The 144179-nt window shown below is 41.3% G+C and overlaps 1 protein-coding gene and 1 long non-coding RNA gene across 2 annotated transcripts; one reads left to right on the top strand and one right to left on the bottom strand.

Moving 5' to 3' along the window:
- Positions 1-32711: 32711 nt before the first annotated feature.
- ARRDC3 (arrestin domain containing 3) lies at positions 32712-48475 on the bottom strand. The gene is made up of 8 exons (XM_081940235.1): positions 47939-48475; positions 43779-43860; positions 41646-41793; positions 38406-38508; positions 37538-37794; positions 37277-37433; positions 36388-36542; positions 32712-35182 (listed from the first exon to the last, which is right to left on the bottom strand). Exons 1-8 carry the CDS (start codon positions 48216-48218, stop codon positions 35126-35128), a joined length of 1239 nt encoding a protein of 412 aa, XP_081796361.1. The 5' UTR covers positions 48219-48475; the 3' UTR covers positions 32712-35125.
- Positions 48476-48558: 83 nt separating this feature from the next.
- On the top strand, positions 48559-81466 carry LOC309385623. Its single transcript, XR_014174265.1, has 5 exons — positions 48559-48607; positions 74896-75190; positions 77243-77393; positions 80003-80187; positions 81167-81466. It is a non-coding gene; the product is annotated as an uncharacterized lncRNA (long non-coding RNA).
- Positions 81467-144179: the final 62713 nt, after the last annotated feature.

Genomic DNA, 144179 nt, shown 5'->3' on the forward strand with positions numbered 1-144179 from the left:
TTTCCCAGCAGCTGCTAACAATATGTGAGAGGAAAGGACACAAAGCCAAAGAAATCTACCCATTGCTGCCATGAAACTGTCTTGAAGTAAGCTATAAGGACCATATCACTCACAAACTCATTGTTGTAACAGATTAAAGCACCAATATACGGGGTAGCATAAATTATTTCAGCATATTTTTTCTGCTAACGGAAACACTGAAGAAATCCTTAACACAACATGCAAAAGAGCCCTTAGTCACTTTAGGAGGGAAGTCAGGTGACTGCCCGCTGCCTAAAATTTGGCAGTTTGACTCTCACCAGGCTCAAGGTTGACTCAGCCTTCCATCCTTCCAAGGTCGATAAAATGAGGACCCAGATTGTTGGGGACAACATGCTGACTCTGTAAACTACTTAGGGTAGTAAAGCACTGTAAAGCAGTATATAAGTCTTTAAACAAAGAAAACATAGGTGGGCAACAAATAGTTCTCTATTAGTTCAAAAATAGAAGCTAGTGCTACAATAAAGAAGTGAAAATGCTACTGAATTCTCAAAACCAGTTCTGATATGTTCCACAGTTAATCCCTGGTCACATCTATATACTTATCCTCAGTGGTGGGTTCCTGCCGGATCGCACCGGATCGCGCGCTCCCTTTCGGCGCTAAACCCGGAAGTACGGTCTTGCCCCACCCCTGGCGACGCGACGACGCTTGCCTGCGCTCCACCAGCTCGGCTGGGAACGGAGACGTTTCCTCAGCGGAGCGGAGCGCCTGAAAGGGACGCAGGCTCAGCCTGCCAGGCTGCCACCACTCCACTGAAGACATTGCTGAGCAGAGAAACGTCTCCGTTCCCTGCCGAGCTGGTGGAGCGCAGGCAAGCGTCGTTGCGTCGCCAGGGGCGGGGCCAGAACGTACTTCCGGGTTTAGCGCCGAAAGGGAGCGCGCAATCCGGTGCGATCCGGCAGGAACCCACCACTGCTTATCCTGGTGAAATCTATATGTAGATCAGGGATAGGCTTTAAAATGTTTAGCAAGGGGTTCTCTGACTGGTTGCTGGGTGGGCGTGGCCTAGTCGGCCTCCTACACCATGGAGGTATTTTTGCCCTTCCCGGGCTCCGGAGGCTTTCCTTGAGCCTCTGGGAGGGTGAAAACAGCCTCCCCAGGCTCCGGAGGTGGGCCTGTTTTTGGCCTTCCCAAACTTCTGGTAGACACGTTTTTCACCCTCCCCAAGCCTCTGCACGTGCCCTGCACTTACCTGCATCCAAAATGGGCCCTGTGAGGACTCCTGGGAGGGATGGGGTGGGTAGGCGGGGCCAGCCGGGAGTGGGATTTGGGGGTTTTCCAAACCGTGCAGAATCTTAGCCAGAGGTTCTCCCGAACCCCTGTGAGCCCACCCCTGAATTATAGATGTCACTTTGGTCATTTGGAAACCGCATTAACAACCAAAAAAACATTGTTTGGCAGGAATTAATGAGTTATTGTTTTGCTTTACTTCTGTTTTCTAGGCTATACAATCTAACTACAGTTTGCTCCTTAATATTTGTAACTTTGGCATTCCAGTCTCCAATCAGAAGCAGCACAATTTGTTTGAACATTGTAGTTGATTTCAGATTGAACTTGATTATTAATCATCCATCTCCTCTTTTCTGCATCAGGGGTTGAAGCCCAAACTTGGATGCATACTACATTAAAGAACTGTCCATGAAGTCTTACTGATATTGTTTGGTAATTGCTTGTAGCTATCCACACTCTTCTGCACATTCTGGCTGATGATAGTTGTACCATTATACGCTCGGGAGGCTCTCAGAACAACTAATTATGAGAACCCTTTGTGAAATGAAGTGGCTGCTTTATATAGTGGACTTTGAGAATGAAGTAGGTACAACTTAGCCCTAATTGGTTGCCCATTCCAGTCTGTCAACCAAAACATTTGCTAAGCTACACCTAAGAGTAAAGTCAGACCTTCCGGAATTGGTGAGAATTAGAGGTTAACAGAATCTAGAGGGCCACTGGTTCCCAACTATTGATTTAAAGATGCTAGAAGATTGGAACTCCAAAACTAGTAAGGAAGACACCAAGTAGACAGAGCCAGATTGTAAGAAGCATTCTAAGGTGATTCAGAAACAAGGAACAAACAAATCAGGATGAAATTCTGATAAAGAGTTAAAGAACAAGCCAGGATTGAAACAATGGCTATAAGAATATACTGGCATTCAGAGTCACAAGATTGTTTCACAAGAAAGCTTAATTGCCCCAGGACACCCTTTATTGTGTTCTATAATAATCTTAACAGCTTGTATTTATTGACTGGGGCCATCATGGTTTAGTGTAGCTTAACATGCAGTTCAAAAGCTTGCCACAAGAGGCATCCAATTCTGAGTTTTAGCAACTCTTAGCTGGTAGCAAATAGAGTGCTAGCCTGGGGAAAAAATCCACAGCTGAAATCCTGAAATGTCTAGGACCATCGCTCTCTCTCTCCCATTCTAAACAATCTCCTAATGCGATTGTTAGCCTAAAAATGAAATGCAGGATCTGGGCAAAGTGAGCATATTCTTTTGGAGAAGTGGCAAATATAATCTTTTAAAAAGAAGAAGAGTGCAACTTGTTTGCCACTAAGAAACAGAAATTTTAGCCTATTCCCTCATAACTATGGCCTGTGTATTCTGTCTTATTACATCCTAGTGTATCAAACAACCAGTCAATACCTTGTGAAAATGAGCTAAAAGGCCTTTCATAAGCAAATTGAGAGCATTTGTAGCATGGACAATAGTAGACTGTCATGACTCATGGTCTGAAGCAACAGGAGATTGTTTTTACTGTCTCCTATTGTGCACTTGGGAGAGGATGTTATTTTCTTGACCGGGAAATAGGAAATATCTCTCCTGCCTACTAAAAGGGCAGGAGGCTGGACTAGAAGACCTCCAAGGTCCAGCTCTATTTCACTAGTAAGATCCTGCAGGCCAAGATTCAAGTACTCTCCTCTGTATTTGTATCTGTGCTGAATCAAACTGACAGCAAACAGCACCCCTTACTAGCACTGATGTTACCTAGTTGAGGTACTGAAATGTCTTGCAAGAAAACAAGCAAGCTCAGAGAGCACCAAGAACCCCTGAATTGAATTAGATTCCCATTGTCTTCTTTTGGATGCAGAAAAAAGGATAACAGAACTGATTTGTACACATTGCAAGCCATGCTTGATTGGGAGCAGAAAGAGCATTTACAGGCAATGAGGATTCAGTCTGCAGGAAAGATGTCTGTAATCCGGAGGTTGAGAATTATATTTCCCTTATATATTGCCCCCAAATCTAAGGCTGAGTGGGGTGTATCAATATTGACTGAAGGTGACACTGAAGAGGCCATGTACATGCGGAAATGCTTCTGTCAGACATTCGTTAGTTCTCCTCCATAAGATCCAAACCATAGGATCTCCTGTCATAGGCAAGGGGGTCAGACTAGAAGACCTCCAAGGCCCCTTCCAAGCCTATTATTCTATGTTCTACTGATTGGCATCATAAAATTAGTTCTGAAACTGACAAAACAGCCAGCCTTCTAAAGCAGAGAGGCGGTTCGGAGAGCGCCTACGGCAGGCAAGGGAGGAGGCGTTTTTCGCCTGGCAACCCAAAAGCGTTAACGCCACAATTTTGCAAGTTGATAATAAGAGAATCCTCGCTGATAATCGGCGGAACCCTTCAGGCCCTTAGCTGCCTTTCTGCAAGCTGGGCTGCTCTCTGTCTGCAAGAGCGCGAAAGTCCCGCCTCGTCGAGAAAAAGCTTCTGACGCGCGGCAACAGCAAACTGGATTGAGGTGGATTTGGGAGAGACCGGTTTACTGCGGCTGAGGAGTGTCTCTCGGCCGCTCGAGATAGGCTGCCCGGGAACAGCTGAGAGGCTGGGAATTCCATTGGCAGAGAATTCAGTGAGTCAGCACTGAGTCACCTTTCCCTACGTGACAGCGGAAAGCACACGGCCGCGCTTAATGGGCTTGCGCGGTGTTCGAAGGCGGGGCTTCAGAAGCGCCGACGGGCGCGAGACCAATCGAATGGCCGGGAATGCGAAAGCGCGCGCGGGGGAGGGGAAGGGGGCGGGGGGGAGGAGGAACGCGCGGCTGATAGGGGCCTCCACGTGGATCTCGGCCATTCTGAGGGAGTACGCTGTCGCCCCCATAGCGATGCCACGCAAAGTTTCCTTCTGGTCTTCATTTCCAAATGAAATGGCAGGAAAAGGGGCTTAGGAACTCGAAGGCAATGACAGGAAGTCTCCATTGGATTTTAGCTCAGTTTCGGGAATAAGGAGGGGGGGAAAAGCTTGGAATTGCGGTGTGTTTTGCAATATCAAAGTGTGGAGAGATTAAAACCGGCAGCGTCAATTCCAAAGCAGGCTTGAAACTACTAGTCGCTCCCACCCCCACCCCCGCCAACTCACACACGTGTACAATACATCTTTTGTTCACTTCCTGTCATCTCCCAATACCACCACCAGTCCCCTGCATTCATACACCACGCCTGACCCTGAACTGAACTAAAGAATGAAGAACTGAACTAAAGAATGAAGGCAAAGCGATTCATATAAAATAGGGAAAATCTAGTAAAGATTAGTTATTGCTTCTAGTCGACTGGATTGTAATATTTAGCATAGATCTTGTAAAGCTAGTTCTCACTAAAAGATTTAGCATAGTGAATTCATACATTCTTCCAAACCGGCTTTAGCTTCAGTCTAGTTAATAGGGTTTTTATTGTCTTCTGTGTGTTTAATTTTTTAAAAGCATTTCAATCTCTTTTTTCCCATCGCCTTTTCTTACAGCATGGGTTTTTTATGCATGTGGCAGCTCTTTAATTGATAACGGTATCTCCCTGGTTATTTTCTTATGCTGCAATTTATAATGATAGTGTAATGTTTAAAACATGGTTATAAGCTGGCCTAAGTGGTATTTTTACACCAAAAGATCCCATAGATGTTTGGATAATTTTTTAAAAATTAACTAAATCGTTTGGCAAATTGAATGCACACAGACTACAGTCACGCTCAGAGATAAAAAGCTTTTATGTTGTGTTGACATCATTAGTACTTGTCCTTTGTTCGTTGCAGAAAAATCGGTAATTCCTGAAATGCATTCTTCATTATAGTGCGCTTTCAAAAACTCAGGTTCTGTAGACTGGTTTTAATTTTGATTTTAAAGAATCCAGTTTTTAAAAGAAGAGAGTAATTATAATGTATATATTATATATGTATATATTCTCAGCAACTGCTACCAGCACTTTGAGTTGAACAAAGTAGCTGTAGAGGTTTAAGCTCTTATTTTGGCATGAGAAGACTTGACTTTGGGTGTTTAAAATATAAATTACCTTAAATTTACACCAGCAGTTATCTCATAGAAAGCTGTTGACAGATTTATTTATTTTTTAATAGGGAGAGGGGTCAAAAATCCTTAAGTACAGTACACACTCACTGGATTAATCTGGAAAAAAAACCATTTTCAAAGCACCATCACAAAACCAGCACAAAATTTTGAAGAGGGATTTTCTCTAATGGCAGTGACATTTTGTTCTTTTCTTTTCTTCCCAATGGTTCCTCCAGTGTGTTTTCAATATATAGATCAGTGAATCATTCATGTTCTTTTCATTTAATGTTATTTCACTAACAGCACAAAAATTATTCCATGTATTTTTTTTAATCCCTTCCCTTTCTTTTTTATATACTTAAAGAAAGCACAATTGTCATTTATTTATTTATTGGACTGCTGGATCCCTTGCTACTGGTCTTCGGTGGTACCTCTTCATCAGACTCCTTAGTGATTTCCTGTGTTTACTAGCAAAATCAGCATGTCACTAGTTACTTTCTCACAGTCCAAAAGCTATGAAGTTCTGGGGGAAGAGAGAGGACTAGTTTCTGTTGTAAATTTAGAGATACTTTGAATATATTGCATTTCTTTGGGGGACATTATATTCACAGTGGCATTTTGGAAGCACCATAAACTTTTATGATGGTCTGGAGAAAAAATGGAGAAAAATGCAAACTAGGGTGATCATCAAAGGGAAAGAAGTATAATTTTAAAAAGTCATTATGGTGGCTATAACCATATCATTAAAGTCCCACCCCCTTTTTTATATGCATTACACACAGGACGCATAATGGCCACTATCTTGATTGCTTTGATCCTCTACTCTCCAATGCCTCTAATGTGAGTTATCCTCACAAAGGCAGCAACTGTTTGAAAACAATTCTGTAAGAGCCCTGGTCGTGCAGTGGTTAGAATGCAGAATTGCAGACAAACTCTGCCCATAGCCAGAAGTTTGATCCTGACTGACTCAAGATTGACTTCACCTTCCATCCCTCTGAGGTTGATAAAATGAGGACCCAGATTGTTGGAGGCAATATGCTACATTTGTAAACTAATCAGATAGTGTTGTAAAGCACTATGCAATGGTATATACATCTAAGTGCTATTGCTAATTGACCATAGTAGTGGCAACTATGGGGACAAAGAGGGCAAATTATGAGCCATGCAATAGAATGTTATAACACAAATGCCAGTTATATATTTGCATCATGTATCCTGATGCCTGAATGTAATCATTTGAATGATAATGTCATCATAGATATTTTATAACTATAGTCCAGTATGCTAGGGACACTGCTGAATCCTAGATTTCATCCTAACCTGCAATTGTGTCTTAATGCAAAACAAATCAAGGAAACAAAGTTGTATGTATTGTGGAAGCAATGGGAAGTAATCAGTGGTGCAATTCAGCCAGTTTTATCCGGTTCGGGCAAACCGGTAGTGGCGGCATGAGGCTCTGCCCATCTGCCCGGATATCATCCCATCCCATTTTTGATGTTCTGCGCATGCGTGCACTTACATTTGTGAACCAGTAGTGAAGGTAAGTTGATTTCACCCCTGGAAACAATGTTCAAAATGCTATCGTGTTTCCCCGAAAATAAGACAGGGTCTTATTTTATTTTGACCCACGAAATATGGCCTTGGTCTTATTATCGGGGGGGTGTCTTATTATTTTGGGGGTGCAGGAGGCAGCAAGCATGGGACTGTATGTCCTGTCGCCCCTATCGTCTCCCCTCCCTGTTCTTTGCGCTGGCACTGCTCTGACGTGTCCTGTCACTGCCCTGCATCGGGTTGGGCTTTCTTTGCGAGGGGGACAATCTGGGGAGTGAGAGAAGCCTGGGTTGGCGTGGGGCTGTTTCTCCAGTGAAGCATCCCAGGGGTGAGTGTTTTGCCTCCTCTCCGCCCCGCTTGGAAGCTGCAGAGGAAGCCTGCCATGCCTGGCGAGGGGAGGAGAAGAGACAAGAGAAGCCATGTCTCACTCCATGCCTCTCACTTCTCCCCCACCCCACCTCCCACCCCTCTCGCTAAAGAAACGGTGGGGAAGGGAAGCAGCCTGGATTCTGTTAGCATTGGCGCAGGGTGGGAGGAGTTGGGCTGCGAGTCACGCGTCCTACCTAAGACTTGTAGCTCCATCGTATTTCTCGCTGTTTTGTCCAGAGAAGCACCCTGTAAAAAAAAAAATATCGCGAGTTCAACTTCCCTGGACAAAACAGGCAAACTTGCTGTCAAGTTTGAATATCCCTGGGTTTTTTTTCTAAAGGGTTAAGGGTGCAAGGGTCTTGTAACTTGATAGCTTTAAGACTTGCGTGCTTCAAATGCCAGAGTTTCTGAGCCAACATTTTGGTTGCTAAGCAAGAGCGTTGTTAAGTGAGTTTCACCACATTTTACAAGTTGGCCACGCCCACCCAGTCACATGACTGCCAAGCCACTCCCACCCAGTCACATGGCCGGCAAGCCACTCCCACCCAGTCACATGGCCGGCAAACCACTACCACAAAGCAGGCCACACCTACAGAAGAGGTTCTAAAAAATTTTGAAACCCACCACTGCCAAGCCCATATGGAATTGCTCTTGAAGACTCCAGAAGCTTCACTGGAAGAGAATGCTGCTGCTGCCTTCTGCTAAAGATTGCTGGTGATAACAAATCATGTCGTCTGCAAGTTTCAGACTCACATTTAAAAGTCCAACAAAAGGTGTGTGGGGGCGAGTTATATTAGCATAGTGAAAGTCTCCATAAGTCCTTGGTTGAATATCCAACATTGCTTTTATATGTTCCAAAAACATACATTTGTTTTAATGTATAAACCAAATTATAGACTTACATAAGGACAAATTGTTCAGCATAGTCAGGACAAGAGAAACAACAGTAAAAGTCAAGCTAAAAACACGAACATTAGAAAATTGAGAACTATTTGTCCGTCAGTAGCAACCTCCACCCTTCTCTCCCTTTGGAGATCAAGTTCTTGGTTCCCAGAATTTGAGCCTTTATTCAATGTGCAAGATGAAATACATAAGATTTTTTTTGTCCCGAATTCAAAGAAAGCAAGGAAAAGCAATTTATGAAACTTAACTTGGCTGAAACAGTACTGCATTATTGGCTTCCCCTCTTAGCCTTTAGAGATTTCCTAACTTCTGAAGACGTCAGTAGTATGAGAAAGTTGACATTTAAGTGAGACAGAGGAACGGGAAGCTGTTAACCATTTCATGATGAGAATACTTGAGGAAACGTTTGTTTGCTATCATGTTATATGTGGTATATCATTGTGAGGGTTTTCTTATGTTTGTCTCACAGTCCTGTGGATTATATGCAGCTTGATATAATGCCTATTTACTCAGAATAAAGGGCAGCAATACATAGGGGACTGACTTCCCTTAACTTTAAAAGGAAAATAAGAATGCTTTAGAATTCCAATGAGAACTTGCAGTGTCTGTGGCTTGTAGCCTGTAAATATATCCAAGCTATGTTTTGCCTCAAGGAGACATCAAAGAGATGTTCCTTTATAATAGACTAACAGAATGCAGTTTTGGAACATTTGTTAAAAAGATGCCAACAGAATAGAGAGTGAAGTGACTTTGAAGGTAATCTAATCTGATCCTAACTGAAGCTGGAAATTCTAACTATAGAACTATGGTAGGTCCCCTCTGCTTCAAATCTTCAAAGAAAGGGAGATTCTCTACTATTCAAGTTGATCTCTTTGAAAATAAATAAATAAATGAATCTAGAGGTATAGAAACTTTGGAATCCTTGGGTCATGTGAGCTGACATTTCTTTCTTTGAGTTTTTTGTTGTTGTTTACAACTGGATATCTTCACTAAGTATTCCACTGTTTTCTGATACTTTCCCCCCTCCTCATAGGAGGACTTTAGTTTAAACTAAGCTTTAAGATCAGGTTTGCAGGGCAACTTGCAAATATATTCTCAGTTTTTTAAAGTACAGCATTTTTCTTGTAAAGAGATTCTCATCTTGGAAAATCATTCCATTTTCAAGTCTCCAGAGAGTTGTGAGTTTTTCCCTGGATGAGGAAGGTACTGTATTTCTCTGAATGCTTTACAAGTGGTTTGGTAGGGCTAAGAGAGACTAACTGACCCAAGTGAATCCAATGAACTTCCATGATAATACATGAACTTAAGCTCAGATCTAGTTCTCCTAGTTCCATGATGGCAAACCTATGGCACACGTGCCACAAGTGGAAATATAGAAATGTGCGCATGTGTGGGGCAGAGCGTGGTGTGTGTGTGTGCATTTTTTGTCCCAGGAGGCTTTAGGGAGGCTTGCTAGACCCGAAATGGGGTATGGGGGGGTGCGGTGCAATCCCCTGCAGCCTGTTTTTGGTCCCAGGAGGCTGAAGGAAAGCCTGCTAGGCCCAAAACGGGCACAGAGGGGCGCATGCATGCGTGGGGGGCAGGGGGAATAGGGGTGGCACATACACGGGCACGGGGGAACATGGGGGGTGTCATGCATGCATGCACAGGGTGTGGTGTGCATTGCATTATGGGTGCGGGCACACGTATTAGCGCTGTCGCGCGCACGCACACTTTCGGCACTCAAGGACAAAAAAGTTAGCCATCACTGTCCTAGTTCATTCTATGCAGGTTTGAATATAATCTACCCCAAATAGTAATATTAAATATTAATTCCACTAAATTAGTGGCATATTGTGAAAGCAAAGATTCTTTTTGTTGGAACCCCCTAGCCCAGTGATGGCGAACCTATGGCACGCGTGCCACAGGTGGCATGGGAAGCCATTTGTCAGGGCACGCGAGGCGCTGCCCTGTCAGCTGATTTCACCCTTTTTAAAAGCCATTTTTTCGCCCTCCCCAGCCTCCAAAGGCTTTATAGGAGCCTGGGGAGGGCGAAAAGAGCCTCCCCCGCCCCCCTGGAGGCCCTCCGGAGGCTTCAGGGACTGTCCGGAGGCTGGCAATCCGGAAGTGACTTCCGGTTTGCTCGGAGGGTTGTTTTAAGCACTCCAAATGCGTCAGGGAAGCCTTCGGACGGTCCCTGAAACCTTCAGAGCGCACAAAACGATCCTCCAAGTAAACCGGAAGTCACTTCCGGTTTGCTTGGAGGGTCGTTTTAAGCATTTCGAAGGTTTTAGGGAAGCCTCCGGACGGTCCCTGAAGCCTCCGGAGGGCCTCCGGGGAGGTGTGGGAGGCTCTTTTCGCCCTCCCCAGGCTCCTATAAAGCCTCTGGAGCCTGGGGAGGGCGAAAAAGCATGTAAAAATGGGGGGATCGCACCTGTTGTGCGCGCATGCGCATTGGGGGGGGGTCACGCATTGCATTATGGGTGCGGCACGCCCGCACACGACCCCCCTGTGCTCCCCCCACTTGTGGCACGCGAGCTAAAAAAGGTTCGCCATTGCTGCCCTAGGCCCTCTTTAATTATTATAAATATTAGATTGGCAATGGAGATTGAGATTCCCATGTCACTGAAAGCCTAGTTCAGTGATGGCGAACCTTTTTTGGCTCGCGTGCCACAAATGGGGGGAGCGCAGGGGGGTCGAGTGCGGGCGTGCCGCACCCATAATGCAACGTGCGATCCCCCCCGTGTGCATGCGCACAAAACGCGTGACCCCCCGATTTTTACATCTTTTTTGCCCTCCCCATGCTGCAGGGGCTTTATAGGAGCCTGGGGAGGGCGAAGAGAGCCTCCCCCGACCCCCCGGAGGCCCTCCGGAGGCTTCAGGGACTGTCCAGAGGCTTCCCTGAAGCCTTCGGAGTGCTTAAAACCACCCTCCGAGCAAACCGGAAGTGACTTCCGGGTTGCTCGGAGGGTCGTTTTAAGCGCTCCGAAGGCATCAGGGAAGCCTCTGGACAGTCCCTGAAGCCTTCGGAACACTTAAAACCACCCTCCGAGCAAACTGGAAGTGGCTTCCGGGTTGCTCGGAGGGTCGTTTTAAGCGCTCCGAAGGCATCAGGGAAGCCTCAGACGGTCCCTGAAGCCTTCGGAACGCTTAAAACCACCCTCCGAGCAAACCGGAAGTGACTTCTGGGTTGTTCGGAGGGTGGTTTTAAGCGCTCCAAAGGCATCAGGGAAGCCTCGGACGGTCCCTGAAGCCTTCGGAACGCTTAAAACGACCCTCCGAGCAACCCGGAAGTCACTTCCGGTTTGCTCAGAGGGTGGTTTTAAGTGTTCCGAAGGCTTCAGGGACGGTCCCTGAAGCCTCCGGGGAGGTGGGGGAGGCTCTTTTCGCCCTCCCCAGGCTCCTAATAAAGCCTCTGGAGCCTGGGGAAGACGAAAAATAGCTTTTAAAAAGGTGAACTCAGCTGGCCAGCCCCGCTCGTGCCCTGACAAATGGCTCCGCGTGCCACTTGTGTGCCATAGGTTCGCCATCACGGGCCTAGTTGGTTGTTGATCAAGGTTAGAATTTTCTGTTTTCCCTTTGATTAATCTGAAACACTCATTTTTCATCTTTCCAGCCTTAATTAGGAATTGTCTCATTTGGGATATTCTTCAAGTACCAACTAAATACTTTGTTATGCAGGATGAGGCATCAATGGTTCTTAGGCCTATTCAATTATGAAGCAGTCCTGGAACTGCCTTAAAAATGTAAACCCAACAAAATAGTAGCACCAGTTCTATTATGTATGTAATTCCCAAGTATCCAAGAATGGGAGCATTCTTTGTTCAATTCATATGCTACAAATAGGTGTGTGTGTGCATGAATGAATTATTCAATTTAAATGTAATTATTTTCACCATATTAAGAAAGTCTGGGTGAAAGTCTAGCTATTCCAAAATCTACTGTGTCTGGAGACTTTTTTCCCCTCTTAATTGATTTGATTTAAAAAAAATTTAAATTAGACTTAAATTTGAATAGAATACTCTTTCAATAATCAATAGCTTGTCCTTTGAAAAGGTAAGTAGATAGCCACAATGTTTTTTTAACCTATATCTCCAGATATATATTTAAGGCAGAGAACCTGTAATTCTGATGCCACTCTTTCTGTGCCTTTGTTTACACTGGAAAACATCTCAGCCTTTTTTTTTTTTTATAGAAGACGACATAACCTGTTTAACCACTTCCTCTTTGCAAATTTATGTTCTCCTAACTTCTATGTTAAGCAAAAGCAAGGTCTTTTTTTCTCTCTTTTTTAAACAGGGAGAAGTAATGCTAAGGGAAGTTTAATATGGGGAAAGAGTTCTAACTATTTAAGAAATTTTAGTATAAATGTTAAAGTGCTCATGGTTTTAAATAGTATTTTCAGATCCATTGGTGTTTGTAAACAGGTCTATTGTAAGGTCCCCAAATCAATGATGGGGAATATTTTGAGTACTGATGGCACAAGCTAATATATTTTAAGAGCTCTTGTGCTGGCAAAGCCATTGAGTGGTGAAATAAACAAATAGCCGACATTTAAAAGCTTTTATGATGTTTTAAATATTCTAATCCAATTTAGAAATTGTTTAAGTGTTAATAAGCAGAATGGAAATGTCATGCTTATGAAAGCAAACTTTGTCTCAGGCTTGATCTGGAAAAAAGTGTTCCTGATTGAAATACACAGCACTATATAACACACCCACACACATAAACATCTAATTATTTTGTGGGCCATAGTCAAAGAAGTTTAGAAGCCAAAGCTTCAGTCAGAGAATCTCTAGCAGAATGTTATGATAGGCACAGAGATTTAGCTGCAACCGGAAAGAAGACATTAGTATTAGAAATGCATAGCAGCAATTTTTAATGAGTAATTTTCCCCCCCAGCTGCTAGGCATTTTGAGTCAGTCCTTAGTCAAAGCCATCGAGAAAGTTTTAAGCATTTCATGAATCACCAACACTATTTCCTGAAACTTGTTGCTTTTTCTTAGGTCTCCCTCCCTGGAAAAGAACGCAACACTCACTGTCTTTTTAGTCAGTGAGTTCTTATACATTCAAGAATCCAAGTAATTCATTAATTTAATTCTCCTCTTGCAGACTCTCCCCATGTGTATGATGTCAGAGCCAGTAATATTGAAATTGAATCCATTGGATCAGTTTTACACAGATATGACATGAGGCATATTCAGGAGTGGGCTCCAAAAATTTCAGCTACGGGTTCTCTTCCCCGTTGCTGGGTGGGCGTGGCCATGGTGGGCATGGCCTAGTCAGCGTCCTGCACCAGGGCGGGTGGGGGGGGAAAAGCATTTTCACCTTCCCCAGGCTCCAGCGGCTTTCCTTGAGCCTCTGGGAGGGTGAAAACTGGGCTCCAGAGGACTTCCACCCTGCCCAACCCTCCCCTCCATGCAGGCCCTGCATTTACCTCACATCCAAAATAGGACACATGGGAGGGGTGGGCTGGGGTGGGGTGGGAAGGGCCAGCCATGGGTGGATTTGGAGGTTCTCCACTCCTGGGCATATTATAAATAGCAAAGTAGTATCTTTATCGATGTGCTGTTTCTTCTATGACACCTCCCCTCCCCGGTCTGACTGATGATAAAGAGAGATTGTATCATTTTGAGGAGAGAAACTCAGAACAATTTTGACCTTGGTTTGTAGACCAGGCAATGGGGAAGTGTGTTAGCACATCTGATTGACTGCATTAATTAACATGGCATCTGTTATTCAAATTGTAATGAAACAATTGTGCTCACAAACCATGATTTTTAGCAAAGCTTGCATACAGCAAATTGTATTCCTTTATTTCAAGTCAACATTAGTTCCACAGAATATTAGGTGCTTTGGGCAAGACACTTGTGCAATATACTGCACTAATAACTGGGCTATCATCAGAGTTCACTGAAGTGTGATGCAGTGGCCTTGAAGCAAATTGAAGGACAAAGGTAGAAAATTTAAATTAGTTCTTACCTTCTCCTAATCAATTGACTACATTAATAGAAGACCGGTAACATATTTATTTACCAAAGTGCAAATCTATTTGCAAACTTCTAAATTACCAAATGCTAATTTAGAGTAAATGATTATCTATATATGCAATGGGAAACCTGTGGCCCTCTGGTGGTTTATGTACTTATTAGATGTTTATCCTACCTTTATATTTAGTTAATTCAAGGCTGTATTTATATTTCATGCTCTTGTCTCTTATTTTCCTCACAATCACCCTGTGAGGTAGGTTGGATTGAGAGATCAGGACTGATCCAAAGTCAGTAACCAGCATTTATGGTCTCCTGGTTTCTAATCCAATACCTTAGCCACTACACCAGGGTTGTCAAACTCGCGGCCTGCGGGCCAGATGCATCACATGCTGACCACGCCCACCCTCATTTTAGGGAAGGAGGGGAAGTCACGATACATCACGTGATGACAATGTGACGTGAGTTTGACACCCCTGCACTACATCAAGCTGGTTCTCTATTGCTGATGACACCCATTGTGACATACGTTGTAATGATGTTACAGATATAAAGATTTTGCATATTTCTAAGGCATTATATTGTTCAAGATTTTACTCAAATATACCTTGTTTATTTTGTAAAGTGCTAGGTGTTTCTCGCCATTTCTAAAAGAGAAATTGTTTGAAAGCTCATTTAGTAATAAGCTCTCTGGGAAGAAAAAAACAAAGGGAAAGAAAACGTTTGTGTTTAAAAACAGACTGAATTAGTTCATAAAGTATTAAATTTTAATCAAAAGGATGTCAGTGGCACGAAACAAGAGGCCATGTATGTTTGAAGCTGCGACATTCCCCTGCAGTGATTGCATTGATTTCCATGTTCCTCAATGACAAGAAAAATAGCATACCCTGACAGCACTTATTAATAGTTTGAGCAAATAATTATAATCCTGGTAGTGTAGGATGTTGAATTAATTAGAGAAAGGCCATATCCTCCAGGCAATGGTCTTAGACCTGGAAAGGTAATTTGCTTATGATTAGGAGACAAGAATAATTATTAAAAAATGAGCGAAGTGGCAACATGTTTAAGGTTTTTTTAAAAAAAATATGCATAATCTGGATAAATGAATGGAAGAGAGTTTTTCTTTTTTTCCTAAGTGGAGCAAAATGAATATGAATAATTAGCTGAAGTGACTGTACTGATGAAAGAGAGGTACAGTCAGGGGTGGGCTTCAAAAATTTCAGCAATGCGTTTTCTGCCCGTTTGCTGGGTGGGCGTGGCCTAATTGGCCTCCTGCACCATGTCGGGTGGGGGGGGTGGCATTTTTGCCTTCCCTAGGCTCCGGAGGCTTTCCTTGAGCCTCTGGGAGGGCAAACACTGCCTCCCCTGGGCTCCGGAGGCCCAAAATGGGCCCATTTCCAGCCTTCTGGAACTTCCAGGACGCCTGGAATAAAGTTTCTGATTAATCAAAGCAAATCAAGTTCATTAACCAGAAATCCTTGCTGGATTGATAAATTTCAATAAATTAATAGGTCTATTGAAAATAGAAAAACAACAGGTGAAATGCTTTGGCCAGCTGCCTGGCTTAAATGATTAAATCTGAAGCTTGTAGGAAACACTATGTTCTCAGCTGTCTGTTGCCTGAGCTTTTGAGGTTCTGGATCCAGAGCTAACTAATCATAACTGAACAAAAATAAAGGCAGGATTAAAATCGAATGAATGAGGGTAGCCAGGGTAGCTTTCATATTCCTTTTCTTTCCATGGCTTTTGCTCTTATTGAGGTGCTATATTCTTGAAAAGAGAATATAGCAAAATGATATCAGTCTTGTTAAGAAATATCTCTGTAGAGGCTATTCTCAATTTTCAGTACCTTAGAGGTCAGTTGTTGCAAAATGACAAGACTGTTACTTGAAGACCAGTTTTTGACACTAAGAAGAAATTCACAGTAATGGAAGCATTCCACTGAGAAGGGTGACATCTCACATTTCTGCACTGGGTTTATATCTTGCTTTTCCTTTAGGAATTCAAGGTGCACATAGAGTGTTTCTTTCTTCCACAGGAATGCCCTGGAAACCAAGTTGGTCTGAGAGAGAGTGACTAGCCCAGGAAGCTTTTGGGGCTGAAGGCTGGAACTTGAATGTAGCTCTCCTCATGTTCCATCTAATACCTTAATCACTATATGGTATTATTTCTCATTTGCTCAGTTACAACGTATGTTAATAAGCCATATGTTTTCTTAATAGAAATGTATGAGAAGTATGTCACAGCATCCTGCTACAGCCCCTATCCAATGGCATCATTTTAATTAGGTAAGACAGAGGCAGAGGTGATATTCAGCTGGTTCTCTCCGGTTTGGGCAAACCGATAGCGGTGGATGCAGGAGGCTCCGCCCACCCGCCCTGACGTAATGCGCGAGCACTGTGCATGCACAGAAGGCTGTGCACATGCACAGACGCGGTTCGTGCTCACACTCACATTTGTGAACTGGTAGGGAAACTAAGTGAATCCCACCACTGGACAGAGGTATATTATTATCAACTATAAGGGCAAGCTGTATCATTGCCTTGGCAGGCAAGGAGAAGAAGGCAACTGAAAACAACAGAGTAAAGATGCCTTTTGCCAATGACCTAGTAAAAGTCAGGAGGAAAGATCGGGCGATTTAAGTAGTGTTTCTGAGGAACTCCAAACTTTTCCTCTCTTTCTGCTTTAAAGCACAGAAGACCACAATTCTGCTATAATCATCTCTGACAGTTTGGGTTCCTTTAAAAAAAGCAGGACAAACGAACGTCTGTCCAGTTGAATATTGTACAGGCCATTTCAGACTGTACCTAGATGTATGTTACGGTGCTTTGAACTGTCTACTTTCCCTTTACTTAAAAAGATTTTTTTTAAAAAAAACAATGAAACAATAATTATAATAGCTTTTTTTAGCCAAATATGCTGCTTCTCTTATTTGGAGATTTGATATCATGTCATTCATTTCCAAATGTACCAGAAGTTCACTTAATGGTGAATATATAGTATTTTATAATTGGATGGTAACTGTCACACTAATTGCTATTTGAAGTTCTATTCCTTATAAAAATCCTAGAGCTTCTCCTGAGAAAACAATGGGGGAGGGATTTAAAGGTAAAAAACAATCTTCAAAAACCATGCCATAGCAAAGGGGAATGCTTGTATACATGGCATTGTTCCTCAAACACTACAATCGTCAACAAAGCCTGCAAATACATGCTTTTTTCTTTGCATTTCAAGGTCCCGAATTCATTCATCATCACCACCCCTCATCTCTGTCAAAGCCCAGCTTTTGGTAATTCTCCCTGGTCTATAATTTCATGGTTACAGTAATTAAAAAATAAACATATAATCTATGAATTTTATCCAAATGCAGACCCGATATTTCTCTTCCTTGGGGACTTAGTAAATGTCAGTTCAAGTGCACAAAAATAGATTGTACAGTCCTTGGACTGCTGTACTTAAGACTGAATAAATAATTGTGTTAGCTACAAGAAAGATTTGTTCTCCAGTTCTGGAGAACCGGTAGTGGAAATTTTGAGTAGTTTGGTGAGCCAGTAAATAACACCTCTAACTGGCCCTGCCCACATCTATGCCCTGCGTCCCGAGTCCCAGCTGATTGGGAGGAATTGGAGATTTTACAGTATCCTTGCCATGCCAGAGGTGGGTTCCTGCCGGTTCTAACCAGTTTGGTAGAAGAGGTTCGTCAAATCTACCGTACCGGTTAGAAGAGTTTCCACCGGTAGACCCAGAAGTAAGTTCCGGAACACCTGCCCCGGCCCTGTCGCTCACTCACCCTGCCCATTCAGTCACAGCTCACTCGCTCCCCCACCCATCCGCACTAAAGTAGCCAGCCCGCCGCTCACTGATTGGCTGGAGTCCAGCCAATCAGTGGGTGGGCTGGAGTCGACCTGGCTGTCTCTAACACCTGTTTAAAAGCATGGCGCCAACGGCCAACATCCTGAGCAGCTGTCGCATCGCACTTGCTGATCGGGTCCTCCCTTCGCTTTGCTTCGCCTTCCAGCAGCTTGCTGCTTCCCTCTGGTAAGCAACTAAGTGCGAGGGGTAGAGGCGGCGGGAGGCTAGCATACATCAGCTCATGGTTTTCACGAGCTGGCATACACCGCATGGGCTGGGCGGCGGGAGGCTAGCGTATGCCAGCTTGCGGCTTTCGTGAGCTGGCGTATGCCACGTGGATGAAAGGGGGTGGGCGGCGGTGGCCACAGGCTAGCATACACCAGCTCATGGCTTTCACAAGGGAAGGCCTTCAGGGCGGCAGGCTAGAATACGCCAGCTCGCAGCTTCTGCGAGGGAAGGTCCCCAGCCTCGCCTGGTTTGCTAAGCTGCCAGGCGGTGGACCTAGCTGACCCGGTTGTCCCTTGTCCCTTCAGTCCAGCTTACCTGCTGCCTCGTCGCCTGCCTGCTCCCTGCTGCATCCATCGCATCGGAGAGCTGCTGATTCTGCCTGCTGGTAAGTGACCCAGGTTTTTTTTCTTTTATGCTTTTAATGTTTTTTTAAAAGAATATTTTATTTATTGTGTATAGAATTTTTAAAATTGTTTTATTTAAAAGTATTGAGTATCGAATTTTAAAAAATGGTTTATTTTAATTTATTGTTGATAGAATCTTTTTTAAATTGTCTTAGACTATTTAAAAAAGTTTCTATCAACAATAAGTTAAAATAAACCATTTTTAAAAATTCGATACTCAATACTTTTAAATGTATTGTGTATAGAATTTTTTTAAATTGTTTTATTTAAAAGTATTGAGTATAGAATGTTTTAAAATAGTTTATTTTAATTTATTGTGTGTAGAATACTTTAAACTGGTTTTATTTTAAATTATTGTGTGTGGAATACTTTAAAATGGTTTTATTTTGAATTATTGTGTGTGGAATACTTTTAACTGCTTTTATTTTAAATTATTGTGTGTGGAATACTTTTAACTGGTTTTATTTTAAATTATTGTGTGTGGAATTTTTTTTTTTTTTTTTGAATCCCACCACTGGTTGGATTGCATCTCAAAAGTTGTATTCATATAAGATACCTAACCATGGTTCAATTAGCTATGGTCTACATATTTAACCACATTCTGTGCGCCTTCGACATTTAGTCATGCTGGCCACATGACCACAGAAATGTCTTCGGACAGCACTGACTCTTCAGCTTTGAAACGGAGATGAGCACCGCCCCTTAGAGGTAGGATTAACTAGCACATATGTGCAAGGGAAATCTTTACCTCTACCTTACACATTTAACCCAGTTCTTTGTATGCACAAAACACTGAATCATAGACTAGCCAGGCAGCTTGGATGTGTTAATCACGTTGTACTAAAACTGGCTGACTGAGTGGTTGCCTAAATGCAGCCATACATTTAAGTCAGTATGACATTTAACTCTGAGAGTTAGTAGGTTAAATCAATTTTCATTTACAAGGGAGTGCTGATACCTCATACAATACAATACTGAAAGAGTACATTTTAATACATTATTTTTAAATAAATGTTCTACCTAAGTTTGAAATGTGGACTTTAAAGCAAATGCCATTTGTAGTTTAACAACAAAACTTAATAAAAGCGTAGACTAAAGTGCTATTCATACTCAGCTAAAACTTTCCTAGGGGAAAAAAAAGCTTTTCTTTAATTTATTCATAAAGACTTGGAATGTAATCTGCCCATTTCCAAACACTTGAATTTGCTTCTTGCCCAATAATTCTATTAAACTCTAGTAAATGGATTTTGCAGCTGAAGGTCAATCTGGATGTTACTTTTTCACCTACAGTACGTCATTTTTTGAGTCTGCATAGATAGTTAAACATAACATGCATACTGATGGCAGAAAGATCAGATTTTGAACAATCCATAATATTGGGAAATTTAAAACAAGCTTGAAACTGCTTGTTATTCTGAAAGGTTTTCTATCTGATTGTCACTAAACAATTGTTCCTACACTAAAGGTAGGAACAATTTTTTAAAAACCTGTGCCCAGTGCTAGAACTGATTAGAGCTGCAATCTAAAAAAAGTAGTTTCTGCAGGCCAAAATACAATGAAAAGTGGTAGCACCTTTTGCTTGCATTCTACATTCCTTGGTTTATTGTAGCAGCTCTATTTCACTCTTGCACTATATTAACATTGAGGTTGTCTGTCCATTTCTGCCTTTTTCAGTTATAATAGAGACATTTTACCTGTTCATTAAGGGGAAAACAGGCATGAGAGTGAAGCACACTTCTGAGATTCAATATTCAATAGGAAAGCCTTTTAATTGAGCATCAGTTTTGATTAGCACTTGCATTTTGAACACACTACAAAGGTAGTCATATTGTCCTGTAGTGGATTCCTCCAAACTAGATAGATCAAGGGAGGACCTCCCAAGAGACTTTTATGGCCTGAAGCAAAAACATATTTCCTGTCTCTATATGACCAGAGTGCAAGTTAATATTTTTTTTAAAAAAAGATTGCTGATGAAATAGCAGCATCCTAGAGACCATTTTAAGGGATGTGTAGGATGTACATTTTTCTCCTCCAGCAGAAGGAATTCAGACGGGACAGCTCCTGGTGTCTTCTAGCACTTGAGCCTGAGGTACTTGCTTTACTCTGTCAAAACTAACAGTGGGATAGTGTTTCAAGGATCTCTTTTTACTTACTTTCTTTATTAGATATATATCCTGCCTTTATTGTGCACAACTCAAGGCAGTGTATATAATGCTCCCTGCTCCTGTTTTCCTCACAGCAACACACTGTGTTAAACAGAGAGTGTAAATGGATGAAAGATACCAGACAGCTTTTGGGCCAAGGGAGGACTAGAACATATTGGGTTCTAGTCCAATATCTCAACCAATCATCAAGCCAACTCCTGCTATAATTCTTGAGAACTAAAAGTTTGTAGGAGAACAATTACTAGTTCTCTAAGACAATAACTCTTGCCAGTTGCAACCATGATTCAATGAGACAAGAAGACAAGAAAAGGACCTGGAATATGATGAATGGGAGTTTCCTAAAATCTTAATTGTTGTTCTACATCTACACATAATCTTTTATTAATATTATTCCGTTTTTAAAGAATATTGTATTTCACAATGTTTTATGTCTTTCCTGCCTAGTGGAATATGGATTTCTTGGTTCATATTGTAGATCATATTCAAACTCATAATGTTGCCCTGAATGCTACCAGCTACCAGCATAAGTCCCAATATCATTCCAAGAGTGATTGTGTTACATTATCTTTAGTGACCTGATGTTAAAGTCAAATGGGTTCTTATTTAAACATGTCTTAAAGTTTTCCTGGAATATATCATTGTCCAAACTGAATATTTTGTTCCTCCTGTTTAGGTATAAATGTCTTACTTAACAATAGAAATGTTAGACTCAATTGTGGTTGTACGCCAAGGACTACCTGTATTTAGAAGCTATAAAAGCTATGGCTGTGATATAACTTTGGCTTCAAATACTTGTAGGTTACCAAGTATGTAATTACCTTCTAGTAAAAAAAGAAGAAGTAGTATGGCAGGAAAAATTAATGTGGCAGCTATACTTCTTCTATACCGAATCTTCCACCATTCAAATTCATTACAGAGTTTAATTCATCTTTATTATTCATCTTACTGTGGAGTTGTTGTTGTTGTTTGCAATTTTTCCTGATAAGGGAAGGCTCTAGTCCTTTGAGTATATTAGCAAGTTTTAATCATGTTTTCCAGAGTTTTAATATTCTTCTTGAGATGTGATTAAAAGAACTCTATACAGTATTTCTCATATGGTCACACTATAAAAATCCCAAACAAAGAACTCAACTTTTATAAAAAATAGCAGCATATATTTGATGTCTTTTATCAGCTACAATCCTAAATCCCCTTTTCTGTTGGTTGCTATAGTTAATATAATGATACAATAATAGTGTTATACATCATTGCATATGCAAAATCTCTCTCTCTCTCTCTCTCTCTCTCTCTCTCTCTCTCTCTCTCTCTCTCTCTCTCTCTCACTCTCATATCTCTCTCTTTCTCTGCATGTGTGTGTTTGTGTACAAATGTGTGTGTGTACGTATGGTTATGAGCAAGCATATTGTCCTAACATGAAGGAAGTGTGAAATTAAGGCTTGCTTGGCTGTGATGTAACAGTCCTTGCAAACTTTTTGGCCTTCTTGAATGACATTGAATCTTGACAGCTGGCATTTGCTGCCTTTCAACATGTGAAATGCCATCATGGTTAGCAATTATTTACTCCATTTACTTACAACATACAAATGTCATTTTCTCTTGGATAGCTTGTTCAAAATATTCCCTTTTACTTCTTACATCTTCAGCTGTTGACACTAGGCACCAGAGAGGGAGAATTATTCTGTGCCTCTTTTTCTATCCCAAGCTTTAAAATGAACACCCTTCAATGTGACGTTTGCTTTTTCTGATGACAACAGCTTACATTACATTAGTGAAGGCCAAGGACAAAACGAAACCCAGAAAACTTTGTTAAGTCATTTGGTCAAATTCAGCATTCTGGAATACGCCCATAATAATTGTTGTTACCCCTGATCAAAAATGTAACCATATTAAAAAAGACATACGAATTAAGGCAGGGGTGTCAAACTCGATTTCATTCAGGGCCGCATCAGGGTTGTGTTTGACCTTGGGGTCCAGGACGTGTGTGGTAGGTGTGGCCATGGTCAGCTTGATGTTACTCATGTCAGGGGTATCTGTGGTGGCCCGATTGCTCTGCCAGTAAAAACAGGCTGCTGAGCTCTGTTTTCATCTGTGACGGCCTCCTGCCGCCCTCTGCCAGTGAAAACGGCGCTCGGCAAGGTTGCATGCACCTCCCCCAATCTCCATTTTCACTGGCAGAGGCCGGCAGGAGGTCTTCGCGGCTGAAAACAGAGCCTGGGAGAGCCGCACGCAGCCCCCCTGAGCTCCGTTTTCACTGGCAGAGTCAGTCCTCTAAGGTGGCCTCTTGGGCCAGATCTAAGCGCCTTGAGTTTGACACCTCTGAACTACGGGAACAAAGCAACAAGATTAAAAAAAAGACAACATAATGTCTAAGTCCAGGGTTAGGGGTCCTGTTTCAACTTTTAAGAACTGTATTTTGTATTCCCAATAAAGAAAGGGGTCTCCAGTAATGAAGCTAATGCTTGTATAGTGATGAGGTCATTTTTGTCATGGAAGAAAGCTGTTTCAGGGATCAGAGACGGCTTGCTCTTTTCAGATGGAATGTGACCCAAGCAACTTTTTCTTTGATGGGACTTTTGCTTTGTCCTATAAAATGCAGAGTTTACTTGTCTTATGAATAACTCTCTCATATTGAAAAGGTCCTGCTTCAGATTCTACTGCTTTTGTAAACTCTGAGACAGCTACAAAGTAAGCAGTGGGATTTAGAAAGTTATCTTTGCCTTGCCCCTTGTATAATAGAAGGCATCTATTTCCTCTTCAGCCGAATAAAATAAAAAGAAAGAAGTCATGCAGTATTTCCAAATTAAAACGAATAGCTACAGTTTGATCCCTTTTGCCTGAACTAGACGTATCTTGTAAAAATCAAGCTAGTGTTATTCATCCCCACCTCTTCACGTCTCCTCCTCCTCTGTTATGTGGAGATTTGCTACCATCTAAATAATAATAATAATCAGGAAAAATATTCAAGTAGCCCAAGTCTTATATTAACTATGGGAAAAAAAACCAATCCTGATTTCCCTAGACCAGAGGTTTTCACACTTTTTCAAACTGGAGAACATCTCAGTCTAATTTAGTTTTAAATCCCAGAAGCCAAATCAAAAGGCAAAAGTAGAAAATTGGCTTTGTCTTAATGACCTTTTTCTCCCACTTAGTTTGTCACTGAATCATGACATCCTAAGATTCCATGGAACATAGTTTGAAAAAAAAAATGGTATTAGCGTGGCTGCACAAACACCACCAAGATACTGAAAGAAACCCAATGCCACTGTGACATCCAGATAGGGAACTAGAAGCTGCACCTGCTGAAAGAGTTTATGGGCAAGCCCTGTGCCATGAAGCCGCCACTGACTTTGAAAACAATGATGCGCAAGGGCTTGGTGAATGGCTCTTTTCCCGGCTGGAGAGGGGATTTGCCGGGCGGCTGCTCAGGTCAGTGAATGGTGCTTTTCCCGGCTGGAGAGGGGATTTGCCGGGCGGCTGCTCAGGTCAGTGAATGGTGCTTTTCCCGGCTGGAGAGGGGATTTGCCGGGCGGCTGCTCGTGAGCATGGTTACCTCATGGCTGCTTTGCCCCTGAGGCTGTGCCAGGCTCTTCGGGAGCCAGTTTACAAGAGAGCAGCCGCCCGGCAACTCTCCCCTCTGGCCGGACAGAATGCCACTCCCCAACCTAGCGGTATACCAAAGGCGGCAAGCAACGTGAGCGCTCCCCCCACCCCCAGCTCCTGTAACTTGGCGCTTTCAGGATAACGCTAGGTCAGTGAGCGCGGGACAGGTTGTATTTTCGGGGAAACACGGTACCTAGGCATTTTTTACATCGGGCGAGCCCGGGATCCTTGCAAGGGGAATGGGACTATGTGTGCAGGCGGCTCCTCAGCGCACAGCCTCAGATTAGCAGAGCCGCGATCCCCTTCCCCTGCACACATGGTCCCATTCCCCTCCTTCCTGAGGCAAGATGAAGGGGACCGCGGCTGCGCTGATTGAGGCTGGAACTGAAGAAACTTCTCCGTTTGGGCTGCGCCCCTGCGATCGGAGCAACCACGTGGTTTGATGACGTCACCAGCCTCACCAGTCATAAACGTCACCGCACGTCACTGTATGTATGTATGTAGAAAACATGGCCGACTGATCATGAGCATGGAGGAGCAATATAGGTGAAGCAGAACTGAACAACTGACCAAAACCAAACTCCATTCTTTATTAGTTTTACAAGGAAATGGAAGTGCCAATAGTGACTATGGCCAACAACCCTGGGAAGTAAAAATGGTCTGGTGCCAAGTTCCAAAAAGTTATAAAAAAGACCGAAGTTCTCAACAACCCCCATTGACAGAAGTAACATTTTACACATGCAGAAATGGGGAGAGGCTTTTATTATGCAGGTGCAGCCATTATCATGAAATTTTGTTTTTCATTTCAATTTACTTGTCAAAGCTTCAAAATTGTCTTAGAAGTCAGCTTCTGTCCTTTTCATTCAGTCCTTTACATTGTGAGTGGCAAATTGTTAATCGCATATCAGTCTATATCTAGAAAGGCCAGTGTCTGGAGTAAGGACAGTGGATGGAATGGCAAAAGTAAGCAAAGCTAAGTAAAAGAAATGAGTAAATGAGCAGCTGGGACAACTGAAAATAATGGTGAGTTTAGCTGCCATAAAATGTAAGTGTGTTCCTAACAGTATTCTTTATAGAGCTTTCAGTATCAATTGCTATCATTGCTGTTAAGAAACACATGAAGTCTTAAATGAATAGAAAAGATTTAATGCAGCCTTTGGTGACTATATAGCTGTGTCTGCTTTGCTCAAGAAGTTATTAAGGGGTTTTATTTTTTTTGTAATGCTAGTAGTCTGTTATTTTTAAAGTACACCTGAAACAAAATGGCTACATCTGAGAACTTAAGCTTAATTTTCTTTTTAACTTCCTGGAAAAAAAATATCAGTTTCACTTGTAACTTCTGCTACAGTTTTGATAATTAAGGATAGTAAAATTGTCAGTATATTAGAAAATGCAAAAGTTGAGCTTTGTGAGATCATATAGTCAAATATTTTCTCTCTTTCTTTTAGAGAATAAAAAAGAATAATTTCTCTTTCTTTTTTCTCTCTGTTCCTTGATCCAACTATCCATCCATACATTTCTCCACAATTGAACAAAAATATTATACAATTATTTGGGTCTTCCTGTCACTATTGGTAATGTCAAACCAAGGTTCTGAAAATTACCTGGGGGGTGGGGGACAAAAGATTCAGGCTTCTAAAATCAGGTTATTTATATGTATGATTCATCCTTCTTGTTGTGTATTACGCTCTTCTGCCATAGACTTGCCTGCTAACTTCTGCCAAAGACTTACATTGGTCGCTCCTGATTGGCCAAGACGCACCAGCCAGCCGGCGGGAGAATCCAGCCACCTGATTGGTCTATCGCCTGACAGCTCGACTATAAAAGAGCTGTCAGCTGTCATTTGCTTGCTGTTTGCCTATCTGAGATTTGCCGTACTTCTGAGCTGTTTGTCACTGTTTAAATAAAGGTTGTGTTAGCTTCAGCCTGCCTTGCCTCAGTCCCTGTCTGTCTCGTTCTCCTTACAGAACCCTGGCGACGAGGATGGATAAGGTCTAAGGTAAAGGACAAAGGCGAAGTCACTGTCAGAGCTGTTTCAAGTCACGAAGCGACGAGACGTCGCTCTTCGTTGAATTCCCCCCCCTCTGATACTTCTAACATACCGTCCTTTTCAGGATGGCTACCCAACCGGCATTCTCGGCAGCCTGGCCACCGAATCGTGGGACGCTTACCTCGAAAGGTTTGAGTGCTTCCTAGAGGCAAACGACTTCACGGGTTTGTCTAGTGGCCGTAAAAGAGGCTATTTCCTCAGCGCCTGTGGCCACAAGATGTTTGGCACAGCCAGGGCTCTAGCAGCCGCTCAGTCAGTGCACTCCAAGCCCTGGGAGACTCTTTTGGAGAGGCTGAAGAACCACTATTCTCTAACTCCCTCACACATGGCAAGACGCTATGCTTTCCGACAGAGAGTCCAGAGAGAGGGCGAATCTGTGTCGGATTACATGGTGTTTCTCAGAACGGTGGCTCTTCACTGCAATTTCCCTGTTCTGGATGATGCCCTACTCGAACAGCTGGTTTGCGGCATCAGAGGCCTCAGACTTCAGCGTCATTTGCTGGCGCGAAAAGAGCTGACACTTCCGTCAGCCGTGGATGAAGCCACTGCATACGAAATGTCTGACAAATCTACTGCAGAGATTCAAAGATTTCTGCCTCCGGCCACCCATGCCAGCAGGGGCCATGCTGTCCACTACGATGAGGTCGAAGCAGACGATCTCTCAGACATTGAAGAGGACATTAGCCACCTAAACCTCTCAACCCGAAAAAGCCGGTCACAGAGAGACTTTTTGCCTCAGCCGGGTTGCCTCAGCTGTGGCGGGAATCATGCAAGGGCGAATTGCAGGTTCAAAGCCACCACCTGTCAACGCTGTGACAGGAAGAGACATTTGGCTAAGGTGTGCAGGGCGGCCATGCCAGCTACTCTCCGGCCTCCTGAACCCACCTTGCCAAGGCAAGCCACAAGGCAAGCGCCTACACGCCGCCGGGACTGTTTTGCTATTGCCGATTGCCAGCAGCTATCTGAATGGGCTGTCAGTCACGCGTCGCTCTCAAAGCCGACTCAAATTTTTTTTCTAACTGTCAAAATCGAAGGGAAGCCCTGTAAAATGGAGGTGGACACAGGGTCTTCAAAATCCCTTGTCTCGTGGGCCACTATTAAGCAGATACTGCCCAGCCTTGCTAAGGCTACCCTGAGGCAATGCCAAATTCGCCTCAGGGACTATCAAGGGCAGCAAATCCCTATTGTGGGCTGTGGCACATTCCAGGTTGCCTGTCAAGACTTTGAGGGGCCTCTCCCTCTCGTCATAGTTGACGGCCAGCTGCCCAGCCTCCTGGGACTGGACTGGTTCTCTGCGCTGGGGCTCAACGTTTCCGGCATCCACTCCGTGGTTCCAGACCCTTTCGAAGCGCTGACCAGCGAGTTTGCAGACGTGTTCGACGACCGGCTGGGTAAATATACGGGGACACCTATCTCATTTAATTTGGACCCCCAGGTGGCACCAATCTGCCTTAAGCCCAGGAAGGTGCCTTTCGCCCTACGACCTAAGGTAGACGTTGAATTACATAAACTAATCGCTCAAGGGGTGCTAGAGGCAGTGGACCACTCCCCCTGGGAGATCCCCATTGTCATCCCCATCAAGCAGGATGGGAGCATTAGGATCTGTGGTGACTTTAAATGCACCATTAATAAGGGGTTACAAGCCAACCCTTACCCTGTACTTGTGGTGCAGCACCTGCTCCACTCCCTGGGTCGGGGTAATATCTTTGCTAAATTGGACTTAGCCCAAGCCTATCAGCAGCTCCCTGTGGACGAGGCCACCGCATTGGCCCAGACCATAGTGACCCACCGGGGAGCTTTCAAGTGCAAGAGGCTGCAGTTTGGGGTCAGAATTGCCCCAGGCATCTTTCAAAGCCTGATGGAGCGATTGCTCCAAGGGGTGCCTGGGGTGGTGCCTTATTTCAATGATGTGCTTGTATCTGCCAAGGATCAAGCTGACCTCATCATCAAATTAAGGGCAGTCTTGCTTAGGTTCCGCCAGGCAGGGCTCAAGCTCAAACGGGGAAAATGCAAACTTGGGGTTCCCAGCATTGAATTTTGGGGGTACATCGTGGATGCCAAAGGCATCCACCCTACCCCGTCAAAGGTGGAGGCAATAAAAGCCCCCACACCCACATCTAAAGCAGAGCTCCAAGCTTTTCTTGGGCTCCTCAATTTTTACGCTATTTTTTTTGCCACATAAGGCTTCCTTAGCCGAGCCCTTACACAGGCTATTGGACTCCAAGACCCCCTGGCACTGGGGTCTTAAGGAAGCCCATGCCTTCAAAGCAGTTAAGGACGTCCTCACGTCCCAGTCTCTGTTGGTTCAATACAGTGACCGCCTCCCTCTGATTTTGGCGTGCGATGCATCGCCTTTTGGCATAGGGGCTGTTCTGAGCCACGTTCTTCCAAACGGCTCGGAGGCCCCGATTGCCTACTATTCCCGCACTCCCTCAACTGCGGAACACAATTACAGCCAGCTTGACAAAGAGGCCCTAGCTGCTGTCGCTGGTTTCAAGCGTTTTCATGATTATCTTTATGTCGTTTTTTTCGGTTGGTCACTGACCACAAACCCCTCTTGGGTCTTTTGACTGGGGACCATCAGACCATGCAGATCCTGTCCCCTAGAATGTCAAGGTGGACAGTCTTCCTGGCTGCCTACAACTACCAGCTGCTTTACAGGCCAGGGAAGAACTTGGGGCATGCTGATGCCCTCAGCCGCTGCCCTTTGCCAGCGCCAGTAGTTGACCCGGCTCCCACTACCTCTGTCCTCCTAGTAGAGGAATTGGCATTGCTACTATCCGCCCAGGATATTGCCAAGCTTTCAGCCAAAGACTCTGTTCTCTCCCAAGTGCTGGACTGGGTGCGCAGGGGGTGGCCACAAGGGCCAGTTAGGCAGGAGTTCCAGCCCTTCTCCATTCGTCAGCACGAGCTATCCGTCCTCAATGGATGCCTGCTGTGGGGAAACCGGGTAGTACCTCCCCACAAGCTCAGGGCGTCAATTTTGAACTGCCTGCACACCGCTCACCCAGGAATCGTGCACATAAAGGCACTGGGCAGGAGCTATGTGTGGTGGCCCAAAATTGACCAACGGATTGAAGACTGCCCGTCAGAGAGTGGAACATGCCCCGGGCTCCTTGGGCACGAATCCATTTGGATTTCGCTGGTCCATTTCAGAGACAGAATTTCCTAATCGTAGTGGACGCCTACTCGAAGTGGGTGGAGTTGGCACTCATGCCATCCACCACTTCAGAGGCTGTCATTAAAGTCCTAGAGAAACTCTTCGCAACCCATGGGTTGCCTGATGTGGTGGTGTCCGACAACGGACCCCAGTTCACATCAGCACCCTTTCAGAGGTTCCTAGGCCAGCTAGGCATCCGACATGCGACCGCGGCTCCATTTCACCCGGCGGGCAATGGCCTGGCTGAACGGACCATCCAGTCTGCTAAGGAGGCATTGGGCCACCTGGGGCCAGGCAATTGCAGACAAATTGTCCCAATACCTCCTGGCACAACATACAACACTGTGCCCGGTCACTAACCAAAGCCCAGCAGAACGGCTAATGGGACGCCGGCTCCAGACAACCCTGGACCGGCTGCTTCCCAACTATGTTCCTGAAAAAAGCCCCTTCGCAAATGACGCGGCTCGAACTTTTAATGTTGGTGATCTGGTCTATGCCCAGAACTATGGGGCTAACACAAGGTGGCTCCCCGGACAAATAATACAGTTAACTGGACCCTACTCTTATAGGGTCCAGCTCGACGATGGCAGAGAGTGGCGCCGGCACATCAACCAACTACGACACAGAAAGGCCGGTGCTCCAGACCTCCAACCAGGGCAGGCCCAATCCTACCCTGGAGAACTAACGTCGCCAGAAACCGATTCCACACCCGTCTCCAGCGCTGTCTCGTCGCCAACCCTACCTGGAAGTCCAGTTGGTCCAGCGATGGCTTCACTTCCCGCTGTCTCGACCGCTCAGTCTCCAGCAGTTCCACAGGCTCAGCCAGCAGAGACTTCTCCTATGGCCACCGCCCCTGAACTAAGACGATCAGGGCGGATCCGACGTCAGCCTGTGTACTTGGTGGACTACGCATGTGCCAACTGGGAGGGGAGAGTGTTGTGTATTAAGCTCTCCTGCCATAGACTTGCCTGCTAACTTCTCCTGCCATAGACTTACATTGGTCGCTCCTGATTGGCCAAGATGCACCAGCCAGCTGGCGGGAGAATCCAGCCACCTGATTGGTCTATCGCCTGACAACTCGACTATAAAAGAGCTGTCAGCTGTCATTTGCTTGCTGTTTGCCTATCTGAGATTTGCTGTACTTCTGAGCTGTTTGTCACTGTTTAAATAAAGGTTGTGTTAGCTTCAACCTGCCTTGCCTCAGTCCCTGTCTGCCTCGTTCTCCCTACAGAACACTTCTGTTACAAGGAAATGCATATTCACTATTATCAGACACACAAGAAAACAGATTTCTTATTTGTGTAAAACGGCTCTAATAATCTCCCTCATGGAAAAACATTACATTCTAGTGACACTTGAATTAGGACAAGTCAGATTATATTGGTATAATCTGGTATAAAAATAAAATTGGCTAGTGCATATCTTAACATAGAATTTGTTTGATCCTCTTTCAGTGGAAGCAGTAGTGCAGCGGTGTCAAACTGGATTTCATTGAGGGCTGCATCAGGGTTGTGTTTGACCTTGGGGTGTGGGTGTGTGGCAAATGGGCTGGCCAGCTCAACATCACTTGTCAGGGGCACCTAAGGTGGCCTTAGCGCTCTGCCAGCAAAAATGGGCTCCCGAGCTCTTTTCAGCTGCGATGGCCTCCTGCAACCCTCTGCCAGCGAAAACAGAGCTCGGGAGGGCCACACGCAGCTCTCCTGAGCTCCGTTTTTTCTTGCAGAGGCACTGTGGGTCAGTCATTTGCTGTTTCCAGGGTGGCCCCACAGGCCAGATCTAAGCACCCCACGGGCCGGATCCGGCTTTGAGTTTGACACCCCTGCAGTAGTGCTATATAAAGGATAGATATCGAGGGAATTTATGGGGGGATCAAATAGCATGCAAGACCTAGTGGGATGGATTTGCACTAATGCATGAGTTTTTGAAAAAATCTTTAATCAATCACTTCACTGATGTATGATCTTCAATCAGCGCTGCTTGATTTCTCTCATATCAAACTCCTGTGTTTATTTTAATGCACCAATACAAAATCATAATCCCTACCATTCTATTAATGTTATTGCCTGTGCTTCCAGCTCTTAATGTAGTCCACTACTTTAGAATTATTTAGAATTAGGTTACACTGTACAAAAACTGCTTTCTTAACATGTGACCTATTAGGCAGTTGATAACTTTATATTATCTACCTAGTTACTTATTGGATAGAAAAGAGGAAGAAGGGAAGAAGAGGTGGTTCCTTTTTCTACTTGCTATTAATGTTATTCTGAAACTTAATGATAAAGAACCCTAAAAGCAATGAAATTATCCTAGAATTTGTAATCATATTCTCTATAGCATGTAGCTAATAAAGAATATACTTCCATACAATTCACTAATGCATATGAATGCTCAAAGCTAATAGCACATTTTAGTCTAATACAAGTATATTTTATATTGCACTGAACAATGCTCATTTCAGCTTTAACATGGAGGTCAGTTTAACCTAGAGATCACTGAAAATGAATATGTTTTTAAAATCTTAAGGAGAGAAAGACTCATCATTTTTGTTTGTAATAGTGCTCAGTATTTTATTTAGCCTACATAGACACCCCCAATTTTAATTCAATGCTCAGTCATTTCTGAATTGTATATAAATCAAGTTTAGCAACATTAATAAAGAAATTTTGATATGACCATGCAACAGTGCTATCAATTTTTAGTTGTCAGCTTTTAGTGTTTCTGAGAATCATAAATATGAACTACAACTGGAACTGGGCTGCACAAGTGGCGGGTGAGCGAGTGAAGTGTCATCTGCGCATGCGCAGGAGCTAGGTTGCATGTAAAACCATTCCCCCTCCCTGGTCTGTGGAAAAATTGTCTTCCACGAAACTGGTCCCTGGTGCCAGAAAGATTAAGGATCACTGAGCTAGACCATAGCTCTTATTATGTAAACTAATACGTACTCAGAAACCTGGTTAAATAAAGGTGTTCATAAACCCAACATTCTTTAAAAGCGCAGTGAGGACCTATGTATTAACCAGTCTACTACATTCAAGATGAGTAGAGGTTCAAACTGTGATTTTTTTGCTGCAAGTGTTACAACTGCAGCATATAATTTCAAGAGAAGGTATCTTTTGTTTCTTCAGATGAAAACCGTCAAATAAACTTGCTTTATATATAAAAAAAGTTTATTATCCACAAGGAAGAGCAATAGGAAAAATTAAAATGTTTTCCACAATTTGTTTTCTTGAACAGAATCTACAGAGACATATTCAGCACCAAACTAAAAACAGAAAAAAGAAAGAAAATATAGTACAAACAGCCATTGAATATAATCTATAAAGCAAACATTAAATATTGCACTTTGTTTAACATTTTGGACTTATCCCCCCCTTTTAATTGTTATTTTGAATACTGGATTACAGCTCAAAATCCAGTATTATACAATGTCTAGACAATGACCAATATTTCTGAAGTCAGAGATAATAGTAATGCCGCAAGTGTAATATTTTGTGAAAAAAATTAGTGTTTGCAAATTTTAATCTCATCACAATATTGGTATATTGAAATGCCAATTATTACAATATTGGTCAATCCTGCTTCAATATAGAACCTTCTATCATACTGTGATAAATGTAATGCTATGCATAACAATTGTTCCCTCATTGATTGAAACAAAAAACAACAAAAAGCCCACCAAATGCCCTTTTATGCCTTTATCCTGTTAAAGTATATTTTAATCTTCTATGGAAGAGGGACATTCACAAAATTGTTAATGTATTTTTAAAGTTCCATCGCCCAATTTTCTTATTATGCCATCATATGAAATTTGCTTGCTAAAGGTCAAACTCATTTAAAAGAATCACTTAAAACGCGATTCATTTTATACTGTTCATTTTTCACCCTGTTAATATTTAAACATGAATTGTTGTCCATGTTTTCTTAAAGGCCACTTGTGGACAAGCCTATCCTACTTGTTCTAATCCTCAAGACAGGCTTTGGGATGAGCTGCACCAGTCCAAAGCCAATCTATTGATAAAATCAATACTTGGTCAGCAACACATGAACTCAATTCTTGCCACTTGGAAATTAGAATAGTTGTTTTGGTAAAAAATGAGTCGAGTCTTCCAGAAGGTGATAGTTGTGACTTTTTAAAAATTAAATATTTTAGCATTTGTGCTGAGATTCCACCCCAATCACCTACTAGTCAATTCCTTGTAATGTTACCCATCCTCAAATTAAGCAAAGCAACGATTATATCAACGATTTTACTACTGAGTCACTGTCATTTTTAGTTGAGAATGTATTTGAAATAGCAGTCCCCAGAAAATATGTTCTAAAGTATCTTAAAAGAGATACTGCTCACTTGAGATGCCCGCCCTAATCTGACAAAAATTTCATTATAAATGTTTTACAAGTTTCTGGTCATGAGTTAACTATGTATAAAAATAAATTTACTTTCCCTACCCATACCACCTAGCTAAGAAATCCCTATGTGAGTAACTTTATAAATCATGGGCAACTTTCCTCAACTCTTGCTGATATGTTTGGTGCTATTGCCTACATGGGTCTTCTAGGAATTTGGCCAAACTCTTAATTATGTTTCATGTTTTGGCTAGATAATAAGAAATGAGGATGTCTTAATATATGTATGTCCCTTTTCCAAGTCCCACTTTTCAAAGAAACCAAAGTTAGAAAAACAAAAGAGGAAAAAAGAACTCAACAGTGCAACATAAACACAAGTAGCATTTCAACATTTTGGCAAGTGATGAGTTCACCTGAGATTAAGTGATTTTAGGCAGTCTGTAACACAATTCTTCTTTGCAGTAATAGTAGAAAGGCAACAAATGCTTAAAAAGGAATTAAGATACACACTCCTGACAAAAAAAATCCTATTGTTTTCTTTTGTTACTTTCGCCCCTCAAATCTGTTGCTTGTCTACTATAGTAGGCTGTGAAACATACAGCAAGGATTGGTTGAAGGCATTTGATGTTTGTAATAAATCCACAAGAGGATCCAAGCTGAAGAGGTGATGCATGGATCAGTCTTATTGGGACAATTCTGAGCATGTGCATATGCAGAAAAAGTCCAACCTATATTGTTTATCTAAATAAAAAAAGTCAGTGCATTTGTATCAAAGTTTTCAAAGCTTTCTTTTGCTCCTTGTTGTGCGGACCACAAACAAGTTAGAAGAGGTTAACAGTCCAACATAAATGAGAAAAAGCTGTAGTGACACTGAACTGCACAACAAAAGCATTGAGCATGTGCAAATTTTCAAATAAAAGGAGAATGTTATCCCTCTTGCAACATGGTAAGTATTTTGACACATGTGTAGGCTATTAAGGCTGCTCTTAGTATGTGCCAGTATAGAACAGAAAGAGAAAGCCCAGGTCTTCAAGCATGTGAAGCAGTCCTATGATGTTTGCTGTAGACTTCAAAAGCATAATCACAGGATGTTTCATTATTTCTCCTTTTCTTTTAGGCAATAACTTCCTTTCAAAGCCTGTTTCTATAGGACGTCTTCATCCTGAATACAGTTAAAATATGTTTCAGACCCATCTCAACATTTTGGGGAGACATTCTTTCAGCGAGAGGGGCAGGATGGCCTGTCATCTGAGGTCTGATCTGGATTTGGATCAATCTAAGTGAAAGAGGAACAAAAAAAGGAGACATCTTTAAAAACAAGGAAGAAACTATAATACTTACTATGGTTGGTTGCACAGATGTTGAGACTGAATGATGATGATTTACGTTTACATGCTGCCTGATCGCAGCAATCCTTAATTATTTCAAAATATTCAGAGTTCTTTCATTTTTTTAACTTATATGTATTTTAGAACAAGTTGGGTGAAAGAGAATAGCAATTTTAGTGCTTTGTGTCTAATAAGTATCCTAATGCTGTAATTATGACTTTAGAAAAAAAGAACTTCAAGTAATTCCATGCTTTTATAGACAGTGGAAATGATATATCTTGGAATGAAATAAAATAAAATAATGCATATTTTTAAAGCCAAAAGAGACAAATCATTTTTTCAATAAACAATATAGTAGGATCTTCTTTCAGGAAAAAAACAATCCAAAATGGATAGAAAATATGTTTATAGTAGGATCATTTTGAATAGTAAAATATTACCCAACTTTTTCTTCTGACAGTTGCAACTTTAAAAGAAGCCAAATCATTTTTCAGTTTTTAAAAAAGTGCCTTTTTTGTAAGAAAAAAAATTAAGACTCCTAAGTTGGTCATTTCCTTCATTAAAAACAACTAGCATGGTATAATAAACATACTGTACAACTGTCAGTTTGGATTCTTCAATAAATGCTAATTCTTTACTAACCTGCACACATAGTATTTAATGCTTTAAGCTCTTTTATTACAATAAAAGAGCTTAAAGCAAGCACAAACCATTTATTTGCTTTGATTTTTTTTTTCATAATGGGTTATCTACAGGCCAGAAGTTGTAGTAAAATTAAATGGGGCTTGGTATTTTATTAATATACAAATACTTGTTGTATATTATACAATGATTAAATACAAAGTCATTTGTTAAATCTAAGGTACACTTTTTTTAGAATTAATTTCTATTAATTTAAATTATGTTCTTCCAAGTTTAATACAAGTTGCAATTTCAGATAGAAGATGGGCATAAATCTAGCAAGGGGAAACAATTATATAACTGCAAGAACTATTTGAAATAGATAACATAAAGCCACCTAAGATGTAGATATTATGTAATCATGTAATGTGTAATATGCACTAGTTCATTGTAGTGGGAGAGATTTAAGAATGAGAGAAAATGTAACATACTTAAAAATAGAACCTGGAGCTTTAACTACTTGTTATCTCACCTCAGAATAAAGTGGAGGAGGCAGGAATCGAAACTCTTGGATGTAGGCGAATAATGGTCCTTGAAGTGCTCTTTCAAAGTCATCGCAAGCAGTTACGGGTGCTAGACTAGACTGTCTTTGCTCCTCAGTGACCACTTCTGCATAGCTAGGAGGTGCTGAAGGGAAAATTACACGCAGTTCGAACTATGTTCTTATGCATGTCAGAACATATAACATGACAGGAATATTAAACTTTGTTTATATGATTTGTACAAGGCAGAGATAACAGCAATTTCAATTGTTACCTGGTAGTTTTGGTAAGCAATAACTAGGTTATAATTTTAAAAAATCATGTTTTATAATGGTACAACCATTATAATTTAGAGAGCTCTCCAAGAAGAAAACTAGCTACAGATATTGGGGAGTTTCCACATTGCCAAGATCCTTGTTTTGTATTACCACAGCTTACTGATTAAACCATAACTGGCTGGTTTGTAAAAACCAAGTAATCAAAACCAACAAACCACTTGCCACAAGTTCTGAGCTTTTATCAAATCATCAATATTAGGTAAGAAAAAGCAATATAATCTATTTATATCAGTTTGGCCAGTTTTAGTGGTATTCATGACAAAAATCAATACTGCAATGTCATTGAAATTTTGTAAATGTTTTCTATAGTTATACCACTTAACAGATCTGGGACTTTGTTCTACCCTATCTCCCCATTCCCAGAAAAGTCTGGGTTTTCAATCATCCAGAACAATATTCTGGCTTTACCTAATGAAAAAAATCCATTACTATACTGTTTATGCAACATTATTATTTAGACAGTATTAACTACCAGTAAATACTACTAGAATAACAGACCTATAGAAAATCACAAATAATTTGGAATGTATGGTTAAATTACCTTCTGGTCTTTCATGCAGACCAAGCCAATTCATATTCATGCTACACTGGCTGCTCACACTTGATGTCCGGCTGCCAAATGAGTGTAAAGGAATAGTACCAATGACAAGTGGTAAATTAAGAAACAAGTCCATTGCACCTGGAATATCCACATATACCTTGAAAAGAAATAAGAAATTACTCAAAGCCCAATCAAAACCTGTCATCTACTCTACGCATATTGCATTCTGTTAAATATTAAAATATTAAATTAAGTTCTTACCATTAGAGAATATTCTACACGGATTATGCTACAATCAAGGATGGATGGGGACACAGGTGGAATTTTTAACTGCTTGCCATTCCAGGTTTCTGTCTTCCCTGATGACAAAGATTCTCCGCGCAAGTTGGCAACCAGCTGTTTTACTTCCTTCATTTTCCCTTTAGCATAGAATGCCTGTGTTTGATAAATGGCAGCCTTTGGCACTACCATTCGAGATGAGCAGTTTTCAATCTCTGCAAAGATCTGAATTGGTTCACCTTGAATGAAATTAAGAATAAGCACATCAGATGGAAACCATGAATCTTTTAAAATGTAAGCATTACTACACATTGGTTATACTATTTTTAATAATTAAGAAAATACAAGCCACAGAAATGGTAACCACCAAATTAATGTAGTTTGACCCAAACACTAACTAGAAACAGATCTGTAAATCTGTACCATATGAAAATCCTAGGGATACAGGCTAGGAAATTGAAAAAAAAAATTATCCAGGAGATAATGGGCAAGTATGTCTTATCTAAGAAAAAATATGGACATTTTCATTAAGTCACCAGGAGCTCAGTTTGACTGGAGTCCAAGACAACTCAATAATTTTAATGTGAATAATACCAAGCCAACATTACATGCGTCCATGCAAATTTTGTATTTTAATTATTTAAAGGACCTTACATGTTGCAAGGGATCTAAACTGTGTCATATGTATTTTTATAATCAAGTAGTCATAACATTTGATGTTAACATGCAAACCAACCATTAATAGGACACTGCATTTTGTTTACCCCAGAAGAAACCAAACATTGTTTTAAATTAATTAAATGAAAAAAAAACCACAAACCCTATTTTCCTTAGAACTCATGTTACATACCTGGGGTATAGCCCTTCCTTTCAATTTTGGCACTTAAGGATATTGGGCCTGAGGTACAAAACCAGCAACAGAGAGTCTTTTCTTTTGTGCCTGCTTGGGGTGACTGAAAGAAAAACAAAACAGTAATTACATTTTTAGCTTAGTGAAAATGAAATAGTTTGAAGGGTGATTTGGTCCCACTGTGATCTGAGTTGCTGATTCTATTACTGGATCCAGATCAACAACTATCAGCATAAAATGGACAGACTTGCCATCTATCTGGCTATTATATCATTAACACTACAATGAACAAAAAAGTCATTGTCTAGAAGTATCTTTACACTTCTATGCCTTTTTCTTTTATGAATAAGCTAATAAGACAAAATATATAAGTAAAATGAACTTTGTCACTATTAATTCTGCCAGGGGACTGATTCAGTAAAGTACTACTCAATTAGTAGTTTTTCAATCCTTTAATTTTTTTTGAAATTCTATTATTAGAAATTAAATTCTAGTTTTCAATTATTCAGTATTTCAAGTTTCTGCAGCCAGTGTACTAGCACTGAAAAAATTTACCCTTTTCAACATCTGTCATCCCCAGATGGATCCTACAGTCAGTCTATACAGATGGAAGTAAACTTAATAAAATTACTACCGTGTTTCCCCCCCAAATAAGACAGGGTCTTATTTTCTTTTGACCCCAAGGTGTTTGGCTTTATTTTCGGAGAGGTCTTATTATTTTTGAGGTGCAGGAGGTGGTGAGCGTGGTCACCTCATGGCTGCTGCTGCATTGCAGTATTTGAGGGCATAATATAGCGCATGCGCTCAAAAGACCAATTGGGCTTATTATCTGGGAAGGTCTTATTTTCGGGAAAACAGGCAGGGACGTGCGGTCAGGGGAGGCAGAGCCTCACCTCTCATCATGAAATAATACATAATAATAATATATATTTCCTCCCATCCCTTTTACACGGCTCCCGCTAAGCTCCGGTAAGGAGAAGAGCCTTTGGGGAGTGAAGAGGAGGGAGGAGGAGGTGCGTGCACGGGGGGGTGCCAGCCAATAACCTTCCTGTCTCCGCTGTACTTTGTGCGCTCCTCGCGACTGTAATAGACGTCCAGATGTGGCAGGGGCTGTTGGGCTGGAAGCCCAAACTCCATTAGCCACAAAAGCCGCTTCTGGACATATATTGCAGTCGCGAGGAGTGCACGAAGTCCAGCAGAGGCAGGAAGGTTCTCGTCATTCCCCAGTTGCTTTCGTGGCTTTGTCATCAAGACGAAGTCCGGGAGCGCCAACATTTCTGCCTCCGCTGGACTTCATCTTGACATCGCCGCAGCTGCCGGGCGCGGACGGACGGAGGTAGCCAGAGTGGCGCCGAGGCAGTCTGGTGGGCGAGTGACCGAGGATCAGGCTGCCTGATCCTCCATCGCTCGCTCGCTCTTTCGTCCGCCCGGACCGCCTCGGCGCTGCTCTGGCTACCTCCGGTCGGCCGCGCCCAGAAGCTGTGGCGATGTCATCAAGACGAAGTGGCTTGGAGGCGAAGTGCTTTTCAGTGCTTTTCTGTGCGTCTTGACGTTTAGGTAGATAGCCGGATGTCCTAAATGCCAGACGCACAGAAAAGCAGCTACTGTTGGGGACCGCGGAACACGAGTCGGCGGAGCGCGCTCAGGAAGGCAGGGAATGGGATAACGTGTGCTGGAGGCTGAGGCAGCCTCAGCCTCCAGCACACGTGGTCCCATTTCCCGCCTTCCTAATGATGTCACCAGCCTCACCAGCCATAAACCTCACCGCACGTCACTGAAAGCAGGATAGTCTGATTCAGAATATGGAAGCTTCCCATCTTATTGAAAGTATTTGGCCTAACAATTCAGACACCAACCAACTGCAGTATGATCCTAACTATATTTATTTGGGTGCAAATTTCACTGACTTCAATGAGGTCTGTTTCCAAGTAGATAGGTTTAGCAATAAGGTCACTGAAAATCCCAAATCAGTATGGCAATGTGGCTCAGCTAAAGGACTTCATTTTAAATAGTGCCAGATCCTATTCCTATCTACCCAGGAGTAAGTTCCACAGTGCTAAATTAGGCTGTGATGCTATGCTACCTGATAATAAATTTCACTAAACTTAGTAAGGCTTCTTATATAGAAAGAAACACAAGGATGAGCTGCCTGTTTGCATTACCAGTCAAATAAAAACTTAGTGAGCAAGTGGAACTTAATTTTGGAGTAACAACATTTGGACCATACTGTTACATGATGGAAGTACATCTCTTCGATTTACATTTTAAAAGAGAAGTTTAGGATCATAAATCAGTTTAAATTGTTTTTAAATTGAATTGTCAATTAAATATTTTGTGAATCTTTAGCTCAAAATTACGAATGTATTTCTTAAAACTGAATGGGACTTACTTCTTATAATCATAGACTTGTCCTGAACTATTTAAATCATGTAATTGAAATTAGCCTCATTTAAGCATTTATTAATAAAGAGATGCCCCAAATGGTCCATATTCTTTAACATCATTAACTTAAGGTTGTTGTAGTCCCTGCACTAAATCCATCAAAACTAGTAGCATCATCTAATAATGGTTGGGTGGTTCTAAAGTACTATTTTTGACAAATTATGTATGAAATGGGCTTTATCTCAAACATACACAATCCACAGAAATATTCCTGCTGATTGTGTTGGGTTTTAGACAAGGCCCTATATCATCCCAAATATGGTTTTTATTCAAAGCAAAAGAACCCTGTTTCAATGGACATTTTTTCCCTGTTTCATTTTCAAATATTTTTTAAAGAACAAATAATGGTTTTTGATCAGATTGAAAGAATCTTAAATCCCTGATATATTAAAATAAGTATGTTAAGATAACATACAGAATTATGATCATTTCTCCCCACTCGATATATAAATTATCAGTAATATAATAAAGAATAATGCACTGCAGTACAATTTTTAAAAAGAACATCGTTTTGCCAAGCTGCAAATTCTAAGGTGAATTTTTTTTTTCATAAATAAAACTGTCCCATAGTTAATCTTTATTGGAACAGTTTAATATGTTAAAAACAAGCAGCTTAAAAATTATTATTACTCAATATGCTACCATAGTCTGGGTATTACATTGCATATACTTTAAGCATTCCATTGATTTGATTATTGTTACTTTCATTTCTATATATATATATAATTCAAGGGCCATGTGTGATATTATTTTTTAAAATGTTACTAAGAAAGAATTAGTAATTCTATCAATTCTTACCAGTAATGAAGGAGTGTTGATATCTATATGTTCAAAGACTGTAAATTCCTTCTTTAATTTTACTGGTAGAAGCCAAGGCCTGTGCAATTCTGCTTTCACCCAATAGCGCACACTGCCATGTCTGCCTTCAAATGAGGTAGCAAGTGGTCTGTTCAGGACACAAAGGTCAAAACTAAATAAATATTTAGCTCTGTTGTTGCTTAACGTAAATATACAGTCAAAGTAATAATTAGTAAGTTGTACTGTACTGTTAATGCATCATAGTATATAATGAAATGTTTATTTTTAAGATTTCATGTTAAATGTGTTTGGGAGAAATATCTCTGTAGTTAAACTGATTGTTAAACAGACATGACCATATTTGTACTAGAATTGCACTGAAATATGCTACTAGGATACAACTTCCCAATACAATTTGGTTAAGCAGGAGGAATTACATTTTCACTCTAAGTGACATTTAGCTGACTGGGAACTGTAATTGAATTGAATGTGCTCCAGCTTGAATATATTGGGGATCAAGTTAAGAGATATGTTAATTTTAGAAGAGACCACTTTTTAAATTTAAAACCATGAAATATAAAGCAGGTCCATAAATTGCTTTTGCAGAGTTGCTTTCCAAAGGTCTCAATTTATATATGAGAATTATTTAAATCAGGGATTAACTTTTTAAAGATGTTTTTGATTTTAAAGGCATCATGTATAGAAATGTACAAAATATATTCTTTTAATTCATGTAATGTCTGGCATTTAATATTCCAGATCTGTGCCTTTCATTACAGAGAAGAGAACAGAGCTTAACTTTAGAAAGTTACTTTACTTCCTTTCAGTTAGTATTCTTAAATGAAAGTTACTATGATGATCATTATTGAGAACTACAGACTTTTCTATATTCTGGTCTTTACTGAAAATAAATATATGATCAGTCCAAAATAATTTATTTGCATTCCCTGGTACCTTCCATTAATGCATTTATACATTTAAGTTCATAATTATGTTTAAAGCATATTAATTAAAAACAAAAAGAAGTTTCTTTCCAATTATTTCCATACTAATTCAGAAACATACGAATTAAGTAAATTATGCTTTAACTTATTTTATATATATATAAATACATATATATATGTCTCTCTGTGTGTGTGTGTATTTCTACAACTTCTAATTTATAATTAGTCTTAGTTGAGATATTTTCACTGAATATATTTGCTAGTGATAATTATATCTTTAAATCAAACACCACAGAGTTTGTAAAATATTCTACTTGGGGTAATTAAATTTTGTCACACTGCTTCTTTGGGGAAAAAAAACCAATAGGAAGCAATGCAGCCTGCAAATTCTACACAAATTACTACACACTGCATAATTTAAAAATGTGTGACAATGATGTATCATATTGCTAAAATATTTTCTATCATAACAATGTACAACTTCTTTAATAGAAGTCTCTTTTTTCTTCTCTCTACATTCTGGCTTTCATTATAAATAATTATATATAATTATCAAATAATTCCATTTAAAAAATGTGTATATTTCCATATCATTCTCATCATATTTTTCTTTTCCAGTATATCACTAATTTAAAATATCTTTAGAATATTTAGAATGCATCTGTGCTGAAATAATGGCTTTTTCTTGTTTTGACCTAAGTCTCTTTCCCCATCCCTTTGCCTAACTCTCATATAATCTGTTACTTTACAAATTGAGAGCCATTGCTAACATTTAAATTTTCCATTATCATTCATACAATTTTGTTCTACATCTTTTTAACAGGTATGTTCAATGGAAACTTATCAGCAATGTAGCGAGTTTTAATTCAACAGGAAGCAACACAAATGTCTATAAAAGCCTAGTGAGCTTGTTTGAAATTAAATATGTAACAACTGAATAAATGAACCACATTTTAAGGTCATTACTGGTAGGACAGTAGTTGTCCTGATTTTTCATGATTTTGCCACTTTGAATCAAAGCAACTTTTGTTTATTAGGACAATGTCCCTGCAGCATATTTTAGTGCAATCCGGGTGACCATTGAAAAGGGTTTTTTTTTTCCTCCATCCCATTTTCCTCTATAAGCTGCTTTTTATAGATTTATTGCAGGGTGACCCAAATGTCACGGCTGAGTATTACATATACTTACGTCTGTGGAAGCTCAAAGCTGAATGCATATTCATGTCTTCCTGAATGAATGATATGGAGGCCTTCTTCAGAATTATCGTCATCTAGAAAGAAATATTCAATATTCTAATTCACCTTTTAAGTATTTTTCTCCTGTCATCCTATACACCTGTCACTGGTGACTCTGAAAGTAGATATTTAACACTAGTATGGTTGATAAATTCTACATATCTATCTGAAAAATATTTTTTAGTTTGATTCTCACAAACCAAAGAAAGAAGATCCCAGGCGCATTTAAAAAGGAACTTTTCTGTCTTAGAATTCTTTAGTATTAGTCTAAAGGGATGGGCAAATTTCTCCTCTACACTTATGAACCTGTTCTTTCTTGAAATTACACTCCAGACTCTATCACGTCCTCGGTTATAGTTTTTCTCAGGCCAGGGCCCAAAACCTATATAATGTAATCCTAAAAGATGAGAAAATGTCCTAGCAGAAAATAATAGCATTGGCAAGACCAAGAAATAACTCCCTGTTAACATAAAAAAGGAGAGCACTCCCAGTTAAGAAGCCAGAGAGCACTGTTACTAATGTCTTAGAATTAAGTTATTCAGGCAAGGAGTGAATAAAATGTGTGACAATGCCCTTCTCCTCTAGAGCTTTAGGAAGAGCTGCTTCTTTCCCATTCTCAAAAATTAGACATATAGGATTTGGCACTAATTGAAGTTTACAGATCTGGGCTGCAAAAATCTGGACCACCACTAAGCACATGACTTCAGTCCCACGGGTATAGCTGAAGGCATCTTCAAAACCACCGTTCATTATACATGCGTATACAATACGGATGTCGAAAATGGTGTTTTTTGACGTTTGGTTCACGCTGACCCTGTCCCCATTTATTATACTGAAAATCCCCCTTCCCTTCCGCTTTCCTCCCTCTCGTTCTGCCAGCTCAGCAGTTTCCCTTCAGCTTTCGGAGTAGCAGCCGCCACCGCCTGGCTGAGGTAAACAACTGCTGGGCTGTCAATCACAGACTAGTCTAGAGCCGGAGAGGACCGGCCTAAACCGGCGCGAGCAGAACCCCAGCCAGCCGCTGATATGCATACAGTATACATTGCTCGCCCGCCCAAGCCTCCTTGCTCAGCAGCTCCGCCCCGCTTGCTAACTGGAGGCGTCATGAAAGACCGAGAGAAAGGAGCGAAGGGAAGAGGGAACTGCTCTGGCGTCCTCGCTTTCTGGTTGCCAGTCCTTGGGCAAGGATTGGCAAGACCGGTTTGGCCGTTCCGTGAAAAAAGCGACCAAATTTGGGCAGTTTATTCGCCCCCTAGTAAATTACGCAAAAACGTACAAGGAGTGCAAATACCCGGGAGAAAAAGAAGGGAGACGAGGTTCCTCTTTGCAAGCCTTACTGTACTTCACAGTTTGCTTTGGGAGTCCGAGTAGTTGATCCGGATCCCAGAGGGGCTATTAAATAGGATGTAGGAATCCTAACCCCCCTCCCCTTTATTTGGTTCCAAAGTCACGATCCTGCCGAATGAGACTCGATTCTGCAATGAGGATCGACCTAACGATCCTGTCTACCATTTTAGGCAACAGGAAAGGAAAGCTGGCAATTCTTAGGTCAAACTAAAGCTATCTTTCGGAAGGGATAGGCTTCAATGCCCAGCGAGGACTCGCCGTTCACGACACCAGGGTGTGGGTTCAGGATTGCGGAATCGATGCCCAAGCAAAAATAAGGCATTTTTCATGATTGTTGCTGCGATAAACGTATTAATAAAACTCAAAACTTGTTCCTTGATGGAATAAGATGAGCTTTGCTATAAAGGATTTTGACACCCCCCCCCCATCCCAATCAGTCTGGCTTCGGTTATGCACATCCTTTCCTACAGGCTCCAACGCGTGGGATCCCCATTTAAAGTCTCAATTTTCAACCAAACTGAAACGACGTGGCGGTCACCAATCGCTTGCTGCACATCTATGCACGCACGCTTCCTCCGAAATAAACCTCATCGAGCCGGCGTAAGTAGGAGGCGAGAGAGAATGAAATCTAGGCAGCCCTTTCACTCAGTATTACCCAGAAACTGAAGACTTATAGATAACTCCCAAGCATAGGTCAGGCTTTTACTGCGCTTGGGCCAAGAGTTTCTTAGATTGCTGCACAGATTGCACGCACACAGCAACGCGAGCCTCGCGTGGCCGAGGACAAAGAACCGCCCTCCACCGAAGCCATCCAAGAATACACATTCCGACAGCACGCGCAACTCCACTTGAGGAGCCTCCGCGAGCTAACGAACCTCGGCTTAGTCCCGCCCCCCTTTCTCGGCTTCCCCACCTCCCAATCAAGAAGTGGCATTGCCTTAGCAACAGCCTAACAAACCTCTCCGGGCCAATGACTGGGTGAGCGCTGGGCGTGGCTTCGGCGAGCACGCTAGGCTGCCGGGTTCTTTCCTGTCTTGCTTTCTCAGCTAAGCCATTGGAACTCCTCCGCTCTGGGGTTGGGGGGTCAAGCCTTGGAAGCCGCTCACCGTCGGTAGAGCGATGCGGTGAAGAATGAAGAGATGGAGCCGCTCCGTAGGACAATTCAGCCGAATCTACTGCTCGGTTATCCGTATGGGCTTGGGTCAAGAGTCCCGACCCTACCGAGCGTAGATCATCGATCTTTGTTTCTTACAAATAAATACTAATTTGAAAATCCACCCTTATTTAATTGCCACAGAAGCAAGTGCAATCACAAGGGCATCTGAAAAGCAACTGGGCATTGTTTTCCCTGGGTTCTAACGTTACTTTCCCCAGGAACACTGCACACGTATTTGTGCAGTTCAATGACTGGGAGTATGTGGAAAGGGGGGGGGGGGAGCATTTTCATGCCTGCCATTATTAACGGAAGAGCTTGAGTTTTGCACAGCCGCTGGAGGAAAGCTGTATTTTATTCTCAAAACGATCCGCAATGCAAGTTTTGCCTTCTGAACCTTTCGGCTAAGCGCCCTCCTCACGTCACTTACATTTGAGAAGCGATTTCATAGAACTTCTTTCAGATTTTAAAAAAAAACCACACACACACACACAAATCCCTAACATGCTACCGAATTAAGGCGAATCATCTATAACCTCTCCTCCTATCTGCAGCAATTTTTCTGCATCTATGTCTATATATATATAAAAAGAACAAGCCAAAATTACATAACCTGCTTTAACATTTTCTTGTGCTAGGAATTAAGTCATCGCCACCACCTGACGCGCCTAACCAATCTGCTGTGAGGAGCGCCACCCCTCCCTTCTCTCCAGTACCGGTCCCAAACAGGATTGAACCGCTTTTAACAAAGGGTGGAAACTTCAGAAAAACAACCTTAGACTCTGCTATACTTCCACTGACACCATTTGAAACAATAGATTTAACAATCTGGAGGCTAATTTACCCTCCGATAAAATATTTTTCTTTTGCTAATCTCTCTCCTTTTGCAGATTTCTTTGCATTGGCACCGTCAGGTTCATACATCATAGAACTCCTCAACTTAGAAAGGATGCCCTACTAATTCAATATGAGGGTCATTTAAGAGTGGGGTTCCCCTCCCCAAAATAGCTTTCCCTTCGTCTCGACGGCTGAAGCATTACAGAAGAATACGGCGAAATTGAACCAACTTTCCCAACCTCGGTAAAAGGGAACACGGATCTACACGTGGGGTGCTGAAAGCAAGTGTCAAAATAAGCCGCAGGGAGCCCTTTCTCTATCAACAATTCTCTTATCCTAAAGACATCACTGATCGGCTCGCCAGCTCTCAAAAGTGGATTAATAAATCAGTCGCCACATTTTTGGGAGTCATCAGATACTTAAGAACAAATTCCAACATATATCCTTCCAAAATCAATTCATTAAAAAAAAAACCTACCAGCCCTCTTGATCCGACAGTGAAAGGATCTCTATAAAAAGAAAATGGGGGGTGGAAAAAGTCTTTATGGAAGCACTTTTTGCAAGCTGCACCAACGATCTCGGGGTTCCTTAATATAACCTTGATGTTTTTCACAGCTCTATACGAAGCTTAATTCAGAACTTCGATGCAGGAGAATAAATTCCCTTGCATTGGGGAGGTTCTTTTGAATAACTACGCTCAGGATTAAACAGTGGGTCTCGTAAGGTTGTCAGAACCTCACATTCAAGAATAATAATAATAATAAAAAAAGACTTACCTCTTTCGTGCCCAATTAAGATATCCTTGTGATTGAAGTATTCTACTTCTTCAGTGTAATTCTGTGTGTAGGCAGTGTTGGAGCCAGCATTTCTAGATTCAGTCCAGCGTACTTTCGCATGTCCCCTTGCATGGATTTTTAGTGATCGGACTCTAATTTCTCCAGTCACTTCTAAATTCACCCTTCCTGAGACTGTATCCCCGCTAGAATAGACGGGGACATTGCTGTCATTAAGACAGTCAAAGCTTATTGTCAAACTCTTCACCTTCCCCAGCACCATGTTACTAGTTTTTTTTTAATAATAAAAGTCTATAAAAATACACTATAAGAAAAAAAGGGGAAGGAAAGTCAAGATCTCATATAAAAATGCGATCTTCACTTGACACTGATCAGTTTCTCTGCTCTGCGAAAAAGGCTGCAGGCAGGATCAGTGTGATCTCTACGAGTACTTCATCGGGGATTTCTTCAAAAGTACCAGCATTAGATGCTGCTCGCAGCTCCTGCCCGCCAGCTCTGTGGTCTCTCTACAAAGACAAGTAGTCTGCCGCTGCCAGCTCATTTTAAGCTTTGTGGAAAACAACCAAAGTGCGCATGCGCGGCGCTTTGCTCCTTTAGCGTAACAGGGCTGCTGTTCTCCAGTTCCTTGGTGGAAGGAAGATGATTCACAGCGTAGGTGCTTTGCCTTTTATAATGCTTAGCAAAGAATCGCTGTTTGCTCTAGAATGTGAAAGCAATCATTGATCAAAGCACGGCTGCAAATCTGAACTCCAAACAGGTGGTACGTGTTAAAAACCTCAGCGTTGCCAAACTGGGTGAGGGGGGGGGGGAGGAAGAACGTAAAAGGAACAAATCTCTTCTAAACGATCTTCTGAAATAGTTGGGGGGACATTGTGTCATGGTGCAGTGAATATAACATTTGCAGTCCGTCCCCCCCCTTCCCGTTACGATTTAACTAAAATTAACTGGAAAGTGACGAAAGAATTGGATACAGTAGAATGCATCAGTTTAGCAGATGGAGGCATAAACCAGCCGTAGCTGGATCTTCACTTAGTTCAAATTTTGGTTGGAATTTCAAAGGGGGGGGGGGGGAGACAGATTAAAAACTAAGAACTGTTGTCTGTAATTCTACTGGTGCTATTAATTTTCAAACCTGTATTTAGTGTGTGGCTGCAGACTTGCAAATGTTAAAACACCCCACTGTTGGAAGGAGTCTTTTTAAACAATCCCAGAAATGCTAATCATTGGAAATGTGCACTAATTTGAAAATTTAATTCTCTCATGATTTCAGCTCTATCATTTTTTTAGTTGTGCCTGTTTCCAGCAGAGCAATGAGCAAAGCCCATTTATAATAACTGGAAATAAGAGAAGAGAGAGAGAGAACCATTACTAAGAAGATAAAGATTCATCAATCAAAATCTTTGAGTTTTATCTATGACTTAACACACAGCGATAGTTGGGGGATTTTCTATCTAAAGAAGACAGACATTTTCCCAAAATGCAAATCAAATCAATTTGATCTATAAACCCTTTCCCCTTCTCCCAGCAGAAATATGTTGGACATCTTTTTTCTAGAATATGAATGCATGACATTGTCCGCCCAGTCTTCTTCCCCTTCTTTGTCCAAGCTGGACAGTCATTGATAGCAGGAGATTTGGGGTGAAATAAACTGGGGAAAGCAGCTCCTCTGCAACCAGTTCTTTGATTCCTAGAAGAATTTCCTGGGTTTGAAGACCTGATGGCAGATCTGCTGCCACTAACTGGCATCTAAGAAGAGATTCCCCTGCCCCTGCCCTTGTTTTTTTCCTTCCCCAGTTTCTACTGTAGATACACCTTTAAAAGTCTATAGAGATTCTCAGTCATCCAAGTCATGGTTGTTCCAAAGGTGTGTTTTTTTAAGAGGCAACTGGACTTCCTTGTTTTTTCTTTTGAAGACTTCTCGCTTCTCATGCAAGAAGCTTCTTCAGCTCTGACAAGATGAGCTGAAGAAGCTTCTTGGATGAGAAGCGAAATGTCTTCAAAAGAAAAAAAACAAGGAAGTCCAGTTGCCTCCTGAAAAAAAAAACAGCCATCTTTGGTACAGATACATATCTAGTTTGCTTTGTTGCTGAATTAGAGTAGAGATTGAACATGGTGCCAACACTTCCTTAAGGCAGCATAGTTTTTTTCTGACTTTGGAAATGGATGATAGCATTTAGTGCTGCCATGTATCATATGCATATTAAGCTGCACTGATGGTCATTGGGTTCATAATAATGAAAACCATTGGGTGGTTGAAGCCCCACTCCTTTTCATGAGTAAGTATCTGTTAGAAAAGGGTACAGTTTCATGCATCTGGTGACACTAACCATTATGAAGCCACTAGTCACGATTGTAGACAAACTTGCTTCAGGCTGATATTGAACTGCTTACTCTCCCCCATCCAGTGGTGGGTTCCTACTGGTTCGGCCGAACCGGTAGTGGTATGGCGGCCTGCGTCACTGGAACTCGCAGGCCTGCCACGGTCTGCCACGCCCCCAAACCGGTTCTCTGGTCTCTTCTGCCATCACCGGCATGTTTCTGTGCATGTGCAGTACAGTTTTCAGTCAACACCCTCTCAGCAAACCGGTAGTAAACCGGTTAGGAACCTACCACTGCCCCCATCCCCAACTTTTTTGCTTTCTCACCATTTTCTGTGGGCGAGATTGAGATGATGGGCAGATATTTTACCAGATCTGTGTAATGGTCCCAAAGAGTTTGAACTAACATTTCATAACTTCACTAATAAATTCATTAAATAATATGGCAGCACGTAGCTAGGTCAAAATAGTAAATGAAAACAACAAGGAATTCAAAGAACCATCTCCCCATATTAAGTGTTTTATGTTGTTTTAGAAGATGGTGTAGGGTATAACCAAAAAATGAAAAAAAAATTAGAAATATAGATGCTAGAAGGTGTCGGAACCACTTTTTTTCTATGATTATGATTTAACCCGTTGAAATAAACAAGTTTAAAATATAAAATGGTGATCTTTCCCAATGTTTTTTTTTTCTCCCATTAAAAATTCACCTTAGTTTTTTGTGGGGACGTTTGACACTCTGACAATAGGCTCACTTGTTCTTAGTGAATTGCACAACAAAAATCTCTTTGGAAGTGAGAGACAGGGCATTTCCCATCCCACAGTGCTTGCTGCTTGTCTCCTGTACTCTGTAATGCTTCAAGGACTGTATGAATGATTCAGGAAATAGCAAGAAGATTAAAGGATTGACAGACAGGTGACTGAGGAACCTGACAATCCAGGTAGTGGTGTGTTTCTCTTTTTGGTAGCCCCAACCAGAATGGCCAGTGACGAATAATGTTTTCAGTATCCAATAAGACATAGCTCCCTTCCTCCATCCCTCCCTCTCTGGGTTAGAGTGCTGGTTTGGAAATAGTCTGCAATCAGCCCAGTAGCTATCTAATCTAGCGGGTTGTGATTCATGATAGATGCTTCCCCCCCTGCCCTTTCCAAACCCTTCACTCAAATTGTTAGGGGAGCTGCCAATAAAGTTTCATAGCGTGATTAGAGGAAAGTATGGAATTTGTTTCAAAGAAAAGCAAATAAAAGTATAAGTAAAAAAATAGAAACAGAAGTAGGCAGAAACCAAACCAGCTAATTTCTCCATTGAGACTCCTACCACTCCAGATGCAATTGATATGCAACTTCTGATAACCCTAACCAACTTTAAGAAGGCTACAGATTCCTTTACTATTATCTTGAATTGTTGTATGTATGTATCTATGTATGTATGTATGTCTCTGCATCCATCTATCTATATCTTCTATCTATCTATCTATCTATCTATCTATCTATCTATCTATCTATCTATCTATCTATCTATCATCTATCTATCTATCTATCATCTATCATCTATCTATCTATCTATCTATCTATCTATCTATCTATCTATCTATCATCTATCTATCATCTATCTATCTATCATCTATCTATCTATCATCTATCTATCTATCTATCTATCTATCTATCTATCATCTATCTATCTATCATCTATCATCTATCATCTATCTATCATCTATCTATCATTTATCATCTATCTATCTATCATCTATCTATCCATATCTATCTATCTTCTATCTATCTATCTATCTATCTATCTATCTATCTATCTATCTATCTATCTATCTATCTATCTATCTATCTTCTATCTATCTATCTATCATCCATCTATCTATCTATCATCCATCTATCTATCTATCATCTATCTATCTATCTATCTATCTATCTATCTATCTATCTATCTATCTATCTATCTATCTATCTGCAGTGATTTATAGAGGGAATATGGAGAAAGCATTCTGACTGGGGGCTTTGGTAGCAGGATTCATTCTGCCTACACTTAGTAATCATCCGATGTGGCCACTGCCATCTTAAAAACATGAATACATTAGATGCAGCTGATACAGTTTTTTCCTTGCTGAAAAGAAGTGTCAAATTCAGTTGGGTTTGCTTTATTACAATGAAAACTCAAGCAGGTCTACTTGAAGTAAATCCTCACTGAAATAAAATCAGAGGTGGGAGGCTAATCTAGTAGCCTAATCTAATCAAGTAGAAAACAATCTTACCAGATATAAACTGCCAGATATAGACTGCAAAAATGCAGAAGTGTATGGGATGGTACTAAATATATAATTTTCTGTATCTGTTTGCTGCCATCTAGTGACTGCTTGATGTTTGTAGCCCAGTTCTGGTGGCCCTGTTTAAAATGGTTAAATGCACTAAGGAACATTGTTTCATGTATATTTGTACACAATTTCTCATTGTCACTGTCAAAAGAAACTGCTGTTCATTGTCAGGATTTTCAGCTTCATGACTGAACATTAACTATTTTATCATTTTATCACTGTTTGTTTTCCATTGTCCAGTTAAGACATGTATCTACTATTTACAAATAGTTTTGCGGGTTGAAACTTAAACATGCTGTTGAAATTTATTGCAGTATTGTTTTACTGGGATTAAGGTTATGTACTGTTGGAATGGGGAGAGGCGTTTGCAGTTTACTGGAACCAGACTCTAATCCTATTAGGATAAGTAGAAAAAAAAATGAGACCAAACTACAGGGCCCGCTTGAAAATATTTAGGAAATGTATTTCACTGCTATGCTGTACTGCGGGATTTACTGGAGTCAAATGGAAGTAGTGTTAAGGCAGTATAAATTCTCTGGCATGGAGAGTTATGTATGGATTCATAATTCAGAGAAAACTAATTTGCAACTATAGATAATTGGCATATGGTTAGTTCCAGAAATCCAAATTTCTGTCAGCACTACAAGACTTATATTTAATATGGACTTACATTTATTTATTTGTCCATTTACCTATCTCACTATTCTTGAGCTGTTTTGAATATGTATGAGCTGGTATCTAAATAAAAATTCAGCTTTAAGTTCCAAATGGGGAAATCAACATTATTTTTCACAGGGACAATATAGATAAACCAAGATGGTTTTGTCCATTGTTGTGTGGAATATCCACTTACCTCTGTTATGTAATGATAATAATAATAATCTTCTTCTTCTCCTTCTTCTTTTTCTTAATCATCATCTAAAAAAAGCTGTATGTATATCTGGAGAGCCTTGAGCAATTTCACCAAAGTTGGTACACAGATGACTTACCCACTGGAAACAAATACTGGGAGAGGGTAGTCACCCCTGGTGTGTGTGTGTTCCAGAATAACTCTGGAATGCCTGGCCCATTAAGGAAAGCAAGTGCGGCATCCTAAAGTGACAATTGTTTGTGATGTCATGGGAGGGAGAAGGGAGAGCCTGGGCTGTTAAGGAGAGCGAGTGAGGTGTCCGGTGGACCAATGGAGAAGCGCCTGTTGGATTTGGGGCAAAGTGCCAAGATCGTAGACAGGGTGAGAAAGAGGAGCGCATGGGAGGGGGGAGAGGGCATGGATGATGGGCATGGGAGTAGGGGGAAGAAAGGCCCCTCTCAATGGCTCCCTGTTAGACAAATGCTTCAGGGAAAAGTGCCAGGATCGTAGGCAGGGTGAGAAAGAGGATACATGGGAGGGGGGGGGGGGTGAGAGGGCAGGGGTGATGGGCATGGGAGTAGGGGGAAAAAAGGCCTCTCAATGGCTCCGTGCTTCAACATCTATAAATACCCGGGCAATGCCAGGTTATCAGCTAGTGTTTCTATAAAGAACTTTGCCTTCTAGTATGATGCTGATTCTCTTTCAATTGCTTTGCAGCACCTGAATTCTACTGCAGGACCCAATCTGGGTCAGTCACCAGGACCCAAGCAGGCCTATTGGCTATCTATGGACCTAGTAAAAGAACATTATGCAAGGCAGGTTGAAGCTAACACAATGTTTATTAACAGTTTAACATGGTAAAAATGTAAGGCAAACCTCGAAGCAGCAAACAGCAAAATTTGACAGCTGACAGCCCTTTTTATTCCAGAGCTGTCAGACACTCAACCAATAGAATGGCTGCATTCTCCCGCCAGCTGAATTGAATTGAATTTATTGAATTTATAGACCGCCCCCTCTCCCCGACCCATAAGTTGGCTGCTCGCGTCTCAACCAATCAGGGGCCGGCCATGATAGTCAATGGCATCGTAGCCTCGATGACTTAACACCCCTCTCCTCCCAGTTAGCACATGCGTAGTCAGCCAAATACGCCGCCCAGCATCGGCTCCGCCTAGATCACCTTAGTTCAGGCTGGTGGCCAAAGGAGGAGCCGCTAATGGAGAGTCCCGTGGAACATCAGGAGACTGCGCAGCTGAGTCGGCGGGAAACTTGACTGCTGTGGGACTGACCAGATTTTCAGGTAAGCCTGGCGACAAGAACTCATCGATGTGGGGGGGGGGTGTTTCGTTCAGCTCTGTCTGCGCTGGAGCAGCCTCTGTCGATATTAGTTCCCCGGGGCAGGATTGGGCCTGCACCAGGTGTTGGTCTGCTGCGCTGGTGGCTCTCCGTCTGAGCTGGCTGATGTGTCGGTGCCACATTCGCCTGTCACTGAGCTGGACCTTATAAGAGTAGGGTCCAGTTAGTTGTGTGATTTGTCCGGGAAGCCACCTTGGTTTGGCCCCAAAGTTTTTGGTGTAGACTGGGTCTCCCACATTAAAGGCCCGTGTGGAGTTGCCTGTGAGGGGGATTTTCTATGCTGCATAACAGGGGTGTAGCCGGTCCAGGGTTGTCCAGAACCGACGACCCATAAGCTGTTCTGCAGGACTTTGCTTGGTAATTGAGCATGGGGTTGTATGCTGTGCCAGGAGGTATTGGGACAGTTTGTCGTGCCAATTCCCTGGCCCCAGGCGGTCCAATGCCTCCTTAGCCGACCGGATGGTTCGTTCTGCCAGGCCATTTCCGGCCGGGTGGAATGGGGTCGTCGGGGTGTGTCGTATGCCATGCTGGCCTAAAAACATCTGGAAGGGTGCCGACGTGAACTGGGGCCCATTGTCAGTCACCACCACATCGGGCAACCCATGGGTCACGAAAAGCCTCCCCACCACCCTAATTTCGACCTCCGAAGTGGTGAATGGCATGAGTGCCAGCTCCACCCACTTCGAGGAGGCATCTACGAGGACCAAGAAGTTCTGCCCTAAGAACGGACTGGCGAAATCCAAATGGACTCGTGCCCATGGAGCCCGGGATATGTCCCATTCCCTGATGGGCACAGAAGGGGGACCGGTCTAGATTGCTGGCACTGCTGGCAGGTGGCTACCCAGCTTCTATTTCCTGGTCAATCTTGGGCCATCACACGTAGCTTAGGCCCAAAGCCTTCATGCGCACAATGCCCACGCGAGCAGTGTGCAGGCAACTTAAAATTGGCGATCTAAGCTTTGGGGGAGCTATCACCCTATTGCCCCATAACAGGCACCCGGTAAGGACGGACAACACATGCTGCCGTATATAATAGGGGTGAGACTAAGGATCTACTGGCCCCTGTGGCCACACCCTGCGCACCCAGTCCAAAACGTGAGCCAATATGGGGTATGTGGCAGAGAGCCTGGCAATCTCCCGGGCAGATACTGGCATGGCCAACTCTTCAATTAAGAGGACTGAAACTGTAGGAGCAGGGTCCAAAACAGGCGCTGTCAGAGGGCAGCGACTGAGGGCATCAGCATGCCCCAAGTTTTTTCCTTGCCTATATTGTAGCAGATAATTATATGCCGCTAGAAAGACTGTGCATCTGGACATTCTTGGGGACAAAATCTGAGGAGTCTGGCAATCCCCCACCAGAAGACCCAAGAGGGGTTTATGGTCGGTCACTAAGTGAAAAAAACGACCATAAACGTAATCATGAAACCGCTTTACCCCTGCTACAGCAGCTAGGGCCTCCTTATCCAGCTGACTGTAATTTATTTTAGCTGCTGAGAGCGTGCACGAATAATAGGCAATTGGGGCTTCTGAGCCATTAGGTAGGGTGTGACTCAGAACGGCCCCAATGCCATAAGCCGATGCATTGCACACCAAAGTTAATGAGAGGCGATCACTGTATTGCACTAATAAAGATTTGGATGTAAGGACATCCTTAGACCCCCAATGCCAGGGCATCTTGGAGTCCAGGAGCCTATGAAGAGGCTCTGCCAAAGACACCTTATGGGGTAAAGAAATGGAGTAAAAATTAAGCAGCCCCAGAAAGGCTTGCAGTTCAGCCTTAGAGGAGGGTGTGGGGGCTTTCTTAATTGCCTCTACCTTGGATGGAGTAGGGTGGATGCCTTTGGAATCAAGTAGATACCCCAAAAAGTTTACACTGGGGACCCTTATGTGACACTTTTCTTGTTTGAGTTTCAACCCCGCTTGTTGGAAAAGGGTCAGGACTGCTCTTAATTTATCAACGAGCTCAGCTTGATCCAAAGCGGATATAAGTACGTCGTCGAAATAGGGTACCACCCCTGGCAGCCCCTGGAGCATCCGCTCCATCAGGCTCTGGAAAATACCCGGGGCTACACTGACCCCAAATTGCAAGCGTTTACATTTGAAAGCTCCCCGGTTTGAGCCATGGCAGTGGCTTCGTCCACTGGAAGCTGCTGGTATGCTTGTGCCAAGTCTAACTTGGCAAAAATGTTTCCCTGGCCCAAGGAATGGAGCAGATGTTGAACCACTGGCACTGGGCAAGGGTTGGTTTGCAACCCTTTATTAATGGTGCATTTAAAATCCCCGCAAATTCTAATACCATCCTGCTTAATAGGTATTACTATGGGGGTCTCCCAGGGGAAGTGGTCTACTGCTTCGAGCACTCCTTGTGCTATTAATTTATCTACCTCTAAATCTACTTTGGACCGAAGAGCCAAAAGGCATTCACCTGGGGTTTAGACATACTGGCGCCATCTGGGGGTCCAAGTTAAAAGAAATGGGTCCCATTATATTTAAGAAGCTTGTTGTCAAATATGTCCGCGAACTCGCTGGCCAGCGTGGCGAAGGATTCTGGAAAAATGGAGTGGATGCCGGAGACGTTGAGTCCCAATGCGAAGAACCAGTCAAGCCCCAGGAGGCTGGGCAGATGGCCATCTACAATGATGAGGGGAAGAGGCCCCTGGAAGTTATTGCTGGCTATGGTGAATGTGCCGTAACCCACAATGGGTATTGCCTATCCTTGATAGTCTCTGAGGCAAAATGGGCACTGCCTGAGTTGAGCTTTGGTCAGGCTGGGCACTATCCATTTGATAGTAGCCCAAGAGACCAGGGATTTGGAAGAGCCAGAGTTCACTTCCATCTTGCAGGGCTCTCCCTCTATGCACACAGTCAGGTATATCTTATGGGTAGGCTTAGTCAGGGACACATGGCTGATAGCCCAATCAGGGTGCTGCTGGTCACCTGCGATGGCAAAGCAGCCTTCGCTGTGTTCGGGAAGTTTTTTTTACATAATTGTCTAGACAAAGTGTGCTCCGGTGGTGGGTCACCGATTGGCATGGCCGCTCTGCAGACCTTGGCTAAATGTCCTTTCCTGTCACATTTACGGCATATTGCGGCTTTGAAACTGCAGACTGACCTTGCATGGTTCCCGCCACAACTCAGGCAACCCACCTGAGGTAAAAAATCAGCTTGAGTCCGTTTTTTCCTGGTGGCCAGTTTGAGGCGGCTTCATTCATGGCTGCCTGACGGCTCAGCTCTTTTCATGCCAGCAAGCGTCGCTGAAGTCTGAGGACTTTGATACCACAGACCAGCTGTCCTAACAGGGCATTGTAACAAGTCACAGTGCAGGGCTGCTGTTCTGAGGGAAGCCATGTAATCGCTCACAGATTCCCCTTCTCTCTGGGTCCTCTGCCTAAATGCATAACGTCTGGCTATGTGCGAGGGAGTTGGAGAGTAATGATTTTTAAGTTTCTCCAAAAGAGTCTCCCAAGGCATCGAATGGATGGATTGAGGGGCTGCTAAAGCCCTGGTTGTTGCAAACATCTCGTGGTCACATGCACTGAGAAAATATCCTCTTTTACGGCCACTGGACAAACCGATGAAGTCGTTTGTCTCCAGGAAGCACTCAAAACCGCTCGAGGTAGGCATCCCATGTTTCAGTGGCCAGGCTGAATGCCATGAATGCCGGTAGATTAGCCATCCTTAGAAGGACGGAACTTCAGGAATTAGCCTTGGAGCAACGTCTCATCGCCTGTGACTTGAGGCAGCTCTTATTAGTGACTTTGTTTTTCCTTTACCTCAGTCCTGATCCCACCCTCGTCGCCAGTGTTCTGTAGGGAGAACGAGGCAGACAGGAACTGAGGCAAGGCAGGTTGAAGCTAACACAACCTTTATTAACAGTATAAACACGGCAAAATGTCAGGCAAACCTCGACCCGGCAAACAGCAGCATTTGACAGTTGCCAGCCCTTTTTATACTAGAGCTGTCAGACGCTGAACCAATAGAATGGCTGCATTCTCCCGCCAGCTGGCTGTTCGCGTCTCAACCAGTCAGGGGCCGGCAATGATAGTCAATGGTGTCGTAGCCTCGAGGACCTAACACTGATGGTACTAAAATGTATAGGCCCTATATAAGTAAATGTCTAGTGCAGGTTTTCTAAGATCATACGTTGTAAGTTGTAAGCTTATAAAGTGGGGGTGGTGATGCAAATTGATATTGGCCAAGAAACTGACAATTCTGGTTCCAGTGAAGAATTATTTGAGTGTTTACTTTGATCATGTGTCACTGAATTCATTGAGCTTATTCAAAACTAAATATGAATAAATATGCCTATGAATGCCTATGAATAAACATGCAGAAATCATCCTGCAGATCTGAAATTATGATTATACAAACGAAGCAAATTTCATTGAATTCAGTGAGAAATGTGTAAAAAAAGTTTAAGGGTGAGGTATAGTATGTGCATATAATTCGTCACAAAGGTCATTCTTGTTCTAGTTGACTCTAAATTCTGGTACATATGCTAATATTTTGTCCTTTTGTGCCATCTTGTGGCTAGTATAAAACAGTGCACATTTCAATTTAGAATGCACAAAATTCTTATCAGAGGAATGGATGGAATTTATAATTTTTAAAACACAAATATTTTAGATTAGACTGCAAAGCAAGGAAGTATGAACATGACTTTTAAAGCTGAATCAGATTGAAAGCTCACCCAATTCACCCAGTCTGTTTTGTGGTGATCAGCTAGGTGCCTCTTAACACTTAAGAGAATCTTACAGAAATAGAACAATAATGTATTTCCTTGATTGTTTTACTAACTGGAATTCAAAGAGGACCCTCCAGTTGTTCTGGAGATAGTTTATACTAGCTAGTGGAACTGGTATATTACAAGAATTTGGCTAAACGTCTTTGCAGGTCATCTTGTAGTTGGAGGAGTCCTTGGGCAGGTGGGTCTGGTCCTGCACTAGACCTCCCAGGATCTCCCCAACCCCAATCCCTCTGGAATGAGCTGCCCCCGGAGCTGCCCCCGGAGCTCCGACGCGCCCTAAAAAGTTGGCTTTTCCAGCAAGCCGGCCTGGCCTGAATAAAATAAATTATTAATTTTAATTGTTAATTTTAATCTAAATCTCATTGTAAATGTCTATTGGTTTTTTTTTGGATATTCTATTTAATCTTTCTTTTAACTTTTGTCATATGTGTTTATATGTTGTACGCCGCCTTGAGTCCTTTGGGAGAAGGGCGGCATAGAAGTCCAATAAAACCAAACCAAACCAAACCAAACCAAACCCTGCTTAAAGACCTGCATGGTCATTTAACAAGCACATAAGTGAGAACAGAGGTGGGGTTAAGTGAGATGAACATGTCGCTTCACTTAATGACCTTCATGACTTGTAACTCTAAAGGGGAGACTCCATTATGGTTATGAGTCAAAGTCTACCTGTACTGAATTGTTCATTCTTTTTATCCAAAATATTCTTAAAATGTTCATCCTTTAAATGCATCATTTTGAGACGTTGCCATTGTTATTGCTTCTTTTTAAATAATATTTTTATTGAAATTTTAAATACAATAATACAAGATGATACAAACTAAAACTATAGCTAGATTAAATAAAAGGTGGAAAAAAGATTAAATAGAAAATACAAAAGAAAAAATTCTAAGAAACCAACTTCCCATCCTCCTCATAACAAATAAAAACAATTTCACTATCTTTTCACTTCCTCTTAGTTAACAAATATGTAGAGCTCTTCACCCCATAACACAAGTCTTAGCTATAGGCAATTCCAGTAAATGACTTCTTTTCTAATCCAGACGTAGTAAGCAAAATAGGTCCAGAGCCCTAAAATAATTACATACATTTAGCAAATACAAACTTCACCATTCTTTGTGTTGCTTCCTGTTCATCATACAATTTCTTTTGTAGTCAAATGTTTTTAAGTGCTATTTACCATTTATTGTGTTTTGGGATCAAATTTCTTTTTTATTAATAAAGCAAAATTAAATATCTTTCTAGAATTCTTGGGTGATTTCTGTTATCTAGCAAATATTAGCAATATGATTTGTTTCTGCCTCTTTTGAATCCAACTTTCAGTTCTTCTGGCAGTTCTTAATTCTTCTGCACAGATGAAGGCAAGATTGCAAAATCTTAATAGCAGTATCACAATAATGTGCTGGTGTTGTTAAATAATCCAAGCATTATTTAACAACAACTGCCCTAAACCATGCTGCTCACTTCGAAGAAAACATTTAAACTTTTAGTTGGGTGGATACATCTGGCTAACCTGGCTAATCAGACTTGTTCCTGCTTGATACTTTGATGGGAGGCAATTTAAGAATATCAGGAATATAGGCTAATGAAAAATCCAGAAAACATCCTAAAAGAAGGCAGTGGCAAAACACTTTTGTACTGTATTGTTGTCATGAATACGGCATGATTATTTCCATGTAGTTAGCAAGAGTTGAATTTGCCTACATGGGACATTTATCTCTTATAGTAAATATAGGCGAAACAATAAAATAATCATATGCAAGCATACTTGTTTTGAATAAGTATTTTCAAGATTTTTTAAATTGACATACATAGTACTACTTCTCCTGATGATGTAATAAGATATATTCTGACAGTTTGATTGGTTTTATTCTCTCACTTAACAATTGTAGTATTGCAATGCCACCTTGTGGTAAATTGCTGACATTAGGTGTATTTTTCCCCCCAGTCACCCAAGTTATTTATACATTGCTGGAATAATCATTTCAGTAGAATAAAATTTATATATGATACAATAGTCAGACTACAAATAAAATAGAAGAGCTAATAGGACTTTGCCTGGGAGGTTTGGTGGGGAATTCTATAAATAAAAAATGTAGATTTTGCTAACCTTAGTGTTGGAGAAAGGAATAACAACAACAACAAAAGAAACAAAAAGCCTTGCTGTTGATGCTCTAATAAAAATGAAGATGAATGGCAAGGAATCAGCAGTTGTGATCTGCAGCAATCAGCAGTTGTGATCTATAGCAATAGCACTTAAGACTTACATATCGTTTCACATGGTGGTGAGTTCTGGATCCCATTGCAACTGGTACGGTGCAACGGGGCCGGGCATCCACCACATGAACGCGTGCAACATTCACGCACACATGCACAGCGTGAGCATGCGTACTTACCACCCGCGATGCTCTCCGGTGCCTCCGCAACGCTCCAGCTGCTCGGCGGACTGTCGCGCAGGTGTCATACGCTCCGTGTGCGGAAGCCCCGAACAGCTCAAATACAGGTAAGGAGCGCGGGCAGGCGGGTGGGTCCTCCAGAGCACTGTACTGTAATGGTACCTGGTGCTCCCAGCAGGCACCAGTACACCCATACTGGGGCATACTGCCTGCAACCCACCACTGGTTTCACAGTACTTTACAATCCTCTCTTAAGTGGTTTACAAAGTCAGCCTATTGCCCCCAACAATCTGACTCCTCGTTTTATCGACTTCGGAAGGATGGAAGGCTGAGTCAACCTTGAGCCAGTGAGACTTGAACTGTTGGCAGTTTCACCGGGTCAAGGTTGACAGATTGACTGCTGGCAGTCAGCAGAATTAGCCTGTAATACAGCATTATAACCATTGTGCCACCATGGCTTATTCTATCTTGCTTTATTGGCGTGTTTGTTTTCTACTAGAACACCTGGGTTATGTTTGTAGGAAATTTGAGGTCCTAGCAGTACTTAAAGAAAAAGTCAAAGAACTGAATCAGGAAATAATCTGTTAAATGTAGTACATATTTTGCAGCACTGGAACTCATATGGTTTTGACATTCTGAAACAGGTTCTGAGCATTTAGGAGAAGAAAAGAGATACTGTAGAATAGAAGACCAGTTGATCCTGAAAAAGAAAAGGGACATAATCAGGTTCCAATTTTTTTAACCGGTTCTCTGCTGGGGGGCATGGCTGGGGGGGACATGTGACTGACTGAGCATGGCCAACTCTACATCACTTGTGTGGGTGGTACCTCTGGGAAAGGCATGCTTGGGGAGGAAATCCAGGGGTCTCGGGGGGGGGGAGGCGGAGGAAAGAAAGATCCAACCTGTGTCTGTGTGCGTGTCTGTGTGTGTGTCTGTGTGTGTGTGTGTGTGTGTGTGTGTGTGTGTGTGTGAGAGAGAGAGAGAGAGAGAGAGAGAGAGAGAGAGAGAGAGAGAGAGAGAGAGAGAGAGAGAGAGAGAGAGCATCAAGCTAGACTGGAAAAGCTGAATGCAAGAGGAAAAGAAGCTGGGTAAGCTGTTTTTGGGCTGTTTTCAGGCGTTTTTTCAGGCTCTTTTCCAGGCCAATTTTGGCTGGAAAACCCCCCAGTTTTGTAGGCATTTTCCGGCTGTTTTTAGGCTTTTGGGAGGGCCATTTTCAGGCCATTTTTCGGGCTGGTTTTGGGGGCGATTTTGGCTAGAAAACAGCCCCCAAAACAGCCTGTTTTGTGGGCATTTTTCAGGCCATTTTTCAGGGCATCTTCAGGGCATTTTTGGGTGAATTATAATTATAATGTTCAAATTGTAGAAGAAATGATTAGAGAAGGCCATGGAGTAGTTCAGGGGACTGCAAACCACGTTCTGTGAGAAAAGATTGAAGAAGTTGAGTGGGTTTGATTCTGAAAAATAGAAACTGAGAGGTGATACAAAGGTACTTTTCAACCACGTGAAAGAATGTCACATAAAAGAAGGTCAGAAACATCTCTCTCATTTTCCAGTGGAAGAGAGGGAGTGGTCACGTGTGGGTATTCTCACAGCCTGATTGGTCCAAAGACTGAGAGCAAACTCTTAAATACTCCTGCCTTCCTTTCCTTCCCAGTTTCCTCTCAGTCTGTTGGTCCAATCACTTGAGAATTAGTGTTTAGGAAGGAAATAGCTGAGAATTATTTGAATTTCTTTTCTTATTTGGTCTGGATTTGGCTAATTGGGCACTCTAAAAGGTTTTTCAATTGTTTTGAAATTTGCAGCTGTGGCCCAAAGGGACAGTTTCTGCTTCTAGGCGGTTGGGGAGGGCCCCGTGGGGCTTCCAGCCTCCCTTCCGTGGGCGCGGAGCCTAGCCCGATCCCTGGGTGTGCGGGGGTGCCAGTTCTCGGGCAGCTGCAACCGCGCCGATCTTTCCCTTCAAGGGAGGCTTTCGGCGCCACAAGGCTTGTTTGCGCGCGGCGAGAGAAGCGGCCGAGCACTGCAGATGGTGTTCGTCGCTCAGGGCGATCCCGTTGGGTGAGACGAGCGAGAGGGGGGAAGTGCACGCAGGATTGCCGCGAGACCCCCGTGGTGCGCCTAGTTATCGCCGCTGCCGCTGGAGGCCAGAAGAGACGGGACACGAGGCTTTTCGGCCGTTCTTGGCCGCGCAATAGTCCCGGTGGCCATTTTGACTCACGTCACATGCGTGCGGCCTCCGGCGAATTTAGGCTTACTGGAGGCCTAATCTGAGACGGGCGGCTAGATTACAGGATTCGTCTGCAGCCCAGGTCCAGGCTCCAGAAGGGCCTACAGCGGCCTACACTCCTTGGCTTCCCGACATCGAGACACGTGAGTGGGGGGATGGAAAAGGATGCAGTGATTCCCCAGGGCCAGGCCGAAGGCCCGGTGAGAGGGGAGGAAGCCCGGGGGGCCGGGGATCCCTCGGTAAATCCAAGGGCGGCCCAGCGACCCTCCATATCCTCTACCAAGGAGGAGGCTAGGAGGCATAGGGCATTGGAGAAGACCTTTGCCAGAGCCGAAAGTCAGGCCAGGTCTGCGGGACGGGGTTCGGCCAGCAGGTCTCGTTCGCCCATCAGGCCTCGGTCTGAACAATCCTCTCCCAGAGGTTTCAGCCCTTCATCCCCCTCTGTTTCTCCGCCCAGGTCCTGCAGGTATTCCAGGTGGAGGGGGTCTCCCTCTCCTTCCCCCTCTGTCTTTCCTCGGTTAGCACGGGGTGATTTGGGGGATCCTTTGGAAGGGACTTCCAGAGGTCATGGTTCCTCACGCAGGTTGGCACCTCAGGGACCTGGCTTGACCTATAAGGGGGGGGGAGGATTTGGATCACCTCCCTGAAAGCATTAAGAGACTTATTTCGAACGCTATTACTAGGGGTATTGCCCAGAGGGATAGGGGTTCGCACCCTGCTAGATCTCAGTATAGGGCATCGTCTCCTTCGGTGGTAAGCGAGACCTCTGCCATGGGGGAGGAGAATCAACAGGATGTGGGATTCTCTGAGGATGAGGAGACTGCTCAGCCCGAGAGTCCTCCATCTAAAGGTCTTTTGCCTCCAGCCATGTTCAAGGTTCTTCTGAACAAGGCAAGAAAGACTACCAAAGTGGGAACGGGTGATCCCACAGTTCCCCCACCTAGGGACCCAGATATGGCCATGGTTTCGAACACAGCCACTAACAAGGAAGAGATTCCAGTCCCTCCCTTGTTCATGGAGGTGCTGACCAACCAGTGGTCCCGTCCCTCCAATTTTTCTAACCCGGGGAGTAATGACCGTTGCTTTTCTAATGTAGAGCAAACCTTTGCGCAGGCCATTCAACTACCTTCCATTGACGCCCCGGTGGCCACCCTGGTCTCTTCTTCCCCAGTGGTGTCTGGGGACGCAGCAGATAAGTTGAAGAGGACAAACGGGCGGAACTTACCTTGCGGAAGAGCTTTAATGCCACAGCTTGGGCCATTAAGTCGGCGGCCGCGGCCTCATACTTCAACCGGGCTACGGTCATGTGGCTACACCAGCTCCAGGATTGTATTCCGATCCAGGACGAATGTTTACACCAGGACCTTATAAAGATTATTGCAGCTTCCCAATTTTCAGCTGACGCTACTCTAGACACAGTGAAATTCGCGTCCAGCGCCTTGGCCACCTCGGTTACTTCCCGCCGCCTTCTGTGGCTCCGTAATTGGCAGATGGATAACAAGGCCAAGTGGGATCTGGCGGCCACCCCATTTAAGGGCCCCAACCTATTTGGGGAAGCGCTCGACCCTATTCTTGTCGAAAACAAAGACAAGAAGAAGGTTCTTCCATCCAACGCGAAAAGGTCTGAGAACCGGTCTCACTCTTACCGCAGGCAGTCTTATAGGGCCCCTGAGTTTGATCATCAACAATGCTTTTCTTGGACTTCCGGTTCCGGCGGCCGACAGCAACGAGCAAGCCTTGCTCGCCCCCCGCTTCTCCGGTGGGCTTCCCACTCCTTGGGGGGCACAGGACGCCCCGTAGAGGTGTCCTGCCGAAGGGGCGGCACCGTGGGGGATCCCTCGATCGGCGGCGGCTGGCGGGAGGTCCCCCGCCTTGCTCCAGGCACCGGGGAGCACGATGGGGAGACGCTCCGGCATCTTCGCTGTGATGCCGTGTGGAGATAAAGAAAGCTGAAGGAAGCGGCGGCGGTGCGGTGAGGCGTAGACTTCCTCCATTCCCATTACTAACTTTAAAACCTGTCAGTTGTGTAAACTTTACTTTTCGGCTTGATTTGGAGAGACGCGGCTGGAGGGAGGGGGATTTCCCCCCCCCTTCGGACAAGCGGCTGGAAACAAGCGTGCTCTCAGCCCCAAGGGAAGGAGGAGGGGGAGAGCCAAACCAATGATGTCACACCCTTACTAAGTGGATTTTTGGACTTAAACTTATAATATAGTGAAGATCTGGAAGCCTTGGAAACTTTGAACTTTTGAATTTTGAAAACTTTATTTGTTGCCTCTAAACCCGAAGCTGGCAGGGCAAGATGGCACACTTCCGCTGTCTTTATGAAATGTGAAATCTGACTCCACCTTTAAAACTTCAGGCTTCCGGTCTTTGTCTCCGTGCTACTCAGATAAATCTATTGTGGATTGCTGTTTTTTGAACTCCCTGGAGTGGAAATTTGGCTCTATTGCCAGGGCCAGTGGAAACAAAAGCTCTCTTCTGCCTGAACCTTCTGTCTCTTGGACTCTCCTGGCTGTTCTACCCTCCTGACTGATCCTTCTCTATACTGACTGGACTCTTTACTTTATAAACAATGTCATCTAAAAGACCACCCCCTGGAAAGCCAGGCTTTGCTGCCTCTGCCCCGACATCTGCAACCTCCAGTCCTAGTACACAATCAATGATAACAGCCTTAAAGCAACCTAAATCTACGGAGCTGGAGTTTCATCAAATGTTTCAGCAAATTCTACAGGGACAAGAGGAAACAAAGACAACTGAAGGAGATGAAAGAAGAAATTAAAGAGAACCAGGATAAAATTAATAAGAACTCACAGAGACTGGATCTTCTGGAGGGCGGGGCGGCCGAGATGAGGGAGGGGATAGAGGGGGTGCAGAAGGGAAACAAAGAACTTGACACCCAACAAATGAAAATAGAGTTTGAGAGAATGTCTTTTTATCTTAGATTCCAAAATGTGATGGAGACAGATGATGAAAATATAAGGGACATCATGACAAACATTTTGGCTGAGTATATCCAGAAGGAGAAACAACAGATGGGGTGGGAAATAGACCTGGCTTATAGAGTGAACTCAGCTTACACTAGAACACACAATGTCCCCAGGGAGGTACACATTAAATTTCTTAGGAAAAGCACAAGAGATGAAATTCTGAATGCACAAAGGGGGCAAGCCTTGACATACAAAGATAAGGAGATAACCATTCTGAAACAGATCCCCAAGAAAGTAAGGGAAAAAAGAAAACATTATTCGCAATTGGCAAATAAATTATACCAGAAGGGGGTGTGGTTTAGATGGTTGATGCCTGAAGGTATGTTAATATTCTGGGAGGAGACAAGAGTTAGAATTAATACACCCATAGAGGCGCAGGCCTTTATGGAGAAAAACAAACTACTCCTAGAAAAACCAGAAGACTCCTCAACAGACATACAAGACACGGGAGGGGCCGGAGCTCTGCCAGCGGGGGGAGATGGGGCGACATCAAGAAAGCTCAGATCACACAAATGAGTAAGAAAATTCACCAGATATAAACTGATCGAAATTACCAATTGAATTTACCACACTGACTATATGTTACTAATTAATATTGAATTTTATGCAAATGTATACTATGAGTTTGGAGGGGGGGTGCACCTACCGCATTTCGCAGCTGCCAAAATTTGTAACCTCTCTCTTACCTTTTCCCTATGTAAAACATCAAAAAACCAATAAAACTTTGTTTAAAAAAAAACGCTTTTCTTCTTTTAGGTCTGACAGACAGTTTTCGCAGCAGCCCTATCGGGACTGGAATAGGTTCCAGCATCAGTCCCGGCGGCCCTTTCGTGGAGGCGGCGGTCGCCCGTACCGCAGATGGAAGTGGCTTGAACCCGAGTCGTCCCATAGGCGGCCGCCTGTCCCTATATGTGGATCGTTGGGATGACATCACGTCCGACACTTGGGTAACGTCCACAGTGCGTCAGGGTCTCAGGCTAGAGTTTCTCACCACACCCCTGAATTCTTTCAGGTCGTTCCCTCCGTCTCGGAGTCTGGAGCGCCGCCGCCTGATGGCTCAGGCAATCAAACACTTCCTGGACATTCAGGCGGTGGAATTGGTTCCCCGGTTGGAAAGGGGACTGGGCCACTACTCCAATCTGTTTGTGGTCCCGAAGAGCTCGGGGGATTGGCGGGCAATTCTGGACCTCAAACGTCTGAACCGTTTCTTGGTGTACAGACCAACCGTTTCTTGGTATACAGACAGTTCAAGATGTCCTCCCTCAAGTCTATCCTTCAGGGCATCCGGAAGGGGGACTTCTTGGCATCAGTAGACCTCACGGAGGCCTACCTTCACATCCCAATCTTCCCAGCTCACCGCAGGTTCTTACGGTTTTCCCACAGGGACCAGCATTATCAGTACAGGGCCCTTCCGTTCGGCCTGGCCTCGGCTCCCCGCACCTTTACGAAAGTGCTGGCGGCACTGGCGGCGCACCTCCGGGTCGTCCCAGTGAGGCTTCAATGCTACTTGGACGATGTCTTGGTCCAGGTGAGGTCCCTTCCTCTGGCGGTCTCAGACCTTCAGCTCACCATTCGGACTCTTCAATCCCTGGGGTTTTCGGTCAACTTCCCCAAGAGTCATCTGTCCCCCTCCCCACGCATCCTCCATCTGGGGACGGTCATAGACTCTGTGGAGGGGGTTGTTCGCCTGTCACAGGATTGACAGGACGGACTGCGCCAGCTGGCGGAAAAGGTCCGCGTAAGTCGGTCTGTTTCTGTCCTCACGTTATCACAGTTATTGGGCAAGATGGTGTCGTGCATAGGGATAGTGCCGTGGGCCAGATTCCACCTTCGCCCATTGCAGTGGGAGCTCATCGCGTTCCAGAGGGGATGGATGTGCTATACGCCTTCCGGCAGGGGTTCAGGCATCCCTGCGGTGGTGGATGTCGCCGGCCATTCAGAGGGACTGTTCCTTCTGGGAGCCGGACAGAATGACCGTCACAACGGACGCGAGCTTGTTCGGGTGGGGAGCCCTGGTGGGCTCTCGCCTGGCTCAGGGCAGGTGGACTCAGACAGATCTCCGTCACAATATAAATTGGTTAGAGCTGAAGGCGGCCAGGCTCGCTCTCCAAAACTTCCGGTTCTCGGTGGAGGGCCGAAACGTGCTCCTCCCGACGGACAATGTGGCCACCAAGGCCCACATCAATCGTCGGGGGGGATGCGCTCTCGAGCACTCTGGTTAGAGGCTCTGAGGCTGGGCGCCTGGGCGGAGAAGCACCTGTTGTCCCTGATTTCGGAGCACATCTCCGGCCTCTCCAACCACCAGGCAGACTGGCTGAGTCGGGCGACTCTGGACAATGGTGAGTAGCAGATCCATCCGGGCATCTTCTGGAGGATATGTCAGAAATTCGGCACTCCCCTAGTAGACCTCTTCGCGTCTCCAACGAACGCGCATCTGCCCCGGTTTTTCACTCGCTTTCAGTCTCGAGGGGCGGAAGGGACAGATGCTCTCAGGAGCAGGTGGCCGGCGGGCCTCCTATACACATTTCCCCCAATTCCGCTCATCCCGGGGGTCCTCAGGAAGGTAGTGGAGGAGAAAGCTCTGGTCATAGTGGTGGCCCCCTTTTGGCCCAGGAGGCCTTGGTTCGCGGATCTCATTCAACTATCGGTGACTCCCCCGTGGAGGATTCTACGGGAGGAGGTGGTCTTGCGCCAAGGGGTTCTGGTTCATCCAGAGCCCCAGTGGCTTCATCTGACCGCATGGTTGTTGAACAGGGACTGCTGAGGGCGGCCAATCTGTCCTCTGGGGTCATCCGTACCATCGAGGCTTCCAGGCGTCCCTCTACGAACCGGATCTACAATTCGACCTGGGATGCGTTCGTGAGGTGGTGCACCCCTCATCAGATCTCTCCGACTAGGGCCACCATCCCCAACGTTTTAGATTTCTTGCAGAAGGGTTTGGAAAACGGTTTGTCGCACAACACCTTGCGACGGCAGGTGGCTGCTCTCTCTTCAATTCTGGGGGGTGTGGGGTCTCCCTCTCTTTCTCATGTTCCCCTGATCAAGAGGTTTCTTAAGGGGGTGGCTAATCTCCGGCCTCCTCCTGTTCATAGGTTCCCCACGTGGGACCTGCCCCTGGTTCTCAGGGCTTTGATGGGGGCTCCGTTCGAGCCACTCAGGTCGGTTCACCTCAGGTTCTTGTCCCTTAAGGTAGTTTTTCTTGTAGCGATTACCTCCGCCCGGTGTATCTCGGAGCTGGGTGCCTTGTCATCCAAGGATGATCTTTGCCACTTTCATGCAGATAGGGTAGTTCTTCGGCTTGACCCCACTTTTCTTCCGAAGGTGAACACCCCCTTTCACAGGGCTCAGGAGGTTGTTCTGCCGGATTTTTGTCCAGGGCCGTCTTCGGATAGGGAGCGACTCTGGCACCGTCTGGATGTCCGTCGGGCCTTGCACATTTATCTCCAGCGGACGGTGGAGCTCCATCGGTCGGAGGCGTTATTTGTCTCCTTTCAGCCCAGGTCCTTGGGTGCTAGGGTGTCCTCGGCCACCATTGGCCATTGGGTTTGTCAAGCCATCAGGGAGGCCTACGGGGCGGTGGGGCGTCCCGCTCCTTCAGGTATAACGGCCCACTCCACTAGAAGTGCCACGACCACGGCGGCGTGAGCCACTAGGGCCCCTCTTGAGGACATTTGTCGGGCCACCACTTGGGCGTCCCCGACCCCGTTCATCAGGCATTATCGTCTGGATTTGTTCACCTCGGCGGATGCTTCCTTTGGTCGGAGGGTTTTGCAGAGGGTGGTAGCAGATACTCCCCTTGGGCCATAGTTGGTGGTTGCGTTTATCCCTCCCTTGGGATTGGGCTTTGGTATGTCCCACACGTGACCACTCCCTCTCTTCCACTGGAAAAAGAACGTTGGTCTTACCTGAATGTGTCTTTTCTGGGGAAGAGAGGGAGTGGTCACGACCCGCCCTGTTCTGGGTTGTTGGCACCAAGGGGAGCCTCGGGGTTTTTCCGGGGTTTTTTTTGTGTGTTGTTCTGTTGTTTGTAGTTCCAGTGCTACTGTTCTCCTTCGAGGAAACTGGGAAGGAATGGAAGGCAGGAGTATTTAAGAGTTTGCTCTCAGTCTTTGGACCAATCAGGCTGTGAGAATACCCACACGTGACCACTCCCTCTCTTCCCCAGAAAAGACACGTTCAGGTAAGACCAACGTTCTTTCTAGGTTGCAACTCACAAAATCATGCATTTAAAGTTTTGAAAGGTAGATTCCTGCAGAAGCTTATAAAAATCTTACTAGTGGAAAGATCAGCTTGAAGGTGGGACCAATTACCTAAAACAGTGATGGCGAACCTATGGCATGCGTGCCCAAAACGGCACACGGAGCCATGTTGGCTGAGACATGCATCGTCACCCATTCCTCTTCCAGGTTTCTGTCGCGCATGGACATGCAATGATCAGCTGGGTTTTTTGCATTTGGCAGTGCCGGAAATCGGAAGAGCTGGTTTTCTGGTTTCCGTTGTGCACATATGTGCTGATCAGCTGATCATTGTGCACGCATGCGTGCCGGTAACCGTAAGACAAGCTGACTGGTGTGCATGCACATGCCAGAAATTCATTTTCCAGCAAGTGCATGCCCATTAGGCAGCTTCTCTTCCGGGGCGCATCCCTGATGCACACTCCCTTTTCAGCACTCGATGCCGAAATGGTTCGCCATCACTGACCTAACAAGTAGTCGTTTTCCATTATTGGATCTATTCAAGAGGAGGCAGGAAAGCCTGAAATGTTTTAATGTAGATTACTGCACAACGGCGAGTAAATAATGGTAGAGAATATATCAAGGTTGAAGTATTGTGTTACATGAATCTTCTGAGTTTGATTTTTCATTTTCAGATGCTTCATTAGCCACTTGGATAACTTCTTCAGTGTTATGATCATAGCCTTATATACTCAGAAGAAAATAAAACCATCAAGTGTTCAAACTACTTTGCTTTTTTTCTGACTAAAATAGGTGAGGGGCCTGATCTACCTTTTGATAACAGCATTTTGGGGAGGAAGTAATAGCTAGAGTGACCTTCAGTAGAAAGCAGATAGAACACATTCCTAGGATGGTGCATAGCTTTTTGTCTAAAAGAAAAGTGATTCTGTCAATTTGGAATAGTGATTTGCTCCCAAGTGATGGATGGATAAAAAAAAAAGATTCCCCCCAAAAGGAAATGAAATTAAGTGTGCAAATTAAAAGGCAACCTGGATATAATTTACATAATATAAGTCCTGGGAGGAAGTGAACATGAAACTAGTCACAGGTAAAAACCTGTTAATTGTCTTTTCACCATAGAACTGCTTATCTTTAATCACCTGACCAAGTTTAATAAATCTTTCATCTACATTTGGAATTTTGATAATACTGTATCTGAGATTAATAAAGAGAATATGGTTCTACAGCAACATCTACAGGCCAAGAAAAATATAGCATGTCAGGCAAATCTACTTTTCAGTTTTTCAGGTATGTATTATGTGAAAAACACAGGCCTTTTTTGTATTAGCCTTAAGCTAAAATACTCACAGTTCTGACCCTTGGACCATCCTCAAGTATAGGACGGATAATAGAAGGCATATTAAAGAGGAGATATTGTACTCAAGAAGTTACTTGAGCACAGCTGAATAGAGAAACAGTCTGGGGAAGCTATATTTGCTCAAATGCAAGGATAGCTTTCAGGTCATCTGAGAGTCTCCCTTCAGAAATCCCCAGAAAGAGCATGGAATCTGGCAGGTTTCAAAGGAGATGTCCATAGGCCTCCCCATTGGGAATCTAGAAACTATCATAACATTTGATTTTTATTAGATCACATGAAAGAAGCAAAATGATTTGCTTTCAATATTTTTGTTCTGTGAGTCACTCTGATGGTTGGCAGAGAAGAGCCTATGATAGATACTGAAGAGGAAAATATAGTTTGGGTGATTGCCAGATAGCACCAGGCCAGTTGCAGAAGAGAGAAAAGGTAGCACCAGACAATTTGAATCAGGAGCAATATCGGTTGAGGAGCAAGCAAGGGTGGGATTCAGCCAATTCAGACCAGTTTGAGCAAACTGGATGTTAATTTTAATCCAGTTCGCCAAACCATTAGTTACAACGACCATGCCCCTCCCCTCCCAGGAATCTCCACATGGTCCGTTTATCATGAGGGGCACACACACAGCCTCTGGGAGGGTGAAAAATGGGTCTAGCAGAAGTTCAGAAATGGGCCCCTTTCTGCATTTGGAGGATCTCCAGAGCCCAGGGGAAGCCATTTTTGCTCTCCTGGAGGCTCGAGGAAAGCCTTGGGAGCCTGGGGATGGTGAAAAACGGGCCTACCGGAAGTCTGGAAACAGGTCATTTCCGGCATCAGGAGGGCTTCTGGAGCTGGGGGAGGCTGTTTTTGCCCTCCCGGAGGCTTGAAGAAAGCCTCTGGAGTTTGGAGAGGGCGAAAAATGTGCCTACCAGAAGTCTGGAAACGGGTCTGTTTCCAGCCTTCGGAGCCTGGGGGAGGCCGTTCCCCCCCCGGGAGGCTCAAGAAAAGCCTCCAGAGCCTGGGGAGGGCAAAAATGTCCTCCCGCCATCGTGGTACACTAGGCCACACCCCCATGGCCATGCCCACCCAGCTACCGGGCGGAGAACCTTTTGCTAAAAATTTTCAATCCCACCCATGGGAGCAAGTGTGTAGCGATCTTTTGTCTCTCCTATCCTGTCCCCCTTTCACCTCACAGGGGTGCACCAGCAGCTATTCAGCAATGCCCAAAGGTAATATTTATTCTAATTATTTGTGTACAGTTATATTGTTGCTTCCAGACTGATAAACATTCAGGAGTCTATTGTGAAAACAGTTTCAGGCTCTTGTTATAAGTGAAAAATCAGGCAGTTCCTGTTTCAAGGAAAACGATTAGAAAATAAATACCCATCCTGATGTTCTTTGAGGTGACCAATTGTAGCTGAGAAATACTAGTTCAGTTGCCAGAATTCCTGCAACCTTCAGCCTTTCTTTTCAATACATCTTACTTGAGAATTGTGTTTGGAAAATAATTTATTTGGGTTTTTGGCAGGTTTCTTATAAATCTACTGTAGTGATCAAACCAACAGAGAAAAATGGTGTTGCTACCTCTGTTGTGTTCCATTATTAGACAAACAACACTTGGAACCAACTATTTTTAGTGTGTTCAGCATTATTGGCCAGCCTGGCCTGGAGATTCTAAGAGCTATAATTTAGTGGGAGGGCATCAAGGCAGAGAACCACATACATTGCTGTTAGCTGTTAGCAGGGGACATGAAAAAGAGTCCCCAACTAGGCATCCACTGGGCAACAGTGATGTCACCGGCTAAACCATGGAAGTGCCTTGGTGCTTCTGACATGGAAGTAGTAGTAATGGTTGACAGGTTATGGGAAGGAAAAGGCGGAAAGTAGCAGGTAGTGATGGGGAGGAAAAGAAAGTAACAGACTGAGAAATATTGGTATTGCTTGGTAAGTTCTGACTGCTCTCCAACTATTAATGGATATGATACTGTTATCACATTGCCAGCAATAGATGTAATGAAGTTTCAGCATGTTTATTAAATGTTAGGTAAATGATGATTTTGAAAGAGATGAAGAGGGAGAAAAATCTGGCTCACATTTATTATGTTTGAATAGTTGAGAACTAGGTATATTTGTTCAGCTCTTCATCTCTTATTATATCACTGGTTACATTCCAGTTAAGCTTGTTTTCTGAACCTTTTCTTATTTCCAGAGTAATTTTGGATGTGGTTTTTGTAGGCCATCATGGAACTATCAGTTAAAAAGGAATTTAAAAATCCGGCGCAGCAGGCAATGGAAGGCACATGCGCAGACAGTGTGAAGAACAGGGTGGCAATGGCAACAGCTTCTTCAGTGCATTTGAGACCTCTGGTGGTTTTCAATGGCCTTCAGCCAGCTGCCGCTGCCAAGAAATGGCTAGCAAAGAGGTGGTGGCTGGGAGGCTTCTTGCAGTCACATCAAAACAGAAAGCTTGCCTTCCAGAGCCTGGACCAGTCACCACAGGAGGAAGGTAAGCCCAAAGAAAGATGCAATTGTGGGGGAGGAAGTGGGCCTGGGCCTCTCAAGGAGCGGAAACAGGACTGGCAAAGGGAGTGTCAGGGGAAAAACGCCTGATATCTGAGATCAATGGACCGTGGCTGATTCCCTTCCGCATATCTTTTGAGATATTGAGAAAAATAAAAGTCTTTAAGAAGTATTCTAATTAATAAACAAACTTTAATAATAAAATAATAAAAGTAAATGAAACAGAAAATAACTAATTGTTACATTTTGATAATGAAAGCTCTGGTTGCCAAGTTGGCAGCCAAACAAAGAAGAAAATTTTTTTGGAATGTGTAACCGCATGCGCAATAAATCACTTTCAGATAAGAACCTTTTTTGTTTTATGACCTGCGCAATAAAGCTTTCTTAGTTTAACTCTTGAATGTCAGTTCATGCCTAGCAAACTTTTTAACATCGTGACAGGGAGAGTGGGCGGCACGCAGGAGGACGCCCCAGGAAGGCCAGAGCTGGGGAATGGTGCATTCCATGACCACGCCAAGGTGAGCGGTGAGTGGGCGGAGGCTCCGGGGCCTCAGGGAATGGCGCATCCCTGGGCCCTACCCAAGGCGAAAGGCGAGAGGGCAGCATGCTTGCCTTTGGTAAGCTGAACAGAGCGGGCGAGGCAGGTGGGGCGAATGAGTGGCGACTGGGCGGGCAGGGTGAGCGAGCGGTGACCGGGTGGGCGAGGCAAGCCAGAGACCGCTACAGTTCAGTGAACCAGGTCAAATTTCCCCTACAGGTTCGCCTGAACCGGTGCGAACTGGCTGAATACCATGTTTGATGCTAAGAGAGATTGTGCTCTGAGTTTTCTGATCTTTTTCTATCCAGTTACCTGAAAGATGTTCTGATCTAGCTTCATTTATACATTTCCACGCTCCTTCTCCTTCTCTTATTAGCAGTATGTTCATCTTGAATTTCCGATAGTTCTGGTTTGTCAAATTTACAAATGAAATCTTTGTTTCAGCTTTGTTACTGGCAATTTTGTTTTATTTATTTATTTATTTATTTATTTATTTATTTATTTATTATTTATTTATTTATTTATTTATTTATTTATTTATTTATTTATTTATTTATTTATTTATTCTGTTACAGTCTTCATTATGTTGCTGTATTTTGCACTTATCTGTTGTAGCTGGCTATGACAGGTTTGTTCTGTTCTATGCTGAACTTTATAATTCTCCTCTAGTCTGGGTTTATACTGGGTTTCCTACACTAACAGGATGCTTGCCTCCTTAGACAAGATAAAGTGAAGGAAGGAGGAAGGACATGTAGACTTGAAAGATTCTGTTACTATAATCTTATAATACAAGTAGTATTAGCATGCATTGTGTTCTAGTCTAGTCTGTCTTGAAGAATTGACATTAATCAATCCCAGACTAAATAAAATTTACTGAATAAAACTTATAAAACAGATCAATGCAACCAATAAGAGTTGAGGTTTCAATATTTACTATTTTTACAAGGGCATAGCCTTTTTGCATCTAGCTATGCTGATGGTATGATGTTGAAGTATAATAATGTAGATGCTTGCTGAAATTTAATGTTTGTAAATTGATCTAAGTACCATCTTCTTTGAAGCATAAATTGCTGTGACCCAGTTATACCCTGGGTGAGAGTTTACTCCATTCTATTTGTAATTCTATATCAAGGATCTTTGGTTAAGCACAGCCATTGCCAATCTTGTCCCAAGGGCATGAGAATTTCCTTTGAAAAACCCAGTTTATACATTTTTTTCTCAATTTAGAGTATCCAGGAGGAATCATATTTATCAATTTATATTAGCTGTGTCAGACCTAGATACTGCAAATTTATTTATTTATTTATGAACATTATGAAATGAGTATCTTTAATCAGTATTTAAACACAGACAGCCATGCCTTTCTGTCAACTTTAATAACGTCTGCCTCTGACTGCAGGGCAACATTAGGCACATGTTTTGCTGCTTAGAATAGTGTTCTTATGAAATTTGACTGTACTGATAATTAACTCCTGGGTTTAATTGCACTCCATATCACAGATGTAATAATGTCTTGGCTTCAAAAAGCTCGAGGGCAGTTGTTATTATTGGATACCCCTAGAGAAGAAGAAAGAAAGATTTGATGTTGAACTGCTCTGGGTATTTGAAGCAATCTGAACAGTCTGCATATGACACTTGCCAAAGTAATATGGTAAGTGACTATCTACCAATAGTAGTAATAGATGCTTTCAATTTCTTCCAAAGAATTGTCTTGGAAATAGAATCAAAGACTTGCTAAACAGAAATACAAACAAAAGACAGAAAAGTATCTGGAAGATAATAAGACAGGTGTGGGAGGGGCTACAACACCTAACCAAGTATAAGGGCAATACGAAAAAAATAGCCAATGCTAATGCTCTGATAGTAAAGGAGCTAAATAGCTTCTTCACCCGCTTTGAGGTCAAAAGATCAGGCTCTAGCTCAAAGGCCCTCTGACCTCCAGCCACTCACCCTGGATGAACATCAGGTGAGAGCAGAGCTGAAGGCTATAAATCCCAACAAAGCTGCAGGTCCAGACAGGGTGTTGGGGAAAGTGGTAAAAACCTGTGCTGACCAATTAATAGGGGTCCTGACAAGGATTTTAAACCTCTCCCTGCAACAGGCTAGAGTCCCATCATGCTTGAAAGCAGCCACAATTATCCCAATTCTGAAGAGAGCAGCCATAAAAAGCTTCAATAACTATTGACACATTGCGCTGACGTCTATAGTGATGAAGTGCTTTGAGAGACTGGTCCTACAACACCTCAGGTCCTGTCTTCTACCAAATTTTGATCAACACCAGTTTGCTTATAGAAGCAACAGGTCGACAGGGGACGCCATCACCACTGTTCCACATATTGCACTGAGCCACCTTGAGAAATCTGGGAATTATGTCAGAATGCTTTTTATAGACTATAGCTCGGACTTTAACACCATCTTACCAGGAATTCTCATTGAAAAGTTGACTGACCTGAATTTCCCTCCCCCCACTTGTGAATGGATCAAAGACTTCCTGACAGATCGTCCACAAACAGTAAGGGTTGGGTCCTTTATATCTTCCATGCTGAAGCTAAGCACAGGCTCCCCTCAGGGCTGTGTGCTCAGCCCATACCTGTACTCACTGTATACATATGACTGCATATCCTCTGATCCATCCAACATCATAATAAAGTTTGCAGACGATGCAATAGTGCTGGGTCTCATAACTGGAGGGGACGAATCAGCATACAGGGAAGAAGTCCAGAAGGTATCCGCATGGTGCTCAAGAAACAACTTATATCTAAATACTAGTAAGAGAAAGGAGATGGTGCTAGATTTGCGAAAGTACAGAGAGGAACCTGCCCCGCTGTATATCGAGGGGGGCTGTGTGGAGATGGTTTCTCTTTTAAATTCTCGGGAGTGCATATTAGTCAAGATCTCACCTGGAAAAACAACACGTCTCTGGTGATTGGAAAGGCCCAACAGAGATTTCATTGCCTTAGAGTCCTGCAAAAAAATCTTTTGTGAAGCTGGGCTGGATTTTTACATAGCTTTATCCAGCTTTGTGTTTGTGAGAGAGAGAAATGGATGGGGGTCTGGGAGGAAGTCATTCCCCTTCCCCCAACAGCTGGTAAAGCTATGCAAAACTCCAGCCCAGCTTCACTGATTACACGTTTGAAAAGCCAATGTGGGTTCACCTGCAATCAAACTACACTTGGGGAAGGAGAGCATGAGCGAGCACTGAGGAGACCACAGGAGGAGGCAGGAAGCCAGGCAAAGAGCCATGCTGTAGCATACACACTTTCCCCCATGGAAGGCATGGATCAGCTATGTAAAAATCCAGCCCACCTTCACTGATGACAGGTTTGAAAAGGCAATGTTGCTCTGCCTGCAATCAAACTACAGGGTCCTTCCCTCCAGCCTTTGCCCAAAGCCCCGCACCACACCAGGAGGATGAAGTTTGAATTCCTGCCCTCCTCTGACCCACACATACCTTTTCCAGCTGCTTCAGAGAGGGCTTCAATGCTGCTCTTGCCTTGGTCCTCTGAAGAAGCCCTTTTTGAGAAACGCCTTGCAAATGGGGGCAGGGCAGGGGAGCGTACTGGTATGGGGGTGTGGCCATGCTGCCGTGGAATGCCTGCGCAAAAGTATGGCAAATTTTTGGCACCGGTGTGCCCATAGTGGTGTGTACCAGCCAGAACCCACCTCTGGTCTGCATAAGTCTTCTATCTCTCATTATTGAAAGGGCAAAGGCAGTTATGAATTCAAATGGAGCTATTCTATGTCTCATGGGTTCCCACTGCATTGTGGTACAACTTCTTGGAAAAAGCTCTTTTAGATATGTTTTAAATTAATCAAGGTTAGTCAAGGAAACATTCTTAAATGGAGTTACAATGAATTTCAGTAAAACCAAGAAGAATAGATCCTTGGCAAAATATACCACAGTTCCACCTGTGACTATGCATAAATAGCTTTTTTGTAACCTTGTTTGAATTTCTCCTCTGCATTTCTTTTTCTGTAATTAGCACAATTTTCCTTGCCTTCCCATAAAAGCTTCCAATTATCATAAAGAAATTATGAACAGAGAAAAACAAAGACCTATCACTGATGTGCATGTAATTACTCTTATTTGCTTAGGCATTTATATTCCTGATATTCATATACATATTGGTGCTGCTCTATACATCCACACAGCACTTTGAATATAAAGCAGAGGTTTATTTGAAGCCTAGCATTTATTAAAATTTCAGTGCATTTATTATGCAATTTCCATTTACAAAGCTGTATTTGTATTCTTTTAAGGTCAGATTCTCAAGCAGCATCTTTTCCTCAGTCCCCAAATGAGAAAGCTGTTTGGCGCTGTTGGAAGAAATGTCCTTCTGGGTTCGGCTCCAAGTGGGGAAAAAGACACTTGAGACACGGAGACTGCTTGGAAAGATGGTTTTAATGGTGGATAGAACCACATGGTTGAGTCCTGAACAGAAAAGGTGATCACATGCTTCAATGTTGGTGGAGAAGAAAAGAGAAGAGAAGGGAGGAAGAGAAGCTGAGTCCCTGGTTTTATGCCCTCTCTGGCCTTTGATCTTGAGCTTGTATTCTGATTGGTTGTCAGATTCCCATGAGGCCATGCAGGGGCAACTCTAGGCTGCTTTTTGAATCCAGGTTTGGTTCAGTTCTCAGATGCCATGTGGGGAGTTGAGTAAAAGGCCAATATTATCATGCAATAAAAGGCCAATATTAATATCATATTAATCCCATCACTCTGGAGCTGAAGGGGAGAACTCTTTATTATGTAAAATGGACTAGCTCAGGCTTTAATGGCTCATTGACAAAGGGGGATGGGCAGTAAACTGCAGGGAGCTATTCTGTCTTTATAATATGTTTCTGTTGTGTCCACTGATTGGCTCCTGCGTCCATGCAGGCTCGAGGGAAACGTTAAACAATTCTATTGGTTAACTGTCTGACAGCTCAGCTATAAAAGGGCTGTCAGACGGCGAGTCGTTAAGTTCGTTACATTGTATCTTGAGCAGAATAAACCATTACTGTTAAAAAAAATTTGTGCAAACACCCCCTCCCCCCTATTAAATACTCTAGGAGGGTCTTCCTGTACTGGACTTCGAGGTGAGTATGTTGGGTGAAGCCTATCTAATGTGGTGCGCAATCTTCGCCCCATTAAGATCTCAGCAGGGCTTTTACCTGTTATGGGGTTTGGTGTGGTGTGTTGGGTTAATAAATATGAAGCTATTTTCTCTAGCCATGGAAGATTTCTCATTCAATTTAATGCCTCTTTCGCTGAACGAACAGCCCATTCTGCCAATCCATTTCCTGCAGGGTGATACGGTGCTATTTGAGCGTGCCTTATTCCCAATGATGTTAGGTAAAGTGGGTGTTTGCACAAAATTTTATGGGGGAACCTAAGTGGTTACCGGGTTGGATATCTGAGATAACTGGGCCCTGTTCTTACAGGGTCTAGCTGTGTGATGGTCGGGAATGGCGAAGACATATTAATCAATTATGCCGACGAATAACGGGGTCCGCAAGTGACATAATAGAGCAGACAACAAGGAATAAACTACAAGACAGAGTTACCAGGGGAGTTCAAGTTTCGTTACCAGTTGATGGATTACCTGTTGAAGAAGAACCCGAGCTGCATGGACAAGTATCTGTATTGTTAGCACCACCGGCACGGGGGCCAGAAAGGGGCGATGTTCCGTGTCCTGGGGCTCCTGAGGCTGGGTTGCGCCGCTCTCAGAGAAGGTGGAGAAGACCAGCATATTTGCAAGATTATGCATGTGCAGTCCGGGGGGGGGGGGGGGGAAGGAGTGTTGTGTCCACTGATTGGCTCCTGCGTCCGTGCAGGCTCGAGGGAAACATTAAACAATCCTATTGGTTAACTGTCTGACAGCTTAGCTATAAAAGGGCTGTCAGACGGAGAGTCGTTAAGTTCGTTACATTGTATCTTGAGCAGAATAAACCGTTACTGTTAACTCGGCTATTCAGTTACTGTTTCAGTTTCTTCCTTTTCACATCCAGAGAAATATTCTGCCTTTTCAATATTTCCTAGGATATTTCATTTTTCTGGGAGAGGGTTGGGTGATAACTTCCTACAGTGCATCAAGAGTTCTTTCTATTGTATTTTCAAGCTTGTCTCTGCAACCACAATGGATAAAATTTTATTTTTCTCCTAAGAAACCTGGAACATCCATGACAAATAACAGATTTTAAAAAAAACCTAGAAAACTTTTATTATTTGTCTCAATTCTTACTAAATACATTTAACAATTTCAAAGTGTCCTCTTTGAATATTTTCAAAATGAAATCAGCTGCAATCTTAAATGTTTTCATTGTATTGTGAGTGCCATATGCCACTCTGATTTGTGATGTTTATTTGTTATATTTTATACCCTCACTACATATTACAAAAATGACATGAATTATTCTGGAACTGGGCATTTCGACTATGTGTGTTGGCATCCTGGTGATCAGAAGTCAGTGTGGTTTTAAGATTCAGACGCAGGGGTGTGGCCATGGTGGGTGTGGCTTAGCCAGCCTCCTGCAGCATGGCAGGGGCTGTTTTCATGTTCCACAGGCTCTTGAGCCTCTGGGAGGTGAAAACTGCCTCCTCCAGGCTCCAGAGGCCTTCTGAAGGCCAGAAATGGGTGTGTTTTTGGCCTCCCGGAACTTACAGGAGGCCAGGGTGGGATTTGACAGTTCTTCGAACCGGCTATAACATTAGCTATGGGTTCTCCCAAACCTAGGCAAACCTGTAGCAGCCCATCCCTGATTCAGAGTCAATTGGCTCAAACCAAAGTGAAATTTTACACCACCCCAAAATAGAATTTTATTTCTAGAAATATAAATGTAACGTAAACATTGTAGTAGAAATACAGATAAGAGTAATTAACAATACAATGATGAATCCACAAAGCTTGCTAGGTATCTTTCTAAGTGCAAATGTGAAGAAATTTGCAATACAAGGCTTGCTAAAATACAGAGAATGGCTACATAATCATTACTACACAGATATTTCTTATACGTGCAAAGGGGGAAGAATGATCCATACCATTCTTTTTTTCCCAGTCAATCTTTCTACAGCAGTTTGAAATTTGATGGGTAAATAGATAAATGAATGAATGTTCAGAACAATATACATTTATTTCCTAGTTAAGACTTAGATATCTCTTCGCCCCACAAATACTCAGAACTTGAGAGTTCTGATTTATCTATGATTTTTTTGCTTTCCAGTTAGAGAAGCTGATTACCCACATATCTTGCCTTCCAATCTCTGGATTGCAATAATGCAAATGACATGGAGAATCATTTGACTGGTTTTACTCTCTATTGATCGTAGTTTACAGGCCCACAAAAGTTAAAGGACGAAGAGTTCTTGACCAATAAAAGTTATTAATGCGTCTAAAGTACATATAAGATATTATTCATAAATATCTGTGCCATGTCTAATTAGCCCCGAGATCAGCTGCTTGGCATTTCTCTCCCTTTTCTACATTGGTTGTTATTCAGCCCCCATCCCTCCTCAGTTCTTTGAAATAATTTATATTTTCTAGTACAGTGACCAGTGTAAGGTTTCTTAGATCAAAGGAAATGCATTCTCTAAGCCAATTTGTTTTTTATGCTTGTCTTTTAGTAACAGTGTATGCTGGATTCCATATATAGCATCTGGATAAATGGAGGAAATATTTGACTTTATAATGTTTCTACATTCCAGTTTATTTCCCTTCCCTACCCCTTGATGCTTCGTTTAATACATCTATCAACTGCTTTAGGTTAAGCCCTTGGGTTTGCAAGTAAATTACTGTAAATCACAAATAATTGGTATTCACCACTCCAATAGCAATTTCACACTATAGTTAAACCCTGTTACATACCCCCCCCCCCCAAGGATTTCAAGTATCTTGGAATATTTATTGCATGCAAACTATTTTAAAGTGACTCATTTTCTGAATGTTAAGTATTGTGGCATTCTGTGATCTCTCCCCTTAATATTTCCCATGAGATTGGAAAATGCTGAAATTCCTCTGAGTTTTTAAAAAGATAGATTTTAATTAACTGTCCAAAGAGAGGTTTATAGCATAGACTATTTAGACTCAAGTGGTGTTAATATATTTCCTAAAAATACCAGCATGATGAATTATTTGTAACAGTTTCAGTGAAGGTGTACGAGTGTGTGTGTGTGTCTGTGTATTTATTTAACAATGTTTTAACAAATCTAATTTTTTCTTTGTTGTTTAAATGTTCTGATTCACAACATTTGTACATACTTTATATATTCATGAGAAAACGTGAGATAAGGATACCAAAATCTACACGTTTCTGGAAAAAGCTAAGTGGTACTACTGTCTATTAAAGCTGCTTTTACATGAGAAGGAATTGCACTTGGTATCTTTGTAATCAGAGGTGGTATTCAGCCAGTTCGGACCGGTTCTATCGAACCTGTAATAATGATTCTGTGTTGCTCGGAGAAACAGCAAATTGCACCACCGACTGGCTCCGCCTACTCCACCCCACCCCACCCTATATATAACTTGCCTTTGCCACGCGGCCCAGCTAATCTCTGCACCTCGCTTCCGCACCTTGCCCACTCTGTTCACCAAAGATAAGCATGCTGCCCGCTCGCCCTTTGCTTTGGGTCAGGGCCTAGGGACACACCATTCTCCGGCTCTGGCCTTGCCCTGGAGCCTCTGCCCACTCTCTGTTTGCCTCAGCTGGGTTGGGGAACATTCCATTCCTCTGCTCTGGCTTTGCCCTGGAGCATCCGCTCATTTGCCATTCACCTGGGCCGGGTCAGGAAATGCTCTATTCCCCCACTCTGGCCTTGCCCTGGAGCCTCCTCCTACCTCAGCTTGGTCAGGGAATGTGCCATTCCCCTGCTCCAGCCTTGCCCCAGCCTTCCTCCCCACATGCCATAGCCCCCCTCTGGGCTCAAACTACTACTCCCGGGCCAAAGCAATTTATTTGGCCTGCAGCCTGCTCTGCTAGGCCAAGGGCTGCGGGGATGTGGCGGCGTGGGCACAGGAGGGCTGAAGCGGTTTGGGAATGAACCAGATGGTTTTTCTTACCTGTAAGAAGTCCTATCCAGAAAGCCTGCAGCGGAGATCTTGCAGCCACTTCTTCCATCCCTTGCCGAGCCTTGGTTGCTCGTGGAGACAGCTCCATGTGCTCTTCAGGTCGGCTGCTACATCTTTCCACTGCTGCTCTTGCTGGGAGAGCATCTTGCGCAATTTAGCAGCAGTGAGCCACCACTTTCCTCTAAGACCCATCCAGAAAGTGCTGCAACTGAGAGAAACAGCATTCAACATGACAGCTGCTTCTCTACCGTAGCGCTTTCCGGATGGGACTTAGAGGAAAGTGGTGGCTCACTGATGCTAAATTGCGCAAGACGCTCTCCCAGCAGTGTGGAGAAAAGCACCCTCTGCTGCCCCAGAGAGCAGAGATGGAGGGAAGTAGGCCCCGAAAGGCTGCTTGGTCAAGCCTCGTCATGTGGTGGAAGCTGCGCATGTGCAGTAGCTGTACACACATACACAGAAGCAGTGCACACACTCAGATTTTCGGTGAACTGGTGATGGAATTATTTAAAACCCACCACTGTTTGTGATCCAATCTTAATTACTTGATTACTTTATCATTTATTTATCTATCTATCTTCTGTTGTTGAATAATAAGTAGCCTCTTTACTGGTAGCTTGCTTTTGTGCAATCTACCTGTGCAATAAAGTAAGTGTCTGCAGGAAGAAATACTCTGAAAATGTTAATTATGTGGTTACATCAAATAGATTAAAAAAATAGAAGAGGGAAAATTAAGATGTGCTAGAATCGATTACAGTTGTCTGCAGTTTCTGCTTTATTTAATTGCTGTAACTCCCTTTGCTTCCCAGCAATCTTGATACCAATATATTGAAACATGTCTCATGATGCCATGACACAAGCTCCATTCTCTCACTTTCACCTAAAGCAACCAAATTACTTTGAAAATAAAACATAATGTTATTAGCATGTAATCAATAATATCTCTCTCTGTCTCTGTCTGTCTGTCTCTGACTCTCTCTGTGCCTGGTATCTCCTAGCAAAGATTTGGCATTTAGCTGAGCAAAGGCAGAAGCTTACATACCTTTGGTGTGCTATGTTGCAAAGATAAGACAAAAGAAGAAGGAAAACACAACAGATATTACAGTGTGATATTGGAGTGGTTTAGATAAACCCATCTACATGTCCATGTTATTATTTATCTTCCTATTGGGTCAGCATGATAGCCCTCCTATCTTTGAAATATGGTTGGTAAATATGCACTATTTGGTTTAGTTGGCTACAAGTTTCTGATTGATTCATGTCCCTTTCATCACTCAGGATCAGTTCACCTTGCTATGAATGCTTTTTTACAAGGTTATGTTAAGCAATTCTGATGTATGTGGGAAGGAAGGATTTGGTAGACAATGCGACCCACATATGTATGGGGAGGGAGTACTGTTTACTGCAACACGTACAAATACTTAAATAGCAGAGTTCTTCCTCATAATGTTGCAATGCATATTACTCTGTCTTATAGATGCCAGTGTGCCCCTGCCCAGATTCTGGAATTTATAATAAATATTGGTGCTAAGACCCTTTAGATTTTTAAACTCCTTTGATTTTCTTAAAGATTATTTAGAACTAAGATCTATCCAGCTTGCGAGAGTGTTAACATTTAACAGCTGTCATCATTCTAGCTTGGATCTGAAAAGAGAAAAGAAGACTTGTTCTGATTTGAAAGTTATTGATACTATGAAGATGCTCAAACCAATTTTTTTCTTTATATGATTTCTTACAACATTTGCTATGACTGTACTTTCAAATTTGCATGATTAAGAAACCAGTGCAACTCTTGCACATCTAAAAACTCAGTTTTGGTGGCTTGGCAGAACAGTGGTAGTCTTATCACTGTTTCTTTCCAGGATGTCAATCTTGCAATTTGAGAGCAGTTTTAAAAGAACATGACAAATTCTTGTTGAACATATATCCAAAAATACTACCTGTCCTTCTAAATTTCAGTGAGACAAATATTGGCACAATTGCTTAAGGTTGATACTCATCATTGGATTATGTGCAAGCAAACAATTTTTAGTTCACTGGATCCAGATGGGAAAAAAAAAACTCTAGGCCCACCCTTTGCATTTTAAATGACATATTGAACATGCTTTAAAAATCTCTAGTTTAAACCAGCTAGATTTAATTTTCATTCTGTCCATGGAACCTGGACTTCCAGTGTGTATGTAATAAAGAAACTGGATTCAATAAAGTCAACAATAATACTTCAAAAGTATCCCTATCTACGGAACAGAGATTCAAGATCTGTCATCACTAGCAGGAGATAATCTTATAGTGCAGCAGGTGAAAAGAGAACACCTGCTGTGAAGTTTTATACAGTTTAAAGATGCCGGAGAGATGCCAGGGTTTTTCTAGAGCCACAAGACACACAGCTGTACTCTCAGTGGTGGGTTCCTGCCGGATCGCACCGGATCGCACGGGCTCCCTTTCGGCGCTAAACCCGGATCGTGCGCGCTCCCTTTCGGCGCTAAACCCAGATCGCGCGATCCCTTTCGGCACTAAACCCGGAAGTACGGTCTTGCCCCGCCCCTAGCGACGCGACGACGCTTGCCTGCGCTCCACCAGCTCCGCTGGGAACGGAGACGTTTCTCTGCTCAGCAATGTCTTCAGTGGAGTGGTGGCAGCCTGGCAGGCTGAGCCTGCGTCCCTTTCAGGCGCTCCGCTCCGCTGAGGAAACGTCTCCGTTCCCAGCCGAGCTGGTGGAGCGCAGGCAAGCGTCGTCGCGTCGCCAGGGGCGGGGCAAGACCGTACCTCCGGGTTTAGCGCCGAAAGGGAGCGCGCGATCCGGGTTTAGCGCCGAAAGGGAGCGCGCGATCTGGATTTAGCACCGAAAGGGAGCGCGCGCGATCCGGCGCGATCCGGCAGGAACCCACCACTGTGTACTCTGCACAGATAATTGAAGGAAAGTCATCCACAAAGGTTGTAGAGAGTGTGGTGGCACAACAGTTCCCACGTCACCTGGAGGAAACCGACTATCTAGACCCGCGCCAGTCCAGTTTCCGGCCCGGTCACAGCACGGAGACGGCCTTGGTCGCGTTGGTGGATGATCTCTGGAGGGCCAGAGATAGGGGTTGTTCCTCTATCCTGGTCCTATTAGACCTATCAGCGGCCTTCGATACCATCGACCATGGTATCCTATTGCGCAGGCTGGAGGGGATGGGAGTGGGGGGCACCGTTCTACGGTGGTTCTGCTCCTACCTCTCCGGCCGGACGCAATGTGTGTTGACAGGGGAGCAGAGATCGACCCTGAGGCCACTCACTTGTGGGGTGCCGCAGGGGTCGGTTCTCTCGCCCCTCCTGTTCAACACATACATGAAGCCGCTGGGTGAGATCATCCGTGGTTTTGGGGTTGGATACCATCTGTACGCTGATGACACACAGCTGTACATCTCCACCCCAAACCACCCCAACGAGGCCGTAGAAATGATGTCCCGGTGCTTGGAAGCTGTTCGGGTCTGGATGGGGGACAACAGACTCAGACTCAACCCATCCAAGACTGAGTGGCTGTGGCTACCGGCGCCCCAGTTCAACCAGTGGATTCCATCGCTGGCCATAGGGGGCGAACAACTGCCCCCCGTGGAACGGGCGCGCAATTTGGGCGTCCTCCTTGATGCCCGGCTGTCGATGGATGACCATGTGGCAGCCGTGGCAAGGGGGGCGTTCCACCAGGTTCGCCTGGTGCGCCAATTGCGCCCCCTATTGGATCCGGATGCCTTACGCACGGTCACTCACGCGCTGGTGACGTCTCGCCTGGACTACTGCAACGCTCTCTACATGGGGCTCCCCTTGAGATGCACCCGAAGACTACAGCTAGTTCAGAATGTGGCCGCGCGGGCCATCATGGGAGGGACAAGATACTCCCATATAACACCGCTCCTGCGCGAGCTGCACTGGCTGCCTGTGGTTTTTCGGGTGCGTTTCAAGGTGTTGGTTACTATCTTCAAAGTGCTCCATGGCACGGGACCTAGTTACCTGCGGGATCGCATCTCACCTCATACATCCCTGCGACCAATCCGCTCTCACAGGGAGGGACTCCTCCAGGTGCCGTCCACGAAGCAGTGTCAACGGGCGGCGCCTAGGAGTAGAGCCTTCTCTGTGATGGGCCCAACCCTCTGGAATGACCTCCCCCCCGATATCAGAACTACCACCGACCTCCGCTCCTTCCGACAGAAGCTTAAGACCCACCTGTTCCAATTAGCTGGCTTAACTGACTAATAGTCCCATTCAACCTCCTGGCAAACATCTTATTGGGTAGATTTTAAGGGTATTTTTAATGTTTATTTGTATTTTAATTTAAATATTGTACTGTCCACATCCTACCTTCCGTTTAATTATTTGTTAACTATTTGTATATGAAGTATACCTATATTGTGTATTTATTCTGTTTTAACATGACTGTACACCGCCCCGAGTCCTGTTTAGGAAAGGGTGCGGTTTATAAATTAAAGTTATTATTATTATTATTATTATTATTATTATTATTATTATTATTATTATTATTATTATTATTATTATTATTATTATTATTATTATTATTATAAACTTTACTAAGTACAGCAGTGGTGGGTTCCTGCCGGTTCGCACCGGTTCAGGCGAACCTGTTGGTCAATGAACCTGGAAGTAAGTTCCTGCCTCGGCCCTGTCACTCACTCGCTCGCCCCCGCCCGTCCAGAAGCCGCTCCATTGCTCACTCCCCCCCCCCCCCCACTGAGTGGGGTGGGGAATCCTCCCGTTCCTCCTCTCAGCGATCTTTTGCAAAGAGAAACAGCTCTGAGAGGGGGGGGGGAAGCCTCCCATCGAAAACAGCGCTGAGTGGGGTGGGGAATCCTCCCTTTCCTCCTCTCAGTGATCTTTTGCGAAGGGAGGCTTCTCAAAATGGGACGCTCCCATCTCTTTGCGCCCTTCAATCCATCTCTCTCTCTCCCTCTGCCCTCCCCCAATGGCTCAGCGTGAAAAACTGGGGGAACCGTGCAGAGGAAAAGGAGGAGGAAGGAAAGGGTTGAGAAACGGGGGGAGGAAGAGAGAGAGAAAGAGTGACACACAAAGGGGGGAAGTTGGGAGATGCTCCCTCTAAATACTACGCCCTCTGCTTTTGAGGGGAAAGGCAGCGATCTCAGGAGGGGAAAGGAGAGGAGGGTCCTTGGTGAACTTCTACCCCCTATTCCCCCTATCCCAGTTAAGCCAGCTCGGTTTGGGACCCAGCCTTTCTAACTTCATTTGGGATCTTCTAACATCCCACTCCCACCCAGTCACATGGCTGGCAAGCCACTCCCACCCAATCACATGGCCAGCAAGCCACTCCCACCCGGTCACATGGCTGGCAAGCCACTCCCACAAAGCAGGGACCCACAGAGTAGGTTCCAAAATTTTTTGAAACCCACCACTGAAGTACAGTTATAACTAATGCTAGGAAGGGTTTTTTCATGAAAAGAATCAGTAAGACCAGTTACTGGTAATATATAATACCTACTGACATATGTTCATTCAAGGTAAAATTTTACAAAAGCCTGTGATAGCTGCATAAATGTCAGAACAGTGCTACAGTATATCCATTGGTATTCTACTCCATATTCTAATATATTATACTAAGTATATTAGTCAATATCTTACTTACGATTTGCTATTCCTAAATAAGAATTGGAATAGCAAAATCTAAGAAGTTTATTTTAGAAAATCTTAACATCTCAACTACTTTTCAAGATTAGGATTATATTTGACTTTTGGAAAGAAAGACTGCAGACAGCTTTGTGAAAAGCAGAGTGACTGAAGAACTGGTGACTGGGCTGTTTCTTTGATAATTCCGCTCTGCACAACGAGAGGATCTGAGATTATCCACAAGTGCTCCGGACAGCTGCTGCTTTCAAGATAGAAATGTCTGGCAGGTATAAAGTCCTGGGAAATGATTTAGGGGCCATTTAAATCAGGGAAGACAATCTAAATAGTAGCAAAAGACTGGATGAGAACCCATATGCCGAAGCCATAACTTCTCTATGAAGGATGTGTGGCATAATTTTTATGTAGCCTAGAAAACACATAAAGGACTATTTTCTATATCTATAAAATTTGGGTGAATGTGGCTAGAGGAACTATATATATATAATATTACACACTGAAGTTGAAGTTGCTTCTCTCCAAGAGTAGGATTATAGGATTTGGATTGAATCATATTTATACGTACTTCAACACCACTCACTTCAAAGATCAGGCTGAAAACCAATATTCACATTTTAGGATTAGAATATGAAATGTTATATAAAAGGTACAATATATAATAATAGTTATGTTTCCAGATGAGACCTAAGTTGATCTGATCCAACAAGTCCATAAAAGGATATTTAAGATGTTTCTTTTTTTAAAAAATGTAACGAAGTGTCTTGAATATTCAGTTACTAGGTTGAGAAATATGGGGGTGGGGTTTGATCCATGAAATAAGATGTTGGTTTGACTATTAAATATGCTAACCCTTACTTTTATATTAAACAACATCGCTTTGTTTCAGAACGCAGTTCCCGAAACCCATGTAAATGATGTAATCACATGGCTGTTTACATAGATTTGCTTCATCTAGCAGCTAATTGAAAAGTATTTGTGGGCTCCAGTTTGGTGAAGTATGCATTGTTTCCTTCCTTGTAATGATTTACATGCTGATATTGTGGTTGTGACAGCTGAAGGCTACTCTTTTATTAATTGTTTTTTAAAGGGTTATAAAAACATACAACATTAATATGCAGTTTTCAATTTAGAGATGCATTTTTCCAAAGAGTTAATCATCTTACTAGCTTACTGCAAGATAATCAGTGGCACAGCAAGGAATATATGAATTTTATAACATTGCTGGCTTCTTCTCTGTCTTGGGAGCTTCAGAATGGATGCACATGATAATGCATGCATTGCCACACTATGATTAATGGGGTGAGGTAAAGAAAGCCAAAAAAAATCTTTTCATTTCTTCAAACTGCAGCCAATGTATGATGCTAGACATAAAATCATTGATGTTGTTGCCAAATTCTCAGGATCACATTGTGATTTATTCAGACTCAATCAGGGCTAAGTCAGCCTTTTGAAAATGGTCATGTTCAAGGAGACTTGCTAATAAATAAAATAGAGCACTGTCCTTATAAGTAAAATCTAATGTTTTGAAATACCGTTTTTGTCTCCTTTCAAGAATAAAGAATACTACCTTTCAAGAATGAATAATACTATAATCTGTAAATTATGTGAAACAATTTGACTTCTGAATCTGGTATGTTAAAAAAGGAGCAAGTCATAGTTTGTAGCTCCCATGTAGCAATCAATAAACCATGGCTAGAAATTGGATTTATTAGTCAAGCCTTCTAGCACAAGCCAAGTGTGATGCTTGAAGTAGCACACATTTCTTAGAATATTAGAGTTGGAATTTAGTGTGGAATCTGCTAAAGCATTTCAGACAGATGGTCTCCCAGCCTGTCTGCCATATTCTATGAAGTGGGAAAATATACCACTTCACAAGCAATGTTCCTCTAATTTCTGTCTTGCTATGGGTTAAAAAATTGTTTTGTGCAGCTTTTCCCCAACGCAGTATAAATTTGTGCACTACAATATGCATGTAAAAGGAAATTATTTATACATGTTAAAATGTTTACAAATTTCTTAACTAAAGTAGAGAAACCAGACTGCTTAATAGTATGTCACATACACTTACACATTATACTTGCTGATCACTACGTACTGAATTATTCCCAGTTCAACAGAATTATTTTCATCAGAAAATATTTGCTTATTGAAGAAGCAATTATAATTTATTTATGAAAGTCCACAGGTTTTATATTTTTTCTCTGCAAACATTGGCATTCAACTATTTTAGTTTTGTCAAAATCTAGTATTCTGTTATTTCAGGTCCTTACACACATATAAGCATTTCCAAATGCTCAAAGTTTTCTCAATTTGTTCTTTATGGAGTAGATTAAACTAAATCCATATTCACAGATTGTCCTAGTTCGGGGGGTCAAACTCAAGTCCTGGAGGCCGGATTTGGCTCGCAGGGTGCTTAGATATGGACACGGGGCCACCCTGGAAACACGGAAGGACCGGGCCACGGTGCCTCTGCCAGCAAAAATGTTATACTGGCAGAGGGTTGTAGGAGGCCATCACGGTCAAAGACAGAACCCAGGTGAGCTGTGTATGACCCCGGGCTTCATTTTTGCTGGCAGAAGGCTGCAGGAGGCCATCATGTCCGAAAATGGAGCCTTGACGAGTGACGTCGAGCTGGACATTCCCACTGTGGACATGCCCACTGCGGTCCCCTGAGGTCAAACACAACCCTGATGTGGCCGTCATTGAAATCAAATTTGACATCCCTGTCCTGGATGTTTTTAATATTCTTCCAACCTTAAATCAATTTTGCAAGATCATTTGGAGATGTAAAAAAAACACCATCCAGAGAAAGATTGACAGAACCTGGCCTTTAAGTTTTTCATCAACAACAAACATGAAGTTACTGCAACACTCAACTATTGTTGATTCTTCGGCCAAACAAACCTGCTTGAAGTGTGCAGCGTATGCAAAGCATGCACACAGAGAACTGGTACTAACCGGTTCAAGAACTCACCCCTGCATTGAATGCAGAAAGACCTCTTTCAGATCTGCTGCCAATCCAGGCAGATTATAATAAACTCATTGTTGTCTTTCCTTTTGTTCCTCCTACCCAAACACTCTCAAAGCATTTACAAGTAGTGCTTGACTTACAACCATTTGTTTGGTGATTGTTAAAATGGCAGTGAAAAAAAGGACATGATAATTTTTCACACTTATGACCATTGCAGCATCCCCATAGTCACATGATCAAATTTCGGATACTTCGTAATTGGTTCATATTTTTGATGGTTGCAGTGTCCTGAGGTCATGTTATCACCTTTTGTGTCCTTCTGACAAACAAAGTCAATGGAGAACCCAGATTCATTTAACAACAGGTGACTAATTTAACTGAAGTGATTCACTTATCAACTGTGTCAAGAAAGGTCCTAAAATGGGCAAAACCCACTTAACAATTGTCTTGTTTAGCAACATAAATTTTGGGCTTAATTATAGTCGTAAGTTGAGTACTACCTGTACATATTCCAATTTGTTTCCATGATGTCTATGACATGATATTTACTTTCCCATGTTAAGAAATCAAGTTCTCCCTGTTGGTTTCTTATACTTTTACACCAGTGTAAAAATATCTGAGTTGTGAATCGTGTCCTTCTGGCTTTATTTCTTATAGATATATACCAGTCTCTGAGTTCTATCCTTAGATTTCACCATTAATTCCTGTGGTTTTGGCTCCAGCTTTGGATGTATAATCCACTCTTTGCTTTTATCACACTTCCCTTTTGCCTCTTTAGGAGATTGGCATGGCAACTATCAAATGCACCCTTTCCAGCTGTGTGAGATATAGCCCACCTCTTGATGGGGGTCCTTCATGAGTTAGCTCAATCCATGGTTGAGGAACCAAAGCTTGCTTGGATTGCCATTTATGTGGTCAGTTGCTCACGTTCAAAACCCCTTCTCTCTAATTTTTAATATGCCATTATTTTAAAATATTCTAGATTATTTTGGAGAGTAAATGCTCCCAGTGAATTGATAATTCTTTTAGTAATCTCCGCTTAGCTCTACAACTTTAAAAACTTTATAAAAATCTTATCACTCATCTATAACAAGAGTATTTTGATATTCCCTATGAGTTTAACTTTATTAGCGTGTTTTATACTATTTCAGATATTTATGTATAAATTTGTGCAAAGTAGGGCGGCACATTGTTTGAACTTTTTTGCTGGTATAAAAATGTTTCATTAACCTTTAAAGTTAATGTCAGCATGATTTTACTACATTCTGCTAATCTCCTGGTAGCAAGCAAAAGTTCTTAAAATCGTTTTATAATAGTTAGCTGACTTATGGCTTGTTTCAGTTTATGTATTCTTAAGACAGCTATCCTATTCTATCTCCCTTAATACTGGCTATATGTCTGCTTACTTTTCCATGCTCAAAATATAATATTTTAGATTGAAAGATATGTGATTATTTGGATGTGCTGTTGAGAAGCACAGAAAAGTACAAATCTAGCCAACCCCATATGTTCTACTCAGACATGTCTGGCCTATTTGAAGGAAACAAATATGGCCTCTTCTTACTTCATTCCTGTCCTTCCTATCTTTGCAAGAGTTCATTTCCTAGGAAGTAAAGATGAGGAATTGTAGAAAGATACAGATGGAATGGGCAAATTTAGGGGAGCATGGGTATTCTGTATTCTGAATGGCAGCTTGTGAGCTAACCTTGTACAAACAAGCAAAAATTTAGGAAGAGATGTTTACTGTTATTGTTGAAGTTGTTATTGTTCTCTCTTTCTCTTTCGGAATTTGAAGCAAGTCATAAAATTAATAAAAAGAGAAAAGAAAAGGAGTATAGGGCAAAGGTTCCCCTCGCACCTATGTGCTAGTCGTTCCCAACTCTGGGGGATGGTGCTCATCTCCATTTCAAAGCCAAAGAGCCAGCACTGTCCAAAGATGTCTCCGTGGTCATGTGGCCGGCACGACTAAATGCCGAAGGCACATGGAACACTTTTACCTTCCTACCAAAGGTGTTTCCTATTTTTCTACTTGCATTTGTACATGCTTTCGAACTGCTAGGTTGGCAGAAGCTGGGACAAGTAATGGGAGCTCACTTCATTACGTGGCACTAGAGATTCGATTTGCTGACCTTTCTGATCAACGAGCTCAACATCTTAGCCACTGACCTACCACATCCCTTTGAGCCACCGTGTCCCTTGTATGTATACAGTGTATGTATGCAGTGACTATGCAGTGGGCTAAAAAAGAGAGGACCTTAAGGAGCAGGTAGGGAAAATTTTCTAGAACAAGTATCAAATGTGCTATAAACACAAGCATGGACTTCGACAAAAATTAATAGCAGTTATACAAGGATGTTGCATGTTCTGAATGGTTGAATAAATAAGACATAGTAACCAGTGGCCTGAAAAACAAGATCCATGGGAAACAACAAACAAGTGGTAGAGATAAAGTAATGAGGAAATGAGAGACGAAAGAGGACTTTGTGAAGGGCAAGATAAAGAAAAACAACAGCAACAACAATAACAAACAGCAACGTAAATCCAAAGTAGGTCTGTTCCTGCTGAAGCCCTTGGAATAGTGCCACCATTCCAATTCCATGCTTGTATGTGCCATGGGGGCAAAGAACCTGTTTGTCTGGTTTGGAGAGGCAATTTCGCAATGCTAGAAAAAGGGCAATTCAAATTCTATGGACTTAGCTTAGTAGCATTGCCATCCAGTGTATCCTCAGTTGCAAAGGAATAAATAAATAAATCTCTGTGTGCTCATTCAGTTAATGGAAAAGGTCGTGCTCAAAATCTAGATTGAGTAGTTTTTTCAGTATTCTGTGCTGTAGTAATGCTATTTATTCCTACCACTTCACTTGCATTGGTAAGAGGCAACAAAGTAGGCTTATTTCAAAGAATAAGCCATGCACGTGTATGTATACTGAATGCAAATGACTCATTAAATTAGTGATGGTTCCTCTGGTCTTTCCTACTAGAGGTAACAGAGCCTGAAGCAGGGGAGCAGGATAAGTTCCCCAAAGTCATCTCAATAATGGGTAAAAGCTAATTGGTGCATATTATGACGTGTGTGGTTTCAAAGCCCAAACTCAAAAGCGCATCTAAATAAGGGGAAATTGGGCCACTTAAAAAAAAATATCTTAGTAACTACAAAGTCCAAGCCAAATGATAGAGTGAAGCTGAAATAGAATTTCAAAGTCAAATCCCTCTTTCTTAAAAGACTGTTTTTATGATAATAAATCTGTTGCTATCTCCATTATCTCTTCAAAATTACTGTTTGTGAAATGGAATCAGCTAACCATTCAGATCATGAACTGTGCCTTCTAGAATCTTGTATGCATATGCTTGTTGGTCATCCCCAGTCCAACTCTCTTTCTAGTATTTGTCAATTGAAGGGGATCAAGGCAGGGGGTGGGCTGCTAGGGATTCGCAGGAGTTCGGGAGAACCTCCAGATAAGATTCTGTGCAGTTTGGAGAACCCCCAAATCCCACTCCTGGCTTGGCCCTGCCCACCCTTCCCTCCCAGGAGTCCCTATGCGTCCTATTTTGAATGCAGGTAAGTGCAGGGCGCGCAGGGAGGCTCAGAGAGGGCGAAAAACAGGCCTCAGATGCCTGTTTCCGGCCTACAGAAGGCCTCCAGAGTCTGAGGAGGCTGTTTTCACCCTCCTTGAGGCTCAAGGAAAGCCTCTGAAGCCTACGCAGGGCAAAAACACCCCCCCCCCATGGTACAGGAGGCCAACTAGGCCATGCCCACCCAGCAACCAGGCAGAGAATCCTTTGCTGAAATTTTTGAAGTTCACACCTGCTTCAAGGGCCAGGTGTCTTTCAACAAATAGCAGGGAAGATTCACACTTCTTGGCTACTGCAATGCTGTGGCTTCTATGATGGCCAACAAAATCCGTGCACCCCTCATGCACTGTCCTTAATACCAAAAATTCAGGTTTTCCCCCCCAGATTCCCGGGAGGAGTTTTCACTGCCTAAAATAGAGAACTGTTACTGAAGCAGACTTTTTTTTTCTGATTGGAGTAAACAGTTGTGCAGCAAAAACAGAAAAAAAACCTATTCTTCCTCACTGTGATTATATTTGCTCCTGTGAACTAGCTCCGGTTCTATTCATGTAACATACAATAAGCAAGACTTCTATTTGTACAATCAAACTTGTTGACGTAATTTCTTTTGTAACAGCTTTTGTTAAGCCCTCGAGGCTACGACGCCATTGACTATCATTGCTGGCCGCTGATTGGTTGAGATGCGAGCAGCCAGCTAGCGGGAGAATGCAGCCATTCTATTGGTTCAGCGTCTGACAGCTCTAGAATAAAAGGGCTGTCAGCTGTCAAATGTTGCTGTTTGCCGGTTCGAGGTTTGCCTTACATTTTGTCACGTTAAAATGTTAATAAAGGTTGTGTTAGCTTCAACCTGCCTTGCCTCAGTTCCTGCCTGCCTCGTTCTCCCTACAGAACACTGGCAACGAGGGTGGGATTAGGACTGAGGTAAAGGAAAAGCGAAGTCACTAATAAGCCTCAAGTCACAGGCGATGAAACGTTGCTCCAAGGCTAATTCCTCAGTTCCGTCCTTCTAAGGATGGCTAATCTACCAGCATTCACGGCATTCAGCCCAGCCACTGAAACATGGGACGCCTACCTTGAGCGGTTTGAGTGCTTCCTGGAGGCAAACGACTTTACCGGTTTGTCCAGTGGCCGTAAAAGAGGATATTTTCTCAGCACATGTGGCCACGAGATGTTTGGAACAGCTAGGGCTTTAGCAACCCCTCAATCTGTCCATTCGATGCCTTGGGAGACTCTTGGAGAAACTTAAAAATCATTACTCTCCAACTTCCTCGTGCATAACCAGACGTTATGCTTTTAGGCAGAGGACCCAGAGAGAAGGGAAATCGGTGAGCGACTACATGGCTTACCTCAGAACAGCAGCCCGTTCTGTGCTGGACGATGCCCTGTTAGAACAGCTGGTCTGTGGTATCAAAGACCTCAGACTTCAGCAATGCTTGCTGGCACAAAAAGAGCTGAGCCTTCAGGCAGCTGTGGATGAAGCCACGGCATATGAAATGTCGGACAAATCCATTGCAGAAATTCAGAGATTTCTGCCACCGGCCACCCATGCCAGCAAGGGACATGCTGTCCACCACAAAGAAGATGATGAAGAAGACTTCTTGGATGAGGAAGAAGGGATTAGCTGCCTCAAACTGGCCACCAGAAAAAAACGGACTCAGGGTGATTTTTTTTATCTCAGGAGGGTTGCCTGAATTGTGGCAGGAACCATGCAGGGTCAGTCTGCAGGTTCAAAGCCACAATATGCCGTCGGTGTGACAAGAAAGGACATTTAGCCAAGGTCTGCAGAGTGGCCATGCCAATCGGTGACCCACCTCCAGAGCGCGCTTTGTCTAGGCAATTCGCAAAAAGGCTTCCCAAACACCACAAAGACTGCTTTGCCGTCGCAGGTGACCAGCAGCACCCTGATTGGGCTATCAGCCATGCGTCCCTGACCAAGCCTACCCATAAGATTTACCTGACTGTGCGCCTAGAGGGAGAGCCCTGCAAGATGGAAGTGGACACTGGCTCTTCCAAATCTTGGTTCTCTTGGGCTACTATCAAACGGAGAGTGCCCTGCCTGACCAAAGCTCAACTCAGATAAATTAAGAGCAGTCCTTACCTGTTTCCGCCAAGCGGGGCTGAAACTCAACCAAGAAAAGTGTAGGATAGGGGTTCCCAGTGTAGAATTTATGGGGTATCTAGTTGATTCCAAAGGCATCCAGCCTACTCCGCCCAAGGTAGAGGCAATTAAGAAAGCCCCCACGGCCTCCTCTAAGGCTGAACTGCAAGCCTTTCTAGGACTGCTTAATTTTTACTCCATTTTTTTACCCCATAAGGCATCATAGGCAGAGCTTCTTCATAGGCTCCTGGACTCCAAGACGCCCTGGCATTGGGAGTCTAAGGAAGCCCAAGCCTTTAGGGAAGTTAAGGATGTCCTTACATCCAAATCTTTATTAGTGCAATACAGTGATCACCTCCCATTAACTTTGGCGTGTGATGCAATCCTGCCCCGGGGAACTAATATCGACAGAGGCTGCTCCAGCACAAACAGAGCTGCATGCAACACCCCCCATCAATGCGTTCTTGTCGCCAGGCTTACCTGAGAATCCAGTCAGTCCCGTGGCGGTCAGGTTTCCCGCCTACTCAGCTGCGCAGTCTCCTGATGTTCCACAGGACTCTCCACCAGCTTCTCCTCCTTTGTCCACTGCCAAAGACGATCTAAGATGATCGGGGCCGAGCCCAAGCTGGCCGGCGTACTTGGCTGACTACGCATGTGCTAACTGGGAGGAGAGAGATGTTAAGTCCTTGAGGCTACGACGCCATTGACTATCATTGCCAGCTCCTGATTGGTTGAGACGCGAGCAGCCAGCTGGCGGGAGAATGCAGCCATTCTATTGGTTCAACCTCTGACAGCTCTAGTATAAAAGAGCTGTCAGCTGTCAAATGTTGCTGTTTGCCGGTTCGAGGTTTGCCTTACATTTTGCTGTGTTATACTATTAATAAAGGTTGTGTTAGCTTCAACCTGCCTTGCCTCAGTTCCTGCCTGCCTCATTCTCCCTACAGAACAGCTTTAATATTTTTTCTCATCACATTTAAAGCTGGTTGAAATATTATAAAAGACTCCACTCGCACAAAGAAATTGTACAACTAAACAAACTCCTCACCCCATGTATGTTGAACTCAAGTCCTGTGGAAATTTCCTTGAACTTGTTAACTCTTACACTCCAATTTTACATTTTAAAGCTTATCGTTTTTTTTAAAGTAAAGGTTTTTTTTTTTAAACAGGCTTGACAAGAAAACAAATAATCTAATGGAAAAATTTGTAGAAATAACTCCATTGCTGAAATAACTAAACGATTGTAGTCCTATACTATAATCATTCCAATAGTTTGACCTTTTGGTCACATGCTTCTAATCAATATTGTTAATGTTTACAAGAGTCAGTAAGGAGAGAAAAGTAGTATGATAAATATATTATTGTTGCTATAGGGCATGTTTTTAAATGTCTAAATACTAATCGATATCTAGAAATTAGGTATTGACTACTGTAAAACAGTTTCATAATATGTAATTATTGGTTTGGTCTTTTTGAAATTAGACTTTTTTCACTTTGGGAATAGAGTAAATAGACTGTCATGCAATTAAAGTGTGTTATGACCTTTTGATTCAAGTTTCCTCTTTCCAAAAAGTTATTAAATTTAAATATGATTGCAGAGCCCTATTATGCTCAAAGCATCAATTTTTAATTATTTTAAGGTCATTGCTGGAATATATGTGATTCATGCAATATTTTAGTATACTATTTATTTTCATTTCACAAGCTCACAGCTGTTTCGGTTCCCCTTAAGCAGATCTATTATTCCCATTAAAATTTGAGCCATGTTATTTTCCTAGAAGCTATTCATAGCTTCATATCCCGAGTAGTCCAGCTGCACAACCCAGTGTACAAATATGGTGAAAATTCAGAGATATAAGTGAGATATTTGAGTATAAATTAAAATTATTAAATCTATTTATATATGAGAAACAAATTATGACTTATCTGGTGAATTAGTTCCTCCAGCCATGAACTCATTAATGTGGACACTGCCCCATAAAAGTCTCCGAACATTTTGCAGATTTTTTTTAAAAAACATGACTTCCACTGCTGTGGCTCTTCCTCTATGACAACTTAAGCATCATAGGCTAACTTGCAAGTTCAACCCATTGAATTAAACAACACACACACCATGTATGTGTCTCTCTCTCTCTCTCTGTGTGCATGTATATATACATACCAGTTTTTCTACCATCAGTTTTCTATGCTTTTATGTTTCTAGGAATGGGCTTGCACACTGGGCAATGACTTAATGTTGCTTGCTTGGTTTTGACATAGTGTTATGTGAATTCATGCAAACATGAGCACAAGGAAATGGGGGTAGCACCCTTTTTTGTTTTCATTCTCCAGGTGCCCTAGGAAATAGGGATTAACTTCACTAGAGAAGGTACAACTGAAATTTTTCATCTCGTTTTTAAAAATGTTATGATCTGTGTTTTGTTATTCTAGGTTTCTTTGTCTTTTTAGAAAACCAATTGCTATATTTAAAAGCTGCTATCTTCTAGCTACTACTAGCTTAGAAGTCATATGACCAATAGACCATGAATTAATAACTGTGATTTAATATTCCTATTTGAAAAATTCTTGATATATTGGAACAATATATACAAGTATCAAGCAGAACAAAAGATTTCATGTTAGGGAACAATGGCAATTTTAAACAAGCTCCTTCCTCCCATTCATCCTATATCCTTGTAATATAAATTTATTATATCTTTAATAGGTTATATGCTAGTCCATGTTGAGTACTGTCTATCCAACCAAAACAATGTTTTTACACTTAAATTATTTAATTTAAAAAAAAAAATTGTCCAGAGCTATCATTTAAAAAGAACTGAATAGCAGAGTGGGCATGAACTTATCTAAGTGGTCACGAACAGACACACTGGCTGTGTAAGGACATTCCCTAGATCCCTCCTTTGCTGGAAAAAGTGTATTGAATTCTTTCCTTATGTTCCTGTGACTTTTTTCCTGTCACTCCTGCAGACAGAGCTTTGACTTGACCTTGGATCAGCCTTGGATGGCTTTCTTTAGAACTAGACCAATTGCTTCTCAGTTGACACAGTTTTCCTGCCTTCAAATGGTTTAGATTCATTGTGATCTAGGCAAAAATTGTGTCTTGGTTCTAAACAAATTTCTTCATATATTTATGACTCTTAGCAAGGGTTTATCTTTTCCTCCTCTTTCATAAGAGATTTACAACAAGCCAATTAAAGTGCACAGACTTGTAATTTGCATCTCAGTCTGTCTGCTTTCAGTGCCTGGGACTCTTGCCAAGGTGGCACGGAATGGTTTGCTCCATAATATCACAGGAGAAGCATGCACGGATCTCCTTCCACGCAGCATATCTCAGTACTCAGGATGTTGAAAATACTTAGAATGACTTAAACACCAAGGTATCCTCAAAAGTAAGGAGATACATCAGTTTTTCTTGCCATGTCATATAATCCCACCTTTTTCTCAAGTTGCTACATAAACAAAAGAAAAGTGGTGTTCTTACATGTCTTAATAGAGTTGTGGTACCTTGTGGAATTAATCTCCCAAAGTCCAGAAAAATCCAACCAAAAGCTATCTAAACAATTATGTTTATGGTCCTGAAGTAGGGAGATACTAATAATCAGCAGCAGATTCACCTCCTCACATTATTCCACCAATGGGTGATGATAAAGAGGCAAGCGGGCACAACAAACTGACTCAATTATTTATCTGAGGTGAAGTGCATAATGGTGTTGTGTCCAACTTCTTGTTTCTTACAAGGCATGAAAGTCCTTTCTGCCTTCTGAAATAATGCATGAAGTGATGTCTTAGTTGGGGAGGAAAAGTCTCCACCATGCCATTAGCTATTCATGCCATAATCTGTTCAACCATATACTGAATCGCCAGTATTTTGGGCCACCAATTTTGTGGCACTTTTCAGAACAGACATTGTACTATTAAACTTTACCTACTACAGCTGGTACAGGCCATCCTCAACTTACAACAGTTCATTTAGTGACTCTTCAAAGTTCCAACGGCACTGAAAAAAGTGACTTGTGACCTTTTTTCACACTTATGACTGTTCCAGCATCCCCATGATCACACACATTCAGATGCTTGGCAATTGACTCATATTTATGACAGCTGCAGTGTCCTAGGGTCATGTGATCAGCTTTTGCTACCTTCTGACAAGCAAAAGCAATGAGAAATCCAAATTCACTTAACAACTGTGGTAGGAAAAGTTGTAAAATGGGACAAACTCACTTAACAAATGTTTCACTTGGCAACTTCAATTTTGGGCTCAGTTGTGGTCATAACTAAAAGGACTACCTACTGTATATCAGTAGGGCTACTTAAGTGATGCTTTAGCAAACTAGACCCTGAAAGACATTTTGTATCTTTGCATCTGTGGATCTAGGATAAGATAGTATGGTATCCTTTGAGCCTAAGGCTATTTAACCTTAATCTGGATGGCATGTTTGTAATGGGGATATCAATCGCTAGGCCCATGATGGCGAACCTACGGCATGCGTGCCACAGATGGCACGCAGAGCCATTTCTGAGGTCACATGGGCCGTTGCCCTGCCAACTCCCCAGCTGATTTCGGCCTTGATTTTCGCCCTCCAGAGGCTTCAGGAAAACTGGCTGAAGCCTCTAGAGGGCGGAAAATGGTCCAATGGGCAAACTGGAAGTTTGGCTCTCCCTCGTGCATGCGTACAACCCCCCCCCCCACATGCGTATGCATCCCCCCTTTTCCCCTAGCTTTTGGCATGTGATGGAACGGTGGGGCCGTTTTTTGCCATCCACACCTCCAGAGGCTTTCTAGAAGACTGGGGACGGCGAAAATGGCCTCCCCCATGCCTCCCGGAAATGGCCCATTTTCCAAATTCCTGTTTGCATGTTGGGCTGTTTTTCATCCTCCGGAGGGATAAAACAGCCTAATGGGCAACCCAGAAGTCCATTCCTAAACTTCCAGTTTGCATGTTAGGTCATTTTTCGCCTTCCGGATGACAAAAAACAGCCCAACACAGAAACAGGAAGTCGGAAAATGGGCCATTTCCGGCCTGCGGGGGGAGGCCGTTTTTGCCCTCCCCACGCTTCTAGAAAGCCTCTGGAGCCTGGGGAGAGAGAAAACTAGGTCCATTGTGCCATCAACATGCCAAAAGTGGGGGGAAGGCATGGTGTGGTTGCGCATATGTGTGGGAGGAGGGCCCATAGAATTATGGGGGTGGGCATGTGCATGCATGACCCCCCATGCTCCCCCGTTTTTAGCACGCGATGGCAAAAAGATTAGCCATCACTGCCCTAGGCTGTGAATCAGAAAAGAGGCAGCTCTTCCTCATATAATCTTAAAATATTCTCAGATTCTGGTTTTCTTTCTCTCTGTGTGTCTAAATTGATAGAGCCAAACAGCATGATCTCATCTTGTGCCAGGTGTAAGATTTCCTTCTCCAGTATTGGTCTCACAGTGCCAACAGGTACTACTCAACAAAGGCATGTGAGTATATTGTTTTGCCCAGCAGATCTTATCTCCCTCCATCTGCTCTTCTATCCCTTGCAGTCATGGTTTATAGCAAGGGAATGTTTTTATTTCTACAATAATACCATTTTCTCTTCTATACTCTTGCACTGCTTAACTGGTTTATATATTGCTCATTGTGACTGATATGCATATTACAACCTTAGATGAGCAGTCAGTAAAATGAGGCAGATATATTTGTAGTCAAAGTAGGTGATGATATGGTGTTATTAATCAGTATGGTTGTAAAAAGTTGATTTATAGGAGGAAATTGCTTCAAAATCACCACCTTGGCAGATGGTCTTTAAATTTAAGATATCAAGGGACCCTTCTCAATGTAAAAAAATCAGTACACAACCCATTAAATAGTACATTTCATGCAATACATTTTATTTGAACAAAATGTTGCAATTAATGTTGTAATAATACTTTTCATACAATATAAACGGAAACTATTCACATTGAACCCTTGGATGATTCACAAAGAACCTTGAGGTTCTGGGGAACATAATTTGAGTGTTGCTGACATAGAGCAACTGGTGATAGCATACAAATTCCTTGCTCTGGCATCTGGAACTATTGAGACTATGAAAGGGATTGATTGATTACGTGCCATCAAGTAATTGGCGACTCTTAGCAATCACATTCATGGGTATGAATGGAGAGAAGATATATGCATACTGATAATTAGACACACAGGCTTCAATTGTAAAGAGGTGGAGGTGGAGGGAACTTTCAAAAGTTGGATTCTGAAAATAGCATCAGAAGTAGCATGAAGTAAAAGCATGACTCCAGAAATACTACAGTAAATTGTTTGCTCTTTGCTGGACCTATCTGTCATTCTGATAGCTTTTGACTTGATTGTTTGATATTTACAGGTTAGTGGTAGAGATCTTCAGCCTTGAGCAGGCTATATGTTCATAAGCCATTGGTTCATTTGCAGAAAAGTTGAAAAAGCATTTATGAAAAGCTTTGCTTGATCTGTCAGCTGGCTTTCTACAATGACAACTTAAAAGCTTTCAATGATATTATAGTGGCCTGCATTAAGAAAAGATTGGGAATATGAGTTTCAAGGCAAATACGCCATCATATATTGTCTCCTTTATCTTGTGTTGGGTTAAAAATAGTAATATTTGCAGGGTTGCAGAATGCTGTAGAGCTCACATTACAGCAGCAAAGCAAACCACTCTGTTGCTAGGGCACACAGCACAATCGTGGAAGCAGCCACCATTTTCAAAGCTGTAGTGTGGTTGCCTGGAAAATGGCAGCTAATTCTGGGATTACACCATGTGGCCCAGCAATGGTATGGCCTGTCGTCCTTGAAAATGTAAGCTCTGGAGATCTTCAAAAGATGAGAAGGAAGATATGGGACCCAGTAGGATGGCAGTAGGTCCAAGACCTGTGGACAACCAGGGCAAGATGGAAGATAGGTGGGGAGTGCTACAGCATCCCTGAGCTAGCTGTAAGGCTGAACAATCATGAGGACACTACGGCAGCCATAATTTCAGGACCAGATCATAAGAAGCTTTTGGAGAGCTGACCCATCTGTCATAACTTTGAAGTTGCTAAGTAAATAGTCTTAAGTCGAAGAGCATCTCTAACAGCAGAAAATATGCAAATGGAATACTAAATGCTGTCGTTAAATCAGGAAGACACAGATCAGAAATAAATAAATGAACAAATAAATAAATACGCACATTTTACTGACAATTATTTTATCATTTCACACTATTGTATGATTGAGGCATCTCAGTTTTAAATGTATGCTCATTCATTCAGATCCCTTGCATATTTATTCATAGCAAATTCTCTAATATACAGTGCTAACAACACTCGTTTCATTCTGAGTTTTAATTTTAAATAGCTGCTTTCCCCACCATAATAACTCCTGGCTGAATTTGATACATTTTCTTAAACATTTTTAATTTGTATTTTGTCTACTTAGTAATCTATAAGTTTCCCCTTTGATTTATGTTTTGCACCAATTACACTCTCTTTTTTAAATATTTCAGTTGTTACTCATTTTCTAATTCTTTAGGAGGCAAGAATGGGCATTAAACTCGGGGTGCTAGACAGTAAATCAAGTCACTAATCTGACTTATGTATCACATTAAACACAGAAAATCCACCACAAAATCATTACACTAAAAATGACTATTTTGATTGATTAAAATGGTTTGGGCTGCATAGTGTTAAATCACGGTGAGTGATGTGACATTACAATTTTACATGTCATATTTCTGCCAAGACAATGAAGGTAAAAGGCATTGTCATCAGACGATAACGGACACTGAGAAGAACTCTTATGTTAGATTTATGGCTTGGTTTGGATTTAGAAAGAAGTAATTCTTACCTTGTGCTACTTATCAAATGACTGTAAATTCAATGATGATGTAAAATTCTAAGGCAGAGCCACTTAGAGTTTTGACAAAGTGCCAGCTATAAAGTATTTACTGTTCTCAATGGTTCTGCCTTGTACACTTAAATATTGATCAAAATCATAAACCTTTCTGATAAATGTCCCTGATCTTTGCTGCTTAAAAAAAACCTTCTAAAATGTAAAAATGTTTTGATAATTTTATAACAATTCTATGTATCTTTATTAAAATATAGATTTTAATGTTGTAATGGAGTGCAATGGAATACATTATGCCGCCTGTTCTTGGATTTTATTGCTTTATTAAAAGATCAAGTTAAGTTTGTGAACTTAGATGATGATTACTGCTGATTAGACAGCAAGTTTTCTAATAGCAATTTAGGGTTTAGAGTAATTCCTCAGGCATTTAATTTTAAAGCTACATTTGTCAGGATTTTTATTAATATCATTAAATGCTTGCATTCATATTGGCTAAAGCAACACAATAATGCCGTTCGACATATTATGCGCAATATTGATTTCTAAGATAGACTATCCATATTGAATATCTATATCAGGAAGGCTTTCCCTGTTAAGAATATTCAAACACACAATTCTATCAGTGATGTGCGGTGAGGTTTATGACTGGTGAGGCACTGACACAGTGGTGGGATTCAAATATTTCTAGACTTGTGGACTTCAACTCCCAGAATTCCACAGCCAGGCATGCTCAGTTCCAATTTAAAGCGACAGCATTTGTTTTTCTCCTTTGCTCCTTCTTTCTTTTTCTTTTTCTTCTCCTTCCCCTCCTTCCTCCCTCTCTCCCTTCCTCCCCCTCTCTCAAACACACACACACACACACACACACAAGTTGCATTGGACTATCTCTCCTACCCTTTCCCTCTCTCACTCACTCTCAAACAAACCCCCCCACAAACAAAAGTTGGATTGGATATCTTTTCCAGTGGCTTGAAAGCAGCTCCTCTGCCAGCCATCCCATTCCCCTGCTGCCTTTCCCAAACACCTCCACCATTGCAAATGCAGCCTGCTGTCTGGGTGGGAAATGCCTGGAACACAATAAAGGCCACCCACCACCTCCTGCTGGCAGGCTGGGGTGAGAGGAGAGGCAGAGAAGTCGGAGGGGAGCCGATCCGAGCCTTCCAAAAGAAAGAGGCTGGGGGGAAGTGTTTGTACTACAGCATGGCTCTTTGCCTGGCTTCCTGCCTCCTCCTCTGGTCTCCTCAGTGCTCGCTTGTGCTCTCCCTCCCCAAGTGTAGTTTGATTGCAGGCGGAGCCACGTTGCCTTTTCAAACTTGTAATCAGTGAAGCTGGGCTAGATTTTTATATAGTTTTATCCAGCTGTGTGTGTGTGAGAGAGAAATGAATGGGGGCCTGGGGAGGAAGTCACTACACTTGGGGAAGGAGAGCACCAGTAAGGAGACCACAGGAGGATGCAGGAAGCCAGGCAAAGAGCCATGCTGTAGCACACACACCGGCCCCACAATGTGGCTCTGCCTGCAATCAAACTACTCTTGGGGAGGGAGAGCACAAGCGAGCCAGGGTCCTTCCCTCCAGCCTTTGCCCAAAGCCCTGCACAGCACCAGGAGGATGAAGTTTGAATTCCTCCCCCTCCCTCCAACCCACACGTACCTTTTCCAGCTTTTTTTAACAGTTAAGCAGAGTCATCCACGGTGAGGCAGTAACTAGCTCAGCTTTTTCCTTTTACTTTTTTTTTTCATGCTGAGAGTGGTGAGGCTGTGCCTCACTTGCCTCACCTGACTGCACGTTACTGAATTCTATATTTTATAACAGGATAGAAAAGATTATTCACTCATCATACTACATGGAATGTATATATATATATATATATATATATATATATATATATATATATATATATATATATATATATATATGTGTGTGTGTGTGTGTGTGTGTGTGTGTGTGTGTGTGTGTGTGTGTGTGTGTGTGTGTGTGTGTGTGTGTGTGATGCATGCATGCATACACAAACACACACACACACACACACACATTTAATGCTACTTCCCCCTATTTTCTCCACAACAACAACCCTGTGAGGTGGTTGTGTTCCCAAAGTGTACTAAAATTTTAAAGTATTTACTGTACATGGACATAGGGTCAGTATTAAATGTTAAGAAATTGGACTCCTGGCCTCAACAAATATCTCGGTATGCATTACTTTTTGTAAAATAAGCTTCAGCTATATAAATTTGATCATTCATATAATACTTAGGTTGGAATAAATATCTATCCTATCTCTAGCTTTCTGTTATTACTGTTCTTGTTACAGTATCCTTGTTGCTTTATTATAGTCCTTAAAAGATATCAAGCATGGAATCTAATGGATTTTGTGGAAGATTTGGCTTAAAGAGGGCAACAGCAAAAGGGACCACATTCAGTTTGTGAGAGAAATAGGAAAAATATTACCTGGGACATTTTCTGGAGAGAAGGTGTGCAACAAGAAGGCAATATATTGATCCAACCAGCTAATTTTTTCCCCTCAAGGGTTTCATAGTTGCTGTGGAACATTCAATTTAAGTCATATCTTATAGAAAATATTGACAAATGTGATTGCTGAAATTATTTGAATCAGAAGAATAACAAATGAAACAATGTATGATAAAATGGGTTAAACATTTTGGTAAAAATATACAGATTTTTACAATAGGAAAATATGTGATTGAAAGGATTGAAATTTACATTTTTATAATCTTAAAGAGAATATACGATTGGTATATGACACCAGAAAAGTAATCTAGAATGTATAAATGTAGTTCAATTTTGTGTTTTAAATGTGAACAACAAGAAAGGTCATTGTATCATGCTTAGATAGGCAGAAAAAAGAGGCTGTTTGATCTAGTGATTAAGACACCAGGCCACAAAACAAGGGACCCTGAGTTCAAATTCCACTTTAGCAATGAAAGCCATCTAGGTATCCTTGGCCCATTCAGTCTCTCTCAACCCAGCCCCCACCTCACAGCGTTGTTGTTGTGGGGACAATAGGAATAGGAAGGTGTGTTGGATATGTTTGCTGCCTTGAGTATTTGTAAAAATAATAAAGGCAGGACATAAACAATAAGAAGAAAAAGTCAGAAGATTTTAAGTTCAAATTCATAAACTGATTCTGAGAATTTTAAAGATTAATATACAACCAAAACTCTTCATCTTGGGTAAACAGTTGGAAAAAGTCATGGAAGTTGATATTATATATGATAACTGCAGCAAGATTATTGTACAAACAAAGATGGAAAAATTTGATAATACCTACAACAGAGGGATGAAAATGATGGAACTTGCTGAGATGATCAAATTGACTTTTTAGAGAAAAGACAATATCTATGTTTATTGCTGACTGAAAATCATTTATGGGCTTTTTGCACAATACAAAAAAACCCCAGAACTTATTATTTATAGTTTTGACAATTATATAGGATAGATTATAGAAAGAAAAGATTCACAATGTAGAGAAAGTTGAAAATCTACAATTGCACATAATATCTGCTCTACAGTTATTGGAAGCCAATTCTTTTTATCTTTTGTATTTCTTTGCTTATTTTTTCTTTTTGCATTTTAGCTTTCTCTTTTATTTCTTCCTTTTCCTTTCTTCCCTTCCTCTATTTTAATTTATATTACTTTTTATTCTCATATTTAAAACTTTCAATAAAATTATAACATTCAAAGATTTTTTTTCTTTGAAGAAATATCTCATGTTCAAAGGACAAGAAAAAAAAGCAAGTTCTCAGTGTTAATGAGAATTAATTAATGAATATATGAACTCTAATGATGTTTATTGATGGCCAGAATGATAGGCAAAGCTATTCACATTGTGGTTTGACATTTAAGTGACCATTTAGCCTAATATTTTGTTATAGATCTTAATGAATAGAAAGTGCCTAAACCCAGTTTCTGAAATCTGCTTTCTTGTTGATTTACCACCTTAGGAATATTATAGAAACCCAGTTCTCAAAAGACATTAATTTTTTAAAAAAACTTTACTTCAAAAACCTTTCCTGGAAGAAAACGTATTGTAAAAGTTTATATTTATCTTGCAGTATCCCTGGCTTTGACAGTAGGTGTCAGTGCAGGATAGAAATAACACTTAAAAGTTTAGCTGCAAATTTCTTCATTTTTCACTTGGATATCTTTAACTTGCTGAGTTAAGAGAATGTACATGCAATAGTCATAGTATTTTAAATAAGCTCATTCTGAAAAGCATGTGAGTTTCAATTTTTGCTCAGTATACATTTATACAAACCATAATAAAATATATACTGATCAAAAAAAATCAGGGTTTTTTTTTGGCAAATGCAGATGTTGTAGTGTTATTCATTTTCATTATGTCTAAAATAGACGTTCAGTGAAAAGCAGAATTCTAGACTTATTTTTCTGTGTCACTTTTAAAAATATAATAAACTCAAATCGCTACCACATATTTTAAAAATAGAGCAGGAACTTGCCTTGGTGTTTGCATGGGAGCTGTCTGTTTTCCAGGTGTACGTGTGTGCTATGATGGAAATTAAAGATGTTTGCAATACATAGGATATCAGTAACTCCTTAATCACAGATCTGGATTGTGCTTAAAGACAGTTCCATACAAGGTCTCTGGCCTGTTTGAAACCTGTCCCAGATTTCTGTGAGTCCTTGATACTCACGGTAATAAAAAGTGAGTCAGTTGATTTCTGGTTCATCTAGATTCTGTGAATCTGAAACTGCAGTTAAAACAAAATCTCTGCTATGAAATGCCTCTGTGGAATAGCCTGTTTATCCATTTGCAAAAACTTTGACTTTTTAAACTTGAGGATCTTAGTTGTCTTCAAGTGTTTTCGGACAAAAAAACCCTCAACTTACTTTGTAGACATTGCTCAAATTTATTTGCATACAGCTAAATAAGCTGCCTTTATCTAGAGTGGAAGCAAAGGAGTCTTAGTTCCTTCAAGACCTGCAGCAATTCAGGATGGCTGGGTAGGTTTCTTTCTTTGCTCCTTTTCAACTTTGTGAGATCTGCAGGAGAGAAGACAGATTGAGGGACTGGAGAATGGAAATGGCAACATTACAGAAGTAGCCTAAAACTCATCAGCTTTGAAAGTGTTGCATTTAAATCTGAGATGTTTTCACTAGAAACCCTGTCAGTAAAATTATTCTCAGGATACATTTAAATTTAAAACACCATATTAGTTTAAGGACACCATAGTCATAACATTCCTTCATTGATTTGCTTCAGAGTAGCGTTAGCAGCACAATTATATTCATATTTATTCAGAAACAGCAAGTTATTATAGTTCTGATGTGTTTTTAACATTTTACCTTATATTTTATCACATTATCCAAGTTTAACATTAATTTTAAGTTTTAATGGAGAATTATTTTAAGAACAAACCATTTATTTATATTGCTGTTCAATCATTATTAACCTTTACACTATCATTATTCTTTATTCTGATACTTTCTCATTGTGTTTTTTGTCCTCATTAAATATATTCTCCTAACTTGATGAGGGTTTTATACAGACATTGTAGGACTATACTGATAATGTAGGATTATATTACCTTTATATCATTTTATTTATTTTGACCAGTTTATATCTTCCAACAAATTTTTCAGTTTTTTCTGTGATTTTGTTATTTACAGTAATATATTTTTTTATATTAAATTTATATAGCCGTTTACTTCAATCAGTGACACAGAGTAGTTTATAGTTCATTGTCTGTATTTTCCCACTTTCCTTTCGTCTATCTAAATTTCATCATTCCTACATATGATACTTATTTTAGGAGTATTTGCTGTTTTCATCATCTTTATCTGATTGTACTAGTTTCAATATTTTATTAGTGATATTTCAGCCTCTTTGGCTTCAGTGCAGCACATTTTGTCAACAAATCTTGATGCATAAATGGTGTCCATAATGAGTATTTTTTTCTTTCCAAATGTTTTGTTTTTATAATCTATAAAAAATAATGAGATGATTGGAAATGGTTTCCTTTAATTCTGCTTAATGTGAGTTATCTTCTATAAGGTAGAGTAATACCTAAATGAATATTGGAGATTTTTACAGTATTTAATAAATATTTATTTTGGAATTTAACAGCATTGTAATATGGTTTTCCTGCAGCACAATAATATATATAAATTTGACTTTTTGGGGGGCTTATATTTTTACTCTAACAAATGCCAGTGTATTTTTAATACAAAGACTGCAATTCTTGAAGAAGGCTGCATCAGCGCAATATGTCACCTAGGTGAGTTCTGTTAAAGAAGCTAGTTCACTACTGGAAAGTAATAAAAATTTCAAATGCTATTAAAGAGACAAAAGTATAAACTAATATACTGAAAAGGCAATTAGGAAGTAATGGCTTGAAGCATTATTTTTTGTGTGCGAAAACATTCCTAACAGTTTCAAATTTTATTCAGGTAAATTTATGCTCTCTTGCTAAGCATAACATACAGCATTTGTGCATTCTTAATGTACATTTTGTAGACATGCATACTAATCAGATTCATTGAGTTGCTACAATTTTTTAGCATAGGATTTTTTTTTTGAGAACATGACAGTATGGTTAGTTATATTCCTTGTATTTCCTCTGAAAGCTCAAAGTAATGTATGTTTTTATCTTCACAAAACCAATCCGCTGTGGCAGGTTGAGCTGAAACACGCTAACAGGCTAATATTATACAGCAAGCTCCAAAGTCAAATAAAGATTTGGACTGATGTTTCTCTGATCGCAGTCCAGCTGCTACAGCACTCTGGCTCTCTAGATTTAAAAATATTCAATATAAATTTAATTCCTGGGTTCACAACACAACCCTGCTTCATAAAAGAACTTTGGTAAACTTTAAGAGGATAAGAGAGCAATTAGAATATATTCTAGTTTTCACTGCTCAATAACATAGTAAAATATACTGTTTTAATTTTATATTACTTAGATCAAGAAATGTGAAGTGAAATGTATGTGTTTTTTCCAAATCAGAAAATGATCAAACTCAGAACTGCTTATTTATTTATTTAGGTTTGTCAAGCATGTATGAGAAAACAGGTATAAGTATGAATATAACATATAAGTATAAGTGGGTATAAGTATATATGTAAGAAATGAGTACAAATAAATGGGAACAGGAATGGTAGGACAGGGACGGTAGGTATGCTGGTGCACTTATACACGCCCCCTTACAGACCTCTTAGGAATGCGGTGAAATCCACGGTAGACAGTTTAAGGTTAAAGTTTTGGGGGTTTGTGGATGTAACAACAGAGTCGGGTAGTGCATTCCAGGCATTGACCACTCTGTGGCTGAAGTCATATTTTCTGCAATCAAGTTTGGAGCGGTTTATTTTGAGTTTGTATCTATTGTTTGCCCGTGTATTATTGTTGTTGAAGCTAAAGTAGTCGTTGACAGGTAGGATGTTGTAGTAGACTATTTTGTGTATTAAAGTTAGGTCAGACTGTAGGTGTCGTAGTTCTAGGTTGTCCTGGTCCAAAATTTGAAGCCTAGTGACATAAGGTATTCTATTGTGAGCAGAGGAGCGGAATACTCATGAAATACCCCTGGACTCGCTCAATTGTATTAATGTCTGTTATACAGTGTGGATTCCAGGCAGATAAGCTGTATTCGAGAATTAGTCTGGCAAAGGTTTTGTATGCCCTGGTTAGGGTATCTTTAGCAAAATACCTGAATCATGAAGCAGTATAATATACTGTGGTGATGTTATTTAAGGGACATAGCATCCTGTGTCATTTAGACTTCTAAAATAAGATACCAAGATGCATTTAAATTGATTTTATACAGTGAAGCAGTAATTGATCAATGATCCAGTGATAACATGCAAATGCAGATGAGATAATTCTACGTTAATTCCAACTCATTGCTCTGGTACCAAGGATGGAAGGTTTAGGTTTAGGTTTGTTGGACTTCTATGCCGCCCTTCTCCCAAAGGACTCAGGGTGGCGTACAACATAAAAACACATATTACAAAAGTTAAAATAAAGATTAAATAGAATATCCAAAAACCCAATAGATATTTACAATGAGATTTAGAAATTAAATTGAAAATAACAATTAAAATTAATATTTTATTTTATTCAGGCCAGGCCGGCTTGCTGGAAAACCCAATTTTTAGGGCGCGCCGGAAGGACCGGAGATCGGGAATTATGCGAAGCTCCGGGGGCAGCTCATTCCAAAGGGAAGGTGCTCCCACAGAGAAGGCTCTCCCCCTGGGAGTTGCCAGGCGACACTGCCCAGCCGACGGCACCCTGTGAGGCCAACTCTGTGAGATTATACTGGACGGTGGAAGGCTACCGGTGGCAGTAGGTGGTCTTGCAAGTAACCTGGGCCTAAGCCATGGAGCGCTTTTAAGATCATAATTAACACCTTGAATCGCACTCGGAAAACAACCGGCAACCAGTGCAGGCTGCCTAAAAGGGATGTAACATGGGAGCAGCTAGGTACCCCCATGACAACCCGTGCGGCCTCATTCTGGACCAGCTGAAACCTCTGGATGCTCTTCAAGGGCAGCCCCATATAGAAAGTGTTACAGTAGTCCAGGTGAGAAAGGACAAGGGCATGAGTGACTGTGCACAGGGCATCCTGATCCAGGAAGGGGCGCAACTGGTGTACCAGGTGAACCTGGTAAAATGCCCCCCTGGTCATGGCCATCAGGTGTTCTTCTAAACTAAGCTGCGTATCCAGGAGGACTCCCAGATTACGGGCCCTCTCTGAGGGGACTAAAATTTCTACCCCTGTCATCAAAGATGGTACAAGATGCACAAATCAGGATAATGGGAACCACAGCCACTCAGTCTTGGAGGGATTGAGCTTGACCCTTTTCATCCCCATCCAGATCCGTACAGCCTCCAGGCATTGGAACATCACGTCGAGGGCATTGTTTGGGTGGTTGGGGTAGAGATAAAAAGTTGGGTATCATCAGCGTATTGATGATACCGTACCCCAAAACCACAGATGATCTCGCCCAGCGGTTTCATGTATATGTTGAATAGGAGGGGTGAGAGAACTGACCCCTGGAACACCCCACAAGTGCGGCGCCTCGGGGTCAATCTCCGCCCTCCAGTCAACACAAACTGCGATCGATCCGACAGGTAGGAGAACCACCGCAAAATGGTGCCCCCCACTCCCAATCCCCCGAGTCATCGCAGTAGGATACCATGGTCGATGGTATTGAAAGCCGCCGAGAGGTCTAATAGGACCAGGAAAGAGGAACAACCCCTGTCCCGGGCCTGCCAGAGATCATTAACCAATGCAAACAATGCCGTCTCCATGCTGTACCCGGGCCTGAAACCCGACTGAAATGGATCCAAATAGGCAGCTTCGTCCAGGTACTGGGGAAGCTGATGTGCTACCACACTCTCAACAACCTTCATTACAAAGTTGGCTAAAGAGGCTGGTCCAGGGAAGGCTTCTTAAGGAGGGGCCTCACCACCCGCTCCTTTAAGGTGGTGGGAAAGAGTCCCTCTCTCAATGAAGCGTTGGTAATCGCCTGGAGCCAGCCTTGTGTCACCTCCCGGGAAGCCGAAACTAACCAAGAGGGACACAGGTCCAGCACACAAGCGGCATAATCCTGTCTATGCCCTGTGTAGTCACAGGGTCAAACTCATCCCAGATAGTTTTCAGAAGATTCATCCCCGTCGACTTGTCCGAATCTACCCAGTCAGAGTCCAAGCCTGTCTGAATCTGAGCGATTTTATCCTGCAGATACTGAACAAATTCCTCAGCCCTACCCTGCAAGGGGTCTTCCCCAGTTCCTTGATTAAGGAGGGAGCAGGTCACCCTAAACAGGGCGGCTAGGCAGTTATCTGCGGATGCGATAAGAGTGGAAAAATGTTGCCGTTTTGCTGCTTTTATCGCCACTAAGTAAGATTTAATATGAATTCTTACTAAGGCACAAACAAACACATAAATTATCTTCTTTAATCCTTTAAGCCAGGTAATTTTTGGTTCTTATTTGGTAATATATTGTTCTTAAAGATGTGGAAATCATTGAGGCAGAACAGCAGACTTAGCTCTGACAATTATGTTAAGAATTGACCTACAGAAATCCTTAGAACTTGTTAGGTACTTAGATCCTTATAAGGTATATCATATGTAATCCCATTTATTGACTGGCTTGTTCATAAATGGTGACTCTAATATGTGTAAAGGTTTGAAAAGTCTATGTTAGATAGAAGTAAATGATCTCTCTGATATTATTTGTACTGCTGTCAATCACTGCACCTAGTGATTGTTCATGATTTCTTTGCCCTCCATTCTATGGAAATGAGATACAGTCTTGTCTTTTAAGTAATTGAAATACTTACCAAGTTAGGAAAGCCACGAACAATCTAGAAGTATCATTTGCCAACCCTTAAACTTTCCTATATAGAAGTACCTTCACCTTCAGGACTGAAACAAAACCAGACGATCTCTTTTATTATATGAGTTGCTACTTTAACTGCCATTTTTAAGCAACGTTGTATAAAATGTTTCAGCAGTCAAACTGGAATTAAATGCTGGTTTCCACCAAAAATGTGGATTGTCATATGTAACATGCAAAATGTTTCAAATGGCCATAAATATAGGCTGGTTATGAAACACCCAAATTTGTGGCAGTGGCTGGAACTTCAAAACCAGATTGTAAGCGGCTCTGGAAAGTCTGTCGGTACTTTGAATAGTTGCTAAGCAACAGACATAAGTCAAGGACTACCTGTATTGATTAAAATAATTAAAATTTATTTTTACTGTGCTTTGATAATATATTTTACATCAGCGTCATCTAAATGGTGCCTTGGTAGCTGATAAGATTGCAAAGTCAAGGAAAAAATGTCAAATTTTTAGTAACTTAGCTTCAATTTTTATTCTTGTCTTGGTTTCAATAGAGAACAGGAGCACCTTCTCCTGCATAGAATGTTAGAACAACTAATCTTTCATTTAGGTCTCCAAAATGCAGTTGAGGCAGTATCACTTTGCAAACTGGATGCTTACTGTTTATGGAAGGCAAGATAGATAGGAGTGGAAGTTGGTGTACATGATAAAGAAGGATATCTGCTAAACTTTGTGTTGACAAAACAGGAAAAAAAAATGATAAAATTTACCAGTATCAAAAGTGGTTGCCAATTTTTCCATGCTAGTCATTCAGTTTCTGTTGAAATAAAAATATGGACTCTGCAAAAACTTAATTGCCAAGCAATTATGAAAAATGTGAAAAAAATTTCAATATTAAAGTAAGATCCAACTGTTAGTCAAGTTACCATACTTTTCAGAGTATAGGATGCACCTTTTTCCCTCAAAAAAGAGGGTGAAACTCTGGGTGTGTCTTATACACTGAATGCAGCATGTTTTGCCTCCCAAAACCCTGCCCCCTTCACCCAAATGGCCATGCATAGCCTTTAGGAGCCTTGTAGAGTGCTCCTGGGGGCTGGGAGGGCTGTTTCTTGCTCAATTCCCTCCCCCCCCCAGTCTCCAGGAACATTCTATAAGCCTCCTAAAGGCTATGCATGTCCTTTTTTTGGAGAAAAAAAAACACTGGGCCCCTTTTCGCAAAAAAACCAGGCCGTTTTTGGAGGTCTGCAGAGTGCAAAACTTTTATTTTTTAAATTTGCCTCTTCAAAACCTTGGTGCGTCTTATACTCCAAAAATATGGTAGTTTCAAGAGATAGAATTGAAGAGGTACTACTTTAACCTTCAGGTCAGAAAGAAAAATGCCTTGGATTGGTCCTAAGTCAGGCGTGTCAAACCGTGGCCTGGATGCATCACACACTGGCCATGCCCACCCCTGTTTTAGCAAAGGGGAAAAAAGTCATATGTTACATGATAACAACATGATGTGAGTTTGACACCCCTCTCCTAAGTCCATTTTTCTAAGCATGGTACAAGGTGACTTTTCTATTGAGTTACTTCCTTTTTTCAGTCAGCTAGATACAACCAGATACTACAGCAGGTATTCATATCCCATCTATGCACCTTTTACAATAAGAAGAAAACTATAAAAAGAAAGCAATGGTCTTATGAGCCACTATGATCTGCCTCTTCATTGATTAGAATAGGATTCATAAACAGTAGTGATATTCTAGAGTTCAATATATTCAAAGTATTATTTTGTTAAGTATTCCCTTTTGGTTACATGAACTATAGTTATAGGAGATGAAGTATCACATTATTAGTAAATCATCATATTGGAAAAGGCTCCTATAGAGTGTCCTGTCATCGTTATCCCCACATAATGTCTTAATCTGAATTTATCACTGCAAAAGTTTTTATTGCTATTTATTTTTATTACTGGTTTTTTATTACTGTCTTTTAAAAATTGCTTCTTTTAGCCTCTACTATATGCCTTCCCTGTTATGGTATTACCTCTCCTACCTTGAAAGTATGATGAGTAACATACTTTATGAGTATTCCCTCTACTTCTTCCATAGTTGAAAAGTATCTAGACTAAAATTTGTAGGAATATTTATGGCATTTCTGTAACTGGAAACTTTGGCGTTCTTTTATAACCAAATTGCTTTTCCTTTTAAAGCTACCAAGTTGTAACACTGGTATTTAACCAGCTAATCAAAAAAGAGAAACTGCACCCATTTTATCCCTCACAGATTGATTTGCCAATCAGCATTCATGTAGAGTTAATGTGGGAATATCATTATATTCAGGTTTATATGGAGCTGTCTTTGATTATGGTCCTGAGGCTGCAGCTTGAGGGGGGGGGGGATAACAGTTTGATTCTGATTGGAACCTCTTTTATGTAACATTTAGTCATCCAGACTATCCACTGGCTTCATTGATTTCATTCTACCAGTGAAATATTTCTTCATTAAAGCATAATTTCAGCATTGAGTATTTGAGCATTGTGTATCCAAGAGCTTCATGTGAGTCTCTCCTTCCTAGACAGACTGAAGTTTTACGCTTCATAACAAAATCTTAATTTTGAATGTATCCCTCTGCTAATAGCAGTAACCCTTACTTTTATTAATCTCTGACTAATAGCCATACCAAAGTTTTTGTGTGCTGAATCAGAGGATCAGAAGAATAAGAGTAAATCATAGAAGACTTTTACAAAAGAGTCAGTTATGTTGGCTAGCTAGAGATATGCACATTTTTAAAACTTATTTTTATTAATGTCATCTTAGACATCAGCCTAAGAATCCATTTCTATTCAGAAATAATAATAGCAAAGGTAGAGATTGTTATAGGAATGAGAGTTGTAGAAAGACTTATGTGGACATTTTGAAAGTAAATTGGAAGATGAGCTACAGATTTTCTATGTTTGGAACATTTATCTGCTATGAGTTAAAGCTGAACACACAGGCATCCTCCCCCCCCCCCAGACTTTTTTTGGTTGAAAAACAATATATGGTAATCAACCCAAGAGTTGTCCTCCCTTGCTGTCAAAACTTAAGAAAAAAATAGGTCTCCTTTGAGAAAAAGGGATGTTTGTGATTTTTTCCCAATGGAAATTTGTTAAATATGGAGATAAAAAACTCCCTGAAAAACTACTTAAATAATTTGGAATTTGTCACTGAGATTTTATGTATGTTAACAATTTGTTAACAATTGTTTTTAAAGTAAAATAATAAATGCTTGGTATCTGGTGGAATGGTTGGGGAGAGGTTAAAATAAAAATAAATACATATAAATAGCATTTGGTGGTCTTTAATTAGACATTGAATTTGGTGTGCCATCTAGAGCTATGCTAATTTATTGTGCTACAGTTCTTATGGAAGAAATAGAAATGGCACATCTATTGACTGGTACCAGCTGTTCCCTGCCAATTGTCCTTTCCTGCAGATAGCAAGCTGTGCATTTGGCAGCAGCAAATCTCAAACAGTTAACATGTGCCCCAGGGAGGGCAACTGCTTAAGCCCATCAAAAAGCACAGCTATGCTTTGCAAGATTCATGTTAGATTCATCGCATCTGTTTCATATTTTTTTTTGGGGGGGGGGAGTGGGTATTCAAAACTTATGGAGCAGTTGAGATACAAAGTCACATTTTAATATAAAACAAAGGCAAACATAAAACAGAGTATACATCTCATTGAATATTTTCATTATGCGCTTTCTTATGTAGAAAATACAGTTTGCAGCTATTTTTAGATTTACAAAATCCTAATAAGAATCCATTCAGATATTAGGACACAATAACATTCCTGTTTTTAGAGAGCAATCAGAATTGTTCCAGAAAGATCACTACTCCAAATTATAGCATCTACAACTTACATTTGTGTTCATGCATACAACTCATACTCAGGCCAAACTATAGCTTATTAATGCAGCATGAGACGTACCAGTTGAGACTCATTGCCATCAGCTAAGCAACTTGGGTTCCAATTCTATAAATATAAGTTAATCACTCTGCAATCAAGGCTGGTTCCTATCTTGCTACTAATGTTGGCAGTTAAGATAACTAGCTTTGATTTCAAAGTGCTTCATATAGAACAATACAAGATCAAGTAAACAGAATGTTGCACTTCAGTAATTGTACTGAATTTCAGTAATTTTACAATATTCTCTTTCTCAATTGACTATGTAGGAGCCCGGTCAGATCAGGATTTAGCCTTTTCCTGCTTAGACTTTACAAATGACTTAGTGTTCTACATCCTCTTCTCCAGTTAGTTTCTGCTTCCAGAGTTGGCGATAACATGTAGCTTTCCAAGTATTGCTGCATCTTTTAGTAGCCCCAGCTAGAGACCAATTGCAAGGATATAGTTGTTTTCCATCAACAATAGGAGGTCATAGCTTTCCCAATGTTCACCTACTCCTTGTCCTATACTTATCCTCAGAAGACTTTCCTTATAATAAATGCTTGCAGGACAGTTGATAGAAGCTGAAATAGTGTTTAATGAAGTAGACTCTGAACCACAGTGTAAACTGCAACACTGTTCGGGTTGAAAACGATCAGCTGTTTTTTCCAGTTTAGAAAGTCAGTACCTATAGACTATAGGCCTGTTAAAGACATGTGGACATCCTCTTCCCTTGAAAATTAAATGGAATGTACAAAAGTCTTCTTTGTAACTGATTTGGAGTGACAAGGATTTAGCCTCTCCCTCCAGTTGCTGATCTTAAGTAGTCATGATTCTGTGCCTTGAGCAAGAAGGGATCAATTATCCTCTTACTATCTACTGTCATTTTAAATCTGCAGAGGAATTGTGCATGGCAAAAACTTCAAAGGCTGCTATCCTATTGTTAACATCTGTTTTCATTCATTCATTTTTAATGTGCTGTTTGCGATTAAAACAAGGGTTGCCCACTTTAAATATTTCTGAAGTTTAAGGTTTACTTATTTATTTATTTTTTTGTTCACTGAAAAACTACTGCAGAAATATTGTACCAGGATTCAAAAAACATATTTGTTAATTACAGTGATCATATAGTCTTTCAAATGCTAATAGCCTGATTGCAATTTCATTTTGTTTGGGACTGATAGAACTTATGATTAAAGAATAGTATAGCTTTATAGTGATTTTACTGCCATCTGTGTGCATCAGGCAATAACTATGTACAGATGGTTGTGATTCAGAGACAGGTTGCCACATGCAAAAAAAGTATGTTTCCGTTATTTCAGTAAGATTTATTGCAGCAGTCACAGTTAAATGCTTGAACCTTAATGATAATTGCTACTAATCCTCAAGAAAAATGATTAGGGTTTAATAAACCACAAGGAGCAGCTTTTGTCATAAACTTCAGAAACATATTACAAAGCGTTTCCCCCCCCCCCATCTCTGCCTAGTCATTTATTTCAGCATATAGGGTGCTGCAGTGCTTTTAATGTAAAACGCAGAAGGACAATGTAAGTCTTGTGCTTTGTAGAATGTCTTTCAAATGCTTAGTTGTTTTAAAATAGGAATACATATTGTATAACTTTTTACAATACATGGGACTCCCTCCGCTTCCCACTTAATGACTCACACATCTGCAGTTACGACAACAATAGGATGGCCTGGATTGCCATTGTTAAGAGATGCAGTCACATGACCATGTGCTTTGCGAGCACATTGCTTAGTGATGATAATTCCATTGCCAACTGCAGTGGTACCTCGAGCACTACTTGTATCTATTCAATTTATGTGCTGAATATAGTATAAATGAGGGGAAATTGGATGGGAAGAAGATGAGCATGGTTTCAAAATTGGAGGAAGAAGTGTAAAAATCCTGAGGAATGCTAATACTACTACTCTGCCGTAAATGATGACACAGAGGTAAACATGTAAATTCTCTGCAAACTCTAGTAAGGAAAGATAAGGAACACAGTGAAAATGTTAAATATGAAAAAATGCCAAACAAAGTGCAACAGGTACGACAAACGGTCTTAGAACTGACAGTGAAGATATGGAAGTGATAGAAAACTTCTGCTTATGAGAAATGACTATTAACAGTAAAGCAATGTGGTAAAGAAATACATCATAGATAGGTTTGTGGTAGAGCAGCAATCAAGTCTCAAGAAAAAATATATTCAGATGCCATAATGTCTCCATACCTATGGTAAGCAGAATTGTACAGGAAATTTTTTTTCTTCGTGACACTCTATGAAGTTGGACTTTGAAGAAGCGGGGAAAAGTATTGATGTTTTTGAACTTTGCGTTGGAGAAGAGTCCTAAAAAGAAAAAACAAATAGATTGTCCAATATTTGAGAGGCTGCTACAAGGAGAGATGGTCACCCTATTTTCCAAAGCATCAGAAGGCAAGACAGGAAACAAAGGATGGAAACTAATCAAGGAGAGAAGCAACCTAAAACTGTGGAGAAATTTCCTAACAGTGAGAACAATTAACCATTGGAATGGCTTGCCTTCAGAAGCTGTGGGTGCTACATCACTGGAGGCTTTTAAGAAAAGACTGGCCAGCTATTTGTCCGAAATACTATAGGATCTTCTGCTTGAGCAGGTAGTTGGACTAGAAGACCTCCAAGCCAGAGGTGGGATTCACTTACCTTCCCTACTGGTTCGCAAATGTAAGCGGGCTCGTCTGTGCATGTGCACCACCTTCTGCGCATGTGCAGTGCTTGCACATTACGACCGGGCAGGTGGGCAGAGCCTCCTGCAGCCGCCACTACCGGTTTGCTCTAACTGGAGAGAACCAGTTGAAAAGCACCTCTGCCCCAAGCTCCTTTCCAGCTCTATTATTTCTATGTTCTATGGATTATATAACAAATCAATTCAGAATTCTCACTTGAGGCAAAATAATCAGGTTCAAATTGTTATATTTTGGACACATGATGTTCCTACTTAACTCCCACAAGAAGTCCATAATGTTGGAAAATGTGAAAGTAAAGACAGGAGGGCAACCAGTACCAAGGTGGATGGTCTCAATTACAGGTGATAGGTGGTAGAACTGTAGGACCAGCTTAGGGACAGATCATCCTAAGAAAAATGTATCTGTGTCATTACTAGGAATAATACAAATTTGATGCCTCCTCCTTCTCTTCCTCTAAGGAAATGAGAATACCAATCTTTCCTCTTCTCATTTTGTCTTTAAACATCTAGGAATAGGCTGTGTGAAGGCCTCTGAGATTATCTCAAACTCACACTAAATGTATCTTTGAGGGTAGAGATCACAAACTTAAAAACCTGTATCTTAAATCCCATGTTTCCACAGTATAAAATATAGTCATTACACAACTGTTTCATAATAGATGCAATGGAGATGGTCACAGTTCTAAAGATTTTTGCATTTAGGGATTAAATAAATTGTAACAGTTGGAAACAGTAGCATCCAAAAATACTTTTTAAAAAAGCTACACATTTTGCAAATGGCTCCATATTTTACAAACATATTTGATATATTTTATGTCAACAGTGTTACCAAATACACAACAATAAACTGAAAGCAATATAAAACTACATTCAATAAAAAAGGAAAAAAATAAAAAATAATCCAGAAAAAAAAATCAGATGGAAAAGACCCAAGTGAAAAGAAAGCTAATGCTTAAAAATAATAACCTTTTATGTGTCATGAAACTCAGGAGACAGTGCATCCACAGCAAAGTTGCAACTACAGAGAACACCTGCCCTTGATCAAATTCAGGGTGGCAGTCCCTGAAGATCTCAGCAATCTACTTGAAAGAATGAAAGAAATCCATCAAGTTTGCCCTGATATAAAGTCCTGGTCTCAGACTTTATACATTTTAAGCCAAATTTTTAAATTACCTCAGGAGCTGTCAACCCACAGATCTGCATGAACCAAGGTGCAGCATCTGTACTATTGGGTGTTCTGTCATTACATTTCGCGCTATTTATGGCAATTTAGTATTTCAGTTTATTTAGGTGCCTATCTGAAATACATAACTCTGGACACCTTACGTCAGGGATATCAAACTCGCTGCATCACATTGCCATCACGTGACGTTTCGTGACGTTTTCCCAATTCGTGGAGCAGGACTGGGCGTGGCCTGCATGTGACTCATCCAGCCCGTGGGCCACCACTTTGACACCCTTACATCAATTAAAAACAAGTGGACACAGAATATAAAAACATGCAAAAAGCATATAAAACCATATAACATAATACGTAGTTGCAATCCTAACAAAATCCCTGTCCACATAACAACTTTCCACATAACCACTGTTATTGCTAGTATGACACTATTCAAACAACTAACCAACTTTTACAGTGTCCCCTGGGACTGATACACACACAGAATGACTTGCTGATCGAGAATATCTCTGCCACCAATGTGGCTAGAACTGCAGTATATAAATTTATGTTTTTACTAGTTTTTAATTTTCCTATTTCTAGTTCCTGCATTTTTGACATGAGATGAATCTCTTAAATCCAAAGCTGCTCAATTTTTCTAGGATTGATATTCCAAATTGAGCATGTTGCTGCAATTGAAACCTGAGACTGAGAAAACTGTCCAGTTTCAACTATCCTGTCACAGTCCCCCAAAAAATATAGTTTGCATTACAAACAAAGCAGGTGATAGGTTCTTCTTGGCTCTTCAATGAAAAGAGTAACTTTAGGGATATCCTAAACTAAGTACCTGTCCATTGTTAATGAGTGCAACAGTTTCTGAAACAGGCAAACCTTCCATTTCCCTTATGTGGGAACCATCTACCCATTAGAATCCTATTGTGTCAAAATTCAACATTTTTTCATTGATCCTGATCTACTTCATCATTGCAGCAGGTACTTATGATATTCACAACCTGAGAAGTCATTCCTGATTTAAATCTTACAGTGAAATTAGAGCTGAATAACTTCACCATATTGATGACATCTGCTCAGGAGTGAAATGCAGTCTGCTACTGGCGCACCACAGGTGCTAAGAAGCCTTTTCTGAGTCTGCAAAGGTAAGTAGAACAGCAAGGGAGAGGGAACAGCTGTGTCACATGATTTAGATTCGCTAGAAAGTAGGGTTTCCTACTTTCTAGTGAATATAAATTGCGTAGCACAGCTGATTGTTGCACAGCTGATCGTCGGAACTTTTAAAAAACTTTTTAAAAGATTTTTTTTACTACCGGTTCTCCTGAACCAGTAGTAAAAAATGATTTTAAAAAGTTTTTAAAAAGTTCCGACGATCAGCGGTGCAACGATTAGCTGGTCGCGTGATTTCTAGCAAATATAAATCATGTGGCACAGCTGATTGTCGCACAGCTGATTGTTGGAACTACCGGTTCACCTGAACCAGTAGCATTTCACCCCTGTATTTGCTCCTTAAATTGAGGACAGCCCCAGCAGCTTCATATAGTTGTTAGATTGCATTGAAGGCAAAACACCTCTGACTTCCTGCATTAAACTCTTGACTGTTTCTTCAAATAGGAATAGAATTACTGTAACAAAACTCCTCCCAATACATGAAGTTGGTCCAAGAGAATACTATGGTTGACAATAGTAAAAGCTACTGAGAGATATAGCAGGATCCATAGAATCATGTTCATCTGTCAAAATGGTCACTATTTTTAGCTATATCTTCACTGATTTTCTTACACGCTAAGAATTTCCATGAAATATATGTAAACTTTTATTGTCGGTCCAAATTTGAACATAGCAGTTGATTTTTTTTCCCACAGGGGGAAAGTTATTGACAAACATATGCATTAATATTTTAGATCAGCTAATTATTGCTTATTGCAAAAGAAAACTAATGCTATTCATATATATTTTAGTGTATTTTAGAACAACTTGTGTCTCAACAGTTTTTTTTAAAAAGTATTTTTTAAAGAATATTGATTTTGATATTTCATTGATGGTAGGCTAGTGAGTGCTTTTGGGTTTTGGTGTATTTAACTGGAAAACAAATTTCTTTGTTTTGTTTTATATTTAGAAATGTGGTTTCTTAAAGCTTCAACTGCAGCTTCCATTTAGAATAAATATACAATAAATATAAATAAAGTAATGTAGAATGTTTTTGCAATTACGGGCAAGTTTATATAATCTCTTCTGGACCCATTATGACTCCAATGTAGGGTTTACATTGGCGCCCAGGAGTAGGGCCTTCTCTGTGATGGGCCCAGCCCTCTGGAATGACCTCCCCCCCGACATTAGGAGAACTACCAATCTCCGCTCCTTCCGCAAGAAACTCAAGACCCACCTGTTCCATCTAGCCGGCCTGGCTTAAATTAGAACTATATCCTCTAATCCCCCTGGCAATTTTAAATGGTAAATTTCGGGTATTTTAATTGTTTTAATTTTATTGTACTGTTTTTTAACTTTATGGCTATTTTATTTATGAATTGTAAGAATGTTTTATGTGTATACCTCCTCCATGCCATATGTTTATATATTTAATTGTATGCCACCCCGAGTCCCTTCGTGGAAAGGGAGCGACTTATAAATTGAATAAAATAAAATAAATAAAATTTACCGAATTGTAGGGTTGAAAATTTTATTGTATATAAATCCAACCATACACAGTAACAATCAGAGTAGCATCATCTTAAAGACAGTCTATTAAATGAACATCTGCACAGGTTCTGTGGTATGTCCTTCCTTTATTTTTTTATTACTATTAATTAGGATGAATATTGTTATTATTTAATTTAATAATAATATTTATTATTTAATAATACAATAATAAAAATAAATAAAGCTTCCCTTCCTTTTTTAGTGCCTCTCTTTCTAAACTTGCATTAAATGTATGCTGAGTTCTAAATTATGGTTTCATCATTTAAGATTATTTGAGATTCATAGGGAACCGAGCCATTGTGTTGACTCTTAGTGTGATTCACACAATTATGTACAATGAGTATAAAAGCATAATATGGCTGTTGAGGATCTAATATTATATTAATGTAATAATTACAAAATCTTAGCCAAAATCACATGTCTAAACCTGAACAATTGGTCTGAGATGATATTTCACGTTTCTCACTTTAAACTTCACATGGTATTGCAACCACTAGTTTGTCTTAATGTGTTCACCTTGAGCCTGGACTTATTTCCATCCAGAGCACCAAAATTATATTTTTTTCTGACACAAATGAGATAAATGCTGTTTAAAAAGTTGGAAGCTTTAGAATGAATACATATAATTCCTGTAAAAATATAAAAATATATTTTTTAACCAAGGAGCACTTTTAAACTATAAGTATGTACTGAAAAGGATAGGAAAAAGTTGAGTAGCCAAAACACATTGGTGAAAGAAAGAGAGTGTCTAGTTCATCTTAGGCTGGGAAATAGATTTCTGTTTATTGACATCGCCACTGAAGGCTCTTTTTATCAGTGGTGGGATTCAGCCAGTTCAGACTGGTTCAGGCAAACCGGTTGTTATGATTTTGCACAATTCGGAGAACCCGTAAAACCAACCACTGGCTAGCCACACCCACCCTGCCCTGCCCTATATATTATCTCCCCTTTTCCATGTGGTCCAGACCGTCCAGCTAATCTCTGTGCCTTGCCTGCTCTGCTCACAAAAGGTAATCGTGCCACCCACTCATCCTTTGCCTTGGGTCGGGGCCCAGGGACATGCCATTCCCTGGCTCCGGCCTTGCCCTGGGCCTCTGCCTGAATGCCTCCCTCCCTTTGGCCTCAAACTACCAGACAGTTCTTCTTACCTAAAGCACGGCAGTAGAGATCTTGCAGCTGTCCCTTGCCAAGGCTTGGTCGCTTGCAGAGGCGCTCCATGTGGTCTCCAGGTCAGCGGCTGCTTCTTTCCACTAATGCTCTTGCTGGGAGAGAGAGCGTCTTTTGTGCAATTTGGGAAAGCTGTGAGCTGCCGCTTTCCTCTAAGCCCCATTGGGAAAGCGCGCAGCACAGAGAAGCAGCATTCAACATGGCTGCTGCTTCTCTGTGCTACATGCTTTCTGGATGGAACTTAGAGGAAAGTGGTGGCTCACAGCTGCTAAATTGCACGACAGACACTCTCTCTCCCAGCAAGAGCAACAGCAGAGAGAAGCAGCCTCTGCCTTGGAGAGCAGAGATGGAGATGGAGCACCCCAAGAGGCTGCTTGGTCAACCCTCACCACGTGGCGAAAGCTGCACACTCACATTTTCAGGGAACCGGTTGTTAAATGGTTTGAATCCCACCACTGCTTTCTATCCCTATTTCACAAATGGTGTTCACAGCTGGCTTCAGGGGTGCTTAAGTTGGAACACTAGTTGAACTGCCTAAAATAAGGGAGCACCAATTGTGATGTTAGGGTTTTCCAAGGTGATTATCCTGGCAGATTTCATTGCCATGCTGAGTTTCTTATGCTGGAGAAATTTAGCCTCTAACTCTCTTAGATTATCATCCTTAGATTTTGTTGGATGTATTATTTTATCCGCCTTTTGTCATGGTGCAAATTAAAGGATGGTCGCCTGGTGGCCCTCTTTCTATTCTGTTGCCATTGTTTATGTAAAAGAGTTAATTCAAGTCCACTTTCTACTCACAGTTTTGTTTCCCAGGACTCTCTGACAGTTCTGTGTTTTTTTTAAATTAGGTACAGATATAGAGAATGTAGATTGCTGTTACATGGCTTCTGCCCTTTTATCACTTGTCTCTTGTTCCTGTCTCTATTTCTCTGCTTTTGCCTGACTTTTTCTCTCTTGTTTTGATCAGTTAACTGTTTCTGATCTTTGCTGAACTTTCATGAATAAACATCAAGCTACATTCTTACTAGCTGAACTGAGTGCATCTATGCTTGCTCAGATTGGAATATAGGAATTGCCTGGGAGTAAGCTGGGTGCAAACGAAGCATAAATTACCTCCAGTAATTTTCCAACAGATTTTAATATTGATCATCACTGGGACAAGAGGTTTAGTATAACTTAATTTTCATGGATCTGACGTTTGGTTTTTGTTTCCAACTACTTCTTACTGCACTTTTCATTGAACATTGCTTTCTATTTCTTGCTGTAACCTATTTGAGTTATATTCAATTATTTTATTTTGGAAATCAATATGGGTATCTGATATGTGGCACAAAAGAAAAATGGTAAAGTAATTCTGTTACAAACAAGAAAAAAATACAATATGTATGGGTTTAAAAAATGCATGTTTGGAGTAGTGAGTGTCATCATTATCTAATTCAGGGGTGTCCAAACTTGGCAACTTTAAGACTTGTGGACTTCAACTCTCAGAATTCCCCAGCCAGCTGGCTGGGGAATTCTGAGAGTTGAAGTCCACAAGTCTTAAAGTTGCCAAGTTTGGACACCCCTGATCTAATTTAACTGATAGTAGCCAGGTGCGATCTGACCAAAATTCCTATGAACTTATATGTAATCTGTTGAATTTGTTGTGTCTTTTCCTTAAATTTGTGTACTGAAAGCAACGAAAATAAAATATTTGAACTCTTAACTGCATCATATGCTCATTTTAAACTGAGTAATCTTCTGAGGTTTAGCATGCTGCTCTACTTGTACTCTTTTCCTCACTTCTGTTATTGTCTCAACTGAACAAGAAATAAATCCACACTTATGTTATCAGTGTCACTAGTCTGCTAACAGTCTCATTTCCAAAGCCCAATTTTAAGCCGAAGTTATAGTTAAAAATAACATGGACTGTACCTGTGCCCCATTTGTGCACACCCTGAAAATAACTGTCACTCGTGTCACTATTGTCACTAGAATTATAAGGAAGGAATAATAGGAGTTTTGTCACAGGTCAGTCAGAAGGCATATTATCTGATCTTTGAAGAAATTGTTTGGAGTGATTTGTTTCAGGTCAGCAGTTAAGATCTTTCACATCTATGAGTTCTTATATTGGCTTGTTTACTGAAAGGGTTGATAGAGTTGGGAACTCGTTGACTTCACATAGTATGTGTACCTGGATGGACTGATGACTATTTTTTACATATATGATTTAGAATCAATTATTTTTCCCTCTTCGTTACATTGCAAATAGTAGAATCTTGGAATATTGAACAAATAATCATGATTTTTTTTGCAACATTTAATTCACAATATTTATTCATGTGGTTATCTAAATCTTAAAAGTTTTGATTGAAGAGCTTATCATGGCATTTTAATTTAGAAGAGAATTTAATATAAATTTAGCAAGCTGGGGTGCAAATATTCAGATAACCACCAGGTAGCAACAAAGAGATGTTTATTTGTTGCCATCTAGTACTTCTCCAGATTTTCACAGCTCAGCATAACATGGAATTGGCCCTTAATTAATTGAAACTCTGTGCTTGGTTTGTCGAGATAGGGAATAAAAAATAAATAACTCTAGTAGCTTGAAAATTTTGGAATGTTTTTGTCAATCTGAGATTTGGATTCAACCATCTTTTGGACACGACTGTGTATTACCTCCTTCTGTTTACATTTGAAACCCTGTGATTGCTCTTAATAAGAAAAACAAGCAGAATTGGGGGACAGTTTTGATAGGAGAAACGGCAGGAGAGGAAGGGAATGTTTAACATTTCCCCCACAAGCTGTTTTCCATTCCAAATCGTCCTTCTCCATCTGTTCTTCCCCTTTAGGGTGCCAAACACATGTTCAAACATGTATAAGGAATCCCTATGGGATAAAGCAGCTGGGGGTGGGGGTAGGAGTTGATTTGGAGCAGAGAAATATTCAGCAGGAAAAAACATTAACTAATTTATCTTTTCTAAAAACACTGTTTCTCAAACTTGACAAGTTGAAGATGTGTGGACTTCAAATCCCAGAATTCCCCAGCCAGCCTTCAATTCTGGGATTTGAAGTCCACACATCTTCCAGGCTGCCAAGATACAGCAATGATGATTTATATAGCATCTATTTTCACCTTTCATTTCATCAAACTGGTTTTTTTCTTAGTGACAAATAGTAGGATTTAAAGGTGTTTATCTCTGTACAGGTGATCAAATCCGAGTGGGACATTTTTAAAATGACCCTCTGAGCTTTATTGTGGATGTACAATGCCAGTATAAAGGCTTTGTATGTGTTAAGTTTTAGCTTCAATCCCTCGTTAAAACATCTCAGAAAGCTACACCAGAAAAGGAAAAATCTTGAAATATTCAATGCAGTCAAAATTGTTCATGCTTGATCATCAAGCTAGCTAGAAGGACCAGGGAAATGCCTCAATAAAAGACAATTTTTATACATTTTTTCATACAGTGGCATCCAGAGGTAGATTGTGGTGGTTTGGTCCAGATCAGCTGAACCTGTAGTAGCAGCAGCAGGGGGTCTGCCCACCCACCCAGAAGATTCTGTGCATGCACGGGAGTGCGCCCAAACCAGTAGGAAAAAAAAATAGCAATCCACCTCTGGTAGCAACGTCCTATTCTGTGGTTTAAATACCTTTTAATGTTACAAAAAGGCACTAGGCCCGATTAAAGCTGTATGCTGTATGCCAATTGTATAGAACTGTTCTATAAAACTCTTCTAATGCTAGATGGATAAAGCAGCGTGGAAAGTACAGTATTATGCCAAATCTTATTAAAGTAGGTGCTTATATTATTAATATTTGTACGTTCTGAACTCATAAAATGATTGTTACTATTATCCCTCTTTTAGCAGATATATTTAATATTTTACATTTGAAATATTTGATGGGAAAGATTCACTAGGGAGATTCCTGGCGCTTGAAATTAAGATCATTTGGAAGATGCAAAAAAGAATTTAAATAATTGCAGCAAAGATAATTTGATATATTCTAAGCTATAAGTATGCCTATGATATCATGCTCATTGCTAGAAAGCCAACTATTCAGGAATGAATCAAGTCTCATTTACTTTCCATTATTATGCAATATAAATTAATTGATAATCTATTTTTTATGGCCTGTTCTATAATATAGCTCACCAACTTTTGTTTACTTCAACTTTTTCTTAGGAAAATATAGCTATGTAAAGCAGTATATATAGCAAAAATAAATTAATTTTATTCATTTATTATTTGAATTGATTAGCTTTTCAACTTGAATGGACACTTATTGATAAATGTGCTATTGTTCTTTTTTTTTTTTTGATACTCAGCTCTATTGGCAGAAAGCTATAAAGAAAATAAACAGTTATATAGCACTTTTTTCCTACTGTTATTTTTTGGGTGCTCAGAATTCCAAAATATCAGTCTGTTCTGCATGAATTTGCATACTTTCTTATTTAAGCAACTGTTGATGAACAAATCATTATAACAACATTGTGACTCTTAATTTTATTCAGATATTATTTTACTTCTTGCTTTATTGAATAATTTTAGTCATCAGTGTTCTGTGATTAATGACTTAGTAATGCGATTATACATCCACTATAGTAGTTATCTTTCTTATCTCATTTTCTAAACTAAGAAATCCAAAACTTTTTGATCTTTCTTCAAAGATTAATTCCATTTTTAAACATTTGCTAGTAATAATTTTGATTACAATAATAAAAATTAACACAGACTAAACTTGGAGAATAGAATAGAAAAAATTAATAAAAATACATAGAGCTCCACAACATTCTTATTTTAACCTTGATCAAATAAACCAATTGTATATTCTTCCATTTTACGTCTAACAGTCTTTGTTTTTAATCCAGATTAATTATTGTAGCCTTTGATTTCTCTTCTTCATCCAATCACAAATATATTTTAAAGCATTCATAAACTTCCATAGATTTGGTAAACTTTTTAGGGTCATACTATGGCTTTATGATGCAGTATTATTATTTGATGCCTTTCCTAATAAACTCGGCACACAGGGCCAAGGTTTTCATCTTAGCTATCATAGCTATAGTTGCTCTTTCTTGGCCAGCTACAGGCAACTGAGACACATCAACATCTATGTGAAATTAGGATTTAAAAGTCATACAGTGATTCATGTGGGTTGTAGTAGGATAATCCTTCTGGAGATTGTCATTGGGGTATATGACGACCTTACTTATGTATTTATAGGGTCCACCCACATTGTGGCAGATATATAATAATATATTTATGTTGAGGAATTAAATTATCTTGCCTGATCCAGAAATATGGGCCTCGTGCAATTCATTCCAAATACAGTAGGTTTTCATATACATATACAATGACTATTCCATTGGAATGAACAGGAATAATAACAATTAAAAACCTCAGACCTCTAGCTGTCTTGCTCCCTTGTCAGTTTGTTCAGGCTATTTCATTGAGTCATTGGTGTTCTTGTTGTTCAGTTTTATCCTTATTATGACTAACAGAGTATAAATGCTTTTAATAAGTATCCCAAAATAGTGGGATTCAGAAAGATAATTGTAAACATGTATGTATAAAGAAAAAGCAACCAACTTCTGGTTTTATTTTGTCTGCTTCCCTATATTCTTGCAAATTTTCAAGTTCAAGGAGTAATTTGGCTGCTGGGAAGGGCCAAAGGAACAACAACAAGAATTGAAGCAGCAAATGTAGATGTAGTGAATGTGTAGCTTTGACAATTACTGCTTATGATTATTTCAAGACAGCTTGTTGTCTATAATGCTCACATGAACCTCTCAATCTGCACGTCCAAATTTTGCTTTTTGTCAGGAATTGTATTATACTGTAGCTGTAAACATTTGAAAAGTTGCCAATTTGCTGAAAAGCATTATCTGGTTTTCCTCATCTTCTTTTCATGCAGTTTTCAGAAATATTATAGTAATGTGTACTTTCTCATGTACAAAAAGTGCCCTTTTTGCTACAAAATGCTGCAATACATTCCTAGTACTTAATTTGTGATGAAAATCTACTTCTTGTGCTTCTTTGTAAGTACTGATTAATTATATTTTTTACCCCATAAATCAGAGTAATGAGGAGTGTTTCCCAGTATAACTTATCTTACCTTTGCATTGCCCTTGTTCTATTTATAAATCTTGTGTAATATTGTGTCTTTGCCGGCACATATATTTGTGTTTATATTAATAAAATGTCACACATTGTAGAAAAGTACATATAATGTATACATAGCAACTAAGTCTATGGAAATCTCTCTGTCTCTGGGCACTCTTAACATGGTCAGATTATTAGTGATTCACTTGATGTGTTCAAGGATCTTTCTAGTCTGAAAGGTCAGCTGCTTTTAACCGTGCACCAGCGGAATACTAATACTGTCCTTATTCAAATTACCTCCTCCCGTACTTATTAAATTGATGGCCTTGTGCTCTAATTTAATACTGTCATCGTTCTGACGTGGGTCGCAGCTGCACTCTGTGTTGAATTAGGTGGATCTGAGGTGAAGTTCAAGCAGAAACCATGGTTTGGGGCTGCATTTTCTCACTAAATTAGCAGTCAGAGGCAGTGTATAATTAATTAGCACAAACCAGGGAAAGCTTGTCATTTAATAAGGCTTTTTTATTTCCACATTACACAAACAGTGGGAATTGATCCATTAAGAGCCTGGCTATTAATGCTGTTTAATGTATGTCTGGTTGCTAAATTGAGATGTCTACTTACATACATATGTACAGTTTTCAAGACTTCCACGCAGATTGTTCAGGGATTCCTGAATTTTAAGTCATGTTTCAATACTGCCCTCAATTAATTCTAAACCCCCTTTATATAAGATCTGAAAACCTTTCTCAAATAAAAGGTGCGGGTTCCTTGAGGCCTGTTGTTTTGCAGATTATTCAATATAGAGTAATTTAGCTATTAAATCTGAGATCCCTTCAAGCCATAAAAAGAACATTGAGGATTATCTGTGTTGTTGCAGAATAAATCTGAAGCAGGTGAATGGATTAGAAGTTTTACATAATTCTAAAACAATTAGCTCCATTGGCTGCCATCCAGAAGAGATCATGAGCACCATGGCATCTATACTGGAAATGCTCTGCAAGTTATGCTCTCACCATCTGCTCTTAGAAAATGCCCAGGATTTCAAAGCTGTGCAGCATTTCAAAAGCATTTAGGAGGTTGGCATGTCATGTATGTCATTTGTAAATGTATGGACCAGATAATCAGAACTGTAAGAAGATGTTTTTGCTCTCCATTTAATGAATAAATGTTAACATATAAAATAGACCTGTTAGTAGTTTTCCTGTCAAGAACACCACTAGTTTTGCTATGAACAGCATTATATTATTCTATCTGTGCTTCATTTTTTAAACAAACACACACCTTTATTTCATCATTTTATTTTAAGCATTTTTCACATTACAAACTCTCAAACAGTAGGAAAGAATGGAAATGCAACTTTTAATGTGATGAATTTGTGTCCTGATTTGTACACCATGAACTAATGTGTGAACTGGATTTAACTGGATTATTGTAAATTAAATTATCTAAATTTTTCAGAACATTGCAGTGTAATTTTTATGATTAAAAGTACATACAAATATGTACTCTAATGTAATTGCATATAGGGACTGCTCCATGGAAAAATTCAGACCAATTGCATTCAGATGATATCCAGAATTTTTAAAAAGAATATTATGAATTTATGCAGAAATGATATGAAAAAATATATAAATGATAAAAAGCAGAGAAGATTAATCCACATCTATTTTAGAGATGTAGAATTTCTTAAATGCACCATATCTTATATTATTATGGTGTGTACTAATTATGATATATTAAACTGAATCTTCTTCTTTTTCTTATGCCATATCCGTCATCGGACATTAGCAATCATGTTGGTGATCCTATTTTTATCAACAGCCGCACAAAAAAGTGCTGCTCAGTTTTGTCCCAACCAGTCCCTTAGATTTTGAAGCCATGGTGGTATATACTAATTAGGATATATTAAACTGAATGCAATTTAAAAATAGCAATTGTACAGTAATGATAACTTTATATATGTATGTATGCATGCATGCATGCATGCATGCATGCATGCATGCATGCATGTATGTATGTAAAGGTTCCCCTCACACTTATGTGCTAGCCGTTCCAGACTCTAGGGGGCGGTGCTTATCTCCATTTCAAAGCTGAAGAGCCAGCGCTGTCTGAAGACGTCTCTGTGGTCATGTGGCTGGCATGACTAAATGGCGAAGGCACATGGAATGCTGTTACCTTCCCACCAAAGATGGTTCCTATTTTTCTACTTGCATTTTTTTGAATTTTTTTTATTTTTGAATAAACACAAATACAACACAAAGAGTCCTCTTTACATACTATAGAAAATGTGTCAATTGGTTACAAAAAGCTTTCGTGCTCTTCCACAGTCATTACCTATAATGCATATCAAATCATATATTTTAAATCAAATCATATATTTTAAATCAGTAATATTATAGATATTACTATCATCATACCTCAATTTTCATTTGACCACAATTGTTTTAATGTCCTTTTGTATAAAATATTCCAAAGTTTAAAGCATAACCACATAATGGCATTTCGTTAGCTATTTCCAATATCATCCAATAACATTAAATCCTTATAACTATTCTAAATAAAAATCAATAATATTTAGTAACCAAATTTCTAATCCTCCTTTCCAAATCACTGTTTACAATTTATATCCAATTTCCTTACAAATAAATTACATTTATTTGACTATGTCCATTATCACAACATTTTTTGACCTAATACTCAAAGTTTAACTAGATTCAATTCAATTTTTTATTAGCTTTTATGTCATAACAAAATTTCTAATCTTCCTTTCATAGTCACCATTTACCATTCATATACAATTAATTCTTATCAAACCACTACATATGTACACATTATTATCATTGTCAATTATTTATTTAACCATATCCATTATCACTTCATTTTTTACACAATGCTCTAAATTTAACTAAGTTTAACTAATTTTTTATTATAAGCTTTCATATATCAACCTGTATCTTCCCAGTAATAATGCAATCTTATGTCTTTTGCCATTTGTAGTATTAATCTTCTGATTATTCCCTTAATAATATTTGTGCGGACTTCTCTTTGCAGCTCATTGCTTGTTGCATCTCTTATATAATCTCGATACCCTCCATCTGTTTCTTTAATCAGCATATCTTTGGTCATAAATGGTGCTTCTGATAAGATTTCTCTCCTTAAATCCATCAATTCTTCTATTTCTTCTTCTTCTGTACCTTGCCATCTGGGGTAGAGTTCCTGGCCATCTAGCTCCCCTTTCCACATTCCATTCTCTCTGCATTTCCAACCACACTTCATTCACCGTAGATGTCAACAAATTTCTTGTCTTTGTGCTCGTGTTTCTCTTCAATTTTTAGGACTCTAGCCTCCACTTTTTCCAATTGAGATTCTCCATCATATTTTGCTGTTATATGCTCTAGATTTTCCAGTTTCTCCTCAATTCTCTCTGATACTTCTAATAATTTTTGAATTTCAAACATTGTCTCTTGCAATGCTAAAGTTTCTTTTTGATGTTGATGTTGTGCCATTCTTCTGACTGGTAAACACTGCCATTCTGGCTTTCAAAGCTTTTTATTAAATTAAGCACAAATTCATTTATAATATCTCACAATAAGACCTTGTTTCACTTTTCTCCAGCTTGAAATAAGGTTCAAAAGAACACCAGCATAAACACTCCATGCTCTTCTTATCACTCCCTATAAACAAGCTGCATGGTCATAAAGTGCAAAGTCGGAATGATCAAAGAAAGAAGTGAAAGTACAATGTTTCCAAGGCTCAAACTTCCAGCCTTCAAGTGGCAATGTTGCTTCCTTTCCCTCTAATATTACAGCTCTCTTTGTACTCTTTTTGTATCTTTTTTGTATTCGAGGTTTTAAAAAAAAGTAAAATTCTTAAATGAAATGAAATAGAAAAAAGGAAAAAACTCTTATAGAACTGGAAAAAAGAATTTTAATCCATAGGTTACAAAAATAAAAAGTAGAAGAAAAATTAATCCATTCACTTTAAAAAGCTTTGTGCAAATTCCGTCCATAAAATAGCATTTTAAAAAAAATAACACACTGCCCAATGCAATCCAATGTAGCTTAATTTTGCCGCTTATTTCTTCTGTTCTCAAATTTAATTTAGCTTTAAGGTTTTTTTCAGGCAGGCTCTCTTAAAACAGTAAAGTTTCCTCACCAGCTGTCCACACTTTCTCTTTCCGTTTCCTTCCGTTCCGGAGCTGTCCCAACTTCATCAGCTTGTGGCTGTGCTTTTGTCACCGGCTAGAAGAACATCTCTTGGAACAATCAGGGACTTTGTGGGGTCCCTGAGATCAGCAAGATGTATTCTTCCCGATCACCGTCTCTGCAGGACGGTTTAGGTCCATATGGACCGCCCAGTGGCAAAAGTATCGACTGCGATCTTGGGACTTCGAGATCACAGGTCGTGTCATCACAACATCGGCTCCTCCCTCCTCCCCTCTCTACTTGCATTTTTACGTGCTTTCGAACTGCTAGATTGGCAGAAGCTAAGACAAGTAACACTACTGAGCCACTGCATCTGTCTGTCTGTCTGTCTGTTTGTCTGTCTGTCTGTCTGTCTGTCTCTCTCTCTCTCTTTCTATATCTATCTATCTATCTATCATCTATCTATCTATATTCGTACATTTTCACGGGCACATGTATGCAGGTCTTGGCGTATTCGGGTCTTTTCCTATGAAGGATTGAGAGTATCTTGGCGACGTTTCGATGAGGTCCCACTCACCATCTTCAGGCTGGTGCCTTTGGTTTCGTGCTTGTGCGAACAAAGATCCAGCAAAGAATCATACCCAGAAAGAAATCATCCAGATGCCCTAAGCTCTATGGCCTCCCCAAGATACACAAAGAAGAAACACCACTCAGACCCATAGTCAGCTCCATAGGCTCACCTCTACAGAATCTTGCCAAATTTCTTGCCAAACAACTTCAGAATCCATCACCTCACACATACAAAAATCACTCCACTTCATAGAAACAATAAAGAAACATAACCTACAACCCAGCGACCTACTCGTGAGCTTCAATGTCATATCCCTCTTCACCCAAGTGCCTATTAAAGAAGCCTTGACAGCTATCCAAAACAAATACAACCCCCCTAAGCACATCCTAGATCAAACCAACCACTGCCTAACCAACACATACTTCATCCACAATGGACAAAGATACAAACAGATAGAAGGAGCACCTATGGGATCACATGGGAAAGAAAAACAGGACAACTTCCTCACACATCTCAACAGCCTACATCCCAAAATACAATTCACTAGGGAAATAGAAGCAAACAACCAACTCCCTTTCTGAATGTCCTAATCTACAAAAAAAACCAATGGCTCCTTAGGACACACTATCTACCAGAAAAAAACACACACCAACAGCTACTTAAACGCACATCACCACCCTGCACAGACAACTCTGTAGCCAAGACCCTTGTCTCTAGAACCAAATGCCTAGCCGACAAAGACCACCTGAAAACTGAATTACACACACTCACAAACGTATTAATCTCCAACGGATTCAAAAAACAAACAAACAATTGCCAACCTAATACAAAGGGCGACTCCCCCCAAGAACTGAGACACAGAATAGGACAACAGCATCGCCTTCCTCCCTTACATCAAAGGCACCACAGATAAAATCAGCAAAATTCTCCACAAACACAATATCAAGAAAGCCTTCAACACTGACCAAAAAATAGCCAACATCTTAAGAAACCCCAAAGACAAAATCCAGCTAGAAAACCAAGGAGTCTATGAAATACCATGCAAAATCTGCTCTGCAACATACATAGGACAAACGATCAGGACAATAAATGCATGCATCACAGAAAACAATAAGAAAACGCAGTAAGAAAAAAAGAAAAAACTTCGTCCCTTTTCCAGCACCTTAAAGCAACAGGACATGAAATTAATTTTGAAGGAACCAAATGAATCTCCAAAACTGAACACTTCAACAAGAGAATAATTATGGAAGCTATCGAAATAGAGAAACATCCCCACAACATGAATAAATGCCAGCACAAATCAGCACTAATCTACCAATCATGATTCAAACACACAGCCAATCAATCCACTTACTGAAACAAAGCCAGCACTCCACACACCCCCACCAAGATTTATAGAAAGACGGCAGCTCCGACCACCCTTTAAGCCAAAAACACCAGCCTGAAGATGGTGAGTGAGACCTCGCAGAAACATTGGCAAGACAATCCCAATCTTACACAGGAAAAGACCCGAATACAACAAGACCAGCATACCTACACCCGTGAAAATCTATGAACACAAATATATATATATTCCTTTTCCAGCACCTTAAAGCAACAGGACATGAAATTGATTTTGAAGGAACAAAATTAATCTCCAAAACAGAACACTTCAACAAGAGAATTAATATGGAAGCCATCGAAATAGAAAAACACCCCCACAACATGAATAAACATGACGACACCTCCCGCCAAAAAAGGCAAGAAACAAATGGAACAATTCTTTGAAGAAATTTCCAGAATTCCCTGTTTAATGCTTGAAAATTAAGAATTTTCCCCTTATTTTTTTCACAAACTTGTAAAAGCTGTTTTCCAAATTTTTTTGCAACTCTGAGATTGAAGAAAAATAAAGTTTGAATGGTGATCAGGAAGAATGACATGGCTTGGGTGGAGAGCATGGTCTTGGTATATAAATAGAGACCATGTGAATATAGTTAGTATATCATCATGGGACACTTCTTTTTAAAAGAAAAGTAGCATGCTGGAAATACAATCTGCCCTCAGTCCTCAGTCTATAATGGAGGCTAGTCTGCCTCCACTATATAAAAGATCTGAGAAAGGAATTAGAATGGCATTCGTGTGTATTTTCTCCATATAAGAATGGAAGACAAGTACAGCAATAAATAAAGCATAATAATGCTGCTGTTTTGTCTTTCTAAACAAAATCTCGATAATAGTCATATCTCCCTGTCTAATGGTACGTTAGCTTTGAGTGGTACAGATCAGATTTGCTGAGATTAACTGACATGATCAAGAGCACAAGAAATGGAGTACCTTAAAGCAAATCTGTTAGTCATTGAATATTCTCATGGAGATTTTCATTACAGTGAAATGGTGCTGTTTCCCCATCTCCTACCCGTGTTTTCCCACTCACTTCATTTCCCTTTCTGGCATTTACCCATCATAACAAACAGAAATTCCAGCAACAAATTTAAGGATTAGAGATGAGTGGAGATGAAGAATATAGCAGATTCTCATCCATCCTCCTTTTTTCTTGAACATGGAAAACCTCCTGCAAATTAGAATCCAGCATAGCTTCTTACTATATAGGATTGTAGAAGAATCTGCAGTGCTCTTGAACTATATTTTTAAAAAATCAAAGGTAAGGAACATGAAGCTTCTTGAATTTAAAATAGCTGCAGTGTTAGTTTCCATTCGCTTCACTGCTTTCCTGAGTAAAATGGAAACAGTATGAGTTGATGACATCTGGTATATAGGCCTTGTATATTCTCAGATGTGTTTGTGTGTCAAATCAGTGCTAAATTGCTTATAACTTGGTTTTGTGAATCCAGAAAGCTATAAAATATGAAAAAAAACATGACGACACGAAGTGTCCATCAAGAGTTATTGTTTAGTTGTCTCTATAGGTTTATGGTGGATATCTATTTTGATTGATGTTACATTTTGATATATCACTACAGCCAGCCAGTTTGGTGTAGTGGTTAAGGCATCATGCTAGAAGCCAGGAAACTGTGAATCCTAGTTCTGCATAAGGACAAAACTAATGATTGGATGACTTTGAGCCAGTGGTGGGTTGCAGGAGGTACGCTGCAATACGGGTGTACCGGATCCTGCCTGGAGCACCGGGTACCATTCCAGTATGGTGCTCCGGAGAGCCCACCCGAGTTCCTTACTATCTTTTAAAGCTATTGGCGCTTACGCGCATGTGCATGGCGCATACAGCACCTGCACGATGCTCTGCCGAGCAGCTGGAGCAGAAACTTGCAGAAGCATCATTTCCAGCTACAACGTATGCATGCACCGTGCACATTTGCGCACACCATGTGCGGCCATGTGGGTGAGGCCGGGGCCGTTCCAACCGGTTGGAATGGAATCCGGAACCCACCACTGCTTTGAGCTAATCACTTTCTCAGCCCTAGGTGAATGAATCAATCCTGGCTTGAAGGCATGTACACACATCCACACAAACACACCAACGGCTTTTAGCTGTTTTATTCCTTTAAGTCAATACTATTGAGTCCATCACTCCATTTCGGTTTAATTTTTAAAACGGTATATGAGATTCATGTATATAAACCTCAGGAATGTCTGTAAAGTATGTGCATAAAACCAATGGTGGGATTCAAATAATTTAACAACCGGTTCTCTGCCCTAATGATCAACTGGGTAGGCGTGGCTCAGTGGTCATGTGACCGTGTGGCCAACTTAACATCACTCAGGTCAATGGGTGCTTTGCCTTAGCTGTTACAATGTAATCAGGGTCAACCGGAGAGGCAGTTTCTGTAAGCATGGCAATAAAGATTCAGCTAGAAACAACACCAGAATGTTTCCTTCCTGCCTTCCTTACAGGATTAACCCTGTAAAGTGGGAAAAAAACCAAACTGAAATTTTTTCCAACAACCCGTTCTCCGAACTGCTTAGAAAGTTAACAACCGGTTCTCCCGAATAGGTGCGAACTGGCTGAATCCCACCACTGCATAAAACCCACTGCATGGATAAATGGAAATATGCAAATAAGTAAGAAAGGCAGAATTGGAAGAAAGTTAGAAACATCAAGATTATAAAATAAAGTTAACTTTGGTTTTTAAAAAGAGAGGGGCATCTCAAACTGTTAGGAAGTCATTAATTGATAGGAGCAAAACCAAGAATAAGTAGAATTATAAGACTAAGAGAGATAGCAAAAGCTAAAAAAGGAGATTTTATGAGAATACCTGATAATATAATTTACCTTGAAAAAATTGAAAAATGTTTCTCAAGATAGAAAAGTTTCCTTAAAAACATGAAAGGTTTATATACCAAGAAGCAAATGTGAGTGAGCATGGGTTCAAAAAGGAAAAAGAAAACTGGAGGTGAAATACTGTATATTTGTGAGGCTTAACACTTCACAAAATGTAGACTATGCTTCCTTGTGCCTGAACTCTTTTAGCCTCAGATTGCAGAAAAAGAAATGTATTCACTGCTTAAAACCCAAATGCTTTAAAATGTATCAGCA

This window comes from Natrix helvetica (assembly GCF_964273705.1).
Source record: "Natrix helvetica genome assembly, chromosome: 2".
Lineage (NCBI taxonomy): Eukaryota > Metazoa > Chordata > Lepidosauria > Squamata > Natricidae > Natrix > Natrix helvetica.

Bases quoted from the DNA above. Each gene is read 5' to 3' on its own strand.
- ARRDC3 (XM_081940235.1), bottom strand. From the start codon at position 48,218: ATGGTGCTGGGGAAGGTGAAGAGTTTGACAATAAGCTTTGACTGTCTT. The intron at 37,795-38,405 runs GTATGTAACATG...ATTTCATTCAAG, and splicing joins AAGGAAGGGCTATACCCCAG to GTGAACCAATTCAGATCTTT. The intron at 36,543-37,276 runs GTAATTTAACCA...TTTTCCCTTCAG, and splicing joins TCTGCATGAAAGACCAGAAG to CACCTCCTAGCTATGCAGAA.